The 141,987-nt window shown below is 37.4% G+C and overlaps 15 protein-coding genes across 17 annotated transcripts; 7 read left to right on the forward strand and 8 right to left on the reverse strand.

The window, feature by feature from the left end:
- The first annotated feature begins 5,664 nt into the window (after positions 1-5,664).
- On the forward strand, positions 5,665-8,021 carry LOC110714482. Its single transcript, XM_021892996.1, has 2 exons — positions 5,665-7,573; positions 7,643-8,021. The coding sequence occupies exons 1-2, from the start codon at positions 6,306-6,308 to the stop codon at positions 7,761-7,763; spliced, it is 1,389 nt and encodes a 462-aa protein (XP_021748688.1). The 5' UTR covers positions 5,665-6,305; the 3' UTR covers positions 7,764-8,021.
- A 3,336-nt stretch (positions 8,022-11,357) lies between these two features.
- On the forward strand, positions 11,358-15,010 carry LOC110713958 (FT-interacting protein 1-like). Its single transcript, XM_021892409.1, has one exon. The coding sequence runs from the start codon at positions 11,701-11,703 to the stop codon at positions 14,821-14,823; it is 3,123 nt and encodes a 1,040-aa protein (XP_021748101.1). The 5' UTR covers positions 11,358-11,700; the 3' UTR covers positions 14,824-15,010.
- A 115-nt stretch (positions 15,011-15,125) lies between these two features.
- Positions 15,126-34,530, reverse strand: LOC110713959 (threonylcarbamoyladenosine tRNA methylthiotransferase-like). The gene is made up of 11 exons (XM_021892411.1): positions 34,181-34,530; positions 34,041-34,079; positions 19,407-19,498; positions 19,018-19,267; positions 18,768-18,887; positions 18,610-18,685; positions 18,258-18,466; positions 17,953-18,061; positions 17,508-17,600; positions 16,108-16,268; positions 15,126-15,812 (listed from the first exon to the last, which is right to left on the reverse strand). The coding sequence occupies exons 1-11, from the start codon at positions 34,340-34,342 to the stop codon at positions 15,270-15,272; spliced, it is 1,854 nt and encodes a 617-aa protein (XP_021748103.1). The 5' UTR covers positions 34,343-34,530; the 3' UTR covers positions 15,126-15,269.
- A 2,891-nt stretch (positions 34,531-37,421) lies between these two features.
- LOC110713901 (phosphoinositide phosphatase SAC1-like) lies at positions 37,422-48,936 on the reverse strand. Of its 2 annotated transcripts, XM_021892339.1 has the most exons (16): positions 48,459-48,936; positions 47,461-47,614; positions 47,004-47,374; positions 46,692-46,914; positions 44,782-44,858; positions 43,981-44,168; positions 43,796-43,893; positions 42,891-43,024; positions 42,660-42,794; positions 41,285-41,672; positions 41,073-41,194; positions 39,753-39,863; positions 39,324-39,542; positions 38,869-39,060; positions 38,458-38,569; positions 37,755-38,000 (listed from the first exon to the last, which is right to left on the reverse strand). In XM_021892339.1, exons 2-16 carry the CDS (start codon positions 47,602-47,604, stop codon positions 37,755-37,757), a joined length of 2,760 nt encoding a protein of 919 aa, XP_021748031.1. In that variant the 5' UTR covers positions 47,605-47,614; positions 48,459-48,936. The 2 variants fall into 2 exon arrangements, with proteins under 2 accessions (XP_021748032.1, XP_021748031.1); XM_021892340.1 differs by lacking the exon at positions 48,459-48,936 and having other exon boundaries at positions 37,422-38,000; positions 47,461-47,604.
- A 761-nt stretch (positions 48,937-49,697) lies between these two features.
- On the forward strand, positions 49,698-51,321 carry LOC110714497. Its single transcript, XM_021893027.1, has 4 exons — positions 49,698-49,942; positions 50,057-50,116; positions 50,831-50,877; positions 51,037-51,321. Exons 1-4 carry the CDS (start codon positions 49,763-49,765, stop codon positions 51,122-51,124), a joined length of 375 nt encoding a protein of 124 aa, XP_021748719.1. The 5' UTR covers positions 49,698-49,762; the 3' UTR covers positions 51,125-51,321.
- A 1,051-nt stretch (positions 51,322-52,372) lies between these two features.
- On the forward strand, positions 52,373-55,898 carry LOC110713963 (chaperone protein dnaJ 8, chloroplastic-like). The gene is made up of 3 exons (XM_021892415.1): positions 52,373-52,900; positions 53,004-53,081; positions 55,538-55,898. Exons 1-3 carry the CDS (start codon positions 52,697-52,699, stop codon positions 55,661-55,663), a joined length of 408 nt encoding a protein of 135 aa, XP_021748107.1. The 5' UTR covers positions 52,373-52,696; the 3' UTR covers positions 55,664-55,898.
- Positions 55,899-57,544: 1,646 nt separating this feature from the next.
- Positions 57,545-58,324, reverse strand: LOC110714046 (proteinase inhibitor PSI-1.2-like). Its single transcript, XM_021892507.1, has 2 exons — positions 58,199-58,324; positions 57,545-58,000 (listed from the first exon to the last, which is right to left on the reverse strand). The coding sequence occupies exons 1-2, from the start codon at positions 58,242-58,244 to the stop codon at positions 57,780-57,782; spliced, it is 267 nt and encodes an 88-aa protein (XP_021748199.1). The 5' UTR covers positions 58,245-58,324; the 3' UTR covers positions 57,545-57,779.
- Positions 58,325-68,704: 10,380 nt separating this feature from the next.
- LOC110714142 (UDP-glycosyltransferase 92A1-like) lies at positions 68,705-71,109 on the reverse strand. The gene has a single exon (XM_021892614.1). It carries the CDS (start codon positions 70,627-70,629, stop codon positions 69,154-69,156), a length of 1,476 nt encoding a protein of 491 aa, XP_021748306.1. The 5' UTR covers positions 70,630-71,109; the 3' UTR covers positions 68,705-69,153.
- Positions 71,110-75,770: 4,661 nt separating this feature from the next.
- On the forward strand, positions 75,771-83,353 carry LOC110713950 (ran-binding protein 10-like). Its single transcript, XM_021892402.1, has 10 exons — positions 75,771-76,477; positions 78,866-79,012; positions 79,222-79,308; positions 80,091-80,136; positions 80,482-80,558; positions 80,945-81,107; positions 81,551-81,619; positions 82,182-82,241; positions 82,405-82,491; positions 82,778-83,353. Exons 1-10 carry the CDS (start codon positions 76,131-76,133, stop codon positions 83,057-83,059), a joined length of 1,365 nt encoding a protein of 454 aa, XP_021748094.1. The 5' UTR covers positions 75,771-76,130; the 3' UTR covers positions 83,060-83,353.
- Positions 83,354-84,965: 1,612 nt separating this feature from the next.
- LOC110714268 (basic leucine zipper 34-like) lies at positions 84,966-86,944 on the forward strand. Its single transcript, XM_021892768.1, has 4 exons — positions 84,966-85,777; positions 85,990-86,065; positions 86,218-86,344; positions 86,462-86,944. Exons 1-4 carry the CDS (start codon positions 85,110-85,112, stop codon positions 86,674-86,676), a joined length of 1,086 nt encoding a protein of 361 aa, XP_021748460.1. The 5' UTR covers positions 84,966-85,109; the 3' UTR covers positions 86,677-86,944.
- Positions 86,945-87,444: 500 nt separating this feature from the next.
- LOC110714156 (actin-related protein 7-like) lies at positions 87,445-91,954 on the reverse strand. Its single transcript, XM_021892627.1, has 7 exons — positions 91,673-91,954; positions 90,737-90,952; positions 90,137-90,278; positions 89,519-89,763; positions 88,974-89,157; positions 88,125-88,192; positions 87,445-87,990 (listed from the first exon to the last, which is right to left on the reverse strand). Exons 1-7 carry the CDS (start codon positions 91,748-91,750, stop codon positions 87,838-87,840), a joined length of 1,086 nt encoding a protein of 361 aa, XP_021748319.1. The 5' UTR covers positions 91,751-91,954; the 3' UTR covers positions 87,445-87,837.
- Positions 91,955-98,752: 6,798 nt separating this feature from the next.
- LOC110714128 (DEAD-box ATP-dependent RNA helicase FANCM-like) lies at positions 98,753-111,372 on the forward strand. 2 transcript variants are annotated; one of them, XM_021892601.1, is made up of 24 exons: positions 98,753-99,449; positions 99,532-99,856; positions 100,409-100,552; positions 100,708-100,790; positions 100,898-101,012; positions 101,585-101,676; positions 101,783-101,837; positions 101,913-102,034; positions 102,120-102,233; positions 103,156-103,349; positions 103,723-103,853; positions 104,977-105,037; positions 105,168-105,235; positions 105,989-106,038; positions 106,113-106,278; positions 106,383-106,510; positions 106,603-106,926; positions 107,028-107,091; positions 107,657-108,130; positions 108,217-108,714; positions 108,829-109,317; positions 109,501-109,549; positions 109,852-110,007; positions 110,367-111,372. In XM_021892601.1, the coding sequence occupies exons 1-24, from the start codon at positions 99,405-99,407 to the stop codon at positions 110,950-110,952; spliced, it is 4,533 nt and encodes a 1,510-aa protein (XP_021748293.1). In that variant the 5' UTR covers positions 98,753-99,404; the 3' UTR covers positions 110,953-111,372. The 2 variants fall into 2 exon arrangements, with proteins under 2 accessions (XP_021748293.1, XP_021748294.1); XM_021892602.1 differs by lacking the exons at positions 98,753-99,449; positions 99,532-99,856; positions 100,409-100,552 and having other exon boundaries at positions 100,889-101,012; positions 110,367-111,371.
- A 5,475-nt stretch (positions 111,373-116,847) lies between these two features.
- LOC110714621 lies at positions 116,848-121,517 on the reverse strand. The gene is made up of 5 exons (XM_021893171.1): positions 120,209-121,517; positions 118,619-119,080; positions 117,969-118,346; positions 117,781-117,848; positions 116,848-117,411 (listed from the first exon to the last, which is right to left on the reverse strand). Exons 1-5 carry the CDS (start codon positions 120,914-120,916, stop codon positions 117,204-117,206), a joined length of 1,824 nt encoding a protein of 607 aa, XP_021748863.1. The 5' UTR covers positions 120,917-121,517; the 3' UTR covers positions 116,848-117,203.
- Positions 121,518-122,791: 1,274 nt separating this feature from the next.
- LOC110714622 (cytochrome P450 76AD1-like) lies at positions 122,792-124,777 on the reverse strand. Its single transcript, XM_021893172.1, has 2 exons — positions 123,797-124,777; positions 122,792-123,522 (listed from the first exon to the last, which is right to left on the reverse strand). Exons 1-2 carry the CDS (start codon positions 124,688-124,690, stop codon positions 122,917-122,919), a joined length of 1,500 nt encoding a protein of 499 aa, XP_021748864.1. The 5' UTR covers positions 124,691-124,777; the 3' UTR covers positions 122,792-122,916.
- A 7,414-nt stretch (positions 124,778-132,191) lies between these two features.
- On the reverse strand, positions 132,192-133,574 carry LOC110714409. The gene is made up of 4 exons (XM_021892919.1): positions 133,533-133,574; positions 132,970-133,461; positions 132,481-132,890; positions 132,192-132,324 (listed from the first exon to the last, which is right to left on the reverse strand). Exons 2-4 carry the CDS (start codon positions 133,447-133,449, stop codon positions 132,192-132,194), a joined length of 1,023 nt encoding a protein of 340 aa, XP_021748611.1. The 5' UTR covers positions 133,450-133,461; positions 133,533-133,574.
- Between the last annotated feature and the right edge of the window lie 8,413 nt (positions 133,575-141,987).

Genomic DNA, 141,987 nt, shown 5'->3' on the forward strand with positions numbered 1-141,987 from the left:
TGGTTCCAAACGACATTATATGACCCTAAGATGTATGCCCTAGAGTCTCAACACTTTTCACCACCGGGCCCCGTAACTTCAAAAATTCCTTAAAAAGCGTGGATAATAGCCTTCAATTTTGGAATTTTTTGACCGAAAATAAAAATTGTCGAGATGTTTACCATGGTCCCTAATACCCTCCGAGAGTCCAATTAGGTGGGTGGAACCATCCAATTTGCCTTAAAACGGTCTATTTACCAATTCTCAACTTGCACCGATTTTGTGAATTCAAGCCTACCACGGACGTTTATGACATCATTTAATTGTCATATATGATTCCAAACGACATTATATGACCCTAAAAATGTATTCCATGGAGTCTCAACACTTTTCGCCACCGGTCCCCATAACCTCAAAAATTCCTCAAAAAGCGTGGATAATAATAGCCTTCAATTTTGGAATTTTTTTACTTTTTTTTTTCCGGAAATAAAAATTGTCGAGATGTTTACCATGGTCCCTAATACCCTTGGAAATCCAATTAGGTAGGTGGAACCATTTTATTTTCCTTAAAACGATCAATTTACCAATCCGCAACTTGCACTGATTTTGTGAACTCAAGCCTATCACAGACATTTATGACATCATTTAATGGTCATATATGGTTCCAAACGGCATTATAAGACCCTAAGATGTATCCCCTAGGTTCTCAACACTTTTCGCCTCCTGGCCCCGTAACCTCAAAAATTCCTCAAAAAGCGTGGATAATAGCTTTCAATTTTGGAATTTTATGATCTGTTTTCGCCCGGAAATAAAAATTGCCGAGATGTTTAGCATGGTCCTTAATACCCTCCGGGAGTCAAATTAGGTGGGTGGAACCATCCAATTTTCCTTAAAACGATCAATTTACCAATCCGCAACTTGTACCGATTTTGTGAGCTCAAGCCTACCACATAAATTTATGACATCATTTAATGTTCATATATGGTTCCAAACAACATTATATGACCCTAATATGTATTCTCTAAAAACTCAACACTTTTCGCCACCGGGCCTCGTAACCTCAAAAATTCCGCAAAAAGCATGGATAATAGCCTTCAATTTTGGATTTTTTTGACTTTTTTTCGTCCGGAAATAAAAATTGTCGAGATATTTACCATGGTCCCTAATATCCTCCGAAAGTCCAATTAGGTGGGTGGAACCATCTAATTTGCCTTAAAACAGTCAATTTACCAATCCGCAACTTGCACCGATATTGTAAACTCAAGCCTACCACGGACATTTATGACATCATTTTATGGTCATATATGGTTCCAAATGGTATTATATGACCCTAAGATGTATCCCCTAGGGTCTTAACACTTTTCGCCACCGGGCCCATTAACCTAAAAAATTCCTTAAAAACCGTTAGTCTTCAATTTTGGAATTTTTAGACTTTTTTTCGCCCGAAAATAAAAATTGCCGAGATGTTTACCATGGTCCCTTATATCGTCCGGGAGTCCAATTAGGTGGGTGGAACCATCAGATTTCCCTTAAAACGATCAATTTAACAATCCGCAACTTGCACCGATATTGGGAACTCAAGCCTACCACTGACATTTATGACACCATTTAATGGTCATATATGGTTTCAAATGGCATTATATGACCCTAAGATGTATTCCCTAGGGTATTAACACTTTTCTCCAATGGGCCCATTAACCTCAAAAATTCCTGAAAAAGCGTAGATAATAGCCTTCAGTTTTTGAATTTTTTTACTTTTTTTTGCTCGAAAATAAAATTGTCGAGATGTTTACCATGATCTCTAATACCCTCCTGGAGTCAAACTAGGTGGGTGGAACTATCCAATTTGTCTTAAAACGATCAATTTACTAATTCGCAATTTGCACCGATTTTTGAGCTCAAGCTCACCACAAGCATTGATGACATCATTTAATGGTCATATATGGTTCCAAACGACATTATATGACCCTAAGATGTATTCCATAGAGTTTCAACACTTTTCGCCACCGAGCCTCGTAAACTCAAAAATTCCTCAAAAAACGTGGATAATAGCCTTCAATTTTGAAATTTTTTGACCTTTTTTTTTCCCGTAAATAAAAATTTCTGAGATGTTTACCGTGGTCCCTAATACCCTCCGGGAGTCCAATTAGGTGGGTGGAACCATCCAATCTGACTTAAAACGGTCAATTTACCAATTCGCAACTTGCACCAATATGTGAACTCAAGCCTACCATGGACATTTGCGACATCATTTAATGGTCATATATGGTTTCAAACGAAATTAGATGACCCTAAGATATATTCCCTAGAGTTTCAACACTTTTCGCCACCGGCCCCGTAACCTCAAAAATTCCTCAAAAAGCGTGGATAATAGTCTTTAATTTTGGAATTTTTTGACTTTTTTTCGCCCGGAAATAAAAATTGCCGTGATGTTTACCATGGTCCCTAATATCCTCCAGGAGTCCAATTAGGAGGGTGGAACCATCCAATTTTCCTTAAAACGATCAATTTATCAATCCGCAACTTGCACCAATATTGTGTACTCAAGCCTACCACAGACATTTATGACATTATTTAATGATCATATATGGTTCCAAACGGCATTATATGACCTTAAGATTTATCTCCTAGGGTCTTAACACATTTCGCCACCGGGCCCTTTAACCTCAAAAATTGCTGAAAAACCGTCGATAATAGCCTTCAATTTTGGAATTTTTTAATTTTATTCGCCAGAAAATAAAAATTGTCGAGATGTTTACCATGGTCCCAAATACCCTCCGGGAGTCCAATTAGGTGGGTGGAACTATCCTATTTGCCTTAAAACGATCAATTTACCATTCTGTAACTTGCACCGATTTTGTGAGCTCAAGCTTACCACAGACATTTATGACGTCATTTAAAGGTCATATATGTTTCCAAAAGATATTATATAACCCTAAGATGTATTCCCCAGATTCTCAACACTTTTTTCCACCGGATCCCCGTAACCTCAAAAATTCCTCAAAAAACGTGGTTAATAGCCTTCAATTTTGGAATTTTTTGACCTTTTTTTGCCCGGAAATAAAAATTGTCGAGATATTTACCATGGTCCCTAATACCCTCTAGGATTCCAATTAGGTGGGTAGAACCATCCAATTTTCCTTAAAACGGTCAATTTACCAATTTGCAACTTGCACCGATTTTGTGAACTCAAGCCTACCACGGACATTACGACATCATTTAATGGTCATATATGGTTCCAAACGACATTATATGACCCTAAGATATATTCCCTAGAGCCTCAACACTTTTCGCCACCAGGCTTCGTAACCTCAAATTTTTTTTAAAAAACGTGGATAATAGTCTTCAATTTCGGAATTTTTTGACCTTTTTTTGCCCGGAAATAAAAATTGTCGAGATGTTTACCATGGTCCCTAATATCCTCCGGGAGTCCAATTAGGTGGGTTGAACCATCCAATTTGCCTTTAAACGACCAATTTACCAATTCGCAACTTGCACCGATTTTGTGAACTCAAGCCTACCACGGACATTTACGACATTATTTAATGGTCATATATGGTTCCAAACGACATTATATGACCCTAAGATGTACTCCCTAGAGTCTCAACACTTTCTCCACCGGGCCCCGTAACCTCAAAAATTCCTCAAAAAGCGTGGATAATGTTCCAAACGACATTATATGACCTCGAGATGTATTCCATAGAATTTCAAGACTTTTCGACGCCGGGCACCGAAACCTCAAAAATTTCTCAAAAAGCGTGGATATTAGCCTTCAATTATGGAATTTTTTGACTTTTTTTTCGCCCGCAAATAAAACTTGACGAAATGTTTACCATGGTCCGCAATACCCTCCGGGAGTCCAATTGGGTGTGTGGAACCATTCATTTTTCTTTTAAACAACCAATTTACCGGTTTACAACTTGCACCGATATACCGGTTTACAACGACAAATTTAATTAACTTGCACCGAACCCGACTTGAACCGAAATAGACCAAAACCCATTTTAACCTGTCAAAACCCGAATTTAACCCGAGTTGTTATGAACCTGACCTGAATTCAACCCGACCCGTCCAAAACCCGACCCGAATTTAACCCAGCCTGTTACAAACCCGACCCGAAATCAAACCGACTTGCTATTAACCTGGCCCAAATTCAACCCGACTTGTTATTGACCCGACCCAAATTTTACCATACCTATCACTTACCCAACCCAAAAATTCAACCCGATCTGTTACTAATCCGACTCGAAATTAACACGAGTTGTTATTGACCCGACCTAAATTCAACCCAAATTGTTCCCGACCCGATTTTGAATTACCATAAATGCAATTTAGACCACTTTATTATTGTTGATCAAAGCATTTTGTCTTGAGAGACCAAGTTGTCTAGGCCAGCAAAAGAAAGGATCATCATCCTCAAATTTAAAAGTTAAATATAGTATATATTTGTTGTATGGTCAAAGGAGATAACTATCTTCCTAAATTATAGACTATTGTTCCCTAGTATATTTCCATATATATTATAGTCAAAGGAAATAATTAGCTTGATAAAAATGATAAATATATATTTATAGTTATGAACCCGAATATGACATGACTTGGAAATGACCCGACCTGATTGTAACATGCAAATTATTGACTTGAAACAAACCCGACTCAAACCCGAGAATGACCCGACCTGATTCTGCATGACCCGCAAATTATTGACTTGAATCGAACCCGAGAATTACCCTAACCTGTTTTAACTCGTGAAAACCCGAATTAAACCCGACCTATTGTTCGCCCGACCCGAATGTAACCCGATCTAAACCCGACCTAAACCCGATAAGAAGTATGACCCGACTCAAGCATGACCCAACCCAAACCCGACCCGCATAGGTTATGGAATTAATCTTAATTGACTCGACCCGAGTTAACCCGACCCACTCTTACCCGACCCGTTTACCCAAATTAACAGCTTTACTATAACATTGTCTTGACGACCGTCTTTATGCAAAAACTAGCTAAACTTAAACTCACTAGGCTAGACCATGCATGAATAATTACGTTACATACACCCTCAAACAAAAAAATAAAATAAAATAAAATGGTGTTTTGATAAATTTGGCCATTATAATGCTATATAGGTTGAATTAGCATTTATTTGCATGTGAAATATATTGAGTATGATGCTCTCTAGGCTCTAGCCATTCGATAACCAATAAGACAACCAGGCAACGAAATTAACAAGGATTGCAAACACATGTGGAGTCAGTGGCACATCTTGGCCAAAAAGTTTGGGGGGCCAAGGTTTGATCCTCCAACCTTTTGTTATAAAATAACAATATTTAACCACTATGCCATAACTTTTTAATTGTAATTATTAAACATATATTACTTTTAACCAATAACTTAGAAAAATTAAGGAGGGCCGGGCCCCGACCCGCCTCAATGAAGATCCGCCCCTACATGTGGTTCTTCTCTTGACTCTTGATGAGTTGATTCTCTTACTTTCCATTTTAGTCTCCTTACTTCATCATTTCTACTTTAGACTAGCTTTACTAATCAATGGATATGGATCAATGTTTAATCCATCACTAAGCTAGAGAAGAACATCTCTAACAAGAACCTCAACACTCCCCTCCTTTCCTTTTTTTTTTTCTTCTTTTTTCTTCTTTTTTTTTTTTTTTTTTTTTTTTTTTTTTTCTTTTTTTCAATTCCAACGACTTTTTTTGGTCTCCTAATGAAAAATTTCAAACCAAAAAATCCAAAAATTAATAGGCTTTATTTCCATGCACTAATGCGTTTCACTACTTAGCGTATTTTTTATAGTCAATGAAAATCCACATGTGAATGGTCACGCTTTGGATAATATTTAGGAAATGCTTAAACTGACTTTATAAGCATAATATAGGATTGGATTTACATATATCCTTAAGAGTTAATGTCAACTAAATTTGACATCTCTCTAACCTTCGTCCCTGTCCCTATCCCTTCACCGCTTCCACCGTCCCCCTTCTTCCCAGCCTCTGCTTGCCGGCGACTGGCGCGGCTCGCCTGGCCGTCGCCGACAAGCTCAGTCCTCCCGTCTATTCCCTTTAATTTTGTTTTTTCGGGTTTGTTGGTGAAGATTACAAGGTTCCCCTCGGTGGTGGTGGCAATAAGATTGGGGTTCCTTTAGTCGCCGAAATCGCGTTTGTCTTGTATGGTTTTAATTTTGTGTAATTAAAGGAAGCCTTTGTTTAGTTTTCTGCTTTCCTTTGGTTGCGAGATTCTCGTCTGTTTAGTATGGTTTTAGTTTTGTGTTATTAAAGGAAGCCTAGTTATTTAGTTTTTTTTCAATCTTTATGGCTAGCTTTGAGGAACTTAGGGGTATGTTGTGTATTTCCCATGTTAAAGAGAAGGATGTCTCTTCTCATGAGTTAGAATTTTCAGTTGGGCAGTTGGAAAATCCTTTTGGGATTCTCAATTTTGTTAAGAAATTAAAGGACGAGGGAAACATGCTCTACAAGCAAAATCATATGAGGTCTGCTATTGCAAAATACTCTCTTGCTCTTAAATTATTGTCTTTTGCTTCAGTCTGTAATGAAGAGGATAAATTGATGTTTTCTGTCACTGTTGTGTCCCTTAATTTGAACTTGGTTGCTTGCTTCATCAAGGTCAAAGACTATGATAGAGTGGGTCAATTATGTTCAGCGGTTTTGTGTTTTGATACTACTAATGTGAAAGCTTACTATAGAAGGGCAATTGCCGCGTTAGGGCTCAATAAACCAACCTTAGCTTTCATGGAACTTGCACAAGCCCTTAAAATAGATCCCAAAAATAGTGAGTCACAGCAAAAATTTAAGGAGGTGATATCAATATTGGGTTGGTCTCCGGATTTTGTTGATGAGGCACTAGCAGTAACAAGGAAAGATGAGAAGTTTAGAGATTATGTCTGTTGTGGGAAGGAAGATAATAGTAGGAAGTTAGGGAAAAAAGGGAAAAGGAAGGAAGGAGATGGTCGTGAAGATGGTCATGTTCGTAGGTGTTCAGGTGTGAAAGACGACACCAAAATGGAAAAGGACGTTAGTGGCAATTCTTTGGATTTGGAGGATAAAGTCAACCCTACCAACCAAGATCTTAGGCCCAACGTTATTGATAACAATTGTGTTTTGAAGGGCACTTCAAAAACAAAAAACCCAAATCTGACAGGGTCAAGTTTTCGGTTCTCAAGCCGAAAGCGAAATGATTCCTATTTGCATCTCACTCTAACAATTTATGGAGTGATTTCCAAGGGGCGAACAGTACAATACTTTTGTTCTCGCCAAAAGAATTTCATTACCATCCGAGTAGCCAATCCTTTAAAAAGGATGGATAGTGGTGAAACTCAAAATGTTTCTCCACCAATGGAGTTTAGTCACCCCCCTGTGAAAGGGCACGATAGGTGTGAAACAACTCCAAATTTGATGCAAGAAGATCCATCCAAAGGTATGGCAAGTCACGAGTCATCGTGTGAAGCTGGGTCGATACTCCTACCAGTTTCACCTGTTTCTTCCCCTCTGCAGACTCTCGTTCACCCAAGCTCTTCCTCCTCTGAAATATTGTTGGGTTTTGTCTCGTCTTCCCGTCCCAGGTTTAGAAGGAAATATGCCTCTTTGCAAAATAGGTCTCCAACATGTTTTACTAACTCTTTGTTTTGCAGGTTAAGCGGCTCTAAACGAATAGCATCATGTCCCACCGAGTATACTTGGTTTCCTAAACGTAAGAAGTCATTTGGTCCAACCCCCAATGTTCTATCGTGTAATTCTGCTTTCTTTACTTAGTTTAGGTTGTAATCATGCTTTTCATTAATAGTACTCTTTGTCAAAAAAAAAAAAAAAAAAAAAAAAAAAAAACCTAAATTTGACATCGAACGTCATTTGTTATTAACGGGTGTATCTATCTCAAACCCATATAATCCCATCCACTTTTTAGAGTAATTGTTTCTTAAAGTGTCTCAAAACTATTATTCCATATTACGAATAGTAAGAAAACAAAGCTATACTTGATAAATTTGTTTTGTTATACTCCAAACCAAACTATATATTCGTGCATCATCATCATATTTCATATTCTGCAAGTCCCTAGATAATAAGGTTCAATATAATTCTATATTCCAGCTTCTTGCATATAAACCAGTTCCATTTGACAATTTCTTGCATGCTTTTGTCTCTTTTGTTATTGGAGACAACATTTTAGATTTAATTATACAACTTAAATTGTTTGCATGATAAATGCTACTCCAAAGTCCAAATCAAACTATATATTTGTTTTGTTTTGCATGATCATGTGTATTCCAAATTACAGCGCTTAAACAACTTCACAAACGTCTTTGAACATTTGTTTTTGGGTGAATTAAAACTTTAGTTGAACTAATCCTAATGTGCCAAAACCTACAAATGTGAACCTTTTCTTTTTTAATTATTTGCTTTTTGAATATATAAGAAAGGAAGAAATACAATCAATTTTTCGTTTTAACCATACATTTAATTAAGCTTTTTTTAAAAAAATATTATTTTAATTTGTTTGAGTGAAGTATGTACTTGTATGTTTATAAGCTAGTTGCGAGTTTAGACAATACTTTGTTGTCAGAAACAGACCAAACCATTTCCCCTGGTCTCTTAGCCAGCCTATGTTACCACTTGTTTGCTACCTCGTCATCTTTTTTAATCAACTTCTCATTATTGCACATTTGCATTGGCGTGTTGCGGCATTGCAATATGCTACTAGTACTGAAAATAATTGATTTCCTTCAACAATATCTTACATTACATTTTCAATACATAGTAATATAGTATTCCGTATCAATTAAAATCACGTAACTATAACTTTTATTGTTACCTTTTATAACTTGTTCCTCTGCCCTAAGGGCATTCCCAACGCATTAGGAACTTTCGATTTTAAGATCCATTACATGTGTTTTTCACAAGGCCTTATATCTGAGCAATTCTGCAATTATATTCAGAAATAATAAATTTAACGTAAACAAAAATACGAACTTGTTATGTTTAGCTTAATTTCAATTCTATTCAGTTTAGTAAATCAGAATAGGCCCTATTCCTTCAATACGTAATATATTAAAATTTCCAACACGAATCGTTTAGCAAAACGGTTACAAGCAAATATATTTATTCGAATCAAGATCGAAATTGGTATTCTAGATTAAAAGGGTCTTGTGATATGGACGTAACTTGGACAACCACATGCATATCCTAGAAGATTTCTAGGACCACCCTCTTTATATTAATATTATTATTGGGTGAAAAATTAAACTCCTCTTTGTCTTTTAGCATATTCCTTATCTGCTTGCTTTGCGTTGCCCTTGATTCTTGTGGATATCCATATTCTTTGCCCGTTTACACAATTTTGACCCGGAATGAAAGGGTTTTATAAGTGGATATATACAGTACACTTGGAACTAGTTGGAAGCTTTAGTTAAACCGACAAGATGCCTAACACTTTAGTTATTGAAATCTTATTAAGTTAAAGCAAGATACACGTAAAATAATCATAGTCAACAATCAATAGGAGAATGGTCCAACAGGAAGGTAAAAAGCATAGAATTAATTAAGGAGCAAGTAAAAATTCAAAGTCTATAAATTTTAATGACATGTAAAACTTAAAAACATTTTAGAATAATACTATACGCAATCCTTAAGACTCATATAAGCATATAATATGTGTAGTACGAGTTTTTTTTTTTAATATCCTCGTAGGTCAGGTCACTATTAAATACATTTAACGTATTCATTTATAAAACCCTTGTAATTAAGAGGAGCCTAACTCATTTGACGTAAGACATTGGAAATCCATCTGAAACAGATATTAATAAACAATACTAATGATAGATTTGGATGAGAGCACAAATGTCAATTTATGAGACTGCGTTATCATGGGATTACTCGAGAATTGCTGATGATGTGCGTATTAGCTTAGATTTTGGTCCAAACGGTCATCAAATTAAATAATATTTATAATATTATTATGATTCATACGAGTGAATGCTAATGCTTGACACATCAGCACTTTAGGAGTGATAATATTCATACTGTAGATATTCTTGTTGTACTCCGCATTATTTAAACAGGAAAAAGATAAAGATAAATGAAAAGGGTAGGAGAAGTTTCCCGGAGTTTCCTTCACCATAAGCAACCAAAGTATAAGAAACATTGATGTTATGCACAGAAAGTGGCTTATTAATAGAAACATACTTGCAGAGTAATTACTTAGCAACTACGTCTCTATTATTTTATGTCCTATAAGAATGTGCGTTCTCGTCATAGGGTCTGTTTTCATACGTTTATTTTCAGTTCAGTTCAATTCAGCTCAGTTCAGTTCAGCTCCTAATTTTCTTATTTCATAAAATATTCAGTTCAATTCAGTTGAGTTCAGTCAATAAAAACAGACCTTTAGATAAGGATTTGTTATGTTCATCTTATTTTTACTTCATATTTTAGGTTTAATAAATTCAAATAAGTTAAAGATAAATTCATATAAAAAAATATCTTAAATTGAACGTGTACGTCTGTTTTACATTCAATTTTTAATCTCTTCACTTTTTTCTTAGAAGATTCAATTTAATGCTACCATAGAATTATACTATCAGTTTCTACTTTCCATTTGAAGCCACAGTGAAACACAAAATAAATGCATATTAAAATTATAAAAAAAGCAAAAAGGTTGTTGGAAAAAAAGTAAGAAGGGGAGCCTTCATCCAACCTGTTTTGATAAAGCAAAATTAAAGTTTGGTTCATTTATTTAATTTTAAAAATTTATACCCTTTACATATCCTTTTTTGTCAATAAAATTAAGCTAATTGAAATCAAACAATCAAAATGTTGAACTTTTTGGCTAAAAGTCTTGACAAATCTACACCCATAGCATATGCATTTAGTGAATCTTCCTTCAACCAACTTTGGCCCTTTGGAAAGTAACTTAACTATGTCTCTTTCGATCCTCATGCTAGACCTCGGATTTGTATATTCGAACCAGCATCTTACTATTTGAATCATTCAAACTAGCATACTTCACAGTTACTAAGATCTTTGACGAAAATGATAAGACCGAAGTTCAAACTCATTCATTTAAGACTTGTGAAATTACTTGTTATAAAAAAGAATGAAATATTCCTTGCTTTATTATACACTACGGAGTATATAACATAAAACTATATACTCCGTACAACGCTTTGGGTGATATTTAATCTAACCAAATACATGAATAACTAGTGGGTCGAATTGAATATTTTAAATCAGATTTTTAATCCAAAAACAAGGGAAAGAATGTGTTATTTTCCTCGAGTACTCGGTAGTCACTACAATATTGACTAGTGAGTAAAAGAGAAAATATTTTTACTCTGTACTTGTACTAAAGAACAATTGAAGTTAACAGTGTGCAACTTCTTTCCTGATTGATGAACAAGAACAAGTAATTGTGACACACAAAAAATTCCAGCAAAGTTAAAAGCTCTCTTCTAATTTTGCTCCACCAAACAATTAAAATCACAACCCACTCATTTCATAATGACAAACACCAAATTCTCTCTCTTTGTCAATCAAACACATTGATATTTTGATACACCCCCACTTTCACCAAACGACACCTTAACCTCTTCTTTCTCTCTCCTCTGCTTCTACTCTCATGTGTTCATGTTCCTTACTTTCAACTTTCTCTCTCCTCTGTTTCTTTCACTAAAACATTCATCTCATTTACCTTTAAAATATGGCTAGGCTAGTGGTGGAGGTTCTAGATGCATCCGACCTCATGCCGAAAGACGGCCAAGGCTCCGCAAGTCCGTATGTAGAAGTTGAGTTTGAAGAGCAAAGACAAAAGACGCAAACCAAGTACAAAGACTTGAACCCTGTGTGGAACGAGAAGCTCGTTTTCGAGGTTTCCGACCCACAAAACCTCGCCGACAGAACCATTGAGGTTACTGTCTATAACGATAAGAAATCCGGACACGGCCATCATAAGAACTTCTTAGGCCGTGTCCGGATTTCTGGGGTTTCCGTTGCGACAACGGAAATCCAAGCCTCTGTTCAGAGGTATCCCCTTGATAAGAGAGGGATGTTCTCTCATATCAAAGGGGATATTGCTTTGAAGATGTTTTTGGTGAATGCCAGTGACCCATCTTTTCAATTTTTTCCACTTCCTAACAAGGAAGATAGGAGAGAGAATGAAGGTGAAGTTCCGCCATTGGAAGAAATCAATCCAAATAATGTTACCTCTAATTTTGGAATTAATTATGAACAAGTGGGGGAGAGAGATTTCGGACATGAAAACCACCACCATCATAATCATCATGATCACCATTATCAAAAGCAGACTAAAAAGCAAGAAAAAGAGAAACCTGAAGTTAGAACTTTTTACTCAGTTCCAGCTAAATCTCACAACAACTCTTCACAACAACAACAACAAGGCCCGCCCCCTCAGTCTAACCACCAACCTCAGCAATCGTATCCGAAGACGGAAGTTCGGGCGGATTTCATGAAAGCCGCCCCACAGCCTGCTATGATGATGCAGGTTCCGGGAAAGAAACCGGACTATGAGCTGGTGGAGACTCGGCCGCCCGTAGCGGCGCATATGGGATACAGAAAAGGGGATAATATCGGTAGCACCTACGATCTGGTTGAGCAAATGCATTACTTGTATGCAAGTGTTGTTAAGGCGAGAGATCTTCCTGTGATGGACATTACAGGGAGTTTAGACCCTTTTGTTGAAGTCAAGCTTGGAAACTATAAAGGGGTTACTAAGCATCTTGAAAAGAATCAAAATCCTGTTTGGAATCAGATTTTTGCCTTTTCTAAGGAGAGATTGCAGTCCAATCTGCTGGAAGTTATTGTTAAGGATAAGGATTTTGGGAAGGATGATTTTGTAGGGAGGGTTATGTTTGATCTGACTGAAGTTCCTCTTCGAGTCCCGCCTGATTCGCCGTTGGCTCCGCAGTGGTATAAGCTGGAGGATAAGAAGGGTCAGAGAGGGCACAAAGGAGAGATTATGCTTGCAGTGTGGATGGGAACGCAGGCTGATGAGGCGTTCCCTGAAGCATGGCATTCTGATGCACATTCTATCAGTCATCATAATCTTGCACACACTAGATCAAAGGTGTACTTTTCGCCGAAATTGTACTACTTGCGCGTGCTTGTGATTGAAGCTCAGGATTTGGTGCCATCAGACAGGGGTCGTGCGCCTGTGACTCAGGTGAGAGTCCAGCTTGGGAACCAGATGAGGGCAACAAGGCCTTCGCCGATGCAGACATTGAATCCGATTTGGAATGATGAGCTGATGTTTGTGGCTTCAGAGCCATTTGACGAATTTATGATATTGACAGTGGAGGATAAAGTTGGGCCAGGAAGGGACGAGATCCTAGGGAAGATGATCATCCCGGTTAGGGAGCTTCCGCATAGGTTGGAAACAGCTAAGCCTCCTGATCCGCGGTGGTTCAACCTCATGAGGCATTCACACGGCGATGAGGATGGGGAGAAGAAGGAGAAGATGAAGTTTGCTAGCAAAATTCACCTGCGGCTCTGCTTGGAGGCAGGGTACCATGTGTTGGATGAGTCCACCCACTTTAGCAGTGATCTCCAGCCCTCGTCCAAGCATCTGAGGAAGTCTCCTATTGGAATTTTAGAGCTTGGGATACTGAGTGCTAAGAATCTCTTACCCATGAAAGGGAAAGAGGGGAGGCTTACTGATCCTTACTGTGTTGCCAAGTATGGTAACAAATGGATTCGAACACGAACCCTTCTTGATACTCTTGCTCCTAAGTGGAACGAGCAGTACACATGGGAGGTCTTTGATCCCTGCACTGTGATCACTGTCGGAGTATTTGACAATAATCATGTCAGTGGGAATGATGCAAAGGAGCAGAGGATAGGAAAGGTTAGAATCAGGCTATCAACACTAGAAACTGATCGGATATACTCACATTTTTACCCTTTACTAGTGCTTACTCCTGGAGGATTGAAGAAGCATGGTGAGCTTCAGTTAGCAGTCAGATTTACCTGCACAGCTTGGGTGAACATGGTTGCACAATATGGAAGACCACTTCTGCCCAAAATGCATTATGCACAGCCGATTCCTGTCAAACACATAGATTGGCTGAGGCACCAAGCTATGCAAATGGTGGCTGCCCGGTTAGCTCGAGCAGAACCACCCCTACGGCGAGAGGTTGTAGAATACATGCTTGATGTGGACATCCATATGTTCAGCCTGAGAAGAAGCAAGGCAAATTTCTTCAGAATCATGTCAGTATTATCAGGAATATCAGCTGTTTGCAGATGGTTTAACGACGTTTGCACTTGGAGAAACCCTATTACAACATGTCTTGTTCACATCCTGTTCTTGATATTGGTCTGTTACCCGGAACTCATACTGCCCACAATCTTCCTTTACCTGTTTGTGATAGGAGTATGGAACTACCGCTTTAGGCCCAGGACTCCACCCCATATGGATGCTCGAATTTCACATGCAGAGCATGTCCACCCTGATGAGCTTGATGAGGAGTTTGATACATTCCCAACATCCCGACCCAACGAAGTAGTCAGGATGCGGTATGACCGTCTTCGGAGTGTGGCCGGTCGCGTTCAGGCTGTGGTTGGTGATCTAGCAACCCAAGGAGAGAGAGCTCAAGCATTGCTGAGCTGGAGGGATCCAAGGGCGACTGCAATATTCATCTTCTTGTCTCTGGTATGGGCAGTTTTTCTGTATGTGACTCCCTTCCAGGTGATTGCAGTGCTGGTGGGGCTATTCATGTTACGGCATCCGCGGTTCAGGTCCAAGATGCCTTCAGTGCCAGTCAACTTCTTCAAGAGATTACCTGCAAAATCTGACATGCTTCTATAACACAGCTCAGATTGGGTCAATAAGTTTTCCAAGGTTCAGTTTTTTTTTTTTTTGGTCAAAACCAAGGTTCAGTTCATGGAGAAAGAACTCACTTCTCCAAGAATCGCTTTGCTTATTTCCTTTTATATTCTTGTAATGTAAAGAACCTAGCGATTCTTTTCTTTCTGTTATTATTCTATATTTTGTACAATTTTAGTCATAAATTGATGAATAACGTCAAATTTTGGCAATCAATGAGTAAATTTGGCAAGATAATCTAAATGCAACTGGATATGTTAATAAGTAGTCAAGCAAGCCAAAAATGCCAATATCCAATCTGAGTGTGGTAAATTTTATAACATCAAATGCCAGAAAAATGATTAAATGAGTTCCCAATACAATGTAGCAAAATTCGGGTCACTATGTCCTGTGACAGCCACTTTAGTTCGCAAAATAAATAAAATGTGTTAACTAGACATCACCTTTCTTAACCAAAGTTGAGAAAGACAAGCTACAGCGATTAAAAAACATAGAAAAATACCGGCAACAAGAGATTTATCAACAATATTCCACTGCACCGTGCTCGCTCTTGCCTTGCTAGACTCTTCCTTTAGAGTAGGTTCCTGAAAAACTGTATTCTTGGAGCTCTCAAGTATAACGCTGTTTCGCTTCCTCAGTCCGTCAAAATTTTGATCACCTGATCCCTGCTTGCCATTGACGGGAACAGCAGCCGCTTCTGAAGTATCAACACACTGCACTGCACTACAGCATGAACCTGGATCTTTAGAGCACGCACAAGGTTCACCACCAACATCACATGAAGAAACTCTACTACAGCTCAATTCATCCTTATTTAAAGTTCTGTCTTGAGCATTGTAACTGAGAACCTCGATCACTTCACCGAAAACTGACCATCTTCCGACAGAAGTGATCCTTACGGTAGCTGAAGCACCCAGAAGGCTTTCTGGAGCATTGACCAATACTTGTATGTATCCTTTGGTGTGTCCCACCTAATAAAGGCAAGTCCCAAATCATGAAATGAAGCAACTATATGATCACCATGGTGAACATTAAGCAATTGCCAGATATAAAAGGGAAAATAAGCTAAATGCCTGATTTTCCTAGTGAGAAAGATACATGAATAAAGCTCTATATCAACAAAACCCAAACCTAATTTGGTAAAAAAATTTAAAAAAAAAAAAAAAATGGACAACTAGCAGCTATGACAGGTATCCCAGACTCCCTGTCAGCAAAGCAATGGAGGTATAGAACAAAAGAAAAGCAACAATCTTGTTGCTATATTACCAAGTGAGTTCCATCCGCAGCTACATCAGTTATCCATATTCTCTCAATCAGCCCTTCCATTCCGTTATATGGAGTGAAAGATTCAAATACAGCAGTTAATTCACGACTCCGCTTCTTTACTATAGCACTTGGAACTTTCTTCATCCTCGCAGCAGGAGTACCTAAATTAAGAATAATACATCAAAACCCCAAAATTTATGTGATATGAGTCCAGAACTTTGTTCAAATTTCACATAATAAGGAGAATCCTGAGTTAAAGGTTCCACAATTTCACATTATCACATATCTCAATTAAATTCTTAAAATAAATAATATGACTCTCCATATGATATTTTCTTTATTATTATGAATAAAATGAAATGATTTATGTCTACAAAAAACCCTACTCACTAGTCTCAGAACTGTTAACTACAAGGTATGTCCTATATGCATTGAGATGACAGCTTATGATCATTTGGAGACATGAAGTGGGAGAAATAAGTTGTGATCCAAATTCTTTGAAAACTTGATTAAGTGGATCCATAATGGTCTTGGTCAACACCACCACTCTCAATCTACTTAGAAAGAGATTATTTAGGACTTACCCACACGTAACCTTAAAAATATAGCTTTTGATTTTTAAGTTCTGAGATCCCAACTCCCATCATCTGCAAACTTAGTATTGACCATTTTCAAGCCTGTATATTAGATTAGGAGTCTTATTTTTTTTGGCTTTTATATTAGCTTTTGATTTCGGTGTTCTGAGATCCCATCTACAATCTTAACCTTCTAAGGTTCATTGTTAAGTCAAGTGAAATATAACTAATTAATCTAAATCCCAGCTTAAATTTCCATGTGGATGAAGCTTATTTATTGCTGTGTTAGTGTGTAACTTTGATTACCACAACATTTTTTCAAAGAATCCAAAAGAATTGTGAGACTTGAACACCTACCCAGCATTAGATGCAATCTCTCATTTTGAGGTTGTAAGTGCATTCAAGCAGTTCCCTACCTACACCCCAAAACACAAGTTCAAAGTATTCTCAGCATCATCCACCACTAATTCACCCAGATTAGACCCAAGTGTGCATCAAAGTAATTTTCAGCGTTGCTAATCCAAACTGCCCCCAAAGTATCCAGATTTGTATGGCCAGCCTTCTTTTAACCTCAGAGTTGATGAATTAGGACAACCTACCATACAGCATTAGCTTTACCCTAAGATTTTGAACATTTATGGACTAAGCCCTACTTTCTCATACTTAGCCAAATCATTACAATTCATGTATGAAGAGGCTTGAGTCTCATGGAAAACTCACATGCTTTAGTGGTCTTATTTAACACATGCACAATAGCACACTATATATTGACGGCAAGTTCTAAGACTTTAAGCTATAACTACACAGCAATAAAGATCAGCATACCAGGTCGAGGGTAGAATTGTGAAATATGAACTTGAGCAAGCTTATAGTCCTTGATAAGCTGAACAGTCTGAGCAAAGTCATCATCAGTTTCACCTGTAGAAAAAAAAGGACCGATTTTTAAGTAAAGAAAGTACCAATTGGTTAAAATGGCAATTAGCAAAAAAGACTCGTCCAAATTATAATCAAGAATTTCATCACACCAAGCTGTGAAATGGATGTATGCCAAAGTTCCAGATATACTGCATGCCATGAAAGCCTGAGATACCAAACGCTGTACTTCGTAATACACACGAGTATCACAAATAGTGTAGACTTTTCCTTCCCCTGACCTCCACCCCAAATGAAGTAAAAATGATTCATCTTCAGTCCCCATTACCACCACCACCCCCCCCCCCCCATAATAAGGTTAAAAAAAAGATTAGCTTAGAAAAAATCCAATTGTTACCAGGAAAACCACATATAATATCAGTTGCAATCTGCATCCCAGGGACCAGTTTGGTCAATGTATCCACCACAGTTCTGAACTCTTCTACAGTGTATTCTCGATTCATAGCCTGAAACGATATCATGACGACATTTTAAACAAAAAAAAAAAAAAAAAAATTCCAGCATCAGCATAATAGAGCACACTAAACTCAAAGCATAAGACCTTTGCTATTGTATTCTGTTATAGATAAATTTCCAAGAATAAAAAGGAAAATTTGACACAACTTAGAGAATAATAACCTAACAAGAAATACGTTCACATACAGTTAAGACCGCATTGCTCCCAGATTGAACAGGAACGTGAAGAAAGGAGTACACAGAAGGATGACACAGTACTTCAGCTATTTCTTTCAGGTGTTCAAGAATATAAGGTGGATTAGTCATCCCAACACGAAGCATTGTACTTCCAGTGGAGGGGAGCTCCACAATCATCGCATTCAAAAGAATAGGAAGATTAACTCCAATGTCACGGCCTGAAAAGTTCCAATGTTATAATTTTAGCACAAATTCAAGTTGTAGAACCTTAGAGGCTTAGGAATTGAAAGCTGCACAGATACTTGAGCAATCTATTTCAAGACTTATGAGAGTAATTCAAGAAAAAGATATCAATATGTACCATATGCTCCAGTATCTTCACTGCTTAACCATATCTCCCTAACTCCCTCAGCTATGACAGTTTTTACACGCTGAACCTGAAGCATTGCAGAATGTTAGACCTCAGGACATTACCAACGTCAAACCAAGAAGCTATTACAAAAAGTCCAAGGTGCTTACAAGGCTGTCCACCGTATAGCTTCCTAAATGACCACGTGCATGCTTTGTCTTGCAATAAGTACAAGCACCTAAACAGCCAACATTAATAGGAAGAATCTCAACAAATTTGTTCTTCCTCACCTGTATAAAGCATTGTAGCAAACCATCTTCAGTTGTTAAAAGGGTAGTATTTCTCATCAACTTAACTTATGTTGGTTGGTATAAGCAATGACACAACTGTGAGAGCTGCAGAAAGCAATGACAAAATTACCTTTGGGAGATCAAGCGCAGGCAATGTTTTCCTATTTAAAAGCCGCACCTCATGGCCTTTCAAGGTCTCTTCAACAACTTCCACAACACGATCAATTTGTTGCACACCAACTATACTAACTCCTTCAAGCTCCTTTATGTTCCGGCTTCCTTGTGGCACACACCCTGCCACAACCAAAGGTTTTTTCGCACCCTTACCTTTTGAAATTATAGTATCCATGGCAGATTGACTAGGTGATTTAACAGTGCACCTGAAATTAATCCAAAATCACAATATGTAATCTGAATGATAAGTATAAACCATCAATATTCAAGTATCTCTGTTTTTTTAATCAACAAAAGGAGTCTGTAGTGATCCAAACTATATAAAAAAGAGTAAGGTATCCTCACGTATTAATCAGCCACAAGTCAGCTTCCTCAGGATTGTCGGTTAAGGTATACCCATAGGCTGACAGCTGACCCGCCATGTACTCACTGTCACTCTGATAAATCAAGATATGTCCATAAGCAATTGTAAGTTGTAGAAACTACATTAGCAAGTTCCAGTAGCTCAAGGTTATCAGTCTTTAAGCATGATGAAACCTGTACCCTGTTAAAAGTAAAAACAGTAACTCCATACTAAGAACACATACTCCTACTCATTCGATCAGGCGCAAAATTTCAAGTGCAAGACATCCTCACACATGAAGAAAAAATGAAGGGGAGTTGTGAAAAATAAAAAATGTTCAGCTCTCCCTATACACCACTTTGTCATCTTTAACTGCAAAAAGGATGGCAGTTCATGTTGTCTAAAGATATGTCTGTCATACATCCACTTTCACTAAAAATATTATAAGCAAAAGGTTCCCTTTCTTCTTGATAGAAGTTCTTTCCTAAAGTCATGAATGGCTACTCCAAAGTCCAAATAGTAACTTAAGCTGGAGAATGGCTGGAGTGTAGCGCAGATCTAAGATGGGAGACAGTTTAGGCAATGGACTTGTAGTCACCTGAATGTAATTTAATAAAGAATGACTGATACTTTCCATCATCACTCGTCGGATTAAGGCCTTAAACTTATAGCCAGGATGCCTTGGAGGCTACTAACTTACTATTCACAATAGTCCCAAAACATCCAATGTTGAGTATTGGCCCTTTTTTTAACTCAGTAGGATGCGTTAATTTCATTCTGGAAGGACTATAAGAAAATGAGGGATCTCTTGGATTAAAGGGCACCCTATGGGTCAGAACTTCAATTACAGAAATCCTTGTGACAAGGAAGTAGAAGGATTTACCTAGAGATAATTCAGATACTCCTCCATTGTTAATGAGAGGATTGAGGGAGTATCTCTTATTTTATTTTTTTTACCTTAAAAATCTTTAATCTGAACTTGCCCAAAACTTACTTTGATTCTATAATGAATTTGGTTATCTTTGTTTGAAATAAATTTTCACAATACTTGTTTTGGGTAAGGAGAAATGAACAAACCTGCAGACATAAACACCACCAAATCATAAACCCTTAACTATTCAGAATTCTCCTACATTTACCTCAAGGTTAAAGCCCTTACCTAGATTAAGGATTATAATAGATAATGATAGTTTCCATTTTAGGTAAGAAGGCATTATAAATTTCATATTCCCATAGCAAGGGCAAGTCCATACGTGTTTCACTCCAAAACAATTGTTTGATATAGATAAAGAATTTTGGTTCACCTAGACACTATTAAGAACAAACAGTCAGGATTTGGTTTTGAGATATACATGAAGATGTTGCCTAGAGCTATCAAAAGTAGACCCGACCCGAAATACCGACTCAAACCCGATTATTAACCGACCCATCTGAACCCGAAAAAATGGTGACCCAAACTCGACCTGAAACCAACCCTAGACTCGAACCCAAACATGACTGACCTGGAGATGACCCGACCCGAATGTAACCCATAAACTATTGACCTGAACCGAACCAGACTTGAACCGAAATTGACCCAAACCCGTTTTAACCCGTCAAAACCCGAATTTAATCCGACTTGTTACTAACCTGACATGAATTCAACCTGACCCATTCCTATCCCAACCCAAATTTAACCTAACCTGTTACAAACCCGACCCGAAATCAACCCGACTTGTTATTGACCTGATCCAAACTCAACCCGACCCGACCCGACCCAAATTTCACCAAACCTATTACTAACCCGACTAGAAAATCCAACCCGATCTGTTACTAACCCGACTCGAAATCAACACGACTTGGAACTGACGTGACCTAAATTCAACCCAAATTGTTCCTCACCCGATTTCAAATCACCTTAAATGCAATTTAGACAACCATATTATTGTTGATAAAAACATTTTGTCTAGGGAGACCAAGTCGGTCCACGCCAGCAAAAGAAAGAAGCATCATCCTCAAATTTAAGAGTTAAATATAGTATGTATTTGTTGTATGGTCAAAGAAGATAATTATCTTCCTAAATTATAAACTATAGTTCCCTAATATATTTCCATATACATTATAGTCAAAGGAAATAATTAGATTAATAAAAATGATAATTACCTATTTATAGTTAGTTGAACCCGAATATGACGTGACTTGGAAATGACCCGAACTGATTGTAACCTGCAAATTATTGACTTGAACATAACCCGACTTAACACCGAGAATGACCCGACTTGGAAATGATCCAACCTGATTATAACCCGCAACTTAATGACTTGAACCTAACCCGACCTGAACTCGAGAATGACCCGACCTGATTATAACCCGCAAATTATTGACCTGAACCGAACCCGACTACAACCCGAGAATGACCCGACTTGATTCTAACCAAAAAATTATTGACTTGAACCGAACCCGACTCCAACTCGCGAATTACCCTAACCCGTTTAACTCGTGAAAAACCCGAATTGAACCCAACCTATTGTTCACCCGACCTAAACCCGATAAAAAGTATGACACAATGTGACCCGACTCAAGCATGACCCAACCCAAACCCGACCCGCATAGGTCATGCAGTTAATCCGAATTGACCCGACCCATTCTCACCGACCCAAACCCGACACGTCTACTCGAATTGACAGCTCTACCCGAAACCTTCAAAATTTCTCAAAAAGCGTGGATAATTAGCCTTCAATTTTGGAATTTTTTTTGACTTTTTTCACCCAAAAACAAAAATTGCCGAAATGTGTACCATGGTCCCCAATACCCTCCGGGAGTCCAATTGGATAGGTGGAACCATCTAAATTGCTTTTAAACGACAAAATTACCAGTTTACAACTTGCACCGATTTCATTAACTCAAGCTTACCACGAACATTTATAACAACATATAATGATCATATATGGATCCAAACGACATTATATCACCCCGATATATATCCATTAAAATCTCAATGCTTTTCGACACCGGACCCTGAAACGCTCGAAATTTCTCAAAAAACATGGATATTAGCATTCAATTTTAGAATTTTTTTACTTTTATTCTCCTGAAATAAAAATTGCCGAAATGTTTATCATGGTCCCTAATACAAACTGGGAGACCAATTGGGTAGTTGGAACCATCCTATTTGCCTTTAAACGACCAATTTACCGGTTTACAACTTGTACCGATTTAATTAACTCAAGCCTAGTACAAACATTTATGACAACATATAATGATCATATATGGTTCTAAACAACAATACATGACTTCCAATTGGTAAACATTTCGGAAATTTGCCTTAACACGGTAAATTGCCTTAAAACGGTAAACAAATTTGCCTTAAAACGGCCAATTTACGGTTCCAAACGGCATTATAAGACACCGAGATGTGTCCCCTAATATTTCATTTCTTTTCGACACCGGGCTCAAAACCTTAAAAATTTCTAAAAAAAACATAGATATTAGCCTTCAATTTTATAATATTTTGACTTTTATTTCACACGGAAATTAAAATTGCCGAAATGTTTATTTTGGTCCCTAATACCCCGCGGGAGTCCAATTGGGTGAGTAGAACCATCCAATTTGCCTTTAAACGATCAATTTACCGGTTTACAACTTGTACCGATTTCATTGACTCAAGCCTACCAAGAACATTTATGACAACAAATATTGATCATATATGGTTCCAAACGGCATTATATGACCCCGAGATGTATCCCTAAAAATTTCAAGACTTTTAGACACCGGGCCCCAAAAACCTTAAAAATTTCTCAAAAAGCGTAGATATTAGCCTTCAATTTCAGAAATTTTTTACTTATTTTCGCACGGAAATAAAAATTGACGAAATATTTACCATGGTCCTTAATACCCTTTGGGAGTCTCGTTGGTTGGGAGGCACCATTTAATTTGCCTCTCAACGGCCAATTTACCAGTTTAAAACTTGCACCGATTTCATTAACTCAAGCCTACCACGAACAATTATGACAACAAATAATGATCATAAATGGTTCCAAACGACATTATACGACCTCGAGATATATCCTCTAAAATCTCAATACTTTTAGACACCGGCCAGAAGACTCAAAATTTCTCAAAAAATGTTATATTAGCCTTCAATATTTGAATTTTTTGACTTTTTTTGCCCTAAGTAAAAATTGTGTTCACCATGGTCCATAATACCCTCCTGGAGTCCAATTGGATAGGTGCAACCATCTAATTTGCCATTAAACGACCAATTTACCGATTTATAACTTGCACCAATTTCATTAATCCAAGCTTACCACGAACATTTATGACAACATATAATGATCATATATGGTTCCAAACGGCATTATATGATCCCGAGATGTATCCCCTAAAATCTTAAGGCTTTTCGACAACGGGCCCGAAACCTCCAAAATTTCTCAAAAAGCGTAGATGACGACCATGGTCCCAAAATTTCTCAACGGGCCTTCAATTTTTGGAATTTTTTACTTTTTTTTGCTTAGAAATAAAAATTGACGACCATGGTCCCAAATAACCTCCAGGAGTCCAATTAGGTGGGTGGAACCATCCAATTTTCATTTAAACGACCAGTTTACCGGTTTACAACTTGCCCTTATTTCATTAACTCAAGCCTACCACGAACATTTATGACAATAAATAATGATCATATATGGTTCCAAACGACATTAGATGACCCCGAGATATAACCTATAAAATCTCTCTTTCTTTTTTTTTCCGACGCCTAGCCCCGAAACTTTCGAAATTTCTCAAAAAGCGTGGATATTAGCTCTCAAAATTAGGAACATTTTGACTTCTTTGCCCAAAAATAAAAGTTGCCGAAATGTTTACCATAGTCCCTAATATCCTAAGGGAGTTCAATTATATGGGTAGAACTATCCAATTTTCCTTTAAACGACCTATTTACCGGTTTACAAATTGCACCGATTTAATTAACTTAAGATTACCACGAACATTTATGACAAAATATCATGATCATATATATGGTTCCAAACGGCATTATATGACCCCGAGATGTAATCCTAAAATTTCAAGTTTTTTCGACACCATACCCAACCTCAAATTTTTCTCAAAAAACGTGGATATAAGCCTAAATTTGGAATTTTTTGACTTTTTTTCGCCCGAAAATAAAAATTGCCAAAATATTTACCATGGTCCCTAATATCCTCTGGGAGTCCAATTGGGGGAGTGTATCCATCCAATTTGCCTTTAAACGGCCAATTTACCGGTTTACAACTTGCACCGATTTCATTAAATTAAGCCTACCACGAACATTTATGATAACATATAATGATCATAAATGGTTCCAAACAGCATTATATGACTCCGGGATATATCCCCTAAAATTTCAAGGCTTTTCAACACTTGAAACCTTCAAAATTTCTCAAAAAACATGGATCTTAGACTTCAATTTGGGAGTTTTTTTTGACTTTTTTTCGCTCGAAAATAACAATTACCGAAATATTTACTAAGGTCCCTAATACCGTCCGAGAGTCAAATGGGTGGGTGGAACCATCTAATTTGTCCTTAAACGGCCAATTTACCGGTTTACAATTTTCACCAATTTCATTAACACAATCATTCCACTAACATCTATGACAACATATAATGATCATATATGGTTCCAAACGGTATTATATGACACCCCAGATATATTCCCTAAATTCTCAAGAATTTGCGACATCATGCCCCTAAACTTCCAAAATTTCTCAAAAAGCGTGGACAATCATGCCTACAATTTTGGATATTTTAGACTTTTTTTCGCCATAAAATAAAAATTGTCGAAATGTTTACCATAGTCCCTAATACCCTTCGGAAGTCCAATTGGTTTGGTGGAATCATCCAATTTGCCTTTAAACGGCCTATTTATCGGTTTATAACTTGCAGCGATTTCATTAATTCAAGCCTACCACGAACATTTATGACAACAAAAAATAATGATCATATATGATTTCAAACGACATTAAATGACTCCCACATGTATCCCCCAGAATTTCAAGACTTTTCGACACCAATCCCCGAATCATCTAAAATTTCTAAAAAAGCATGGATATACGGCTTCAATTTTGAATTTTTTTTTTTTTCGCCCGAAAATAAAAATTGCCAAAATGTTTACCATGGTCTCTAATTCCCTCCGGTAATCTAATTTGGTGGGGAGAACCATCCAATTTGCCTTCAAACTACCAATTTATCGGTTTATAACTTACACTGATTTCATTATTTCAAGCCTAACACGAACATTTATGACAACAAATAATGGTCAAATATGGTTCCAAACGGCATTATATTACCCCGAGATGTATCCCATAAAATTTCAATACTTTTCGACACCGGGCCCCGAAACCTCCTAAATTTTATCAAAAAGCGTGGATATAATCCTTCAATTTTGGAATATTTTTACTTTTTTCCGCCTGAAATTAAAAAAATGACGAAATGTTTACCATGGTCCCTAATACCCTGTGAGAGTCCAATTAGGTGTGTGGAACCATTCAATTTGCTTTTAAACAGCCAATTTAACGGTTTACAACTTGTACCGATTTAGAGCGGCTATTTTAATTAACTTGCACCGAACCCGACTTGAACCGAAATTGACCCAAACCTGTTTTAACCCGAATTTAACCCGACTTGTTACTAACTTGACTTGAATTCAACCCGACCCATTCCTAACCCGACTCGATTTTAACCCAACATGTTACAAGCTCGACCCGAAATCAACCTGACTTGTTATTGACTTGACCCAAATTCAACCCGATTTGTTATTGACCCGACCCGAATTTTACCATACTTATTACTAACCCGACCAGAAAATTCAACCCGATCTGTTACTAACCCGACTTGAAATCAAAACGCCTTTGTTATTGACCTGACCTAAATTTAACCCAAATTGTTCCTGACCCGATTTCAAATCACCTTAAATGCAATTTAGATCACCTTATTATTGTTGATCAAAGCATTTTGTCTAGGGAAACCAAGTCGGTCCACGCCAGCAAAAGAAAGAAGCATCATCCTCAAATTTAAGAGTTAAAAATATAATATGTATTTGTTATATGGTCAAAGGAGATAAATATCTTCCTAAATTATAAACTATAGTGTCCTAGTATAATTCCATATATATTATACTCAAAGGAAATAATTACTCCCTCCGTCCCCGAAAGAACGACCCACCCATTTGGGTTGATTACACGGGTATTAAGAAAGTTAAATAAAAAAAAAGTAAAAGTATATTGAAAATATAAATTTACATAGGGTTTGCAAAAAAATAGAGGGAGAAAGTAATAAAATTACATGGAAAATAAAATTTTATATGGGGGAAGCTAATTTTGCACAAATATTGTTGCAAATTGGCGGGTGTTTTAATGCAAATGGGTCATTCTTTTTGGGACTAAAATTAGGCCAAATGGGTCGTTCTTTCAGGGACGGAGGTAGTAGCTTGATAAAAATAATAATTACCAATTTATAGTTAGTTGAACCCGAATATCACCTGACTTGGAAATGACCCGACCTGATTGTAGCCTGCAAATTATTGACTTGAACATAACCCGACTTGATTCTGTGAATGACTCGACTTGAAAATGACCCAACCTGATTATAACCCGCAACTTAATGACTTGAACCAAACCCAATTTGAACCCGAGAATGACCCGACTTGAATATGACCCGACCTGATTATAACCCGCAAATTATTGACTTGAACAAAACTCGACTCAAACCCGAGAATGACCCGACCTGAATCTAACCCACAAATTATTGACTTGAACCGAACCCGAAACTGCGAATTGTCCTAAACCGTTTTAACCCGTGAAAATCCGAATTAAACCCGACCTATTGTTCACCCAACCTGAATGTAATCCGACCTGTTATAAACCTGTCACAAACCTGATAAAAAATATGATACGACGTGACACGACTCAAGCATGACTCGACCCGCATAGGTTATACAATTAATGTGAATTGACCTGACCCGAGTTGACGCGACCCACTCTTACCGACCCAAACCCGACCCGTCTACTCGAATTAATAGCTCTACCCGAAACCTCCAAAATTTCTCAAAAAGCGTGGATATTAGTCTTTAATTTTGGAATTTTTTGACTTTTTTTCACCCAAAAATAAAAATTGTCGAAATGTTTACCATGTTCCCTAACATCCTTCAGGAGTCCAATTGGCTAGGAAGAACCATCCAATTTGCCTTTAACGACCAAATTACCGGTTTACAACTTGCACTAATTTCATTAACTCAAGCTTACAACGAACATTATAACAACATATAATGATCATATATGGATCTTAAATACATTACAGGACCCCGAAATGTATCCATTAAAATCTCAATGCTTTTCGACACCTGAAATATTCGAAATTTCCCAAAAAGCATGGATATTAGCCTTCAATTTTGGAATTTTTTGACTTTTTTCGCATAGAAATAAAAATTGCCGAAATATTTACCATGGTCCCTAATACCCACAGGAGACCAATTCGGTGGGTGGAACCATCCAATTTGCCTTTAAACGACCAATTTACCGGTTTTCAACTTGCACCAATTTAATTAACTCAAGCCTACTACAATCATTTATGACAACATATAATGATCATATATGGTTCCAAACGGCACTATATGACCCGAGATGTATCCCATGAAATCTAAACACTTTTCGACAACGGGCCTCGAAACATTCCAAATTTTATAATAAGCGTGAATATCAATTTTGGAATTTTTTACTTTTTTCGCCCGGAAATAAAAATGCTGAAATGTTTACCATGGTCCCTAATAGCCGCCGGGAGTCCAATTGGGTGGGTGAAAACATCCAATTTGCTTTTAAACGACCATTTTACCGGTTTATAACTTGCACAATTAACTCAAGCCTACCACGAACATTTATAACAACAAATAATGATCATATATGGTTCCAAAAGGCATTATATGACCCTAAGATGTATCCCCTAGGGTCTTAACACCTTTCGCCACCGGGCCCCTTAACCCCAAAAATTCCTCAAAAACTGCGGATAATAGCCTTCAATTTTGGAATTTTTTGACTTTTTTTCGCCCGGAAATTAAAATTATCGAGATGTTTAACATGGTCCCTAATACCCTCTGGGAGTCCTATTGGTTGGATGGAACCATTCTATTTGCCTTTAAACGGCCAATTTACTGATTTACAACTTGCACCGATTTCATTAATTCAAGCCTACTACGAACAATTATAACAGCATATAATGAACATATATGGTTCCAAACAACATTATATAACCCCGAGATGTATCTCCTAAAATCTCAACTCTCATGCGTTTTCGACACTTGGCCTGAAACCTCAAAAATTTCTTAAAAAATGTGGATATTAGCCTTCAATTTTAGAATTTTATTGACCTTTTTCGCCCGAAAATAAAAATTGTCGAAATGTTTACCACAATCTTTAATACCCTGCGATAGTCCAATGGGGTGGGTGGAACCATCCAATTAACCTTTAAACGGCCAATTTACCGGTTTACAATTTGCACTGATTTCATTAACTCAAGCCTAACACGAACATGTATGACAACATATAATGATCATTTATGGTTCCAAACAGCATTATATGACCACGAGATGTATTCCCTAAAATTTCAAGACTTTAAAACACCGGCCGACTAAAAATTTCCCAAAAAGCATGGATTTTCGCCTTCAATATTTGAATATTTTGACTTTTTTTTCGCCCGAAAATTAAAATTGCCGAAATGTTTACCATGGTCCGTAATACCCTCCTGGGGTCCAATTGGGTAGGTGGAACCATCCAATTTGCATTTAAACGACCAATTTACCGGTTTACAACTTGTAATTATTTAATTAACTCAAGCCTACCACGAACATTTATGACAGCATATAATGGTCATTTATGGTTTCAAACGTCATTATATGACCTTGAGATGTATCTAAAAAAATTTCATTTCTTTTCGGCGCCTAGCTCTAAAACCTTCGAAATTTCTTAAAAAACGTGTATATAATGCCTTCAATTTAGAAATTTTTGGACTTTTTTTAACAAAAAAAAAAAGTTGACGAACTGTTTACCAAGGTCCCTAATACTCTCCGGGGGTCCATTTATGTGGGTGGAACCTTCCAACTAGCCTTTAAAACGCCTATTTACAGGTTTACAACTTGCACCAATAAAATTAACTCAAGGTTACCACGAACATTTTTGACAACATATCATGATCATATATGGTTCCAAATGGGCATTATATGACCCTAAGATGTAATCCTAAAATTTCAAGGCTTTTCGATACCGTGCATCAAAATCTCCAAAATTTCTCAACAAGCATGGATCTTAGACTGTAATTTTGGAATTTCTTTACTTCTTTTTCGCCCGGAAATAAAAATTGGCGAAATGTTTACCATGGCCACTAATACGCTCCGGGAGTCCAATTGGGTTGGTGGAACCATCTAATTTGCCTTTAAACAGCCAATTTACCTATTTACAACTTGCACCGATTTCATTAACTCAATCTTATCACGAACATTTAACACGACATATAATGATCATATAAGGTTCCAAACGGCATTATATGACCCCAAGATGTATTCCTTAAAATCTCAAGGATTTTCGACACCGTACCCAACCTCGAAAATTTTTCAAAAAAACGTGGATATAAGCCATCAATTTTGGAATTTTTCGATATTTTTCCTCGCCCGAAAATATAAATTGTCGAAATATTTACTATGGTCCCTAATACCCTCCAAGAGTCCTATTGGGGGAGTGTATCCATCAAATTTGCCTTTAAATGCCCAATTTACCGGTTTACAACTTGCACCGATTTCATTAAATCAAGCCTACCACAAACATTTATAACAACATATAATGATCATAAATGGTTCCAAACGACATTATATGACCCCGGAATGTATCCCCTAAAATTTCAAGGCTTTTCGACACCGGGCCTCGAAACCTCTAAAATTTCTCAAAAGGCGTGGATATAAAAATTTACTTTTTTCTCCCAGAAATAAAAATTCACGAAATATTTACCATGGTCCCTAATACCCTCCGGGAGTCCAATTGGGTGGGTGGAACTATCGAATTCGTCTTTACACGGTCAATTTACCGGTTTACAACTTGCAACGATTTCATTAACTCAAGCCAACCACTAATATCTATGACAACATATATTGATCATATATGATTCCAAACAATATTATATGACCCCGAGATGTATTCCCCAAATTCTCAAGACTTTGCGATATAAGGCCCCGAAACTTCCAAAATTTCTAAAAAAGCATGAACATTAGCCTACAATTTTGGAAATTTTCGACTTTTTTTTGCAAGAAAATAAAAATTGTCGAAATGTTTACCATGGTCCCTAATACTCTTCGAGAGTCCAATTAGGTGGGTGGAACCGTCCAATTTGCCTTTAAACGACCTATTTACCGGTTTATAACTGCGCCAATTTCATTAACTCAAGCCTACCACGAACATTTATGACAACAAATAATGATCATATATGGTTTCAAATGGCATTAAATGACCCCGAGATGTATCCCCAAGAATTTTAAGACTTTTCGACACCGGGCCTCAAATCCTCCAAAATTTCTTAAAAAAGTGGATATTAAGCCTTCAATTTTGAAATTTTTGACATTTTTTTTCTCCCGAAAAAAAATTGCCGAAATATTTATCATGGTCCGTAATAATGTCCGGGAGTCCCATTGGGTGGGTGGAACCATCCAATTTGCCTTTAAACGACTAATTTACCGGTTTAGAACTTGCACCGATTTCATTAATTCAAGTCTACCACGAACATTTATGAAAACAAATAATGATCATATATGGTTCCAAACAGCATTATATGACCATGAAATATATCCCCTAAAATTTCAAGATTTTTCGACGCCAGGTACCAAAACCTCTAAAATTTCTCAAAAAGCGTGGATATTAGTCTTCAATTTTGGAATTTTTTGACTTATTTTTGCCCGAATATAAAAATTGCCGAAATATTTACTATGGTCCCTAATACCCTCCGGGAGTCCCATTGGGTTGGTGGAACAATCCTATTTGCCTATAAACGGCCAATTTAGTTACCGGATTACAACTTGCACGGATTTCATTAACTCAAGCCTACTACGAACATTTATAATAACATATAATGATCATATATGGTTCCAAACGGCATTATATGACCCCGAGATGTATCCCTTAAAATATTAATAATTTTCTATGCCGGGTCCCGAAACCTCTAAAATTTCTCAAAAAGCATGATTATTACTTTTTAGCCTTCAATTTTGAAATTTTTTTATTTTTTCGCCTGGAAATAAAATTGCCGAAATGTTTACCATGGTCCCTAATACCCTCCGGAAGTCCAATTGGGTGGGTGGAACCATCTAATTTTCCTTTAAACGACCAAATTACCGGTTTACAACTTGCACTTATTTCATTAATTCAAGCCTACCACGAACATTTATGACAACAAATAATGATCATATATGGTTCCAAGCGGCATATTACCCCAAGATGTATCCCCTAAAATTTCAATACTTTTCGACACCGTGCTCCGAAATTTATAAATTTCTCAAAAAGTGGATATTAGTTCAATTTTGGAATATTTTGACTTTTTTTTTTGCCTGGAATTGAAAAATGTCGAAATGTTTGCCATGGTCCCTAATACCCCGTGGGTGTCCAATTGAGCGTGTGGAACCATTCAATTTGCTTTTAAACGGCCAATTTACCGGTTTACAAATTATACCGATTTACCGGTTTACAACGACCAATTTAATTAACTTGCACCGAACCCGACTTGAACCGAAATTGACCCAAACCCGTTTTAACCCGTCAAAACCCGAATTTAACCCGACTTGTTACTAACCTGACCTGAAATCAACCTGACTTATTATTGACCTGGCCCAAATTCAACCTGACTTGTTATTGACCCGACCCGAATTTTACCATACCTATGACCTACTCAACCCAAAAATTCAACCCGATCTGTTACTAACTCGACTCGAAATTAAAACGATTGGTCATTGAGCTGACCTAAAATTCAACCCAAATTGTTCCTGTCTCGATTTCAAATTACCTTAAATGCAATTTAGACTACCTTATTATTATTGATCAAATCATTTTGTCTTGGGATACCAAGTCGGTCCAGGCAACAAAAGAAAGAAGCATCATCCTCAAATTTAAGAGTTAAATATAGTATATATTTGTTGTATGGTTAAAGAAGATAATTATCTTCCTAAATTATAAACTATAGTTCCCTAGTATATTGCCATACATATTATAGTCGAACAAAATAATTAGCTTGATATAAAAATGATAATTATCTATTTATAGTTAGTTGAACCCGAATATGACCTGACTTGCAAATGACCCGACCTAATTGTAACCTGCAAATTATAAACTGGAACATAACCCGACTTGAATCCGAGAATGACCCGACTTGGAAATGACCCAACCTAATTTTAACCCGCAAATTATTGACTTGAACCGAACTCGACTTGAACCCGTGACCCGACTTGATTATAATTCGCAAATTATTGACTTGAACCGAACCCAACTTGAACCCGTGACCCGACCTGATTATAATTCGCAAATTATTGACTTAAACCGAACCCGACTCAAAACTGAGAATGACCCAACCTGATTCTAACCCCTAAATTATTGGCTTGAACCGAACCCGACTCGAACCCGAGAATTACACTAACCCGTGAAAACCCCAATTAAACCCGACCTATTGTTCACCCGACCTGTTATTAACCCGACCTAAACTCAACCCAAACCTGATAAAAAGTATGACCCGACTTAAGCATGACCTAACCCAAACCTGACCCACATAGGTTATGGAATTAATTTGAATTAACCCAACCCGAGTTGACGCGACCCACTCTTACCCGATCCGTTTACCCGAATTGTCAGCTCTAATGTTGCCCCTATGCTGTTATAACAAAAAAAATTTTGTCATTTATTGTGAAATATGTGTCTATACATGTATATTTCTAAGCATGCATAAAAAGGGCTTTTGGGAGAATTTGATAACTCCTACATACAGATATATCATATATGGTCATTTTATTACATCCATAATCATAAATCACTGTACTAGTTTAATTCTTCTCTTATATGAAAAACCACTATGGAAACCTGAAAGCACTGAAAACTTATGAGAAAGAAATTTCTCTTATTAATATCTCAATCTCCTGCATATCCAATTAGAAACACTTCCACATTCCCACAAGCATAGGACTTCAACTCACAAACAAATCAACTAAACCATATATGCCACAAGTCCGTCCCCCCCCCCCCCCGGAACAAAGATAAGGACTAATCAAACTATGCAACACTTCCTAGTAATGGCCACCCCCAAATCCAAAGACATGAAAGGTTATATTCAAGAAAGTTGATTACAACCCATTCATCTAAACCCTCAACATTATCGAAACAAAGCAGATTGAACACACATACGAGCTCTGGAAGTAATACACACATACTCTAAGCACCTATATACAGCATAAACAAGGTTCAATAACAACAAAGCTGAAATTAAGAGCAGACTAAACCATACTAGCAAGCAACAATACTTTCAACAGCTACAGGTTTCTAATAATCAAAGAAACAATAAAATCACCATGACAAAGAAACAAAGCAGAAATTGAGAATTTCAATATTATTACTTACCTGATTATGAGAACACCCAAAAGTTTTGATGTAAATTATCTGCAAAAAAGACATGGAATTTACATTAATGAATGTAAACAAAAACAAAGATAATGATAGAAATTACAACAAAAAAACAAAGTGGGAGTGAAAAAGAAGACCTGGGTTCCAGGAATTTTAATGGATTGAAGAGGGTCTTGAAGAAAAGATGATTTAGATTTGATGGGTTTTTTCTTAGGGTTTAACCCAACTGAAGAAAGGGGCAATCGAAACCCAGGAGCAACGCCTCCATCTCCGACCAATAAATCTTCGATGTCTTCCATTATTCAATGCAATGGAGGCAAGTCGAGAAGAGAGAAAGAGAGCAGAGGTTTTGATGCTTCAATGGAGGTTTTGTTGTTGAGCTCTGTTTGGTTTTACTGGACCAAACTTAACTAATTGCAGGATTCCACTTCCACTTTTGCTTATTCTTTCACCATTATTTTTTTTTTTCAAAAAATAACTTTTTAATATAACTCCATCCTTTTTTTTTTTTTTTTTTTTTTTTTTGAGGAACCATCCATTTTTATTTAAGTGCTCTATTTTGATTTTTAACAATACAAGTATTAAGGTTCCGTTCTCTTCACCTTAAAAAAAATAATATTAAGTAAAAATAATTTCAGTTCAGTAAAATTCAGTTTTCTTAAAGAAGAATTATAATAGAAAATCAGTAAAAATAATTTCAGTTCAGTAAAAATAATTTAAGCTCAGTAAAATTAAGTTCAGTTCAGTAAAAATAAGTTCAGTTCAGTAAAAATAATTTCAGTTCAGCAAAATTAAGGCGAATCAAACAGGGCCTAACTATTGTTTCCGTATTTTAAGTTGACACGTTTTAATTTTAAATAAAATATTAATTTTTTGTAATTTTTTTATTAACGTGACTAAAGAAACAAAGGAATTGTAATCCTTCAAAAAAAAACAAAGGAATTGTAAGACAAATCAGCTCTAACTACTTGAGTTATCCCTCGCTCCCTTTTCTCTAGATTATCAACATGGAATGTCATATTCTTATTGGTGTGACGGTGTACATTGAGAAAATGTAAAAATAGACCGTATTTGTGAAATTGGAACATATTCTAGCAGTATTGAGGGAAAAGTGCTCTCAATTATACAATGTATACTATTAGCATTTGGGCCATTTTCATATTGTATTGATTAATGAGTACCAAGTCGGTCCATTATTAATATTGCTCGATGAAAGATTTCGTGGACCAGCAAAACCGTAAGCTAATACAACTCTAGTCTTCTCATTTGTTGATAGCTCTTACTCGATGGCTCGATGCAACTTCATTTGTGTTGGACAAATATTGAATAATTTGATGATCACTAACTTTTTTATGATAGAATTCATTCAAACAAAATTTGCAATGAAACATTAGATATATATTATTCAAGTACTCCGTTTTACCGAAATTTCATACTATGCTTTAAATAAGAAAGTTGAAATAAATGACAACCCTCGTTCAAACACTACCAACTTAATAGCTACTTCAGGGTAGAGGGAATGTTACGATGTTACATATATAGTGTGCCATATATTATGAGGCAAGGAGAATGGATGATGACATTATTTCATTCATCATACACCATATATTCATATGCATTGAAATACTCCATATATATAGTACTAGTTATATGCCATTAGTTGAGTTTTGTCTCTAGATGGTCAGATATGCTCAAGGAGTAGTAATACCTGCAATAAATATAAGAGCAACTTTGTTAAATTAATTGATATTGACATTATCTAATTCACTCATTCAAACAAAGATAGTTTAACGAATTAAGAAAAATGAAAAGAGAGGAGAGATTTGTCAAAAAAAAAAAAAAAAAAAAAAAAAAAAAAAAGAGAGGAGAGAAAAAAATTTACTTCCACATTTGAAATGACGAGGGACGGGACGACCACACCTTTGTACAACCCTAATAGCATAATTGACATCAATAAGAGGTGCAATTTTGGGAGTAATCTCTCTACACACACACTCAACATGAGTAACCCTTAACCTTTGGCAACAAAAAGCACTTGGTGGAACCCTAAACACCACTGGCTTACATGCCTTTATCAAAATATTCTTTTCTAGAGAGCATTGTGCAGGGGTTACGGCCCCTACTTGCTTAACACTATAATCACTAGTTAACACAACTACTAATCCTATTATTAACAAAATTAAGTTTCTTTTTGTGGAATCTTTTCTCTTTATCATCACCATCTTACAAGAAATTATATATATGGTTTTTCTTTTTGGTTTGATATAATGAAAGAAACTCTTGTTGATCTTGTTTGTGCTTTGAGGATGTATTATTTATAGAATTATAGAGCTTGCCTTCAAAAAAAAAAAGTTTATATAGAGGTTGATGAAATAGTTTCTTGGTACGGTCATGTCATTTTCAATTTGAAATTTAATTGAGCATAATTGTAGTGCGTTTTGGATTGCAATCAACTACGGGGTGTACTGCTTTTATCCCTTAAATTTTTCCCTTTTTTTAAATCGTCGCTAAAAAATTGTGCTATACTTGTCCACCATCAGTAGCACTCTGATAAAACGTTAATTGTAAAACATAAGATAATGTAAAAAAATACCCGTAGTTTGGTTGTAAGTTACCAACCAATTGAGAGCGGAGGGAGTACTTTCTTTGTCAACAAACTATGCACGATTGCACGCCTTGTTTATGAATGTACATTTTAGCTAGTTTGAGAGCTCGTAATAAAATAAACATACTATGTAGAGGCTTGGATAATATTGTGTAGATAGATTAGAACAGATGTGCAATTGTGGAAATAGAAAGAGAAAAAACAATAATAAAAGAGGTATGAGGCAAACTCAAAAAAGGTTAAATGGGACAAGGCCATACCATTCACGAGAAGATAGTCCATTTTATAAGTTCAAGTAGGTTTCATCTTAAAACCATATATTAATAAGGGAAGTAACACAATTAGCCTTTTAAATACACAACTTTCCATTGTCTTTAATGTATGATACACGTCTCCATATTCTCCTTTACTATTAAATTTGTGGAATAACATTTTCCATTCATATGGGACCGAGTTGATACGACTGGTACCCAATAGTCCATGCCTAATACAATAATACTCTAAAGTCTAAAGTAATACAGTACTAGATTACTAGTAATGCTAAGGCTTGATTTCCAACTTTGACCACATGCACCCCTTGTGACACAGGGGCCGATTTTATCATAATGATCCAAGTTCGTCGTCCAAAATCATCATGCTATGCATGTATGTAACCCTTTTATATGTTCACATTGGCACTCGAACAAATTTGTATTGGGTTTTCAGTCAACCAAGTAAACGATTACTTTATTCCACCAAAAATTTAAAGATACTAATCAAAATTGTAAAAATTCTACAGAAATGAAATTGATGAAGGTTTGTATACAAGTGGTGTATGTTGAAGGATAAAGTGAGGTAAAAAAAAATAGAGATCAAAATATGCCTTTTGATTACAATTACAAATTATTAACTCAGTAACTACAATGACAGAACTATACAGCATAATTACTTCCCAAAAAAAACAAAATTAATTACCTACACTTTCCAATTTTCCTTCAGTGACTGAATGAAGTCACTAAAGATCATTGAGATGCAAAAAATAAAATACAATATTGGTATTTACAAGGAGAAGAAAAATGGAACAAAATCCCGTCATCTTCAAAAAATAACTGACGCCTCTTCAATCTTCAGATTCTGTACAATTTTTTTTCTCCAATTATCCATCTTGTTAATTGGCTAGGGTCTCCAGCTAGAGATCTACACATAGCGGAAATGCCAAGATCAGCAGCAACTTGGTCATACTCCCTTAAGGCTGCCTCCATTTCAGCTTCGATCGCAGCAACATCAACATTCTCAATCATGCTTCCATGTAAGACATCAGCATAATGCTGCTCCATCTCCAGATCATTTTCAAAGGGTTCCATGCCAGGACCCTGCAGACACCAGAGAGTTGTCATTGACAGACGTCCAAATAATTTGAACTCTAGTAAGGAACATTTCACTATTTAACCAGATAGGTAAATAAAAATCATTGGGCATACACTCCCCCCACATGCGAAGTTATAGTGCTCTAAATTTAAAGACTTGTAATTTAACCTCCTGTATGAAACATTTGGCTAGAAGTAACTAGCTTTATGTTTTAAAGTATGTCCAGATTAATAAATCAGCTAATGCTAAGCTGCAAGAAAAGGAAGCCGAAGTCATTCTTATACATCCTTGTACTATCATGCAATCTTGTCAAACATAATTACTTTGTAAGGAAATAATATTTTCTGATGAAAATTTAATAACAGCTTATCCAGATAGATATTACTAAGTCAACAAAGGAGAAGTTAAAGACTGATGGTGTTTCAGCATGAGAAAAATCTGTAAATCATAGTTATATGGTACCTCACAGAGTTGGGCATAGTGCTTGTATATATCGCTGTTTTCATCAAGATCACCAAGCAAAGTACCACCATACCAGCCATTGTTTTCATCCATAGATGACATCGCAAGATACCTAAGCCAAGAGAAAGGTAAAAAGTCTTGTTAGCAAGACTGCAAGATATTAACAATCAGCTGCAAAGGCCATACTTTTTTCAACTGTAACAAAGTACTACTTGCTTTCATCTAAGGCCATATTATGTTATCCAGATCAACAAGTGTCTATAGCCAATGATGCTCATAGTTCATGAATAAAAAATCCAGCATGTGCATGTCAAATGTCAAAAATATGACATATTTTTGACAGTCAATTAAAAATACCTATTTGTCAATCCTATTTCAAAATTTAAATCAGCACACAAAAACATTACAAACCTTTGGAAGATACTCTCTTCATTGCAATCATCAACTTGAGAAAGCATATTGAGATCACAGATACCATTAGACATGCTATCATTTTCTGAGACACCATTTGTGTTTGTGCTTGAGGCCACCTTTGGAGTAGAACCATTTTGTTCGTCTTTCCTTAAGCCAAATATCCAGTTTGGGCTCTTGAGTTGTATCTCTCTGCACAAAAGGTATAAATTCAATTCGGGAATCAGACATGCATTGGGTCAACGAAGCAGCTTGTGCATTAATTGCATAAGATCAACTTTTGTTCTCCAAAAAAGAGTAATTCACAAATTAAACATGCACCATCATCTAGGGACACAGAATGAGTGGGGAAGTTTGAAATTAAGAAGATTTATCTTTTCAACCAGAAGGCAAAGCATAACAACTTCAGCAAATTGCTTTCTCACAATAAAGAACAAAAAATGTAGAAAGCTTACATTGCATCAGGTGCCACTCCAGAAGTTCCTGCAATGCCAGCAGGCTTTTGACCTGGTTCACAGCAGATCCTCACATCTTTTATCAAACTGCATGTCCTCTCAATGAGCTTATCAAAAGAGGTCAGTTTGATCCTTGAGAAGTCTTCTCTACAAGCAGGCACAGGTTCCAAAGAAGCATTTTGTCCTAAGGGAATGGCATCAGTTGAAGGACTGCTGAAGCTGCAAAAAGCACATCAAGATCATACTGGATAAAGGCATTTCTCAATCAGAGAAATACAATACAGCAGGTAATCCAAGTATAATAAAAAATATTTATAGCCGAAAGCAAGCATACACAAGTTAATAAGCATAACTACTTCAATATTCTGCAGCCGATTCAATAGATTAATTTCAGGGAAAGGAGGAATGGATGAAAAGGTGACATGTTACCGCTTGTCTGAGATGATATCATCTCCAACACCTACAACATGAAGATAATAATCAGAATCCAGCTCCCAAAGAGCAGGCTTTCCTTCTTTTGGTCTGAAGTAACCCAAGAACCTGATGGTCAAAATGTAAAAGAAATAACAAGTTAGAATTTAACTATTTAGCTAACTGTCTTGGAAAGGCAGAGTGATATAATTTAGCTATTAACACTCCCGCATACAAAGAAATAGAAAAGGAAAAAAAAAGAATAAAGAGCTATCAATTCCTCAACCAACTAAAAATCATAAGCAGATAATTTAGTGTACCAAAAACCAAGGCCTTGTTCTTATTAACTTATGAAAATATGTTTCAAGCCTTATAAGGAAGGATTGGGCTAAGTTCTAATAAGAGCTAGTAAACTCAATTCGCAGCTAAAGATAACTTCAAATAAAATCAAATTTGTTGTAGATGATAAAGTCCGGTTATTCAGGTGAAATTTACAGGCCCTAAGGCATTTCCAGACTGCAACAGAGGATAATGAGGGGGAAAGAGAAATAGAGTACAGATATACCAACAAAATCAAGGCAATTCATGATTTTTTCTTTCTGCCAGTCATGTTCATCCTCTTCCTCGCACATTGAAGTTCATGACAGTGTTTCAAAATGCGTGCCTACGCGCAAAGCGTAAGGGGTCATGCACTTTTTGTGGTCTAGGTGAGGAAATTTGATGAGGCACACCAAGGTGCAGCTTAAGGTGCATTGAGGCACACAACAGTGTTTTCAAAAAATTTATAATTATATAAGCCTCATTGAGGCACGTCTAAGGCACAGGGAACTCTGAAACGCCTCGGTGTACCTTGAGCCTTTTATACATTGGTTCATAACAAGAATGTGATGAAAATATAGAGAGGATATGAATCGAAAAACAGAAAAGTTATGAACTCTCAATCTATCAGGGTGAGCGGCTTAGGACTAGCCAAAGGAAGTATCGAAACAATTCATGTAGCAATCAAGGGTAATGTTACTCGAATCTTCAGTTCACCTCAAGTACCCAAAATTACGTACACTTTGATACACAACAGTCCAACATGAGTTTGAACATGATGCCACTTTCATATTGGACTAAATTATGCAAAATTTTCACAAAATAGCTAAGTCAGACACTTGGACACATACCGGTGCCCAACACGAGTACCCGACTTATACAAAGGATGAAATCAGCAAACCTTCAGCAACCAGTCCCAAATCCCAAGCCACCAACTCTGATAGACTATCACACATGGCAGTAAAAGTATCCCCACGATTGTTTAAATAAAAAAAAAAATGAAGAGTCAAGAGAGTTTACAGATTTATTGCATCCTGCTTTTCTCCATCCGTATAAGCATTGCTGTAATATCTCTTGATAGACTTCAGAAACTCCCGCGATTGAGTTGTAGCTTTCCATTTCCCCTGCTTATCTGGAAACACCTAACATCATAGAATTTCGTATTAACCATGAGAGGGAAAAAATTCTATGATTATAAGAAGACCAATGAACAAAGTTCAAAGGATGCATACTGTATTGTGAGCTGCAGAACCACCATATTGCTGTGCAAGAGCATCACCCATACTCCAGTACATGTCCATGAGCGCTGTAGCAATGCTACTATCTGGATCCACTTTTGACTCAACTGACATTTGCATCGCCTGGAGCTGACGACCCAATGCTTCTAAACCATAAGCATATTGGGCTACATTTGTGCGGTCTAAACAATCAATGCAGTTAGTCCGAAGGACTCCACTCTGATAACGTGGTTCAATGCCATTATAATAATCTTTCTTGACAGGCTTGCCAGCATCAGAATCTCGCTCTCTATTTGAAGAAGTAATCAATTCATTGGTGCTTGCAGTCCTTGCAAGGGATCCTGAATTGGCTCTAAGATCATTTAAAGAAGCATCCCTAGAGCTGATAACAAATGATGCCACATGAGGACAATTCCAAATTACTAGACAGGATGTGCGAGGATTTTATAACAGAGGCTTAGTGATATTAGTAACTGTATGTTGTGTTAGAAAAATAAACTGCATTCCAACGACATCATTTTGTTTTCCGGGGAGAAGAGGGGGAGGGGATACAGTCCCTCTTCTCAAAACAAAGACAAGAAGATACATTTAACAAGAATCCTGAACAGGAAACATAAATCCAAACATCAGGTTCATTTACACTCAAAAGCTTTAAAAATTAAAACAATTATCCACATTTTATAACATGGAAACCTGTCTGACCTATCAACCTACCATGGATCTTGATTCACCACTCAATAACCTTTAAACTTGATGCTCCGTATTTAATTGGCAGTTTGGCACAAATCATTACAGCCCCCAATTTCTAATTATGCGAAAGAATTAATTTAAAACCAAAATCCTGTCTTAGAATATGATCAGTTCAATTACTTTAAGTAAATATTTGCTTATGTCATAATTGATCAGATGAGACCATACCAAATCAGACCATATCTCTTTGTTTGCATGCACTTGTCACTAGATATCTTTAATTCCATGATCAAAGAAAAAAATATGAAAAGCATGCTGTGAAAGCAGACATTAATACAAATCTAATGACATCTCAATAGAAAATATAATTTGTTTATTAATGATCAATGTAGAGAAAAGGTTAATGTTTAGTCAAATCGGAAAATTAGGATCACATCATAGCCTAAATACAACACTAAAGACTTTTATAACCAAACCCTTTAACTAACTAGTAAGTGTTTGTAATTAAATAATACTGAATCCATGCTACACAATCATTAACGTATTTTCGTAGATATAGTTAAGACCACATTCTACATAAGCAACAATAAACGGTAGTTGCACAAAGGTAATAGCAAAACAATCAAATCCTCACACCCACAGAATGCATTCATAGATGCCGAACAGATACAGTATGTACCTGAGAGTACCAGTTCTGCTTAATGGAGTAGCTCTTTTTTTCACAACAGGTGCTTTTCCACTGAAGTAAAATCCAGTCCTATCAAGTGTTTGACTAGCTACACTAGCTAAAACTCCCAAAACATTAGCAGTCTTCCTGTTTGGCACCATAAAAAAGATAGAACAGTGAGCCATCAGCAGGACTGATTTTCTTTAACTTTTCTTTCTTTTTACACAAACATGTCATTCTTACGTCTTTGCAAATTTATGGAAGTCCCAGTGAATAAAAGTAAGATACTTTTCTTCAGAAAATATCTCATTTAGATATGTAACTGCATTTGCAAACTCACGTCGAAGCATCATTTCTCTAGGTCTTTTCTCAACAGTCTGCAACGAAAACTTATGTGAGCTTCAAGAAAGAAAAAAATTCTCAGTTGAGCAGCAATATGGCAAAACCTACAGGAAAGGCAGGAGGGAAAATTCTAGAGGATGGAAGAGTTGTTTGTCATAAATATACAAGCAGGAAAAATGAAAATTTAGAATGCGAACCAGCTAACTGTAAGCCCTAAAATACAGTACACATCACAAAAGGATGTGCTCTATAAAATCATCAAAAAAGCAATTTAAGGACAAGGGGAGGGAAATTAGTGTGAGATGAGGAACTGCGGAAGGTGTAGCATAGTGGTGAGGTAATAAAAGAATGACTCAAGGGTAAATGCCACTGTTAAGATCGGGAACTTTATGCTTTTCCAAGCACACCCTATTTGCTCTGGCTAGTTACCCAAGTTGGTTTTTACTCCTAAATTTAACTATTCAGAGCTGGCATCTGTGAGGTACATAGCTGAAAACATGACAGTTCCCCCCTTAGCACTTGCCTATGAAAAAATTAATAATCTTGTTGTTTGAAATGCTCTAGAAAGGACGGGAAGGGAAGATTACAAGAAGGATGGGAAACTACATTAAACAGTAATTCTTTAGTGATTACCGTAAATCGTCTGCAGCTTGTGCAGCCACTACACCCTTACAACCTCACTCTAACTTTTTCTTAACCCTCAAATAATTGCATAGAGGTCCAAAAAGAAAAAGTCCATCAGACAATCACTAAGGATACTTGTTGAAGAATGAAGAGAAGAAATTTATATTGAAACTATAAGAAACCTTAATTAGGTTAAGCACGATTATAGGATTTCCATATCTCTCAACAAGGTCTTCAAAATGCAATCTGGTCGCCTCATAAGTAGGATCATATCTCTGCACTGAGATCAAAGAGAGATGAGCTAGGCATTGTTATGCAAACAAAAAAAAACCAATAAATTATATAACAAGCACGACAAAGGCTTTACAAATTATATCTGGCTTTGGACTGAATCTTGAAGCCTCTTGAGACCAGAAAAGAGGAATAGAACCCCGCATCTGCACAACAGAACTCATTTTCCCCTTACATGAACCAGCATCTTCATCAAGCACAATTTGTTCTGTTTCAACATCATTTGCTACCCTTCCCCTATCATTTACTCCCCTTTTTAAGTACCTAAAAAATATATATATATATGTATCAGGATAGCTCACATAAATCTCATAATTCTCTAGATCTTAATGAGAAACAGAATTTCAGATAAAAGTGGAAACACTTAGGTAGTTAAGAACTCCCACATAGATACACGTATAAAAAGTTCTTTTGTTTTCTTCCATAATATCTTTCTATTATACTGAAGGAGAAAATGCAATAGATAATCACAAATGCATGAGACCTGTGACTAAGTAGCAGCAACTTGTAATAGACATGCTCACATTTGCACATTCATTACCCTCCCCACGCAGCCCTGCCCAAGCAAAAACACATGCAAGCAAACACTGTCTCAGCCACCTTCTTGCACACAATTCCCACAGGAAAAACAAAGCATAAAGCTTATGCAGATCAAATTTCAGCTTTCACTGAAACAGGACAAAGTTCACATGGATGTACACACAGCAGCAAATGCAAACAAAAAAAAATGGAACCAGACAGCATAACACTACCGAAAAGATGGATTTTTGGTTTATCTCAATAAAAAGATCAATTCAAACTGATTATAATTGGAGAAAGAAAAGAATCAGGTAGTGTATAACATCATAAAGTTAAGCAAAATGCAATTAAAGTATACCTAGTCCCTGCAAAATGACGAGACCGTCTAGACACCAAAGCAATACTGAAATCACGTCCAAAAATTGACAGCCTCATCTGCCAAGAAAGTTTTTTATAAAGATCAGGTGTATATAACATGACGAGATGTTATCTTGCAGGTAGGCAATAGAGATGATAACTAAACTATCAGAAATCCAACAACCACTCAACTAAATTACCACATTCAACAAATGACTACTATAAATATAGTTCTGCAAGATAGAGCATATTCATAACAGCATTTACACTAAAGAGGGAGAAAAATAGAAGCAACCAAAACCAATTTCCTTATTCAAATGAAAACCACTACTTTAAATACGCAATAGATCTTAAGCCTCTTTGTTAATAATAAGTCTCTTTGCCAAAAAATAAATTGACATGAAGCCAAACCTTGCATAAGAACAAAATATACCATAATTCCCTCACCAGTAATAATGTCATTTCCTAGACTACTGAATAACTAAGGGCACGTTTAGTATGACTGTATGAGCTTTTGAAGGGCGGTAATTGGATTCAATAAAGCAATCCCACCATATATCGTTTGGTTTATGGGATGAAGTAACAGTTAACGTTCCTTGGGAGTAACCTTTTGTACGATTGTACCCATACTAAACCCATTCCAACCCTTTTGTAAGCCATTAATACATGGTTACCCTCCTCCATTCTTTATTCCAAGTATCATGGCTCTTCAATTGCAATCTCCCTCTTCCTTCCCCTTTCCTTTCCTCTTCAATCTCTCACTCAAATAAATCAATAAAGTCAATCAATTTGTACCTTGATCTCAGATGTAAAAAACTCTTCAAACGAATGGAAAATTTCCGGGTTCACTTTTAACAAGCTCCCATGAGAGATAATAAAAATGAAAAAAGTTCTATATGAAGCACAACCTCAATTGTAAAAAACTAATTTGTATTAAAGATTTATTGTTCTTTAATTTGAAGTTTGACCCCAAAAACTGCACGTACTAGAACAATATTTCCAATATGAAGCTTTGTTGATCCCTCTGACCTTACATTCACACTTTTGGGATTGAATTTCAATTTTCTTCTCATTCAATAATTTTTTCTGGTTATACAGATGTTTGCTGTGCTCTCAAGATTGGTGACTTTTGGGTAAAATTTTGTATTGATAAAGTTTCAGCACATTTTGGAGTTAATTTAGATAATCCATCAAATTTGTAAAGAAAATTACAGTCACAGTATTTGATTTATTTACAGATTAATGATAGTTTCCAGATCTTCCTATAAACACAACAACATGTGATTTCAATCCAAATATATTTGAAAAAAATGAGACAATATATCTTGCATAATAATCATCTCAAAGTAGAAATTGCTTATGGAAAAGAAAACAATTAAAACCAAATATAAATAAATAACAGAGTAAATAAAATTAAAACAAGTACTTCGTACTCCATAAGTAATTCTACCCCATTAGCAGAACCAAACGTCCATAGAAGCAATAGTTATTGACAGCTTTTCCCCTCATATCTAATTCAATTTCAGTCTATTTCTATATTATTGAACCAACACAGCCTAACTGCTAGTGCTTGAGATATTCCAAGGTGTTTGCTACTATATCAGGCACACATCCTATAATACTGTAGTACATGTAAATTATTTCCAAAAAGCCCTTATGAAAGAATTAATGGTCTAAGACCATTCCTAAGAGTATATTCCATGCTATAATCGCAATTACTAATGTCAACAAGTCGTATATACCGAGAAGCAATTTCATTGAGGACACATTAAGAGAGACCCTTTTAGCTTGAAAATTTAATCACGACTCATCACTAGCCTTGGTGTATTATAAGATACCAACATCCAATGACACACAAATGACTTTTTCTAAAATAATGTAGAGACCCATAAGAAAGTAAGAGTTACATACTTGCTTAAAGTGCCCATGAACCAATGCAACAGTCCAAATATTATTTTTGCATCTTGTACGAACAGCTTCAGTCAAGTATGAATTCCACACAAATCTGCTGTCATAATGAATTCCAACCGAATCCTTGAACTGCACATTTCTTTGCAAGCTTTGCATAATTGGGTATGTATAGCTGTAAAAGAAATCCTTTGTCAAGTCAACACTTGACAGAAGCTTCTTGTACCTGCAATCAAACAGTCACAGAATTGTAAACCCAACAAAATTTCAAAGATGTAGCATGAGAATTCTAACTCTCTAAGGCATTGAATTTACCTCAACTCTGTCTTAGAATATGCAACATCAGTCTGAACAGACGCATGAGGAATTGTAATCATCTGACTTTCATCAATAGCATAAACAGCATGCCCACATATACATCCAATTTGCCGGCGCTTGGTGACCAAAATCAAATAATAAGACTCCATAAATTTTATACAACCAGCAACACCATAGACCTTTGCAACAAAAGTCAAGCCTCCAGTAGCCCGATTACCCTCTGCAATCCTCTGCAACAAGTTCTTCACCTCCTGTGGTGAATAAACAACTGGATCTTCACTGATGTTCAATTCTGATGGCTCGCAACGATCAATCTTCAATACTCGGAAGAATCTCTTGTTACGATCACTCCCAATAAGATAAAACCTCTGCACGAAACAAATTCAAAAACCTGAATTAGCTAAAGATCAGGGCTTAAGTGAATTAAAATAATCAGATGTGACAATTTCAGTACCGCTCGAGTTTCATAAAGTTTGAATTTCTCAAGCAAGTAAGAGTTTGGATCAACTTCAGAGTCAACAGATGCATGAACTTGACCCGAAGATTGAGAGGAAAGTGTAGGATTGGGAATCAAATTGTTTTCCGGCTTAGTAGCCATTTGTGAAGCCCTGAAATAGAATCCAAAATCAGCCAAACAGAAAAGGAGAGCATAAAAGTAATGTTTGAATTCATCAAAAATAAGGGTATGTTCTTGAATTCATACTGTTACTATACATCAAAAATAATACTGTAGTAATAGATAAATTCTTCTATCTATACATGATAATGTTCGTAAGGAAACAAATTCTCTAGATAACTAACAATTACAAAAATAAAGTGCATGATAATCTCCCCTCCCTTCTAACTCTCATCATTGTTATAGTGACATTAGGAGTGTAACCTCAAACCAGGCTCGATATCAAGCTCCGCTCCACCGATATCAAAATCTCAAAATATTGTGAAATCTCTAAGCTTAAGCTAGCCCCAATAGCCACAGTGCCACACCAATAATTGACTTACGAATTGAGATAAAACAGAAGCAATCCCACAAAAAATAAAATTCACATTCCAAAACAATCTTCGAACCTAGTAGAATAAAAGTAGCATGTGCATTAACATAACAAAAACCAGAATAACAACGTTTATCTATGTTTTCTTCAAATTGCTGACAAATCTATAGCAAAGAGCTGAATTTTAATCCCCAAATTGTATAATTGTCATGTCGAGGAAAACCTAATTTTCGAATTACTCCATAAACAATGCAACATTAAAACCCTAATCCTACAAAAGTCACTCATCTTAGCCCAAATTGACCAACAATTCTCATCTATTAACCCAATAATTCCCAGAAATCAACAACAACTGAATTATAAAATTAAAGTAACAGGCAAATTAAACAAAATGATCAACAATTAAAACATAAAATTGCGATTGCACCACCAATTTTGATTTCAGAATTACAAACAAACTGACCCTGTACAATGACGGAGAGATCGTCTGGCGGAAGAGAAATTCGATGATCAAATCAGAAACAACAAATTGAAGCAAATGAAGAGAGAGAAAATCAGCAATCAAATCAAATTGAGCAATGATGAATTAGTAGGAACTGGGTTCACTATTGTTGGTAGAATCATCAAGCTTGCCATTAATCAACCAGGATTTCATTTCATTTCATTTTTCTTTAAAGTTTTATTTGTTTTTCAAAACGGTAAGTTCTTTACTTTTTTTTTGTGTTTGTTGTAAATTTGTAATGGTAGGTTTTTTTAGGTGGGTGTAAAAGGGGAAATAAATAACCCAATTCATTCTCCATCCAAAATTAAAGTTGTATATCCATCAATCCAAAATTATGGATAGTCGAATTGATTGAATATGCAAACGATACACTAGTAAATAAATCTTTCGTATATTGAAAAAATAAATACTACCTCCGTTATATATTATTTGCAACGGTTAGACATTTTTCTTCTATACTTTATGTCAAATCGTTGCAAATAACATGTAATAGAGGTAGTAGATCAGTTTTTACTATGTATGATAGTACATAGTTGAGTTATATCATTGCACATTATATATAATCTTGATGTATTTTGCAGGTTAATCTCATACATTTTAGATCAAATTATACATTTCTAGTAGAAATTGTGTCATTGACATGTCTTCGAGCGTGACAAAGAAAGGAAAAAAATTAACTCAGAGTGAGCAAGTGAGTCATTATTGTACTAAATTTAGTTATAATACAACATAGACTTAACCCATATATTTCATATTCTGTAATGATATGCATATTTGTCCAATAAATGAAATTACAAGGTAATGTGATTGATGGATGATATGAACTGCAGTAATTTGTAAGATCGAATAGTCAATAATAGTCTTAATGACATTGACACGACAAATTAAATAAGTGTAAACTGTAAACTATTCTCCTATGTATAATTTAGAGCTCCATATTGAACAAGTACATGCCATATTGAACAAATACATGAAATATATTTTGTATGAATTTTATGACATCCAATGCTCCTAGTCACCAACATTCAAAGTTACAACATAAATTGATCAAAGCTACAATCAACTTAAATATGCATGAGAAAAAAAAATCAATTAATCAACAATTTCATCATTAATCTTATTTGATTAACAATTTTATAATTTTATTTACAAAGGTCTATCATCCTTTTTTTTTCTCTTAAATAATTTGGGTCCACGTGTAGTGATACCAAGATTTGGATATCCATTTAACTAGTGGTGGTGGTAGTGCACAAGAAACATATGAGATGATAATGTTGTTGCCACACTTTTCTTGCTCTCTCACAAGCTTGCCTTCTCAACACAATCATCATAATGAACTATTCCATCATATCAAACCAGTCTTCAAAGAATCATATGTAGTTGGTCCGATTATACAACATAGCAGATTCACACCTTGTGCTGCTAAATCCGGTGCTTTCTCTTCGGTAAGTATTTACATACTATATTACTATACTCATTCCGAGAAACATCATTTAGAGACGGAGGGAATACTATTATATATGATAAGGGATGATTATTGATCGATTAGCTATATGCATATATTTAAGAAGTGTGAGGCATGTCGAGGCCAAGGTGCCATAGAGTGTCCTGGATGCAAGGTATACTTATCTATTAAACTTTATAAAACACCGTAACTATTATTCTTTATTAGTTGTATTTGTACAATCAATACCTTTATTTTGCTAGTGAGTAAGTCCTTAATAAGGTAAAATCACTTCACTCTATTTCAATATGTATGATATTTCACCACAAATTATTATCGGACATTAAAAATTAACTTCTCAATTTGAGATATAATTAACAAATTCATTTTGAGATGACTTTTTTTATACTTGTTAAGCATGTACATAATTATACCTAAATATACCAAAATTAAACTTTTTAATTAATACAATTACACTCTATGTACGTATCACCTCCTAACTCCAAGTATGCCAAATAATCAATCATGATGAAGTGAATTTGAACATATAAAGTACATAAGGCAATCACATATGAAGTACAGACGAGTATATTTTTGTGGCATTGGCAAAATATAGAGTTTTACATAGTACAATAATCAAACAAATTAAGAACTAATTACTTAATAATATGGGGATTAGAATCCCTTACACGTACAACCACTTCGTCTAGGGGCATTGGAAGCCTTCACACTTAAGCTATTACAATTTACAAGTGAGAACATAATAATTCAAAATAGTAGGAATTTGGAAGACATTAGTTTAGTACGTAGTTATTTTATAATATAAAGATTCCTCTTGTTATAATTAATTAGTTATAATTATTATATGTTGATCTTGTTTATTACTCAGGGGACCGGAAGGAACAAAAAGAACGGTAACATTTTTGAGCGATGGAAGTGAGTTAATCATTAATCTCATTTTTAAATTTTAATTAATGTCGGTGATTATATTACTAGTATTACTGTGGGCGGATCACTCCCACTAATTAGTAATTACTATTAGTTGGAGTGTATTAATTAATTAATTAATAGTTTTTTTGTTTTTGCATTTTGTAGGTGTTTTGAATGTCAGGGATTTGGATTAAAGAGCTGCCCTCAATGTGGTAAAGGAGGTCTTACGCCGGAACAAAGAGGGGAGAGATAGCTTATTCCATCTATATAACCTTTATCTTGCTTCTAAGCATGTACATAAGCTCGAGTGAACACACAAGCACACATGTACTAAACTAAATGCTCAAATGATCATATTATATCATTTTCTTTCATGTTATCTAATTACTTGACCAACTTCTCTGTATTCATATTAGAAAAGTGGCTATATATAATACGAAGTAATATAAATACTGATTCGCTTGATCTTACTTATATCATCATAAACTGATTCAATGTAATCTAAAATTAAGTTTTGAATACCTATGCTACAATTAATTAACAACTCATTAGAATGGTCTTATGATTGGTTTAGGGTCTGTCCTCTTCAAAATATTTTTAGTTCAGTTCAGCTCTAATAAGTTCAGTTCAGTTTAGTCTAGTTCTTAATTTCCCTCTTTCATAAAATATCCAGTTCAATTCAATTTAGTTCAGCTCCAATAAGTTTAGTTCAGTTCTTAATTTCTTTCTCCCAGTTCAGTTCAGTTCAGCTCCAATAAGTTCTATTCAATTCAATTTAGCTCAGCTCAGTTCAGTTCGGTCAATCAGAATAGACCCTTAGTAAGTATCTATTTACTAATATTTTGAGAAAGAGAAACACAAGAATAAAAAATGATTGAAAAATAAGGTGAACAAATATTTAAGTAAGGCTAAAAGTGATAATACACTAATTTCTTATCCATAAATCAGTGCAAATAATATCTTGCATAAAATGATTCAAGAATCCTTAATAAATTCACATAATTGAAGCTTTGAAGGTTAGTAGTTTGCAAGGCAATTCACCTAAACATTATTATTTTGAATGATTTAGTCAATTTTCTAATATTAGATTCCTTAAAGTCGTGTATTTGATTAGTTATAGTGTCTCTTTCATATTGTCCCCTTCTTGACCTTCAATCAAAATGGCCTATTCAAAGAATTGAACCTATCCTCTTCCCCACCAACTAGCAGCTTATAATCACATATAAATATCAACTTTAAATATCCTACTCGAATTAATCCTATTTTTATTAACTAAAATAATTGGAATACAATGTTTATGTTTTGGTTTTGGACAATCTAAAACAAATGATGAAGACGAAATTCGATATCAGATTTTAAATAACACCCTCAATACTAGTAAATTGTAATTAAACTGTACATAAAATATCCAAACGAGTAGACCTTATATACTCCGTAATTCCGTATGGCTGTATATCTTACATTGATTGATGGGAAATTTTTGTAGTTTGTACAAAAGGATTCTTTTTCTTTTGTCAAATTGTAAAAGAAGGGATATTAATCATACATTCTTTGGGGGCATCTCATATATCTACCCTTTTTGAATGCAAAAATAAAAACAAGAGGTCTTTCTTTTGCCAAGAAGAAGCGGCCCACTTTGAAATTCTTATCCTCTACCCACTAAATTACAATAAGATAGCCCATTCTATTTATCCAATTCACCCATTTTCGGAAAGCATATTATAAATAATCTACACTTTCCAAATCACAACCAAGACATAACACACAAAAAAAATACAACACCAACAAAAAAAACACAAAAACTATAGTTTCCTAGACCTTAAGGATGATGAGACATGGTAATGGAGGATTGAAGGGAATACAAAGAGTAGGCTTCTTGTCGTCGTCGTCGTCGCCACCATCTTCTCGTCGTATGATTAATTTTCCGGTGAAGTGTTTATCGGACTTTAATGATTATGCTGTTTTGGGTTTATCTCCTTTTGCTTCCAAGACTGATGTTAAGTTTGCTTACAAAAGATTGGCTTTAAAGGTTTGATTTTTAAGAATCCCCTGTTTTTCCTCTGTTTTTTAATGTTTCATTTTGTTGGTTCTTTCTTTGAAAATGGTGGTGATTATTGTTGTTGTTTTTGCAGTATCATCCAGATGTAGTCAAAGGAGATCATATTGCTGAAAAGAATAAAATGTTTCGAGACATTAAATCTGCATATGAGGTATTAGTTTATTAATATTATTACGATTTATACATCTTCTGTTTTTTTTTTTCCTCAATAATTTTCTTAGTTGATTTATTATATTTGTAATTATTCATTTGGGTAAACTTGAATGAATATGATTGTGGATAATAAGATTGTGTTTGCTAAAAAAATGATAAATTGAATGGTGTTGTGTTTGTATATCAATTAATTTGTTTTAGGTACAAATTTATTATAGCCATTAATTAATAAATAAATAAAATAAAAAAGCAAAGGTTACCATTGCTTTTGATGGAAAAAGGTCCATTATAATTTATTACAAGAAGGTCACCTTTAATTTCAGAATGGCCAATCAATCAATCATTGTTTAGTACACGGTAACGTATAGTGGACTTTTTTTTTTTTTTTTGAGTGTAGGGTACCAATTTAGTTTGTTTGCTCTGGTTAAAAAAATTAATAATAAAAATTTATAAAAAAAAAGTTTGTTGCACATTTGACTATTTGTATTTTTGGGTGGGTTTCAACATAGCAAAGTGAATTAATATGTTAAATGTACATTTCCTCAAAAAAAAATATAAATAAATAAAGTTAAATGTACACATGGTGCAACGTTACATTGAACACCACGAGATCCACGATGCATAGAAATACATTATAAAATCTGTAATTGTTTTATTGTAATATTTTGATAGAGATTGGATAGAAAATATTACGTAGTAAATTGAAATTTTAACCAATATTGCAAAATTGGAGTATGGGAAATATGTTGATGAGATATTTATTAAATTGAGAATACTCAGAGTAGGTTGATATTGAAGTACACCTAACACCGTTTCTCTTTAATCAATTACTTCATTTCTAATATGGTAAATAATCAATGAAACTAATTTATAGCATGTTCAAAGCATATTCTATATCATAGATTCATAACATTCATAAGGTAAGTGAATAAGTGATAATATTTCTAAGGGGAAAAAAAAAAAGAAGCACTTGTATTGAAGAATAAAGTGGCTATTTAAAAATAAAAAAAATAAAAAAAAAATTAAAAATTGAAATAGGAGGGGTGATTTCATTAAATAATAATAGTCATTTGGGTAAAAGAAAGGGTCTAGATGTGGGGGTCAAGTGTGTGGTTTTAACATTGACGTATATTTATAGATACCTAAAAGGCTAAAAAGAACAATTAAGTGTCCCACTTCTTTCTATTCAGGTAATATATGCTTATTAGTTATCACATTTGTGTGGATGCCATTTTTGAGAGTAGTAATGACTTTCGTATACTTATTTGATTATTTCTCTTCCATTTATATTAGAGAAGCAACAATAATGTCGTACTCACATTAATTTTTATGCTCCCTCCAGAAATCAAAATAAAACTAAACTATTTTGACAAGTATTGTTGTTTCGTTGCTTGCATTTTAACTTATTTTGTTACAATTAGGCCTTTTATATTAATTGAAAATTCCAAACTGTATTAATGAGATGTTTGATCAAATTAAGTGAAACAAGTCAATTAATCCGACGAAATATTTGTTTTAAAAAAAAAAAAAAAATCCGACGAAACATTAATGCATTTCATGAATATACTGGAATAAAATTTAATTATACACATGTCATCTTATCCATAACCACTTATCACATTGAATTATCTATTGATAATTTAAACTATACTACGTATTAATTTGTATAAATTATAAAGTATTTTGTATAATAACATAATCATTTTTATTATATCTCTCTATTACTTTGTTGTTTTAAGTATAAAACACCAGAGAATGTATTATATATTTAATTTGAATTGTGATATATTGAATAATTTAATTAATGAAAACCATACATGATTTATGATCATAAAGATAATAAATTTATGCAAAAAACTGTGCTATTTGTATACGAAAAGTGACATCTAAAAGACTAAACTATCACATAAAAAAAAGGTAGTATGAGGTATGACCTTATCTTATGAGATTTTGATAAGTAAACGCCAACTTGAATGATTATACCTTCTACATCTCTATCAACTTTAATGGGCCCCATTTTTGGCCCCATTCATCTTCTGATTAAACTTTTATTGGTCCAAAACCCGAATTGTATTGTGATTTCTTCTTTTGTTGCTTTGTATTTTTGGGCTGTCTATTTAATATTTATAGAGTGAATATATATAGAACTTATCTCTTGATTTTATATACCTCCGTTTATATTACGTGCAACAAAAGAATAATTTATATTTTAAAAAATAATAAAAAAACCCTTTTATTGCACTTAATTTTTTTCCATATAATTTTATTATGGTCATTCTAACGAGTGTCTACAAACACTTGTATGTTAATCTTCGAACTCAATCTATTTGAATGTAGCGCTAATGTCTTAATTAGTTAGCTAGCTTAATTACACTAAATATAATTGTCGAATGAGATAAGCATTTAATTTAAATAAAGCCATTTTCGCTTATAAATCTTTTCTTAATTATACAGACATTGATGAGAAAGTTTGAAGAGGAAGAACAGATGCAGACAATGCAAGACTGTGGTGATTATGATGAATGGGATGAGTGGATGGGATTCGAAGGAGGGATGCCTGCTACTTATCATTCTTGCTAATTAAATGTTTTGCATAATGCTAAATATTTCTCTTTGTTTCAATTGCTACTACTAATTACTGTATCAATGTATATAGTTGTACATTACTTTCATTTCCTAATCAATAACAAACAATAAAGCTCAAAACATGAGAAGAAAAAAAAAAAAAGGCATGATAAAAGTTGTATGGATTGTTTATTTGATGTCGCTTCTTGTGAATGGTAAACTATTGAAATATGATAAACATACATAATCATATGATTTTGTTTAATTCATCTCAATAACGACTTTAAAAGTATTAAAATGTTAAATTTTTTTAGATAGTGCGACTAATTGAAGTAATACATAGGAGGCTTAACCCACGTAAACGGTGTGAACTTCCCAAAATTGGTTAAAAACCCACTGTGAAAATCAGTCTCAAACACCCTCTTTGTTAAATTATAAACACAATGATCTATGCCATGAGGTCCAACTCCCCTGCTCTCAATTCCTCCCCAATTATTGATATAGTATATGCAATTAGGCTTAAATCCATATTGAATCCCCTGACATATAACCAACAATTGGCCAAGTGATTCTGCCAAGTAATAATAATACTTGCCCCCTTTGCCGCATGATAAAATAAGTGATAAAGTAACTTATGCGTCACTTGAAAAGAGAATTATTACCTAGTAAAAATCAATATCTATTAATAAAAATTGGTACGACTTCTACAAAAGATATTCAAATTTAAAAATGAGAATTTCATAAATACATAACTTTATAATATGTTACATTAATAGCCGGAACACGATGTTTAGACACAAGCTCGGAAGTTAGTTTTTATGAAATATCATTACACAATCAAGAAAAACTAAAAAAAATTAAAAGCAACATAATATAATGTTCCCGTCACTTAATTCCACGTATCTTATTTGAGTTATTAGCCTTGAACACATAGTATACAATTTTCTTTGTTCATTTAAGTATGTTCTAAACTTCTACTCCATTCTTTTTGAAATATGTTTGATAAAGGTAAAAACTGGAGTAGTGGTAGCAAGGAAGTTCAATCGAGTTGTACCAAACATGAATTACTATTGAGTCTTAGTTTGAGGAATTTCAGAGTTTGCTAAATGTTACTATGTTACAACATGCATGACTTCGATTATGCTTTATTATGCTGTAAAAGATGACATTCAATTCCGAATTCATTGTTGTTTGGAAATTATGATATTTCAATTTATGTACTCTGTTCCCAAAATCTCGACCCTTATGGATAATAATCTGCAAGGGGTATTAAGAGAATTAAATAAGTGCTAGTAGTAAAATTATATTGAAAAGGTAATGCCAAAATTTTGCAACACATACCAACCAGATTTTGACTCAATAAAAAAAATCGCTCTAAATTCTTCACGGCTTATATTTGTGTCAAATTCAAGCAACGAAATTCCTCGTTATAATCTTTATTTGTTGAGTAATTATACTCAATAGTTCAATTATTCACATTGGGGAACCCTATATTGACTATACTGATTACTGAAAATTAAAATTGAAAAATAGTACTCCACTCCGTACAAGATTATGATTTTGATATTCGACGATTTATTATAAAAATAAAAAAATTACCTGGGAAAGTGGTTCAATGGAGGAGAAAAAGCTCAGAAGCCACTTTAATGGAAAACTCGGAGTACGATTCATGGAATAGAATAAAACGGACTCGTTATAAGATATTAGTCATATTACTGTTCCCAAATATTTTATTAAGGGTACTTTTGAGATATACGAAGTATTAGTAATTAGTTATCAATTTATCATTGCTTAACATGCCTAAACTATACTCCATACTCGTATTATTTAAAGGCTAGTCTCCTACTTGTTCTTCTTAGGATTCAAAATCTAGAATAGTTAAAATTATACTAGTAGTATTTTTCAAATAATTACTTATTCATTAATGGTACAAGCCGTACAACAATACGGTTAGCATACAAGCATTACGATGTAATAAGGAAACAAGTACAATGCATGAACGAACGTACATAACTTCGATCATTTTAGCTATGATCATTATTATAATTATAATTATTACAAAATAATAAAAGCAATTAAGACTTGATAATCCATATGATTATTTCATTATTCAAGGCCAAGCTGAGCTTAGTTAGCAAACAATGGGTGCATCTCCATTGTTAAAGTAAAGGACGCAACCATCAGTTGGTGCCAAGCAACAATTACAAGAAGGAGTAAGCTTTTGATCTCCTGTTGAAGGGCAAGTCATATAATCCAAATTATCATAGCAAAACTGAGGACATATTTTCTCATCATCATCACTTTGAGCATCCACCTTTTTCATGTTTCCGACTCCTAGCATCAATATTAGCCCTGCAAATAAGAAAACGATAAAACATTAGGAGACCCTAATCACGAGTCATGAGAAATACTCCTAGCTATCAAAATTACATACGTCGTACATACTATACTAGCTAGATACCAGAAATATTAAGGAACACGTACCACATGGTATGAGGTGGGCGTAGTTAATTATGTTAATATTAAGCAAGAATATAACAATGAACTTACCAAAAACCAATAGAAGAGCAGAAACTTTAGTATTCTTAGTCTCCATTGTTGTATTTCTCGATAATATAGTGTATAAATAATTTAAATGTTTATATATGTTGTGATGTAAAAGGAGAGGGATGGTTGTATGTATTTATAGGTAGCAATTTCGTAATTTTAATAGGTAGCAATTACGTGCAAGTTCTAATATTATTACGTAGCAATATGCGCAAGTCATGGCGGCCATTCTAGGCTTTGCCAATTTTCAACGATTGAATTTTGACACTTCATACGAGTATTATAGAAATAAAATAATACATGTTTTGGGTGAAAACAATGGGACCTTGTCGAAGGTCCGATGAAGTAGAGAAGACTGGATTCGGTCCAATTGATGTTGGGCCGAAGGTTTCCTGCACAGTAAACACACGTAAACTAGCCTCGGGGGTGTTGCCGAGGAAGGCCCCTCCGATGCTAAACTCATTACAGTGTGTAGAAAGAGAACACTATGCAAGAGAATTAATTGCTTGAGGCTTTTCTTGAATGAATGTACAAATGTAATATTGATGGCTTTTATACCTTTGCATATATGGAGAAGTTGGGCCTTAGCCCAATTGGCTTGCATTGAGGACTGATCTTTGACTTTAGCACAATTGGAGAGATGAACCTTGACCTTGGGCTTTTAATTGGATCATTTAATGCCTAGGTCCAATTGGACTAAATTGGACCCAAACAACTTGCCCCCCAGACCCGATTTGGAAGGATGACGGGTCGGGTTTGATTTAATCAGAAAAGGAGGGAAGTGAATGATTTAATTAATCCAAAAATTTGAATTTAAACCGTAATTAAACCGTAATTAATGAGATAACAACAGTTAAGGCGGATAATTGTGGAAGTTGGACGGATAATGGGCAGTTTAATCGCAAAGTCGTGTGTTTAACGGTTACTTAGTGGGGTATTTAAGAGAAATTGAAACGCGGACTCCTCGTATTCCCATTTCTGGAGATATAATTAGAGGCGCGTCATCTCTCCTCACTTATTCACCAACACAAACCCAGAATTCTCGAGAGAACCCAAGAACCCGCATCAAAACTTCGCAAATTCCCCGAGCATTAAGCTTAGAAACTGAGACTCGCCACTACCAATTCGTAAATCGGCAACTTTCGCTTCAGATTAAGGTAAATTCCTTTGATTTTAGTTTATTTTTCTTCGAATTTGAACTCCTTCCCCTTTTTCGACTTTTTTCTTCGAAATTATCAATGGCGAGAGGAGTTAGGGGTAGAGCCCGTGCTCCAAGAAGAGCAAGGCCAATTCCCGATCCCAGGAACAGGATTGGAACCTGGAATGGACAAAGAGCAGAGTCTGACCCTGCTGAAGGGATTAGGGCGACTCCAATTTCCTCGGCTCCTCCTCAGAGAACGGAGGGGCCGAGCGCTTCTGGGCGGGACGATGAAGTTCCCGCTGTCCTTTGGGATATCCTTCCCGGGTTTTCAGAGTGGGAGGATGCCGAAGTAGCTTCGACCATGATAAAGAACCGCCCCTACTCATGGTGGGTGGAGAATGCCGAACAGTATCGGTTTGTCGAACAAATTGAGTTGCATTACGGCATCCTTGAAGCTGATGGGTATTGGTGCCGAATGCCCGTGGCATCCGATAGAATCCATCGTCCACCCCCGGGGTATGTGGGGGTGTACACAAGACAACTTCAGTATGGGCTGAGGTTCCCTTTGGACGTATTCGTCCGATACTTGCTGATCCATTACAATATTTCCCTATGTCAGCTAACTCCTATTAGCATCCGAAGGGTGATGACATACTTATGGGTCTGCAAGTTCTTCAGGTATGTGTCGAACCTGCACTGCTTCAAAAAGCTTCATCGGCTAGTGCCAAATATTCAAAGTGGGCTCGGAAGTCATGGTTCTGGGTGGTACCGGATTGAGTCTCGGCCCCAGTACCTAACCATGTGGCTGAACGACTCTTCAGACAAGGACTGGAGAGGTCAATGGATTTGGGTTAGGGCACCCACGGACCCGGGCCACCCTTGCGTCTTCAGCGCTCCCGGGTACCTTGCTGAGCCTGATCCCGACATGGGAAGTTTAGGTCCCCCCGCAGATAACGGCCCAGATCCGAACCTTAATCAACAGAATATCTTCGACAAGCTGCCGAACCGGGGGGGCAGCGGCCGAATGCAGCATATCCCGGAGACTTGGCTCCCCGATACGCATTATGTTTTCCAAGAGAACATGCTAGCAGCTGTCGGCCTCAGCCGAAAGTTTAAGGATGGTAAGCTTCTTCGGCTGGGGCCGAGGCCTTTTAATTATCTATTTTTCTCCTCTTTCACTTCGCTTTTTTATGTTGTGCCAACCTAACTGAACTGACCTTTACCCTTTTCTTTTTCAGAGCGGGACGAGACCAACGTCGGCATTAACTACGCTCGTCTTGGCGTCAACCGAGAACGAGTTGTAACTGATCGGGCCCCCTCTATCACTGAACCGAGGCATAGAGAAGTTCATCTAGACTCTTCCACTTCCAAATTCAGGTTGTTGCTCTGTATCAGAGGCGGAAGCCTTGGTGGAAGAAGAGAGATCCCTGGTTTCAGCTGCTGGACGAAGAAGCTGAAGCTGCTCGTACGGCCGAAGAGGTTGCACGGGTTATTGAAGCTTGTGAAGGAAGAGAAGGGTCCTCCAGGGCTGCTGAAGAAGAAGCTGCAGCTAGGGCAGCTGAAGAAGACGAGGCTTTGCTGAAGACCTCGGTGAGCTTTCAGACTTAATTTTGTCTGTTTCTGTTTGTTGTTTTGTTGTTTTTTTTTTTTTTTTTTTTTTTTTTTTTTTTACTCACATTCTTCCTCCCCCCCCTGTCTTTTACAGTCTGAAGAGAGTAATAGACACAGAGAAGGGAAAACCCCTGTTCGTCCCGAAGACCAGATACAAGAAGAGTCCTCAGACTCAGACATGGACGAGCAGCCGCTTCAGAAAAGGCGCTGAAGAATGGCCATCATCGGCCCCCATGACTTTCAGCGGAGGCCGATGACCATCGGCGTCGAAATAAGGGAACCCGAGGAAGGCAATGGATCGCCGAGGGTTCCCCGGCCACCACCTCAATCACCTCCAAAGACCCCTCCGCCACCTCCCGAGATGGAGGTGGATCAGAAAACTCCCGAACCTAAGGGAGGGGTCCAAGAAGAAGTTCAAGAGAGTGCTGCTGAGCACAAGAATGAGGATGCCGTGATGCCCAGTGCTGAGGGTTTCACGGCAGACATTGCAAGAGAGGTTGAGGCCTTCGTCCTCACCCCTGAAGAAGAAGAAGTCATAATAATTGACTCTTCTGAGAAGGAGGATGCTGAGCCATCCAAAGTTAAAGAAGTTCCATCGTCATCCTTTCCTTCCTTCCAAACTCTGCAATCTGGAGAGATGGGTTTCTCGGCCCCCCGAATTCCAATCCCAGATCACATCTGGGACCTCATATGGGGTCAGAACCGAGAAGGTGTTGCAGCCTACTTCGGCGATTTTGTTGGCATGTCCGAAGTAGATAGGGCAAGAATCTGGTCGCTGAAGGCCACTGCTGGGATGTGCGAATCCAGCAGATCAGTTCCTGACCCAGCCAGGTCTAACCAACTGCTGATGATGCAGGTGATTTTCCTTGCCTTTATCTCCTTTAAAATTCTGCTCTTTAATTATCATTATTACTATTATTTTTTATTTTAACTTGTGCTCCTGTTTTCAGTTCGTGCACAATCAGACTCTCACTGTAGAGCTGATAGATACCCTACAAGATAGGGTAGACGCTGCCGAGCACGACAAAAAGGTAGCCGAAGAGGAGTTAAAGCTTGCTAAGATGAAGCAAGCAGCAGCTGAAGAGAAGCAGCAGAAGGGTGAAGAATATGAGAAAAAAGCTGCTGAAGCCCTCAAAACCTTCTGCGATGCTATGGAGAAGGAAGTTTTTCCCCCACTGATGGAAGGGGAAAAATTCCTCCAAGAGCACATGGGAGTGGACATCTCCAAATTCAAGGCTACCATTGAGAGCCGAATCCAGGAAGGAGCTTCTGCACAAGCTGAAGTGCAGCAACAGCTAGAAGCTCTTGAAGCCAGCAGAATGGCTGCTGAAGTGATGCTCCAAGCCAGGGATGTCCAACTCTCAGAGGATGCTGCTGCTGCTGAAGCTCAGAGAGTTAAGCTCCAAGAAGCTGAGGATCAGTTGATGCCCGAAAAGGAAGAAGTGGCCCAGGCTCAGACAGAGGCTTCCCAAGTTCAACAGGAGCTAAATGAGCTGAAAGGTTCCTCCTCCAAGCTCGCCGATGAGCTGAAGAAATCCAAGGAAGACTTGGAGGAGACAAAGAAGAAGTTGGCTGATGCTGAGGCTCTACTCAAAGTCCGTGTCTATACCCAGGAAGAATATGAAATGGGTTTCAGAAACGGGTTCAGAGTGTGCCGAAGAGTCTGCCTTCATGCTGAGCCGAAGTTGGACTGGTCCAAATGTGCTGAATGGGTCCAGGATCCCGAAGACCCTCATATGAAGTATGCAACTCCAGTCGAAGCTGAAATCCTTAAGGCTGAGGAAGCCGAAGAAGAAGCTGAGAGAATGGAGTTGGAGGCTGAACAGAGGGAAAGGGAGGCTCGGCAGAGTGCAAAGCTTGCTTCTTCTGCTGCTGGGGTTGAGACCACCATGGGGCCCAACAATGCTGACCAGTCTGATCCTCGGGCTGAAGCATAGGAACTCGGGCAGTCGTCTTCAGAATCTTGCGGTTCATCATGCGCTCAACTTTAGACTTGCCGCTTTCTGAATTTTTGCCTTGTTTGTTTTTTGCTTCAGCTTGCCTTGTCGTACAAAACAGTTTATTTTTTTGCTTCTGTACGTATTTCGGCAACTGTTATTTTCCGCTTGTGGGCGGCTGCCGATATAGTTTTTTAACTTATTTGAACTTGTAGCTCAATTTCTGAGCATGAATTATTAATTTGATGTTCTTTTCTTCAGTTGCTTTGTTTTTGAATGCTTTACTGTTTCTTCAATTCTGCTGAACATAAACTTGCACTGGTAGTGCTTCTTGCCCCCCCCCCCCCAGAAATTGAAGTATGGCTTCAGCTGAATAAACAATTTCTTTATTTCTTAAAAATGGGTATTCGAAACACAGGGCCAACTGAAGGCAATGCTTCGGATAATGGCTTTCTGGGTTACAAGGCTCAGTTAAGGCAATATCCCAGAATTGTCCATGGACTCATGCCTTTGGAGAACAAATCTTACTGAAGCGTGACTTCAGCTGAAAGACTAGAGTTCTTTAAAAAGACGAGTTTGTCAGCAATCTGAAACCCAGTTACCCGAAGGCGAAGGTTTCAGACGAGGCTGAATAAACAATTTCCAACAGTTGCTGTTATCCTTGATTTTCTGTCTATCATTGAAAAATGGATATCCGAAACACAGGGCCAACTGAAGGCAATGTTTCGGATAATGGCTTTCTGGGATACAAGGCTCAGTTAAGGCAATATCCCTGAATTGTCCATGGACTCATGTCTTTGGAGAACAAGTCTTACTAAAGTTTAACTTCAGCTGAAAGACCAGTGTTCTTTAAAAAGACGAGTTTTGTCAGCAATCTGAAACCCAGTTACCCGAAGGCGAAGGTTTCAGACGAGGCTGAATAAAAAACCCTTAAAGAGTAGATAGAACCAAGAAAACTTTGAAAGGATAAAAAGTTACAAATATTTATATAAATGGCGGCTCCAAGGCCTTTCATTAGTTCAAAATGTACTTACAAAGATTGTTCTGCCCCGAAGGGTTTACACATGATATTTTTTCAGTACATCAGCGTTCCAGTGATTTTTCAACTCAGTTCCATCCAACTGCCGAAGTCGGTATGTCCCTGGCTGAAGCTCATCACAGATTTCATAAGGCCCTTCCCATGCAGCTGAGAGTTTCCCATGGATTCGGCCTTTCTGAACTGCAGCAGCATTCCGAAGGACAAGGTCTCCAATTTTAAGAGGCCTTGCATGGACCCTTCGGTTATAAAATTTGTTGATTCTCTGCTTATAAGCAGCCATTCTGGATATTGGCAAGGCTCGATGAAGCCTGCCTCTAGCAATTTTTTGACCTCGGCTGCGATGTCTCGGTTCTTATTAGCGGAGTAATTCCGCTTCTTTTGCTTAATTGGTCGACACGTTGGGTCAACATTAAGCTTATGGGAGATGAGGTCTGGACTTATCCCGGGCATATCAGCTGCCGAGAAAGCAAACACATCTCTGTTGTCCCGAAGGAGCTGAATAAGTTCACAACGGGTGTTCGGATCAAGGTCCATCCCGATTGTTACACATTTCTCAACGTCTCCTTCGGCCAACTCAACTGTTTCAGTCTGTTGGTCCATGTCCATTGCTGATGGACTGGACTCTTCAGAATCTGGCCTGCTGCCTATGTCAGCAGGTGTCCCAGTATTTTTGTTCTTCGGCTGGCTCTCTGAGTCTTGCTGTTCAACTGAAGAGCTAGCCTTTTCCCTTTCGGGCCCTTTACCTCTGGGTACAGATCCTTGGGCCGAAGCACTTAGGCCTTTCGGCTTTTTTGTGCTTGGCTCTCTTTCTTTTTCTTTCTCCTCATCCTTGTCGTCATCTGGGCGACTACTGGATGGCTTGAGGTAGTTGCACCTTCGGGCGTCCTTTTGGTTGCCCTGTATCCTTTCGGGGAAGCCAGCGTCTGAGACGTAAATCATCAGCTGATGATAAGTTGAGACGACCCCTTGGATCTCATGAATTATGGGTCTCCCCAAAATCACGTTGTACACTGAAGGAGCGTCAATGACCAAAAATTCAATCATGACGTTCCTGGCTGCCTCATCGCAGCCGATGGTGATAGGAAGTGTCACCTTCCCATCTGGATAAGTTGAAGCCGCGTTGAACCCGGATACCGGGTAGGGTACCGGCGTAAGGTGCTTGGGCTTCAGCTTGATTTGATTGTAGGCCTTTCGGAACAGAATGTTTGCTCTGCTGCCACCGTCAACAAGGACCTTACTGACATCGTGGTTGGCCACCGTAGCGATGATCACCAACGGATCCTCGTGAGGGAACGTTACCCCCCGGCAGTCGGCGGCTGTGAACGTCATGTTCGGCACCGGCGATTGGGGAGACTGAATGTCAGCGTTGTTCACCTGGTGAGTCAAAGCCCTAAGGTGTCTCTTGTGCTTCCTCCGAGAGCATATTCCTCCCGAGATAACATTGATCGGAGAGAATTTCCCCTCTGGCTTTTTACTGTTCTTCCGGGGGAAGTCGAGGTCTTGCCGAGAGTCCTTTGCTGACTTCTCGGACTCTTTTTTCTCGCGGTGATCCGCGATGTATTTTTTCAAGTATCCCTTCCGGACCATGTCCTTTATCTGGTCCTTCAGTTGGATACACTCCTCAGTGTTGTGTCCCGGAGATTCGTGGAACTCGCACCACTGATTTTTATTTTTTCGCTGATACCACTCTGGGAGTGGTCTCGGCTTTCGGTAACTCTGCTCCTCCTTCGTCACGCTGTAAATTTTGGCGCGTGGAAGAGAGAGCGGAGTGTAGGACTCGTATCTGCCTGTGTATGAGGCAAATTTTTCCTTCTTTAGGTCGTTGGCCGAAGATTGCTCCGAGGCCTTTGACTTTCCCTTTGCCTTATGGCCTTGGCCTTCAGACAAGGGTATTTGTCTTTGTTTCCCTCCCCCGAATTGAGGTTGGGTTTTCGCTTTGTTCCATTCTTCGGCTCGGATGAACTTATCCGAGGCATTCAGAGCTTCCTCCAAGGTCTGCGGGGTATGCATGACCATGAAGTCTAGGAACTTCCCGGGCTGAAGGCCATTCTGCATTGCAAAAACGGCTAGCCCCTGGTCCAGCTGAGAGACGCTGGATGACTCGTTACTGAAGCGGGTCAGATAGTCTCGGAGGCTTTCGGTTTCCCCCTGTTGCAGACTCATGAGTTCTGCAGTAGTCTTCTCTCGGCGGTTTGCCGTGGAAAACTTGCTCCTAAATTTGGAGGACAGATCATCCCACCCTGTTATGGAGCCTTGCTTACTCCCTTGGAGATCCACGCTTGCGCGACCCCCTTGAGAGTGGTTGGGAAATATTTACACCAAGTCGCTTCGGATCTAGGGCAAAGATGCATATGAGTCTCATACGAGGCCACGTGGTCCTTCGGATCCGAGGTCCCGTCATATGTGATGTGCGGCGGTATTTTAACCGTGGGCACGTGCTCTTCCAGTATCCATTGCTCGAATGGCGAACTGGCGGGTAGCATAACGGCCTTGCCCTTGTTCCTGGCCGAAGGGACCGCGCTCCGCCCTCTTAGAGAGGTAGGAGTGGTTTTCGTCCCTGGCTGGGAAGTCTGGGACTCGGTCGCAGGGAACGAGAGGCGACTGTGCACGCTCGGTTCCTTGCCGCCGAGTCGATCGAGGACGCTTCGGCGAACAGTCTCAGGTTGTTCTCGGTGAGTAGATTCTGGCCGAGAAGCTGAGCTGCTGCTCTTATGCGTTTCTGGTCGGGAGGATGAGGATCCTTTGAAAAATTGAGGGTTCTTTTTCCTCTCTTTTTCAGTTTTCCAGGTATCCTCTTCCCACTCTCCCAGTTCCCGGGAGGAAGGAAGCTTCCCACCATCATGGTCTAGCTTCCTCCGTTGATGCCAGGTATGCGGAGGAGTTCGATCACGAGGTGGTGGCATATTTTGTGCCCTCATTGCCTCCATGAGCACTGCCAGCGCTCTTGCCACCTCCTCCGAGCTGGGCCCCGTCAAAGGGGTCCTCGGCCGAGTATGGGAATGAGAGCGCACAGTCGATGGTTGGCTTTGGGGCACTGAATGTGTCCTATGATCGGACTCACCCCTGCTAGACCGAGAGTGACTCGGCCTATGATGAGAGTTATGAATTACGGGAGAAAGGGAATCCTCCCTGTATGATCCTCCCCCCGAGCTGGCACCCTTGGGAGAGTTCCGGTCCGGCGAGGGTGATGGTGTAGGGGTTTTAGGCTTTTCGCCTGCTCCTTGACGGAGGCCTTTGCCCTTGCGGTTCTTATCCATTGCTACTAAGATAATTGCAAGATGATCTTGGTTAGAAATTTGGCTTAAAGATTTTTGAAAGTCTTCCCCACATACGGCGCCAAATTATTTCGGATGAAAACAATGGGACCTTGTCGAAGGTCCGATGAAGTGGAGAAGACTGGATTCGGTCCAATTGATGTTGGGCCGAAGGTTTCCTGCACAGTAAACACACGTAAACTAGCCTCGGGGGTGTTGCCGAGGAAGGCCCCTCCGATGCTAAAGTCAGTACAGTGTGTAGAAAGAGAACACTATGCAAGAGAATTAATTGCTTGAGGCTTTTCTTGAATGAATGTACAAATGTAATATTGATGGCTTTTATACCTTTGCATATATGGAGAAGTTGGGCCTTAGCCCAATTGGCTTGCCTTGAGGACTGATCTTTGAATTTAGCACAATTGGAGAGATGAACCTTGACCTTGGGCTTTTAATTGGATCATTTAATGCCTAGGCCCAATTGGACTAAATTGGACCCAATCTATACATAAACTTCTTAAACTTCAAATTACACAACAATAATTTGTAAGAATATGATGAAATATCAAAACATAAGCAAAGTGAACTTATGATAATTTAACACATAATTTACACCAAAGAGTTAATATTAATCATCAATATATAAGTCTCCAATTAATTTGGTAGAATTCCTTCTTGTTATTTGTAGGACATATAGACATTTTTATCATTAGACCAAATCTTGCTTGATATTTTTATTATGTTATTTATTGATTGTATACGTAGTTCTTGTATTATATTAGTATGATGATAAAAACTTTCTAATACGTGGAATTATATATTAACCACTACTTTGACATTTGAGTCATTATTTCTCATTTTCTTATATCAAGGCCGTTTTAATTATGCAATCAGGTCACCTAATGACAGTATAATAAAGTATATATAATACGAGTACACAAAATGTAAGTAGTGTGAAAATGTCTATGTGTATTTTTGAAGTCAATGATGGTAATCTTCTTCATATGGTGGCTTTGACTTTAAAGAAGATAACGTTTTAACGTGGATAATTGGATATTATCCTATTTTAAAGAGAAGATGATTAGGATCTTACAATGCCTAAAATGAGATGGTCTAATTTCAACATTTATTTTATTTTTATTATTTTTTTTCCCAAAGTGAAGAGGCCTAGCACTTAATTAAGTAGACATGTGTGTTTGGGTGGCCAAAGGGTATCTTACTTTGGGCCCAACTGAAAAAGGCTAAATGGAGACCCAATAAACTACTTCTATTAGTCTATTAGCACAATTTATCAAAAGGAAATTAACCCATATTGCCCAATAGTGAGTTTGTGACAATGTTTCTATTTGTGTATAGCGTGTGCACAACACATGACTCGGTTGTAATGTGGGCATAAAGTCGGGAGAGGCATTGCTAAATGGATACTTTTGTCATTAACCACCTTTCCAAACATAAGATTCATATTTGACTACAGACAAATAGATAAGTGAAGAAGACTGATGTAAAATACAGCATGCAGCATGCTCTACATGAACTACAAATCTGTCCCTGCCTTATTTAGGTAATAAGAATGTTTAATTATACCAAGCATATGATAATCAAAAGAAGATAAAACACACAAATTCAAACCATCTTTTTAAGATCCCTCATTCAACTCAGTGAAGCTACGATGTCAATGCTAAAAGGGGAAAACATTGAATCATGATTGAGAATTTGAGATAATTTCAATCATCTAACATTACATATAATCTCCGCAAAACAGAAATCTTTTTTTTTTTTAAAATACTGCCTTTTGCTCCTACTTTATAGTTTAATGGAGTACTACTTTAATATCTAATCCATAATTATTCTTCCACTAAAAAATCATACTCCGCACTAGATAAAACCGTGTTTGCATTACAATATCAATGCATGCACCATACTCGTCGGTAAGTATACGATGTCCATGTATCGATCTCACAAACCCGGGGTACACCAGTTCAAGCATCTTCTTTAGATTTCTTTCCCCTACAAGAAACTATAAACTCTACAAAATTATCCATTGCCTTAACAGAAGATCCTTTGTAATCTCCCTCAATTTTCCAAGCATCCTTCAATTTCTCCCCAATCTCAACAGCTTTCTTCTTCATTTCCCACCCACAACTCCCCTCCTTTCTATCCAACACCATTTCCACCACACTCTTCACCCACTCTTTCTTCACCTCCCCTTCCAACCCCCTCGTCAACTCGACCGCCACCCCCATTTCCTCCACCATCATCTTTGAATTATACGCTTGCTCGGCCGCCAACGGCCACCCGAGTATTGGCACTCCTTCTCTTAAACCTTCCAATACCGAATTCCAACCACAATGACTCAAAAATCCACCAGTAGCCTCATGCCTCAAAATATCCAACTGAGGCACCCAATCTCTCACCAACATCCCCTGTTTTTTCTCCATCATTCTTTCCTCAAACTTCTCAGGCAGCCATTCGGGTTTAAACTCCCCATTGAAATCGAACCCGAATGGCGGCCGAATCACCCACAAGAACGGGATCTTACTCTCCTCCAAACCTTTCGCTAACTCCATCATCTGAATCGGAGTCACTGTATTCTGTGACCCGAAACAAATGTACAAAACTGAGTCATTTTCAAATTGATTCAACCACCTCAAACAAGCCTCTTCCTTCTCATCATCATCTTTTTTCGAAGATGTCATAATCAAAGGACCAATTCCCCAAATAGGAGATTTCGTGAAATTCCTAAAAACTTGAAACCCTAACGGTTCAATCTCCTCGATGGAATTACACAACCACCCAGAACAATTCAAGGATGATTTAATCTGAGGTTGGAAAAACCTCGACCATTCATCGGACCCATCAGCAAACCTTAAAAACCGATGAAGCTGATTACGTCGGAGTTTCCGATCTTCCGGGAAACCAGCCAATGAAAACTCCTCATCATCGCCGACATTCCGGTGAGGTAGATTGCTCCAGATTGAAACATACGCACCGACACCGTAGGCCCCACCAGTGTTGAAGCAGATTCCGGTGGACCCAACTGATCGGGCCACGTTATCGGCCCAGCCCAAGAACACGTCGAAGATTATGCACACGGGTGGGTCGTGCAGGTGGTGGCGCGTGAGGTAGTCACGTACATGAGGTTCGAGTGAAGTGGATGCATGGAAGAGTTTGATGATGGAGGTTAATGAGAGTTTATCGGTATTTTCGGTGTTGGGTGGGAGACCGTGGTCGGTGCTAGTGAAGGGGAGTTCGATGATGTTAAGGTTGATGTTGAAGTTGTCGGATTGACGGCGGAGATTAGCGGCGTTTAAAGGGGTAGTGAGGAGAGAGAGATTGAAGGGTGTTAGAGAGAGAAGGCGGTGAGCGAGGTGGAGGAATGGTCGGAGATGGCCTTGTGCTAAAAATGGGAGGAGGATTATGTGTTGTTGTTCTTGTTCTTTTGTTGATGACTCCATTTTTGGGTTGATTATTTTTGTAATTTTAATGAATGAATGATTTGGTAAAGAATTTTGGTGTTTTGGAGTTTAATTTGTTGTGGGGATGGTTCGATACATAAGGGGAGTGATGAGTGGTTGAGAGATAATTTATCAAAGTGATGAATTAAGAACGTGCATTTTGTTACTTACCCATTACATATTATTTGTAACGATTTGATATAAAGTAGATAGGAAAAATGTCTAATCGTTGTAAATAATGTAATATTAGTTTAAAATTTTTAATAAATTAAGCTAATTGGATCGCGAGTATTTACAATTAAATGTAGAGGATGCGAAAGTAAATAAAACGACATAAGTGGTCCTTTGGATCAATTTTGAAATCTTCAATAATTTGTTGGGAGTATAGTAGGGGAGTGAATGAGTGAGTGATCACTCTGGACAGTAGTGGATGTATGGATGTGAATTTGTAGAATTTATTAATGGGTCAATGGAATGGTTGTTCTTTTGCTAACCACTACTTTCTTAAGCGTTTTGATTTTTAATTTCTAAGGAAAGTTTTTTAATAAAAAATTTGTAATGAAATTGATTAATTTATATTTTTATGAGACTTTGTTATTAATACTCGTAGTCTCTTCATTAATCAATTTCATTACTGATGCTCAAAAATTGATTAATGTATGCACTAAATATATGTAACAAACTGACTGAGAATGATAGAGGTCATGTACCTAACAAAATAACAGTACCTAATTAAGCTCAAATGACAGAGAATGAGATAAATCATGTACTCGTAATGTGCATATTTTGATGTTGTTTGCTTCATGGGGTGCAATGTATGACCTTAAAACTCTGGTTGGCCAGACATGCAGCCTGCACCTATCGGATGCATTCACGGTATAAAGGATAAAGATTATTATATCATCATTATCATTATTAGTTATTGTTTAGAATATGTAAATCCCTTCTTCAAAAAAAAAAAAAAAGAATATGTAAATCCCTTGATTTACTCTTTAATTTTGATAGTCAAAGTATATCCCTAATAATTAGCTAACGTACCTAGTCACATATTGTATCTAGTGATAGTTTGGTCAGTTCAATGTTCTAATCTTGTACTATATATACTCGTGCAGTGTGTGGTTCCTATAAGCGTAGGTACCTTGCATGGTACAGACGTTTCGCAGAAAGAACATAATATATACTTCCTCCGTTTTCTTTTAGATGCAACACACTCTTTAGCGCGGTAATTAAGAAAGGTGGGGTTTACATGATATTATAAACTTTAAAATAGGATGAATGGTTGTTAGAAGTGTAATTTAGCGGGTCATGTGCTTTAAATAAGGGATATAGTATAGTTTTTCCTTAAAGTAACTTTCCTTTTATAGTGTGTTGCAAATATTGTGACATTTCCTTTTTAGGGTAGTGTTGCAAGTAAAAGAAAACGGAGGAAGTACATGTTAAGAACATACAATTATGGTGAAAAGAACATACTTTTAAAATATAATGAAAATATACCTAAATTAAAAAGAACATATTTGTACCATAAAAGAGTGAAAAGAACATGCGTCTATGTTCTTTGTAATGTATTTTTATTTGTGATATAATGTTCATTGCATATTGTAAAATGTTCTTTGAATTTTGTGATGGGTATATATAAGTAATGTTCATTACATAGTATATTTTATCATTTTTTTATTAATGTTATAGATGTTAATAACTAACTAATAATGGTAATGATGATATAATCATCTTTATCCTTTATACACGGGCTCTCAAGGGTTCATGATGCGTAGAATGCCCCCAATGTTTCCACCCCTCAAAGGTATATTTTAATATTTTGATGTTGACATAGATTAAAGTTATAATTGATATAAATAAATTGCAACATGTGTTATCAAACTGTTTTGCCTTCCTAGCTAGAACCCTTTCAGCACTTCCATTGGAAGCGTTTTTTTTTTTTTTTTTTTTTTTAATATATATATAAATAATACATTGAATGTATATGAATCACAAAAGTACACCAAAGATAATTAGAAGAAAGATAAAGGCAAGATAAGTAGTAGAGAATTGGACACACAATAAAGTGGGAAAATTTATATAATAATAAAAAAAAAAACCACGAATGACGAGAAAGGGTGAGTATTACAAGAAAATTCTCACTATAAGAACTCACAGAAGAGTATTACAAAGTAGGAATAGTGGATTAGGGAGATTGTGTATATGTAAAAACTCCGATCATAATAGATATCTTAGAGAGCTGTATTTATAGGTAAATTCTCTGTAAGAATGGAGGGAACGAAATTCATAGAGTGTATGAGGGTATCGGAGTATTGGAGGATGATGTAGGTGGATACATACTCCAAATGATGCCCAACACCTTATATTTATAGGTGATGTATGGGGGTGGAGGAAGTGTGTGACATTTTCTACACACAAGCTCTTCAAATTGTCCACATAAATGTAGAACCTTCACGAGCATTCACTAATTCTAGATTCTTCCACCATTTTGACATATAATGAGTTGGGCTTTGGAATTTGGACCACACTGACCCAACATAACATATTTGTAAATCTTGAAGCACCGGGTATGTTTGATTTTAGGTTTTCATTCTTCTCAATTCTCTATAGTTGCTGCTTTGTTATTATTGTATCACCTGATAAATAGGACCCTTTTGATTTCCCAAGTCGGGTATTTCTTATGAGCTGGTTCCAGCAAGTTCTTTGGGTATCATTAGCCATAACCTTCAACGCATGCATTATATGTCACGTTCTCTAATTGAGGTCATAGAAGGTAATGGGAACGAGATAACCAAGTTTGTTAGGCTCATAGGAATGGAAAATGAGAGAACGGTTGCTGAGAAAATCATATTCGAATTTGTCAATGGTGCAAGGAAAACTAACAGCAACGAATATCATCCAGAGGCTTAATCAGGAAAGGTGTAGAAGATTGATAAAAAGCATTGAAGTTGTTTAGCTGCTGAAAGGGGATAAATGAGTGAATGTTAGAATCATTGCCAAACGGTGTAGGGTACAGATTGCATATTTGATGGGTAGAATACTTGGAGCTTCAGAATGAGTCCGGAGTTCGGCTATTTAAATTAATTAATAGACAAAAGATCCCACTTAACTTTAAGGTGCCGTGACAACAATATCATAGTAGTAAAGGGTTTCTAACTTTGGTGCGCGGAGCAAAGAACAGTCTTGAATACAAGAAATACTTTGCATTTCCCTTGTAATAATAAACTCAATACTCCATATCAACTTTCAAGTCAAGCAATAACTTTCCTTCCAAATCATGATACTTTTATTAATTAATTGCATAAGATGCACGCCTATATAATTAGCTCATTACTATTAATATCTTTAATTTGATTTTGGACTCGTTCCCACGAATTATGAATAATTACTTATGCTAAAAACATTTAAATTACTTAAATAACTTTCAATTTTTTGTCATCTTGTTATATTATATAATTTTGTTGAGTTATCATGTTATTTGTAATTAAAACTTTGTCTAACTTAGATTTTTTTTATTTTTTTTTTTAAGAATATTTGATACAAAACATTATATTGTCTAAGTTTGAACTACAAAAGTACTCAATGGATCGTATAAATTATAGTGATTTGGATTGAAGAAAAAAAATGTTAAAAAAATCATTATAACTTGTGCGTGCATTTGTTGTATATGTATTGGTGATCTCTTGTTATTGTTATATTTTTGCATAATGTCTTAAAAATAATTAGCAAAGTACCAATTGTCAAAATTAAATTCTATAATTGCATAATAATTAAAGAATACTCCGTATCAAATAATTGCATTTGTTGTATATGTATTGGTGATCTGTATCAAATAATTGCATTTGTTATATATGTATTGGTGATTTCTTGTTATTAAATAATTGAAAACCAAACCATTATTATAGGGCTTGTTTGACATCGTTTTTTGTTTTCAGTTTTTAGTTTTTTTGAAACCTAAAAACCAAAAACAAGAAACAAGAAAAGGTGTTTCCACTTTTTTGTTGCCAGTTTTCAAAATTATCATGATTTTAATAAGTTTAAATAAATTTTGACTCGTTATGTGACATATTTTATATGGTTTTAAAAAAATTAAAAACCAAAAAACAGAAAACCGATGCCAAACGAACCCATAGTTTTACAAACTATAGTTTTACAAACGCACATCGATGTATGAAGTGAAAGGAATTGTAACGAAATTTAAAAAGAGAAGAGCATGTGGTGGATTGATTTGTATTTTTATAAACATAGATAGAATATATATTTGAAAAGCTATCTAATGGTGTTTTAATTTGTTTTTTTAGGTCGAAACTATATAATTCCCGAGCCATGCTCGTTTTAAAATTAATGGTAATAGAGATTCTATTATAGGCATTAAGAGATTAGAAAAAATTATACCACATATTATGTAAAAAACTGTGTGTTCTTTTTCGATGAGATTTATAGAGTATGAGTATGAGTTGAGTTTATTATTGGTAGAGTATCATAATTTTGGTTAGTTGTTGAAAAATCATGGTGTCACAAAAGGTTTCAGTTCTTCGAATGCAAGCAAATTAAGTAGATGGAAATTATCCTCTTATCTACTCCGTACAATGACAGATTGAAAGTTACAATGAATCGCAAATTCTATGCTACTCCTGAAGTACCGTGTGCATAGTATTCAAAATTTACAAAGTTTTTTATTATTTTAATATGAACTTCTTGTTATTTCAATATATATATATATATATGTTATTTTTAAATAAGTATATGTTACTTTATATTTGCATGTTTTTTTTTTCAACATTGATCATCATTTCGCTGTACTCGAGGTTTATAAAATTTATGTTATTTTGATGTTAATCTCTTATTATTTCAATTTTTATATATGTTAGTTTTTATATAAGTATATGTTTTTGATAAATGTATTTTTTTTACGCATGATGTTGAAGTAAATAAATGAATAACATATTATTTTAGCAAAATAACACAAGATTTTAAGCAAAATAACATAAGACATAAAATAATTCAAGTACATTGAGTATGGAGTACCTATATACATACTAAGGGCCTGTTCTCATTTGACTGAACTCAACTGAACTGAACTGAAACGAAATGAATATTTTATAAGAGAAGGAAATTAGAAGCTGAACTGAATTGATCTGAACTGAACTAAATTTCAACATATGAGAACAGGCCCTAACTCGTGAGTGTGTGACGATTTGTTAATGAATTTATTTTTACTTTCGTAAAATAAATCTTTTTTTTTTTTGAAAGAAGGAAAAAAAAAGAAAAAAAAAACTTTTAATTCGCTTAAAAAAATCAAGTGAAAAGTCTAAATTGTCCCCAAATGTTAAAAAAAAAATCAGCGAACCCACCGGCCACCTCTTCTCTTTCTCCCTTCTCAACTTCCACACCATTCCCAACTTCTCGATCGATCAACCTAGGGTTTTTTTCTTTGATCAATTCCCAATTTCCAGCTTCAAATTCCAATCAAATGAACTAGGGTTTCTAGAATTGACACAAAAATGGTGGCAAATCAGCAAGAACAAATCAGCAATTACTTCCTCGAGCAAGCGAAACTGAGCGCATCTTCAAGCGAAGAACTCGACAATGAAAACGAAGCAATTCCGACGGAATTGAACACCATTAACAGCTCCGGCGGATTCTTGGTGGTTTCGACTGATAAACTGTCGGTTGAATATACAGGTGTTAATTTGCACGGCCACGATGTCGGTGTTATTCAAGCGAATCACCCTGCTCCGGTGAAACGACTCATGTATTACTTCGAAATGAAGGTGATTAACGCTGGTGCTAAAGGTCAGATTGCTATTGGTTTCACTACTGATAGCTTCAAGATGCGCCGACAACCTGGGTTTGTTTTTTGGATTCTTTTCTTTAATTTTCAATTGCGGTGGTGTTTTTATGAATTAGTATTTGGTAATTGATTGAGATTCAAGATCATTGTTGATATTTGATAATTGTATAATTAGTCGGAAATGTTGTCGAAAATGATAATTGCATTGGAGTTTTTAAGAATTGATATTTGTTCATTGTTGTTTATTGTTTGTTGTTATATTAGCGGTATACATAGAGGATATGTTCAGTTGCATTGGGACTCAGAATGTGCACTTTTTTGTGTATGATGTATTGTCTCTTGATATGTGATATGGGTGGTGGTAAACTGGTAATTATTGTATGATTTGGGGTAGTATCGTAAGTAATTGTTGTGTTTGAAGTGTACAAAGTTTAGAGGAATCCATCATGTTCATTCTTTGCTCGTTAGGATTCTATTGTTGATTGTGGTAGACAAGTTTTTGATACAATAATGGAACTAATTTTAGGATTGGGAACTGAAATTGATTTGCATATGTATCAGTGACGAGCAGCTGTGTTAAGCGTGATAGGCTATGGACTCAATGGTCCATTTATCGTGTATGATGTATCACACCTTGATATGTGAGATGATCATGGTTGTATTCTGGATTAGTGTGGTGTTTGTAATGTGCAAAGTTTGGGAGGAACATATCATGATATATGAAGTTTTGCTTGTTTGCTGGGAATCTATTGTAGCCTTTGTAGGGGTGTGGAAGATTGGTTCTTGGTACATTTGGGAAGCTATTTGTAGGGTTGGGAAGTGATATTGATTAGCCTATGTTTTATTGTGCTGTGCAATTTATTACTATAAAGTAGAATTTGTTTGCTATACGTGATGGAGACGAGCCAGTGGTACTGTATTAGGATCTTTTCAACTTGTTAGTGGTACTGTAATTTGTAATGGACTGCTAGCAGCAACCCAAAAGAGACTAATAAGACTAGAAAACAGAACAAAATAAAGAGAAAGGTTGAAGCTTTTGATGACTGTCCAAGAATTTATACAGTAGCAATGGAGGGACATTATAGAACTATGAGATAGATAAGAAAGATTGATGCTATAATTAACAGAACACGAATTACACAAAAGATAGGTTTAGCTTATTGAGCTCCAATTGTGTTTAGCTCACAACTCCCTATCAATGGCTTTAGGTCACAACTCTCTCATGGGTTCACCAAAATTCTGCCTACCTTTTTCTTCCCCCCCCCCCCTCTCTCTCTTTATATATACCAAGGACTATTAACCTAGTAAACTAATATTACTAGAATTCCCATACTACCCCTCCTTAGTTAGTCTATTACATGTAATTAGGATCTCCTTACCTGTTAGTGCTACTGTTACAGGATCTTTGTAACTTGTTTTGTTTTTTGTGGGAAACTGTCAATAATTAACATTGTGTTTGGATAAAAAGGTTTGGAGAGAAGGGAACGGAAGGGAAGGGAATGTGATGGATACATTTCCCCTTTTTTCGATAGGACTTATAGGAGAGATTTGGAAGAAAAGTGGAAGGTCACTTTTTCCCTCCCCTCCCTCACTTTTCCCTCTTTTTTCCTTCCTTTCCCTTCTTTTCAATGTTGCTATCCAAACTCAGCGCTAGAGACTTCAACAACTTCAACAAGCTTTCATTGTTTCTTTTCTAAAGAGAAACTTGTGTAACGTGTGAATTTCTTTTTTGATCTTCTGATGTTTTTATAGTATTTCCTGAATTTTAAAATTTTATTTTAATCATACACTAATCAGATTAGTATGATTAGAAGATAATTTTTTTTGTCCTGCTATTCCATCAAATCATCAATATCTCAAAATGAAGAATTTCGTATTCTTTTACCAAAAAATTCTTCATTGTGTATGAAAGTGATCAAATTTGTTTTTGCTGATAAGGATTCTTAGAATATACAAACTATAAGTTCTACATACTTTGAAATATTTTAGATCTGATAATTGGTGAAAATTAAGGATTTACATGCTTCTAGCTAGTAGCATTTTGTAGTTCAACTTTTTTTTTGAAGTCACATGTGTAGCTGAACCTATATCTAAACTAAATGAAAACATTGTGAGCTTCCTAAGTGCTCACTTGCACATCTATGTATGCTCATTACCTTTTGAAACATACCTTTACAACACCACTTCACTTCAAAACCTCACTGATTGAACATGATGTTTGCTTGATGTTTTTTTTTTTTTTTTGTGAAAGAGATAGTGGAATAATGGTAAATGTGAAGTCACTTGCATTTGGATTTTGTTTTTGTTTTTGCTTATTGAGTTTGTCTGCAAGGCTTTACTTTGTACCCCCCCCCCCCCTCTCTCTCTCCCTTATCCCCTACTTGGTCATTAAAGAGTTGGTTTAAGCAGTATCTTATTTATTGTTTTCCTTACTTGTATTGACAGGTGGGAAGCAAACAGTTATGGTTATCATGGAGATGATGGATTGCTGTATCGTGGTCATGGAAAAGGAGAGACGTTTGGCCCTAGCTTCACTACTGGTGATACAGTTGGTGGAGGAATCAATTATGCTTCTCAAGAAGTCTTTTTTACGTAAGACAGCTACTACTTTGTACAGCATTAGAATGAAAGTAGAAGTTCCATCTCAATGAAGTTTGCAAGTAGTTTTATTAATTGGAGTTGTAAGCAATTGTTTTCTGCCTGTTTGTAAATGTGTTTTTGGTTTTAGTTCCTTACTTGCCATTGGTTTCAGCTTTTTAAGTACCTGGTGCTAACGGATATTTACTATGTTGAATTTCCAGCAAAAATGGGATTGTTGTGGGAACGGTGTACAAAGATGTGAAGAGTCAACTGTTTCCTACGGTAGCTGTTCACAGCCAGCGTGAAGAGTATGTTTGCATTTCAACCATTCACCTTCATTTATGAGCTTGGTATTAAATGATATAAGAATAGTTATAATTCGATTTTGTCTTTACTTTATTTTAATATTTGTTTTTATGTTTGGAGGGGGGGGGGGGAGTGGGTGGGTGGGAAATGGGGCTTGGGACCTGTACCCTGGTGATTTAAAATTTGCTCCTCAATACATAAACACAAAAATTGTTACTTTAAGTCCACAATTGGCCATTGACTTCAGTGCCTGCTGACCTGAAATTTTGCTCTACCATAATATGTTGAAGTTGTAGTTTTGTTTGTCTGTTGTGACTGATCATATGCTGATATAGTGACAGTGAGCTATAGCTCTCTTCTATCATCACTTTTGTGCTATTACAAAGCAGATATTCAATGCCTGACCTCTGTTGCCAAAGCATAGATATTCAATGCCTGACCTCTGTTGTCAAAGCATAGATATTCAATTCATGTGACCTCTGTCGTTTTCTATTCCTTTTGTCCTATCCTGCCTTTCTATTTTTAATATTTTTTTAAAAAAAATTTCATGCAACCATGCCTGTTTTCTTAGGACTATCAAGTTAGTAGTTCATGCAAATTCTAAACTAGTGTATGACTGTATATATATGGATATTAAGTTACTTCTATATATTATGATATAACTTTTTTTTTTTGTGTGGGGGTGAGTTAGGACGGAGTTAGAAAACTTAACTGTGGAATTTCTCAAGTTCTGTGTTCTGATAATGGAGTGGCATGACAATATTATTTTTTTCAAACTGTGCAGGGTTATTGTGAACTTTGGGAAAGAACCTTTTCTCTTTGATATCAAGGCAAGTCTTTTCTGATGTGTTTATAAACTGGATTCAGTTATGGTGCACATGCTTATTAGTTTCCCTATAAATTTTTAATGTAAAGAATGTCTAGAATGTGCCAGAGATGGTTACTCAGTAATTAACCTTCTCACTTAACCTTTTCTAAAACCTTTATTTTGTTAGTTAAAATAATTGATTACTATTTTTATCCTTATTTTTATTATATAATTGATTACTATTTTTGTAATATAATAATATAAAATAGATTGATGCTTAGGACTTCTTGTTAGTTTCTGTATGTCTGTTCTTTGTAGTCTTTCTGTACATTATAATTTTTTCACTCATTTGTATTCCATTCATTAGGCTTATGAAGCGCAGGAAAGGTTGAAGCAGCAAAGCATGATCGAAAAGATATCTCTGCCGCAGAATGTTAGTTATGGGTAATGACTTTATTCAAGGAACTGTCATGAACAGAATCTTTGTTAAGCATGTTGTGTTTGGCTTTGACTAGCTATAGCCTTTTTAAAATAGAAAATACATAGTAAGTGCTTGTATGGTGTGTGGCTTACTGCTTATATATGGTGACTGTCTTTTGTGTCATATTGTATGGCTTCTGCGAAGCTTTAGTGAGATAGATCATTCCTGCCTTCAGACCTGTCTTGTAGTCTTGTAGATGGTCTTGTTATAGATTTGACAGTTATCAACTTAAATCTTCTGCTTCTCTCATTATGTTTACCATGGCATTATAAGAATATTATGTCTTGTGTATCATGATATATGTGTTCAATGTTAGATCTTTGTCTAATGCGTGGTTATGGAATACCAGAATTGTCCGCTCATACTTGCTACACTATGGCTATGAAGACACACTTAACGTGTTTGACATGGCCACTAGTACTTCAATTCCACCCATCAGTTTATCTCAACAAAATGGATTTATTGAGCAAGACGACATGTATGCACTCAACCAGAGGAAGACTCTTCGCCAGGTATTATTTCAACAAATCTGTCTATTTTGATTACCAATTCTGAGCACATTCTAATTTATTTGCTCAGTTCAACCTTTTGTATATCTAGACAAAATGCCTTTGTAGAGTTTGCATCCATTAATTCCTTATACTATTAGTAATAATGCGACTCCTGGTTTTACTGTGCTCTATACTTGATTAGATAGTATACTTGCTATACCTCGAATCTAGAATGCTTTAGCTTTGACAGAATCCACATTTATACAACTATATTACGGAGTACTATATTCAAAAACAAAAATGCTTTCATCTTTTCTTGCTTAATCTGTTTAAAAGTGGGATTTCTTTACTAGAAGAATTACCTTGTTTGGTTGTTTTATAATTTGTCATTCTTTCTTAGCGTCCAATTTGTTGCCAGAAGCTCTTTGAGTCTTGGTATTGACATGTTCATCTTGGTTATGAAGTTGATCAGAACAGGGAAGATTGATGCTGCATTTGATAAACTTCGTGACTGGTATCCTCAGACTATCCTGGTGAGTTGTTTGAGCTTCATAGTTTAGCATTAAAATCCTGCTGTGGTTTTATTCCTTATTGTAGTCTTGTAAGTTTTCTCTTCTCTACTCCCCTCCTTCCAGAATATAATATACCCATTATGCATCTTTTTGTTTTTTCCTGCTCTTCAATATCCTTAAGAGGAAAGACGTGTATCTTCCTCCCTCAGTTTTAAATTAACGGTTGTACTTCACTTTTCGTTATAACCAAGGAATTGTAAAGTAAGAGTGAAATGGATTAAGTTGAATCATGAAGGAAAACAATAACGGAAAAAAATAATTCGTGGACCCAAAAGTGTAATGATATGTATAATTAGGGTCAGGAAATGAATAAAATATGTGGGTCACATCAACGTCATAAATTGGACAAAGGCAATGTTTAACCATTATTTTGAAACAGCCAAATTAGGAAAGTGTAACCATGATTTCGAAACAGTAGTACTTGGTTGTTTGCAAATCCTTTGCATGTACAGAACTTCCTGTTGCTCTGTTTGAATACATATCAGATTCTAATTGGTTTCTGGTCAATATTTTCCTATTGCAGGATGACAACTCTCCCATTTGTTTTCTGCTTCATTCTCAAAAGTTCATAGAATTGGTTCGGGTATGTCTTTTTTTCTGTTTATGTATCATTACGCTAGTAGCTGTTTGCATGAAATCATCTTGCATTATTAACCCCAACCCCCCCCCCCTACTGGTCTGTCCTGAATAGTTAAAAATACTTTCTTTTGATGCATTCTTATGTGATGTCCAACTTTGCAATGTAGGTTGGGAAGCTGGAAGATGCTGTCAAATACGGAAGGGTAGAGCTGGCCAAATTTTTTGGTCAAGAAGAATATAAGGAACTTGTTCGGGTAACTCTGTTTTGAAATTTGATACTTATTTTATCCCTGTGGAATTAATCTTTGTTATGTCTAGCCTTTTGGAATACGGAATGTAATGGAGTCATGTAGTAATTGCATGCTTATTACTTTCCTGCACTATTAAATTTTCACTTACCTACATCATGAGAGGCTGAGAATCCATTGGTCATTTTGGACAAATCTGTTGTATAAGATTCAGAAGAGTCTTTCTTCAGCTATAATACTTCTGTTTTGATTTCTGAATTTCTGAGATTCTTAGATCTTCAATTTTTTGTAGGAATGTGTTGCCTTGTTGGCCTACGAAGAACCCTTGAATTCTCCAGTTGGACATCTTCTCAAAGAATCACAACGAGAAGTTGTTGCTGACGCAGTGAATGCCATGATCTTGTCAACTAATCCTGGCCTGAAAGATTCATTGAGTTGCTTGCATTCACAGCTTGAAAAGTTGCTAAGGCAGCTATCTGCTTGCTGCTTGGAAAGACGATCTTTAAACGGAGATCAAGGTGAAGCTTTCCATCTGCATCGGGTGTTAACCAGCAGTAAAATGGAGAAGCATTAGATTTAAGAATAAAGATCTTGTTTATAGTCTCAAAATCCTGATGCTGATTTACTGATGGGTGCTACGAGTGGGAATTTGAAATTGGCATTAGGGATAGCAGTGGACTTGTGATAGAGTCTTAGCCTTGGGCTAGGGAAACAATCCTACACTTGTTCCACTTCGCTGCTACTTTGTAAAGTTGTTACCATAATATTGATCTAATTTTTTTCATTGGTTATCAATATACATCTTGTTGAATTTCACAATCAAATGTAGAAGGCAAATGTGCAATGAATGAATATTTTCTTTTGATCATACGACTCGTTGGAATTTTTATGTTATCATTCGATTTCTGTAAATTATCCAAATTTCATCTCCAGAATTATTTCATAGTGATTTCTGTAAACCATCCAAATTTCATCTTTAAGTACAAAATTAAAACAAAAAGTATGATATAAGAATATTAATCAAATCATTAACGTGTATGGTGTATCATTACTCCCCCGTTGTATCTATATATTAATGACATTAATGTGAATAAGATTTAAACCATTTATGCTAATAGACATCCACTTTTTCCATAAGATTGTTAAACCAAATTGCATTTTAAGATTCATTTATGTATTTTTGCTCATAGAGAGTTACACGGAGCAATGTTGTAAACAACGTTTGATTTTCACAACCTTGATATTATCCTCCCATTTTTACGGTTTTACCAATTAAGTTAGTTAACAACCGTAATTGAAGATAAAGACAATAGGCAATGGCTATTGTGTAGCTTAATTATACACCTCAAATCTATCTAAACCTTAGAATGCACTCAACAAAATATGAGGGAAATCTATAAAACGAAAATGGTGGATCACATTAACAGCTTTTAGCTTTCATTGCGGGAAAAGCGCCTCTTTCTTGCTTTCTCATTAACCAAAATTCTTCAGCTTTTCATTTTCTTATAATTTTGCTTATGGCAATATAGGGAAGTCACGGCGACGTGCAAGAAGAGATCATCTGCTGCCCGAACCACCGTGACATCCCACCTTTCTGCTTTCTGGTACACCTCTTTGTTAAACAATGTGGTTTCCTGTCCTTAAAGTTCTTCTCATTTACAATTTACGCGGTCTTTAATCATGTTTTATTTTTTAGACGTGTACTTGTATTATTTAAGTGTTGGATTTCAATATCTCAAGCTTAACTACAAAGAGACCTCTTCCTCTTTTGTAATATAATGACATCTTGTATGATCTCGAATTTCTTTCAAATACATTAATAGATTAAACATGCATGAATAATGTAATAAGCAATGTAAAATTATTACAATATAAGTTGATGCAACAGATGAACAGAAGATGATGCCTAAAGGCCAAGAATGTACGCTAACCCAATACAAGGGGAAAATTTTCATTTAGAAAGTCATCAGAATTTTGGAAATTATTAGCTAAGATAGAAGTATTAGATTTGCTGCAGATTTCTGAATATGGAAAAATTTCCATATAATTAGGACTTTAGTTTGCAACAGCCAACAGGCATTCCGGGTAGTTTTCCTTTTAATAAAATGCCGTATTTGGTTGTGTACTGATTTTTGTGTTCATGACATCACCATTTTAGATATATTCTGTTGTAGTGATAAAACAATACTCTTTGAATTGTCTAAATGCGCGTTGCATGTTATGGACTTGACTTATGAAACAGATTCAACGCTATGTTTGAGTGACAAAGTACTGAAAGGAAAAGGAGCTTTCATCTGTTAAAACTTTTTGTTTTGATGAAATATTTGCTTCATTTATTGCAGTTACTAGCCAAGACATGACTATAGTGAAGATAGATATGTAGGGTGCTCTCGAGGTAGGCAAGCATCCATAGTTGATACTTGATAGTTCCTTACACCTATATCAGTCTTTTAAGATTCTTCAGAATTCAGATTCCTCTGAGAACCTGTAAAAGGTAATATCATTATTCAAAATTTCATTTTAGATTAATATGTTTGAATGTGCATATTAAATTTAGTGAAGTTTGGATTTGCTTGTTTGGATTTATCATTTATAAGTTACATGATCCCTTCTCAGGAGAAAAAATGCTTGCTGAATGTATGGCAAACACCCCAGAAGGGTTCTCAGACATCCAAAGCGGCCCGTGCAGGGGTCCAATGTCTCTTCCTCCGAAAGGCCCTTCTCAAGCTCAATACTGTGGTCTAATTCCTACTGACAAACAGGTCAATGTGCCAAACTCTTGTCCCACAGATGTTTTATCTGAGGAACCACCACCTTGGCTTGAGGATCTCCTAAATGAGCCAGAGAGTCCGATTAATAGAACACATCGACGTTCTGCAAGTGACTCTTCTGCATACTTTGCTGTAGATACTAGTGCGGATGAGTTGTGGTTGAGGAACGTTATTGGGGCACTTTCTTATAGTAACCAAATGCCCCACAATTTCAATAGGATCCCTCAAGTTTCATTTAACACCGAGAAGTCAAATGCTGTGACTGCAAGTAATAAGCAACAGCAAGATAAGTTGGGGAAATCACCCTCAACTTCTACTCATCCATCATTATTACCAAATGGCCTCATAAATGCCAAGGAAGATGCTGATTGTCAGGCCTTAGGTATGTCTTGTTCACCAGAACCAGATGTAATAAAATCTGTAGGGAATAAACCTGAAACGGAAAATTCTTCTGGTGGAGGAGGCGACTGCTCTCACTTGAAACCACCTGCTGCATTGAATTCTGATGCAAAACGTAAACAGTAAGAATTAGTTCCTTCATCATATCAGTAGTAATGATTTCTCTACTGAAGGATTGCCTAAGTATAAACATGCACACTTCAATAAAACACTTTAATAAGATGAAATAAAATAAACAATTGAGTGCCTAAATTCACGCTATACTTTCAAAAGATGTGTATGAGTTGCTTGGAAAACATTCGATCAAGTTCTCAGATTTGCAAAAATGATGTAGGCATAATGCTCGAAGGTCACGTGTCAGGAAGCTTCAATATATTGCAGAGCTGGAGAGAAATGCCCAAGTTTTGCAGGTAATCTTTTCTTTTCCCTGCACATTTCCCCTGTCTGACAACTAATTAAGTACAGTAATGAGTACCAAAGTCTTGAGTAACATAGTATTACAATAAAGCATTGTGTAAGATTTCATAATCTCCTCATACATAGTATACATCTACTAATGCAGGCAGCAGGAGCTGAAGTATCAGCACAGCTAGAATTCCTCGACCAGCAAAATCTTATACTTGGTATGGAGAATAGAGCATTAAAACAACGGTTAGAGAGTTTATCGCAGGAGCATTACATAAAATCAAGTGAGTAATATGTCAATAATTTATATAACCAGATCAATTTCATCTGCTTGGTTCTATTTTCTGCATCAATGGTCAATGGAATAACAATATGCCTAAACATACAAAATCATGTTTCAGTGGAACAGGAAATCTTAGATAAAGAACTTGCTAGGCTTCAGTACCTGTACCAGCTCCAACGAAATTTGAGCCATAATCAGCCACGGCCACGACAGAAGCAGAATCCTGCAGTTCATCGTCGTGGCAAGAGTTATAATGACGTTGATTCTCAGCTTTCCAAGCTCAGTTTACACCCTCCAAAACCTATTGCTCCCAGCAACGCGGCCCTTGAGTAAATGCTCTAGACCCTGATCTTTTTCAATATGTATAGCTCTTGTGGTTCTACAAACTTAAGTTAATTAGTTTTAGGTGTATAGCCCGTGATCATTTGCCGGTATAAATCATTGAAGATCTCCTACAGAACTAATTTACAGTAATTCGGATTCTAAGGGAAGGAGATCATATTCGAGTTAAGTGTTAATATATATTTACTTGTGTAATTATTCTCCTAGTACATTGTATTATTTGAAGGGATGATTTATTATGTAACTACTGTATAAAGTACGTTTGTTGTGTGCTTGGCTTCATTAAGCTGAGAATAATTGTCTAGACACAATAAATTTCATTTCAACAGCTTGCAGCGAAAACTTGCATTCAAATGTGCTATAAGCTGAAGGGACGATTTACTATGTAACTTGCATTCAAACGTGCTAATGTACCTAAAATTCCTCATATGAACCCCCATCCACAAACTTCTCTCTAATCTCATTAATCAGACAAGGAAATTGATCTCTTGGACATAAATTTTTGGCACCAAATGAGATGTTGCATCCTATAGCCCTAACTCAGCAAATTAATTTTTACATATTTGACCTAATTATAGTAATTAGTAACACCACAAAATTTTACTTCGTAATAAACAATTTGATTTAAGAGAGTCTAGAATGACTTTGACATACAACGCCTGTAAATTTAGTGGTATAAGCAAGCAGTCCTCCACATCTTCTAGATTCCATTTCACTAGAATGCTAATGGAATTTTGGCCTTCAAATCGAAAGCCAATGTATGAGAAGAAAAATATGTTCATCACCATACATATCAAGGTAAGATTAATCATAGGACATTAAACAATCTACATAGCCAACATAGGTCACAGAACTTCCAAATGCCGAAAATAAGAGTAGTTAATAAGGTATAATTAAAGTTCTAAATTTCTAATAACACTATCTTTCAGTCCTTACCAATCATCTTCCTACTTGCAGCAAAGTTCAGCAGTTACGTTAAACCCATAACAGTGAGTTGATTCAAGAGTTCACTCGCATGGTTTTCCTCTTACAGTAGTTCCCCTAATTATCTAGAGAGTCCAGAGATATCCCATTGTGAGTCCAATATCCAATCACTTTGAGTCTCTATTGCCCTTGTTAGTGTTAGTAAACTGAAGCAAGAGCAGGCATCTATCAGAAACACTTTCTGTGAACAACAGCAGGTCCATGTTCATCGTAGTCTGCCTTGGTTACATGTTGATTCTGAGGGAAGACAACTTTGGCAAGTATTGCGCCGCCTACCCATGCTGAGTACTGGGCCAAATTCTCTGGCATGTATTCTGGAGGCTGTATTTGGATGAAGAATTCAAAACAATAAGCAACGTTAAATGAAGGTCCCCAATGGAGAAATATTGTCGATAATACAAGACATACGATATATGTCAAGTACACAGATTCAAAATGAAAAAGGAATGGATTACCTTCACCACCGAAGGATGAATAGCTGATGTGCTCATATTAGCTTCTTTCTGGAACCTACTCTCAAAACCTGCAGTAACAGGGAAGGTAAACCAGATTAGCAGAAGCAATAACAAACCCTGGACATTTCTATTAGCTTTTGTAGGACATCTAAAGCCCATTATAAGGGCCACCAGATAGAATTTTATAAGACGTGAAATACCAAGTGCCTAGTTCTAGCAGTATATGCAGATCCATTTTTTGGAAGGAATTTTAACACTAACATGATACAGTTCTCAATAATCACAACAACAGACAATATTTTGTACTAGTGGGTTTATAAAAGACCTACTTCCTGTGTCCCAAAATTGTTACTATAGATAAATTTCTTGGGCATCCCAAATTTTAATAGACAGGAAAACAGAAATATAGAATTAAGGAAGAAGAAGAGAATTTTTTTTTTTTTTTTTTTTGGGGGGGGGGGGGGTATTATCAAAGTAATAAATCACCACTGAATAGAATTACAACACCAGATCTTCCCACCTTTACGCAAAGGACAAGATAGAACAAAGGCAAAATAAAGTTCTCAGTTCACTGGTTATCTATTCTATCCTTATGCTCCTTTATTAATAGTTGCTACATGCGTTCTTTGGCAAGATTTTGTACTTTTAATTGAAGGTGCACAAATCTACAGACATACTCAAATTTAAATCATACACAACAACAAATACTAAATTTCTTAACTAAAACACAACAATGAGGCCTTGCAACATTTTTTGATAAGAAATGGCAAAAGTTGCTGCATCAGCTTGCTTTAGGCTTTAGCAAAGCAAAAGTATATATATGAAGATCTAAGGCAAGTGGTAATTTACCGGTCATAGAGGATGCGGCACCACATAGTACAGTGCTCTCCAGCAACTGCCGATGATTCTCTGATGATACAGTAGATATACAACGAACAAGTTGCTCAACGATGCCATGTGCCTCTAAACCCAATATAGAAGGCTGGAAGAGAGCTTCACCCACAGCATATCTTTCTTTTCCAATTTTGATTACCTATAACATATTCAATCGATTTACACAATCAATCCCAGAGCAGAAGTATTTCAAATGCAAGTTGAAATTCATTCCGGCCATATTCTAGGATACCTAAATATCAAGTCATATCATCATAACTTCAGAAAGGGACACCACAGTTTTAAAAAAGTTGTCCAACAAATTGAAATGTGAAATTTGAAGAAATAGTATTAAATAATCCATTGGAAATGAGCTTACTCCCTGTGAAAAACCAATGTAAATCTAAACCAAGTAAAGCATAGCAGGGTACACTGAACAGCACTTTTTAAAATGTAGCATCAAGCATTAAGAAGAATCTAGCAGTCCAAAAGGATCACACACAAAACGAACAGATACAAACCTGACCATCAGGCAGAATATGCTGTTCATTGGGGCATGATTGCTGGATTTTTTCATAGGCAAGTTCATCTTCAGCACAGCTTGCATATTGCTCTTTAAGTTTCTCCACATCTTGAATCTGGAGATTCACCAGTGGATTAGACTTCCCAAGTTCCTCGGCAAGTAGCTTGGTTAAATCAGCACCCCCAATTTCAAATCTTCTTGAGGCAATATGATGGACCGCTCCTTCAATAACAGGAGCAATATCTGCCAATCATGCAGAACCAAAGCTTCTATCAGCTAAGTCTAGTTCTTTATGAATCTGGAATCATCCAATGCACCAGGCTACTGTATACAACGATATTTTACCCATGCTTAAAGCCATGTATGCATGTACATGTACACACACCCGCGAACATATATAGATGCAAACACGAGCCCATACATCCATATCAGGAAATTGTAAACATAAAGACACACGTACATGCACAATATTGTCAGTGTGAATCAGCAAAGAGCCTACAGTCTAATTATTTATGAGCAGCATATTAAAGTACCCCACAACTAAAGATCGATGAATGGAATTAAGAGTTAAAAGTAAAGAGCTTTGCTACTATTAAAAAGGCGCACTTGAGCACACCTATCTTGCCATGACCAATATCAACAGTGCAACCAGAAATACGCCCAGCTGCATAGAGTGACAATACAGCTTGCTCAGTAACATAAAATCCTGACACGTTGAATTTTTCAAACATCAGTTGAACCAATCGTTCTCTTACAGCCTGTAATCAACAAACATTAGCTGTGGGAAGTAAGAATATATAAAAACACAGGCAATAGTAATATTGAATGAACACTTTTTGAGTTAGGCTACAAAAATAAGCAAAAAATTGGTTAGAAAGGTTAAGACAAGGGGTTTATCTATCAATTAGCCATGCACACAAAGGGAACTCACTGACTGAATACCATCCCAATTAGCCATGAACACAAAGCAAAAAAAATCACCTTCTCTTCCAGCAAGTTCAGAGAATTAACATATGGGAAATAACAGCTTAGTCAAAGAATTATATGCAGTAGCAGATACATAGGCTAGTACAGTTTGGTCTCGCTCTTTCAAACAGTTTGAAACGAGTGAGATTTCATAAATTTCGAAAATGACACGTGGTAAGGAGGAAGAGAGTTCGAATTCCACCTATAAGAAATGTTAGACATAATATTGTACAAACAGATTTGCAATAACCTTGGGAGTTAACAGCGGGTCAGCAAATAAAATATGGCCTTCATTGCCAATTTCCCATCCAAGGCTTGAATATACAAGATGGTGCAATAAATCTTCCATGGCATCCCAATCACTCACAAAACCACGAACAATAGGATCAACAGTGATGTCCTCAGCCACAGCCAAACCATTTAATGATTCCTCTTCTGGCACACACTTCATTTGTGTAGGAATGATCTGAATCACAATACAGAAATTAGAATGAATCTCACCGAGATACACAAAGGTGAAACATTAATGGCAACGATGTTTAGATGAATTGAGATTACATACTCCAGATTTTCAGAAACATGTAGTTTGCTTCTTATTCACTTACTATAATTCTCATAATGTGAATGCCGACTAGTTTAATTGATTAAAGTCGTGGTACTTTCGAGTTACAAAGACCAAACAATGTCTACATCAATGTCATTAGTGACACCCTAATACCATATAATTCCATTAAACTTCTCAATCCGATAATTCAAAGAAGCACCCAAATTTAAAAGAAAAAGGTACGATTTTTTACACATTCCAAAACCCTTCTTCAGAACCCAGATGGAAAAGCTTCTTCTTCACAAATACTATAATACCCAGCTCGAATTAACAATTAATGAGGTAATTTCAAAAGCTAAACTGGGATTTTGGTCCTTCAAATTAAATAAAGAACACAAATTTCAATTCAATCCCAAATCTTGAATAAAAAAAAGTGGGCCTCTCCCAAAAAATGACATGAATTTAAGCCAATGTAAAAGAGAATTGTGATGGCCCACAGTGATTAATCAGAAATATGTCAGTATCCCATAAAAATAGCTTAAATTTGTGTAACTAAGGTTCAACTCCATAAAAATAGTTTAAATTTGTGTAATTTAGAAAATGGAGAGTGAAAAGAAAAGGGGGGAAAGATGAAAAACATACGACAGGAGGAGGTTGATCGGGAATGGCGAAGCCAGCTTTGAGGAGCTTGGATCCAGCGTCAACCACCACTGCTTCCATTCTTTCTCACTCACTTTCCGCTTCTCTCTCCGGCAGCCCTCTGAATCGTATCACCCAATTATATTATACTTACGAAGTATTTACTCAACCTCTAATGACCCGTGTGATGCATTGTTTTAGTTTTAGAACGATTTCCTTATAAATGGTTGAATTGTAAATTAATTTTTCTATTTGCGTCTGTTAAAAAACTTATTCCTAAACTATAGTTCACTTACAATTGGTAAAAGTTGTGTGTGTGTGTGGGGTTTTTATTTTTTTATTTTTTAAATAAATTTAGGTTTAGTACAACCGTTAAAGTACATTCATAAAGGTCGGTAGATATGTTATTCCTGACCCAACCCGACCCAAATAAGGTAGTACATTGGCATTTGGCATATGCGCCAAACAAAGTGATGCAGATAAAATAGAGGAAGTGAAAACTATGGGAATTGGTGAATAGTTGGTTGGATGACAAAATGAAGGGAGTTGGAATTTACAAACATACTCTGAGGTGAAATTATCGCTGTAATACATGAAATTGAAGCAATTTTAGAGGTTTTGGGATCCGGTGTCAAAAAATCTTAAGATACTAGGTGATACATCCTATAATCATATAATGACATTTGAACCATATATGATCATTATATGTTGGCAAAAATGTTTGTGGTTGCCTTGAGTTAAGAAATTGACGAAAGTCGTAAATGGGTAAATTGACAGTTTAAAGGTAAAGTGGATAGTTCCACACTTCCACCCACCTAAATGGTCTCCTGGGGTGTGTTTGGATCTATGGGAAGTGTCTCGTCATTATTTTTTTCCCGAGTTCAAAAAAGTCAAAATTGTTAAAAATTGAAGACTATAATCCACAATTTTTTGGCCAATTTCAAAAAAAAATTCAAAATAAACTAAATGCATGGGGTGATCCCCGGGGTCATATAAGTTGGTTTGGAATCATAACAAACCTATAAAGATGTCTACAAAATTCTTAATAACCATGGGATCTTATAGGTGTATAAAACCAAAATGTTTATCACAAGATTTGAACTCAAAACCAATAACAAATGTAGTAATGTTCTTACCACCTTTTCTATCTTTTAATTATGTTTCATACTCAATTAAAATACACTAAATACTTTAATTTGTACGAAATATCAATTTGAGAGCGTTTATTCAGTTTTATTAGTTTTATTGTCCACTTATTTTTTGGTAGTTATATATATTATGATTTTTTAGCTTAAATAACATGTATTGATATTCAAAGAAAAACTCGGTGCATCGTCCGGGGCCACACACTATAAACTCGAGGCTACCACAGACATTTATGCCTTCAATCTGTCAATTTACCCGTTTACAACTTACATTGATTTTATACACTCGAGACTACCACGGACATTTATGGCAACATATAATGATCATATGTGGTTTCAAATGACATTATATGACCCTGAGATGTGTCTCCTGGTATCTCGAAACTTTCCGACACCAGGTCTCGAAACCTCCGAAATTGGCCAAAAAAGCGTGTATTATAGCCTTCAATTCTGCCAACTTTTGACTTTTTTTGACCCGAAAACAAAAATTGTCGAGAAGCTACCTATATAACCTAATACCCTCCTAGAGTCCAATTGGGTAGGTGGAACCATCCAATTTGCCTTTAAGCATCTAATTTACCAGTTTCCATACACACTTTTTGTATTGGCTATAAGCTTCGACGGGGCCATTATGTAGCCGACTTATGGCCGTATATGGGTCCAAACAACATCATATGACCTCGAGATGCATCCCATACAATTCCGTGAATTTCCGTACAATTGCTCGATTTCGTGTATTATAGCCTTCAAATTGGGGGATGTTAAATACCGCCATCCAAAATAATCAAAACTGCCAACATTTAGTGTTTATGGATAACCATGCCCTTAGTACTTCACCACTATCTTCCCTCTTGCCACCAATCACTAACACCTCGACACCACCACCACACTGTGGTACCTGGGTTTTAGTGGACAGGAATTAGTCTATAAAAGGTTCCACTTAGGTGTCTAATAAGACTTATAAACAAAACTTAGAGTCGCCACCTTATTTTTATCCGAATAAGGACGAATTTTAAAACAGTCAATTTTAAGAAATTAAAACTTAATAAAAATCAACTGCTAACTCCATAATAGGAAATAAGGCACAGGGTTTGGGGTTTAGGTTAAGAATCGAACGTCTAGAACTCGTCTTCTCTTCCGTTCTATGGAACGGGCTCTTACTATTGCGTTGTCAAAAATCAAGTTTTAAGACATATTAACCACATAAAAAAAATAATTAATACAAGGTAGGTTTGAACACCAAAGTTGCACTACGTACCGATCATAGTGAGATTTTGAATTCACTCACGGATCAAAACCTTCGTAGTTCGGACAGATGCCATGTTTTAAATAACCAATTCCATTGGGTTTTTAATTTGGGTTGTTGACATAAATGTCATTTTCGTAAGTGGGATTTTAGTGATCTTTGACGGATTCACTCATAAAAGTAAAATGAACCACCTTGGTTGAGGAAAATCACCCTGATTAGTGATTACCAAAAATGTCTTTTGAATAAGACAATTCAACAAATGCGTCCCAATTGACGACTTTTTAGTGGGTCAAGGTATTTTTTGGAGCAAAACTGTAAGGGTTCACTATATAATCTCACTTTGGGTTTAAATTCACTCAAAGATAATTTTTGTAAAGTTTTAAGGGTTATGTGTTTAGGCTTAATGGCATTGGCCAAGTAAAACACGACACCTGTCAAGGCCTTACTTCCAAATAAAAGGGAACAATAAACTATTTAATCATATCTGATTGTCAATTAATTCATCAAGTAATTATGATGGGATATAAGTTTATTTTCATGGAGATGGATAATTGTTACAACCTTATATGACTAAATAATTAATCTTAACCTCATGTTTGGAAATGAGGCCATAACCTCATATTAACTATCATTACCTAAAAAACAAACAATCAAAGTTAGAAGGTTCACAAAATTATAAAAGAAAATAATGCTTGTTAAAACTTTTATTTCTAAAGTCTTAAAAGAAAATTAAAGTCCTTAAGACATCATTTATTTCAAAAGGTATCTTAAAAACTAAGATTAAAGATTTTAAAAACAACAACATTTAGAATTAAAGACTCTTATTTCTGAAGTCATCTTTAAAATAAGATTAAAGTTTCTTAAAATAACACTTAGAATTAAGGCTTGTTAAAACTCTTATTTCTAAAATCATTTTTAAAATAAGATTAAAAATATTTTCATTAAAACTTCATAAGTTAAGAAGTATATATATATATATATAATATAGTGTAATATAGGTTTCATACCATCATTAGGTTCTTAAAAAAAATAATAAAATTTTTAAAAAAAGCAATTAAGAGAAAAACGTGCATATTTCATCTTTTTGATAGCTTGAACTAAAAAAATCATTAAAAATCATAGAAAAATCGAAAAAATTATTGTGAGATATGGTTGGAAAGCTCTTGAAAATTTCTATCACTTGAGATAAAGAACTGGAACTTATTTGGGTCGTAAAGGTTCTTTAATAGGCCAACTTTGGGACGTGGTAAGTAATTCCTTACTCTTGAACATCCTCTACATAAACTCTTAATTCACTAGGTCTTTAAGCTCACTTTAAGAAATAAGTCATTCTAAAAAATATGCTTTAGGCAGACACATGAATGTATTTACCTTTCATATTTAAAATGCATTAGAAAGAGATGCAATGCAAAATGCAATTACCCCCCTCTTTTGTAACCTATCACCTCACCAATAGGCTCGGCTTTCTAATGTGGAGTAATGAAAGATTTATGGCTAATTTAGCACCTAATATCTTCATTAGCCCTTGAACTATATGTAGCAATTTTTTGGATAACCCTTCTTACTTATCAAGAATGAAAAGATGATTACTCCTTAGTTAAAGTGTAATAAAGAGATTAAGTGATTTTTTTTTTTGGAATTTTGAGATATTAAAAGAAATTAATGCAAAATAAAGCTAAAGAACTTTTTGTTTTTATTTTTTAATTATAGAAAATAATCTTGAAAAATAAAACTAAAATTAAGAAAGAATTTTTTTTTTTTAGTTTTTTTAATATAGACTAGGATACTTGAGCAATTAAACTAATATTTTTAACAAAGATAATAATAACAACAATACTTAAACTTATAAAAATAAAAATAACAACTTAATTATAAGATGTTTTTTTAATAAGCTAATAACTTTAAAAATAAAGCTAAATTAGAGAGATTTTAACTAAAACAAAGATTAGAGGAGAATTTTTTAGAGAGAATTTTTAGAGAGAGAAGTTGTAAGAATTTTTTGATGTCCAAAACTTGAGAATTAAGGGGGTATTTAGAGGAAAATAAAGGGGTTAATTTGTAAATAAAAGAAAGTAAATAAATTAAAATTCAAGGATTATTTTGGTAAATATCAAGATTTTGGTAATAATGAGAATCTTGATATTAAATTATCTTGTTTTACATGTAACAAACTTGCTAATCTGTTTTGCAACGCTTAAACTGATAAAATAAAGAAAATCGTAATAAAATCAACTCTAATATTCACATAATAAAAAAAAAGGTTCTAAAATGCCATGGTATATATATATATACGACCAAGTCGTGTCATTACTCAAAAAAAAAAAATAAAAATAAAATAAAAAATAAAAAAAATACTCACATGGTATACAATAAAAGAGTGCCTAAATTTAATTAGTCACTATTATACTCACCAAGGTGTTAAAAAAAACACTTATAATAAAAAGTCAGCTCTAAAAGATACACAAATACATTAGGTTACAATACTAATAGGGTTGGACAAAATATCTCAGAGTTAAAAAAAAAAGTAAAAAGAAAAATAACCCCTGCCCTTATTAGATAGTACATATAAATTTACCCCAGAACTTCTGGACATACGACAAAACCTTATACATACGAGCATTTCAAATAATAACTCTTACTAAGAAAAAGTAGATCATATAAAATCATAAGATTGACATGGTCAACGTGAAAATACATCATACAATATTAAGCCATACAACATAAATTTAAGGTGGTCAAGAGTAAAATATATTCCCTTGACCGGATGACCTTAAAAAAAAAAAGGTGAACTCTTATCTTACTTTACTCTACTAAAACACAAATTTATATTTATCATAGTCGTAAAAAAAAAAAAGACAAAAGATACAAAACTAGATCAAAACAACAGAAAAACAAATAAAAACGGAAGCCATACTCACGTCGGCAAAGTAAATTATCATAACAGAAATTACTATTTGGAATAGTGTCAAATAGTGTTTCGAATAGTAAAATACAATACATGACGCGTATGAAATCCTGCTGTCCCAATTAGCGTCGGATAAATATTGATACAATTGATCCAAATTGAAATTCATTGGATACCACATTAACCGCGGGGGATAAAAAAAAAGGTAACGTTAATTTACTATTGACAATTGCTTATCAAAACTGAAGAAGGAATACACAAACTAGATCAGAAAAGGAAAAAGAAAAAGAAAAAAAAAACAAAATAAAGAACAAAACAAAAAGAAAAAAACAAAAGGAAAAAAAAAAACGGAAAGCATCTACATGAATGTCAGATTGTGGATGAAATCTCATAAAGGCAAAAACTAAAAAACACGATACTATTTTATCGCTGAAAAAACTATTCATCTAAAGCTCAACGTAACAAACATACACAATTATACATACGTATCCCTCGTTTACTCTCATCCATACAACACCTAGATAAATATGAACAGGTTAGGTCCGAACTTGTATTTATCGGATCAAGTATTAACTGCGGAACAAAAAGATAAAAAAAACAAAGATATTAGAACAAACGTACATAAAAGGAGGTCCCTTTAGCACTACAACATATAGTACCCATTTAGGTGTGGGAATGTTTGTCATTTCCCTATATTGGTTGGACATGAGTCTTTAGAGTAATGGACTTTATAGCTTAGGTAAATTGGTCATATAATAGGGTAATACACAAATCACAAAAAAAAATCACTAGATAAAATGAAAAAACACTCCAACAGTCTAAGTGAACAAATTAATATACTTACTATACTCTAAAGGGTTAAACAATACTTGTTTATAAGGAAAATGACATATTCCCCTGGCGAGACAAAAAATATTGTACTTTATACTATACGATTATTATACATATACGTATAAAAATACGGTCTAAAATACTTACTTTTACTATAAAAAGAAATTACCCTTATCCAAAATCTCCACTCACCACTTAATTCTTATCTTCTTCCATCTTCCTCCTTACCCGAAAAAAATCAAACAAAAACCATCATGTTTCAAGAAAACCAGGAAGATCAGCCTGTCTTCACCTTTGAGGAAGACATGAGGATGATAAGGGTGTATTTCATGTACATTGTGGGGCTAGTGGTCCTCCTAATGGCTGTATTAATTTACTTGTTAATCCATAAGTAAAAACCCGAAAATTACTTCGGTGGAGCAGGGTAGAAATGTATGTAGTGTCAGTTGTACTTCAATATTTTGTAATTTAGTAATTTAGAAGTACAAATTGTAACATGTATTTTGGAAATTATGAATAAAAATCATTATTATTACTCGTTTCCTTCGTTTTATGTAATAAAACAAACGTTATTAAGTTTATTAAAATAATTAGCAAAATAATAATTATTATTTGCAAAAAAATAATAATTATAGTAATAAAAAATAATTAATAGTGATGATTAAAAAGGTAGGATTAAAATTTGGTGTCTATACACGCCGATTGGCAATGTAATCGAAGCTTAAGACCGGTGAAAATCGGAGCTGAAAATCGGTTAAGGTGTATGGTAATCGGAGCTGAAAATCGGTTAAGGTGTATGGTAATCGGAGCTGAAAATCGGTTACCATACACGGTAATCGAAGCTTAAAACCGGTTACCATGCGTGGTAATCGGTTTTGGGCTCCGATTACCTCGCATGGTAACCGGTTTTGGACTTCAGTTATTGCAGTTGCCAAAAAAAACCACCATCATCTCGACGACATGGGAAGGTGGTGGGTCGTCATAGAGGGAGGGTGGTGGGTCACCTATCAGGGTGGTGATGGTCATTGCTGGTCAAAAGGGGTTGTGGGTCGTCGGGAGGATAAAGGGGTGGTGAATTAGTAAGGGTACGATTGTCCAATCACACCAAGTCACCAATGTTGGCGGTGGTGTTCATTTTTGTTGGCGATGTTTACCAATCCACTTTAATTTCCGTACATCATTTTTTCTTCTGACAAGTTTATGCATCCAAGTATTGGGTTCCCTGAGCAAGAAGCCTATAGCTCAGTGGAGCTAAGCTTCATTCCTGTGGTAGTGACCCGGGTTCGAGGCTCATATCCCCCCTCCCCTGTGGGTAATACCCCCTTGATATTCCTGTGATAGGAAATTAAGGTGGGGCCCACCCCTTACCCCTAAAAAAAAAAAAAAAAAAAAAAAGTATTGGGTTCCCTTAGTACGATAATCAAATCATCAAACACGCTAATAATTTACTTTTGAAATTCCAAAGATATTTGCCCGCCATTTTATTCATTTCCTCTCACTCATACTCACTCAAACACCTCTCCAAAATTATTCAGCAAGATTTTTCGTTTTCCACCCCTTAATTTCTTCCTCCGATTCAATTTTTCCGATCTTCTGCAAACAACAATGGCTTCTTCTTCTGTTCAATTAATCATCGACGACGATGAAGAGGTACTTTCTCTATCTTCCTTCCCCATTTTTCAATTTCATTCAATTTATCCCCAAATCAATTTTTTTTCCAACAATTTTGCAGGATTTCGATTGGGAAGCAGCAGTTCGAGAAATCGATGTTGCATGTCAGAGCACCGCCGCTAAAACCCTAGAAACGCCGCCACCTCAACCTCAACCTTCCAATGTTACTTTTGGCGGCAATAATTTCTGGAAGAATCATCAATTAAACAAAGTTCCGAATAATTCCCGTCAATTAACGCTTGATAGATTTATTAGTAATGGGTCTTCGAAAATGGGTGTCGAGAATGAAATTGAATGTCGAGGTGATGATGAGCAAATTAGGGTTCATGAAAGGGCGTGTTATGTAGATATTGATCTTGAGGCTGCTAAAACTTGGATTTATCCAGGTAGGTTTTCGAAAAATCTTGATTGTTGAAATGTTAGGGTTAGAAAATTGGGGCAAAAATTACAATTGGATAATCTGGCTAGCACATTATTTTGTATATTTTGAATTCACTTTTCAATTGTGTGATTTGACTACTGTAAAATGGAGAATGCCATAACTCCACTGTAGCTTTATTATACATCTATCTACTATAAGAGTGTAAGTCTATAAATACCCATGTATTATGATTCAGCTATGGAACTTGGATTTTTGAAATATTTATATAAGCCATTCTTCTTTTAATTATGAATGTTTTGGTTGAAATTGAAGTATTTAAGTGTTTATCTCTATGCCCGGTTGTTGATTTTTTTGACCCTGTGGTACATGTACAATCGTAGCGTGTGTGTACTTGGCGAATGGTTCCTCTGATTATTCTTACTTCGGGACAGGGAAAGTTCCTGTTTGTGTTATCTTAATGTGTAGTGATTTAGTTACTACGTAATATTTGTGATATGAGACCATCAAGTTGTAGATAGCTTGGCTCATGGAATCCCATCTCCTATCTGTTTTACAGATAATGTTCCTCGTCGTGAGTATCAACTTGAAATAGCCAGGACAGCTTTATTTTCGAACACATTAGTGGCACTACCTACAGGCCTGGGAAAAACTCTCATTGCTGCTGTTGTTATGCATAACTACTTTAGATGGTTCCCTGAAGGTAATGCTCATTGGGTTCAGCACTTTCGCCGCGTGGACTTATTGAGAGAATGAAATCATGAACCTTTTGGAAGTTATATACCCTTTTTTTTTTCTTTCTAAAATCATGATGTGCTTTTTATGACATTGATACCTTGACTCCCTCTTCAATCGCAGGTAAGATAGTTTTTGCTGCTCCTTCGAGGCCCTTGGTTATGCAACAAATAGAAGCCTGCCATAATATTGTCGGTATACCACAAGTAAGTTGGTGGCTTTCTTTTGCACTTATACCGAGAATTTTGCTGAAAGTTCACATTGCTTCATATATAGACATGTTTTGAGAAGAATTAAATATAAGTGATTGCAGGAATGGACAATTGATATGACAGGTCTTATAAGTCCCCCCAAAAGAGTATCCTTGTGGAAAGCTAAACGTGTATTCTTTGTCACACCCCAAGTGCTTGAAAAAGATATTCAGTCAGGTGATGTACCTCCGGTGTATTGCTTGTGAAAATGTGATCTAAAATTTATGGTAACAATTGGTTTAAGATTGTGTGCTTTTTTCCCATCCTTGTTTTTAGGTGGTGCTGGGGGTGGGATTGGGTGTGTGTTACAAAAACATCTTTTTTTTTTTTTTGTTTGCAAGCTCTAGTTTGTGTGCTCTAGGAACAGGTGCTGTCTTTTCGAGTATTTCATGAGATTTATTTTCCATTTGCATTCTTTTGCAATCCATACTTGTCTAGAAAGTGATGCTAAAGCTAGACAGTTGTTAATTGGGGATTTTTATTTCAGTCTTGTTGCTTTCCGATTCAATCTCTCTCTCTCTTTTTTTTTTTTTTTTTTTTTTTTTTTTTTTTTTTTTCTGTTTTCACAAAATCCTTTCCTCAATGTGCTATTGTTTTAGACAATTTTGTCAAAATGCAGTTTCATCGTATAATTTTGTGCCAACTCTTGCTCCTTTTTTTTTAATTTTTTTTTTAATAGTGTGCTGTATGCTTGTTTATCTTTCTCAAGGTCATTATTGTTAGTTACAATATTTTGTTATAAATATCAGGGGCTTGTCTTGTGAAGTCGCTGGTGTGCCTAGTGATTGACGAGGCTCATCGTGCAATGGGGAACTACTCTTACTGCGTGTCTGTTCGTGAGGTTGCTTAAAGTTTCCTGTATATTTATGATTTATGTCCAGTACGTTTGCACATCAATATTAACATTGACTTGACGCTTAGGTGCAACTTCTTTGTTCTGTTCACAGCTGATGGCAGTTCCTATTGAGATAAGAATATTAGCTTTGACTGCTACCCCTGGCTGTAAGTTTGCCATCCATTTTTCTCCTATAAGTTTTGTTGGTCTTCCGTAATGTTAACATATAGATTTGGTTTCAGCAAAGAAGGAAACTATTCAGCAGGTAATTGATAACCTGCAAATATCTACGCTTGAATATCGCAATGAAAGTGATGCTGATGTATGCCCTTACGTACACAATAGGAAGCTTGAACTAATCGAGGTATGAGGAAGCACAAGGCAATACGGTATGCTACTGATTTTGTGTGGTTAAAATTCCCATTCACAGTTGGACCCTCCCTATGTAGGTTCCAATGGGGAAGGATGCTGATGAGATACATAATCTTCTCGTGGAGGTTATACGGCCACTTGCTGCCAGGCTTTGTGCAATGGGAGTGCTACCAGGCAGGGACTTCCAAACAGTATGTCCCCCCCCCCCCCCCCCCCCCCCCCCCCCCCCCCCCCCCCCCCCCCCCCCCCCCCCCCCCCCCCCCCCCCCCCCCCGCCCTCCCTCTTTCCTTACTCCATATATGTAATGAGAAAATTAAGTGAAAGTGCTGAGATGATATAGATTACCTATTGTAAGTATGAAACCCATTGGGCTATTTGAGATTTTTTTTTTTTTTTTTTTAAAATGCCTCTAATGCTAATACTTAGTGTGAAATTGATGAAATATATTATCTAGTACTCCCTCTGTTTCCAAAAGAGTATCCATTTTATGTTTTTTGAGGTGTATTTATCTGATATACCCATTTCTACATAATTCTACTCTTATACCCCCTCACCCCACAATATTTACACCTTTCCACTCTCTCTCACTTTATTCCCCCTTTTCTTATACTCACCCACCCTTTTAACCTCTCTCTCTTTCTTAAGCTACCTTTTTATTACACCCACTCAACTCAATTCTGCAAAACAAGAGTCAACAGAAAATAGATACCTCAAAAGAAAAAGGAGGGAGTATGTTTCTTTGTGCGGTAATCTCATCCAATTCAACATGATTGTTTTCCATCAAACCGAAAAACCATTCACTAGCATATCTCCGATTAACTTTGATCATTGAGCTTGGTGAGCACTAATAAGATGATTATCACCTAGACAAATTAATCCCACCAGTGCATAAATCAAGCATTTTGAAACCTTTGTGGGCTTAATATCAAATATAAGAAGAGCACTTTTTTTAAGTAGAAACACATTCAAATCCCATGGTTATGTGGTGTTTTACATTCATTATATTCGGAAATTCCTCTTTTTAGGTATTTTAATCTGTTTGATTTGACACCCTTGTTTTCTGCCTTTCTCCTTGGGCACTGAGCTACTAATTTAACATTTTACCTTCAACAGTTGAGCCCTTGCGATTTGCTGAATTCAAGGGATAAATTTCGACAAGCACCACCGCCAGAACTTCCGCAAGTGAAGTATAGTGAAGTAGAAGGTTACTTTGGTGTTCTTATTACACTCTACCACATACGCAAGCTACTCTCTAGCCATGGAATAAGACCAGCACATGAGATGCTTGAAGAAAAGCTGCGACAAGGGTATAACTCTCTTACCACCTATGATGTCCACACAGTAGATAGTTGTATGGTAGTTAATGTCTTTTTATATTGGAGATTGGACTTCATATCTGAAATTGTAGTTTTGAGAGAAACCAAGCAATGTTATATGGAAAATATAAGCCACATACTCTTATTAGGCTACAAATTTTCTTTGTCAGTTGCCATTACTGGCTTTAACTAAGCATTATTTTTATTGACACACTGGTCTAATGTACTGTTTAGTGATTTGATAAATTTTGCTCAAAATTTTAACTTAGATCAAAATTGTTACTTCTTTTTAAACACGTTTTTTTTTAATGGTGGCAGAAGCTTTGTTCTCTGAAGATGCTGTTGTTTGATTGATTTGTGGCAGGTATTTTGCAAGACTTATGAGTAGAAATGAAGCCATTCAGAGTGCAAAGATTTTAATGCAGAAGAGTCTGTCGCATGGTGCCCCCAGCCCAAAATTGTCGAAAATGATAGAAATTTTAGAAAGTCACTTCAGTATGTATCTCTGCTTTGTTTCATTATTTGATATACAATTTCTATTCTAGCATCACTATGTGTTGGCATTAGTGTGTAGAATGGACCGAGCTAACTGTAAAAATGCTTATGGATCACACCTTGTGGCATCCATCCTCTGGTAAAGTAGGGAAGCTGCGTTCTTTAAATAAAGACATGTTCTGTAAATTCTTGCAGAATAGAGATCATTAGTCAATTGATTGCATAATATAAGGTGCTTTGGTTAGCAAGAAGCACTTTCCACAATTGCTTTTACGCAGGTCTTCTCTCTGTCTGTTTAGAATATAGCTCTTTTTCTTGAGATGTTCTACAAATTTATTTGACAGCTGATTCTTCTTAGGTATAAAGCATTTAAAACACTGCTTTCAATTTTATTTGGTACCAACTGAAATCAATAGACAAACAGCGAAACTGCAAACCAGGAAGTTAGAGAGGGAATAAAATACAGCAACGATGAGTATTATATGCAAGAATGAAATGTTGAGAGAACTTTTCAAGCTCTTCATTCCAGTCTTGAACGCTTAGAAAGCAACTCCAGAGTCCAGAGAAGCTTATCTCATTCAAATTTGCCTACATGCATGTATCAAATTTCTCTGAAAAGAGAAGGTAGAGAAAAGGGTTAACAGGTTAGGTGGTAGTTCTAGGAATGAGATCCTATCCTATCAAATGTTAGATGAATCACTTTTTTTTTTTGTGTGTGTGTGTGTGTGTGTGAGTGAGTGTGTGTAGCTCTTATCTATTCATGATAATAAAATAAAGTAAGAGGCATGGGTGCTTTAAACTAAGTGCCTCATCTTTACTTATGTACAAGAACATACTGGTGCTAATGCATGGATTCAACAAATTTTGAGTATTAAAGGTTTGGAGGCTTGTGGTGTAAAGTTAGAAAATTAACTCCTGAATTATTATAGGAGATTTATTATTAATATATTTGTAACATTTTTTAGGGGAGGGTTTGGGGGAAGATTTCCATTTCGCATGAAAAGCAATATTATTGCTTAAGCACACTCCTCGACTGCTCATGATTGTTATCTTGTTTCTTTTTCAAAATTATATCAAAATATGGGGGATATGATATGAAATTTTTTGCTTTTTTTTTTTGCAGCAACAAATGATCCAGCAAAATCAAGGGTAATCATTTTTTCAAATTTTAGGGGGAGTGTCAGGTGAACAAAACTATATTTAATAAGAATTTTGAATTTTTCTTTTGATTTTGGTTGTCTACGTTTGCTTTCTCTATTGAACTTGATATCTTATAGGTAACTGACTTCTCCATTGTCACATTGATTTTAACAGGGACATATTAGATTCATTAGCCCATGTTGGTTCAGTCAAAGCAACTCAATTTATTGGTCAAAGTTCAGGTTTGTACAAATAAGTCTGGAAATTCCTTGCTTTATTTAAAGGCTGAAAGAAGTATGTTGATTAATGAAGCCTTAAAAGTGCATATGTGCCACAGTGATAGATGCTTTTTAAGTGAGTATTCTTTGGTGTGAGTAATTGTAATTGTGTTTGTAATGTCTACTAGGGAGGCCTTGGGCTTCTTTTGTACATAAGTAAGGATTTCATGACTTTGCTTCTTGACATTAATATCATTGCAATTGGTTTCAAAATTTCGAGAGTTGTTCCAGTTTGAACAATTTCACTTGAAGCTATATGTAACCATAAAGTGACTTTAATTGCTGCTTGCCTCACTCTCTCTGGAGTTGTGTGTGGTGGGAAGTTTCAGATGAGTAAAATATCAGATGGAATTGAATCTGTCAGGGTATATAAATATTCTGCATGTAGTTTTTCGAAGCACTCTAGGTGCTATGAACACCTATATGAAATTCGTTGTCTTCTATCTCTTATCCAAGTAGTATAAGGCTCTTAGCCTACCGTGCAGAAGTTGAGGTTCACTGATATTGCGTCTTTGCCATATTTTACTTCTCTGATTGAGGCTGATGAATGGTTTTATAGAGCTTTATCTCGATTTACTGGTGCAGAATTTTACAGTTTTCTAATTTCTGATAATGCCACTGGTTTTGGTTTCGTTTCTGTATGTCTTGTTTTGTTGTGAAATCAAAATTTATGATTTCTTTCCTGAAGTGGGTCTTTTATACTATGCTATTTTCCAGGAAAAACATTGAAAGGCCAGTCACAAAAGGTTCAACAGGCAGTTCTTGAGGTAACAATCAGTATGCGACATAAAATCCAGAATTTCTGCTCTCAATCTTATAATTCCTCTGCCTTTTGGGACAGAAATTCCGTTTGGGTGGATACAATGTTATTGTTGCCACATCAATTGGTGAAGAAGGGCTTGATATTATGGAAGTTGATCTTGTGATATGTTTTGATGCTAATATATCTCCTTTGAGGATGATTCAGCGGATGGGAAGAACAGGAAGAAAACATGATGGTCGAGTTGATATCCTTGACTAGATTCCCTTTCTCTCTATGGTTTCTTTTGTGCTTGTTGCCTATGAGTTTTGTTTATGCTTGTGAATGTTTGTGATCCTTGACCTGCATTACTTGTATTAGCTTGTGAGGGTACTGAGCTAAAAGGTTATAAACGGAAACTAGCAACTGGTAAGACTGTTGGGAAACACATGCGAAATGGGGGCATGAATAGTTTCACTTTTCATTGCAGCCCAAGGATGGTAAGTTTAACCACAGGCATTCCTGTAGATTACATGTTTCAGCTGTTGATCTGATGTCTGTACTTTTTTATTTTCTGCGTGATCTGCTGCAGCTTCCTCATCATCTGAAACCAGAACTGCAATTTGTAGAACTATCAATTGAAAAATTTATTCGTCCAGTGAAAAAGGTTAAAGTTGATTCCCCCCAACAACCAAAGTTCAGGGAAAGGCTCACTGAAGCTGAATCTGCGTTGTTAGAAAAATACTTTTTGTCTAATGAGGCAATAAAACCATCTCTAGTTGCCTTTCCTTTTTTCCAGACGTGTCCCTCCAGGGTGCACAGAATAATGCATTCATCTCGATCCGGATGGCTCATTGATGCAATGCAGCTTCTTCGAGGGTTGCCATCCAATACTGGCGAAAATTGTGGGCTTGATGTATGTCAACAGACTACACCTATGGTCTTTGTACAACACTTTTTAATTTATCCTTTAATCAGCCATGACCTTACACTTTAGCTTTCATTTTTATATTGCAGTTTCCGAGGAGTACTCGGTACTTGATAACTGGGAGTGTTGAAAAATATACTGAAAATGGAAGAGGTAATACACTTTTGTTAATTCATAAACATATACAGATATACTCCCTCTGTCCCTAAATATATGCCCCATTTTCCGTTTTAGCTCGTCCCATGGTGAACCATCTTGTCAATATGCTTTATGAATTTAGATCTTGGCAGAGTTAAGCATAAAGATTGTCCTCTACTTTTTTACTTCTTCCTGTCTGAATCATTTGTCATACATGGTCTACAATTGTTTATCGCCCCTGTCTGGCTGATGACTTAAACGCTGAAAATGAGATTGAGACAGTAGCATTTTTGTCAACGATGGGTGGTTGGTGGTGCTTTTTATTATGTGGTTTTATCCTTCATCCGTATGGGCTATAACACTTGACAAATACCTAATATCAGATGCATGTATTTACTTTATTACTTACTACCTCCGTTTCTAAAAGTCCTTTACACTTAATGTTTTCCTTCATTTCAGAAAGAACTTGGCTTCTAGAAATTTTGGTTTTTCATGGGACTTTACAAAGTGTAATTTTTACTGTTTAATGTATGTGCTTCAAGAAAACATTGACAATTGATGAAAACAAATTCTTGTGCAGATATACTTGATCCTTTAGATTATTCTGCTGCACCGAAAGAAAAATCCTACTCTGAGGTCTCTTCATTTGGCCCTTCAGTGGCTGAGGAGAAGCACATGCTCAATTCTCCTGATAGATTACTCGAAATTCCAGTTCCTCTTCCAGTTATTTTGCCGTCTAACAAAGTTACAATGCTGGATTCTTCCGCTCAAGATGTATGCGAAGCTCATTCAAGAGTCAGGTCTCACTTACCAGCTGGTGACAAGAATTGTGACGCAGCTGAAGTGGATTCAATAATTGTCCTTACCTCACCTGATGACCAGATTTGTGCAGATGAAAGTATTGGATGTGAGACTGCTGATGCAACAGAACCCAAATCCCCAGCTACACCAGCTGCAGAATGTGACTTAGATAACGCATACTCTGATTTCAGTCCTCGTCTAACCAGCTTTATTGAAAGTGGTGTTGTTCCAGAGTCTCCTCTGAGTGATGCTGGTAGGTGAAATGAAAAGTCAAGTTTTCATCTCTTCAGCTTATTTGAAATCATGAATTTCATGTTTTCCTCTACTCACTATCTGCAGGAGAAGGTATAATAGTATCTAAGAAAGAGGACAATGTTGTAGACTGGAACAGTGGTGAAGAGAAAGATAAAAGTCATGTCCAAGAGCCCGTATTATCTCCCAATTGTGGAACTTTGTTAACTATTGCTAGTAAAGAGATTACTGTTACCTCATCTCCTCAGACAATAGAGGTCAGACCTGGTGGAAGTGAAATGTCATTGGGACTACCTGATGGTCTCTTGAAATTGGGAGACACCTTTCAACCCCCATCTTCCCCAGAATTTCAAACTCCTTCGCGAAATAAAACAAAGAGCAGCTGTGCCGAAGATTGGTGTATGAGTTCTGGAAAACAGTCAGGATCCAATGAACGTCTTCTTAGATTAAAAAGATTGCGCAGGATTGGGGATTTTGCCAAAGAGAAACAACAAATTAGTGTAAAAGAAAAGCCAACTCACTCCTCTGTAGAAGTTTCATTTGAATTCACTGATGATCATCATAAGACTGTCAGGCATAACAAAGGTATCCTATATATTACTTTTTGTTGGCTTTACTACCCTACTTATCATGTTGTGAAATTTGAAAAAGTTTTTTTGTATCATGTACTTCATGTATACCTCTACTCTCTATCTGCAGGTGAAGGTATTGTACTATCTAAGAAAGAGGATGATGTTGTAGATTGGCACAGTAGTGAAGATAAAGATGAAAATCGTGTCCCAGAACCAGAATTATCTCCCAAAGCTTGTGGAAATTTGTCAACTATTTCTAGTAAAGAGATTATTGTTGGCTCTTCCCCTCAGACAAGAGAGGTCAGACCTCTTGAGAATGAAATGTCATTGGGACTACCTGATGGTCTCTTGAAATTGGGAGGGACCTTTCAGCCCCCATCATCCCCAGAATTTCGAAGTCCTTTGCAAAATATAACAAATAGCAGTTGTGACGAAGATTGGCATATGAGTTCTGGAAAACAGTCTGGGTCCAGTGAACGTCCTTTTAGATTGAAAAGGTTGCGCAGGATTGGGGATTTTGTCAAAGAAAAGCAACAAATTAGTGTAAAAGAAAAGTCAATTCACTCCTCTATAGAAGTTGCATTTAAAGTCACTGATAAGACCAGGCATAACAAAGGTATTTTATAAATTACTATTTGTTGGCTTTATTACCCTCATCATATTGTGAATGTGAATAGATTGTCTCAGCCTAAGTTTTTGCAGGGAAGCATCTCCTCTGATGCTTGCATAGTTGCATGTATGCATTAAATTCTCTCTGACATACTAACAAGTCCTCTTCCATTGATTACTACTGCTTCAGTGAAAAAACCATTTGAAGATGCCAGAGACTTCATTGATGAAGAAGCTGAGTAAGTGAATAGTTAAAATTTCTGTGCCACACCGCCACCCCTTTGTCCTCCCCCCCTTACATTTTATTTCTTTTTTTTTTTAATGAAAAGAGTGAATAATTCCAATTCCAACGCTTTTCTATATTCCAGTTGTCCTAAAATGCAGCTTATATTCCTTTTAAAAAAAATTTAAAAAAATTTAAGCTTTAATGGATCTGTGGACTATTACGGAGTGTAATTTATCCTGTGAGGAGATCTAAAATTTAGTAGTAATGCAAGTGTTACTGGAAACCAATTGACTTAATTTAATCGTTGATTCTCAGGGTGTCCTCGGAAGATGTGGTGCCAGATTCAGAAGATGAGGTTAATAATGAAGATAGTGATGCTTATGAAGAGAGTTTTATAGATGACCAATCTGATCCGGCAGTTGGTAGTGGTCAAACAGAAGATAGTAAAATGGATATGATGGCAATTTACAGGTTCTTCCTATAAACTTAAGACTGTCTGCACGTGTGTGTGTGTGTGTGTGTGTGTGTGTGTGTATATATATATATAGTAAAATGGATACGATGGCAGTTTACAGGTTCTTCCTATAAACTTAAGACTGTCTGCACGTGTGTGTGTGTGTGTGTGTGTGTGTGTATGTTACTTGGTAGTTCTATATCACCCATGCAATTGTTTGGTGTATTAAAACTACCATAAACCGTTCAGTGCCTTTTGCTCAATAGGTTTGTGCTTTATGCCAAAATCTGCTCAAAGTGGGACTAAATGCTCTTAATGCTAGAAATTCATAGTGTAAGTCATATCATTTAAAATTTATAATCCCCATTTGAAACAGGCGTTCCCTACTCACTCAATCACCATTTCAAGAACAGCAGAAACATTTTAGTGTAGTAACTCCAGAGTCTCTGCCTTCTGTTACCACAATGACAGAAGGTGGAGAATCCATTGGGAAGACTTGCACTCTACAAACTCCTCAAGGCTCTTTGAAATCTCGTAATATATCTACAAGGAACTCAGTAGGTTCTTGTTTGAATTCGATAGCATGTGAAGGTATAAAAAGCGGCAGTAGCAATTCTTTGGTAAATGTGGCTAATACTGAGAGTTCAAAAAGAAAAATGATTTCAAACAGAGCTTTTACTCTTCCTGCAAAGAACCTGGAGAAGGAGTTCTGCTCTGATTCAGCACTTCCAAGCAAAGAAGCACCGTTACCATATCAATGCAATGGTATTGATGCAGAATGTGCTTCTCTCTTGGATGATCAATTTTATGAAGGCCTTGATCTTGATGAATTGGAGGCCCAGGCTGCTAAACTTCTAAGTCAAAGAACAGGGTCATCTGTGCAAAGAAGAAAAATATCCGAACCCTTGCCACAGGACTCTGCTCTTGTAAATCCTCCATCATTTGATCTTGGAATCTCATGATTATATACAAAGTTCCATTGTGTTACTGGTTTGTGATTGGTTCAGTGCTGCTAGAAGCTTCCTTTCTAAACAGAGAAGTTACAGAAATAAGAAGTGTCATATTACCCTCCTAAACTCGGCTCCAACATGATGAGATTCTTTAGCTTCAACAGACCATCTTTAGTTGCTAATGGTATTACATTTGTATGATATAGCTGCATTAACATGAGTTAATGACTGCCTAGAAGCCCAATGGCCTTCTATTAAGTTATGAAAATGTAACTCTATGTTTATGTGAGAAAGTTTTGTGTATATCCTACCTGTACAGTCGGTGAAGCTAGTACTATAATTTTTTTGTACTAGTATTGAAATTTTGAGGTGTATAATTTGAAATGTGTTCTGGAATAAAATGCTTGTCTTTCTCTAAAAATATATTTGACTATTGTTGAACATCATGACGATCATTGATTAATGAATACATGATACGCCTTGTTTGTAATCATTAAAAAAACAAATTTATGGCGGAAAATATTCATTTACCTAATTTGCGCAGTTAATGCTTTTTTCTAAATTCTAATACTAGTATTATTTAGTGAAATGTGCTCTGGAGAAAAAATGTCTAAATTTTCACCTAAAATACATGATCGTCAGAAATCTTCAGAAAACTATAAATTTACGACGGAAATATACATTTACTTTTTTTTGAATAGAAATATACATTTACTTATATTTGCACAGTTTGTGCTTTTCCAATATTGCCATTTAAGCTAGAGTGGACATTCCATGATTTGAATGCCAGTGCAGAGCTATAAATAATAAACTTTTACTCCGTATTAATTTACCTCAGAAGACAAATAAAATAAAAGAAGGCAGGATTACAACTTTGACAAATATTGCATCCCATAACATACTTATAGCTTAATCTTTAGACCTGTGCAATTATTTTAATGATATCTTCTTTTTTCTCTTTGATAGTAATTGTTTAATGAATTTTAACCGAAATGTTATTATGGAGTATTATTATTTTAAATAGGATTAGGAACCATTTAAGGGGAGTAGGAGCCTAGGAGGTTGCCAAATCAGAAGTAATTATCATTAGAGCTGTCAAAAGTTGACCCGACCAGAAATACCGACTCAAACCGGATTATTAACAGACCCATCTGAACCCGAAAAAATAGTGGCCCAAATCCGACCTAACCCGACCTGAAACCAACCCTAGACCCGAGGTGACCTGAGTATGTGAGACCCGAACCCCAACATGAACAGACCTGGAGATGACCCGACCTGAATGTAACCCGTAAATTATTGACCTGAACCGAACTGGACTTGAACCAAAATTGACCCAAACCCGTTTTAACCCGTTAAAACCCGAATTTAACCCGACTTGTTACTAACCTTACATGAATTCAACCCGACCCGTCCTAACTCGACCCGAATTTAACCCAACCTGTTATAAACCCGACTCGAAATCAACCCGACTAGTTATTGACCTGACCCAAATTCAACCCGACTTGTTATTGACCCGACCCGAATTTAACCAGACCTATTACTAACCCGACAAGAAAAATCAAACCGATCTATTAATAACCCGACTCGAAATCAACACGACTTGTTATTGACCCGACCTAAATTCAACCCAAATTGTTCATGACCCGATTTCAAATCACCTTAAATGCAATTTAGACCACCTTATTATTGTTGATCAAAACATTTTGTCTAGGGAGACCAAGTCGGTTCAGGCCAGCAAAAGAAAGGAGCATCATCCTCAAATTTAAGAGTTAAATATAGTATATATTTGTTGTATGGTCAAGGAGATAATTATATTCCTAAATTATAAACTATAGTTCCCTATTATATTGCCATATATATTATAGTCAAAGGAAATAATTAGCTTGATAAAAATGATAATTATCTATTTTAGTTAGTTGAACCCGAATATGACCAGACATAATTGTAACCTGCAAATTATTGACTTGAACATAACCCGACTTGACTCCGAGAATGACCAGATTTGGAAATGAGTCAAATGACCCAACATGATTATAACCCGGAAATTACATTTAAACGACCGATTTACAAGTTTACAACTTGCACCGATTTCATTAACTCAAGCCTACCACAAACATTTATGACAACATATAATGATCATATATATGATTCCAAAATTCATTACATGACCCCTAGATATATCCTCTAAAATTTCAATGATTTTCGATATCGGGACTCGAAACCTCCAAAACTTCTTAGAAAGCGAGGATATTAGCCTTAAATTTTTGGAATTTCTCAAAACTTTTTTTCTCCTGAAAATAAAAATTACCAAATGTTTACCATGGTCCTCAATATCCTCCGGTAGTCCAATTGAGTGGGTGTAACCACCAATTTGCCTCTAAATGGCCAATTTATCGATTTACAACTTACATTGATTTCATTGACTAAAGCCTACCACGAACATTATGAAGACTTATAATGATCATAAATGTTTCCAATCTACATTAAATGACCCTAAAATGTATCCCCTAAAATCTAAAGGCTTTTCAACACAGGTCCCTGAAACCTTCAAAATTTTCCAAAAAACATGAATATTAGCCTTTAATTTTGAAATTTTTTGACTTTTTTTCGCCCGTAAATAAAAATTGCCGAAAAGTTAACCATGGTCCTTAACATCCTCCGGGAGTCCAATTGAATGGGTGGAACCATCCAATTTGCCTTTAAACGACCAATTTAACGGTTTATAACTTGCACCGATTTCGTTAACTCAAGCCAATCACGAACATTTTTTACAACATATAATGATCATATATGGTTCAAAACGGCATTATATGACCCGGAGATGTGTCCCCTAAAATTTCAAGACTTTTCGACGTCGGGCCCTGAAACCTCCAAAATTTCTCAAAAAGCGTGGATATTAGTTTTCAATTTTAGAATTTTTTGACTTTTTTTCGCCCGAAAATAAAAATTGCCGAAATGTTGAGTATGGCCCCTAATAGCCTCCGGGAGTCCAATGGGGTTGGTGGAACCATCCAATTTGCCTTTAAACGACCAATTTAATTATCGGTTTACAACTTGCACGGATTTTATTAACTCAGGCTTACTACGAACATTTATGACAACATATAATGATCATATAAGGTTTCAAACGACATTATATGACCCCGAAACGTATCCCCTAAAATATTAATACTTTTCTACACCGGTCCTCGAAACCTCCAAAATTTTTCAAAATCGTTGATATTAGTCTTAAATTTTTAAATTTTTGGATTTTTTTTCGCCTGAAAAAAAAAAATTGCCGAAATGTTTAACATAGTCCCAAATACCTTCCGGGAGTCCAATTGGGTGGGTGGAACCATCCTATTTGCCTTTAATTGACTAATTTACCGGTTTACAACTTGCACCGATTTCATTAACTCAAGGCTGCCACGAACATTAATGACAACAAATCATGATCTTATATGGTTCAAAACGGCACTAAATGACCCTAAGATGTATTTCCTAAAATTTCAAGCCTTTTCGACATCAATCCCGAAACCTCCAAAATTAATAAAAAAGCGTGGATATTGCCTTCAATTTTAAATTTTTGACTTTTTTCTGCCCGGAAATAATAATTGCCGAAATGTTTTCCATGATCCCTAATACCGACCGGGTGTCCCACTGGGTGTGTGGAACCATCCAATTTGCTTTTAAACGACCAATTTACCGGTTTACAACTTGCATAGATTTCATTAACTCAAGCTTACCACGAACATTTATGACAACAAATAATGATCATATATGGTTCCAAACAGCATTATATGTCCATGAGATGTATCCTCTAAAATTACAAGACTTTTCGACACCGGGCCGTGAAATCTCTAAAATTTATGAAAAAGCTTGGATATTAGTCTTCAATTTTTGACTTTTTTTTTTTCGCCTGGAAAAAAAAAATCGCCGAAATGTTTTTCATGGTCCCTAATACCCTCCGGGAGTCCAATTGGGTTGATGTAACCATCCAATTTGCCTTTAAATGGCTAATTTATTTACCGGTTTATAATTGCACGGATTTTATTAACTCAAGCCTACTACGAACATTTATGACAACATATAATGATTATATATGGTTCCAAACAGCATTATATGATCCCGAGATGTATCCCCTAAAATATTAATAATTTTCTATACCGGGCCCCGAAACATCTAAAATTTCTCAAAAAGTGATGATTATTAGCATTCAATTTTGAAATTTTTTGATTTATTTCGCTCGAAAATAAAAATTGCCGAAATGTTTACCCTTGTCCCTAATACCCTCCTGAAGTCCAATTGGGTGGGTGGAACCATCTAATTTTCCTTTAAACGACCAAATTACTAGTTTATAACTTGCACCGATTTCATTTATTTAAGCCTACCACGAACATTTATGATAACAAATAATGATCATATACGGTTCCAAACGACATTATATGACCCCGAGATGTATCCCATAGAATTTCAAGACTTTCGACACCGGGCCTCGAAACCTCCAAATTTTTCTCAAAAGGTGTGGATATTAGTCTTCAATTTTGGAATTTTTTGTCTTTCTTTCGCCCGGAAATAAAAATTGCCGAAATGTTTATTATGGATTCTTATACCTTCCAGAGGTCCAATTGGGTGTGTAGAACCATTCAATTTGCTTTTAAATTGCCAATTTACCGGTTTACAATTTGCACTGACTTACGGGTTTACAACTTGCACCGTATTACGGGTTTACAACTTGCATTGAACCCGATTTGAACCGAAACTGAACCAAACCCGATTTAACCTGTCAAAATCCGAAATAAACCTGACTTGTTACTAACCCTACCTTACTTCAACCCGAACCGTACCTAACCTGACCTGAATTTAACCTAACATGTTACAAACTCGGCCTGAAATCAACCCGACTTGCTATTGGCCTGACTCAAATTCAACCCGACTTGTTATTGACCTGGCCTGAATTTTACCATATACCTATTACTTACCCAACCCAATAATTCAACCCGAGTTGTTACTAACCCGAATCGAAATTAACACGACTTGTTATTGACATGATTTTAATTCAACCTAAATTGTTCTTGACCCGATTTCAAATCACCTTAAATGCAATTTAGACCACCTTATTATTGTTGATCAAATCATTTTGTCTTGAGAGACCAAGTCGGTTCAGGCCAGCAGGTAATTATAATATATATTTGTTGTATTGTCAAAGGAGATAATTATCTTCCTAAATTATAGACTATAGTTTCTAGTATATTGCCATATATATTATAGTCAAAGGAAATAATTAGTTTGATAAAAATGATAATTATCTATTTATAGTTAGTTGAAACCGAATATGACCTGACTTGGAAATGACCCAACCTGATTATAACCTGCAAATTAATAACTTAAACTTAAACTGACTTGAATTCGAGAATAACCCGACTTGGAAATGACACAACCTGATTATTACCAGCAAATTATTGAGTTAAACTGAACCCGACTTAAACTCGAGAATGACCCGACTTGAAAATGACCCGACCTGATTATAATCTGCAAATTATTAACTTGAACCAAACCCGACTCAAACCTGAGAATGACCCGACCTGATTCTAACTCGCAAATTATTGATTTGAACCAAACCCGACTCGAACCCGAGAATTACCTTAACCCATTTTAACTCGTGAAAACCCAAATTAAACCCAATCCACTGTTCACCCGGCCCGAATGTCACCCAACCTGTTATTAACCTGATCTAAATCCGACCCAAACCCGATAAGAAGCATGACCCGACTCAAGCATAACCCAACCAAAACCCAACCTGCATAGGTTATGTAATTAATCTGAATTAACCCAACCCACTCTTACCCGACCTAAACCCAACCCGTTTACCCAAGTTGACAACTCTAATTATCATCTTTAAAAAAAGGCATCAATAATGTAGGCATCTTTAGACTATACCAAATGTTATTCTACGTGCAATGAAATAGTCAACCAACAAGCTGCGATTTGGACTACCATCTGCAGAGCAGGAAAGTGCAGTTCTACAATGTACAGAACATAACATCTATTAACCAAACCATCTACTATGAACAATGCTTGAACAAAGAGGCAGATAAACATCGAACGAACATCACAGCATCCACGACCAAAACAACCCTATCTACATCTCTCCGACACAAAGGTTAAGGGTTAGAACAAATCATTTAACACGTAAAAAGCAGTGTCATCTTAAGGCTCCATACTACACAAAATTGGTGCCTCTCGACACCTCTAAAAGTTCAGCAACACTGATTGAAGAGATATTAGCCAGAGAACAGTGACATCGCCTGCCTAAAATCCAAGGATTGAAGAGCTGACTTGGGAAAATGTTTTCCTCCAGGCACCCATATATCATTATTATTGGGAAGAAGAACCTGTGGCTTGCCAGCTTCTTCACCAGCTTGGGGAAGAGGTTGAAGCTCTTTGTTTTTCTTCACAAACTCAAAAAACTCGGCAACTTGTCGTGCATAACTGCAGAAGATTATGAATTGCACATATTAGCATGTGAAAGGGAGCATTCAGTACCATAATATTATGATTTGAATGCATAAAGGTTAGTGTTATCTTTGACAGGCATAGGTACACATAAAATTTCTTAAATTGACCAGTAACAAAGATATTGTTATAAGGTGTTCCATCTAAGGTACAGTACAGGGACAACCTGCTCAGTCTACAAAACACATGAAATCACAAAAGTAAAATACTCTGCAACAGGCATATACAATCATATAAACAGATTCTTGAGAGAAAAATTAGCCAAGTACAATTATTCCATAAATCAGCTGAGAGAGCAAACTAAGAAAGGGAGTAATTAAGGATTAACAGAAGACAGAGTCTTACTCTCTCTTTGCATCAATATCTCTGTTAAAATCAATGTCATTCTCACAATCAAGAATTAAAGCAGGAACCTGCATGACAACAAACAAGGGGATTCTTTAGTTTTTATTTTGCATGTTTGTATCTTGGAATTGCAGCTTATCTTGGAAAAGGGAGGAGGGGGGGTCTGAGAGACATGTACATTATATTACCTTTTGAATGCTAGAATGCATGTGAGCACCCTCCAGGAAGCATACACGTTCATTTATAGTAGGATATGTAGTCCTATCCAATTGAAAGAAAGGCTTAGTGACCGAGACAACTCCATGATTTCCAGTTTCTAAGGGAAAAAGCCAGCTCTCATGCTTTTCATGCAGACCTCGCAGATAATCCAAGCTAACTCCACCTTCTTCTTCTCTTTTACGTAGCATCATTCTTTTATGGCAAGTGTCAGGGCTCGCTCTAAGGTAGATAAAACCATCAGGAATAAGCCCCGGCAAACACGAAACAACTGGATCAAACCAAGAGTCGTATATGCTTATCTCCATCTCATTCATCCATTTTGCTTCATGGACTGCTCGTACAAAAACCTACAGCAAGCAACAGTGAGAGTTTGTTTTATTAAGAAATAACATTTATCTAGCTGCTCCACTAAGTATTTAACACTCATACTTGATGACATAATCAATTTTAAGTTACTTAATAATTCCAACTACAATGATCAATGCCTCTCCATAATCCCATTCACCGACAGCATTATCCTAGATATTAATCAGTTGATACATTACTTCACACACATCCTAATCATGGCAATTTCATAAAGATTAATTCAAAACAGAGTGAAAATTCATGAAGTCCTTACCATCCTGTCGCTGAAGATACTTCTCTCCATCAGCCTCAAGGGCTGAATTCCAGCAGATGAATCTCTCTCTTGCATGACCCTTGTAACAAATACATAGTTCTGAAAGGTGTAGGCATACCTCTGAGGGTCAGCATAAAAGGCATCTAGAATATTAAAGTGATCAGGTCCAATATCTTGCCATTTATCAATGGGCTCAGGAACAATCTCAACAAGGTCACGTAGCTCAACTGTTTCATTAACTATTCTTTTCAGGAAGGTTGTTTTTCCAACACTGATATTCCCCTCCACACAGAGGGTGATTCTGTTTTGTGATCTAATGCCTGAATCAGATCCGTCGTCCTTTAATTCCTCATCTACACTCTTTTTGATATAGGTAGTTATACTTTCAGCATGGTTTCTGTGAATAATTCCCACTGAACTCTGGAGATATTCAACCATCGTCTGATTGGACTTGCCAAAGAACTGAAGAAATAAAACAATGATATGATTAAATAAAGGGTTGCAAAAACAAAACATTAAAAAAGTGACATATGGACGAGAAACCAAACTGGACGAGGTTCCATATAGGAAGTAAGACAAAAGGAATATCAGCAGAAGCCAACTAATAGTGACAATATTCAACAAGTACACAGATTTGAGGACCTTTTTTTGAAAACCCATTTATAATGGTAGCAAATTTAACATACTGGAAAAAGTTAACTGCATTGGCAGCAACTAATGAAGGAGAAATAAAAACATGAAACACCCCATAAATCCACCAAATTACTGGTCTCACAACATTGATCATATACAAACAACAAAATAGGAGATTTTACAGAGACAACAGACAAAAGTACACGTTTGCAGCAAAACCATTCACAAGTTCCATAATTCCCTCCATGCCAGAAATTTCATATGCAATGTTAACATTCACAAGTCAATGAACAGCAAAACCATCATCCATGCATAAACTCTACAATATACTCCTCATAGTTTCAATTCCATTGTCCAAATGAACTATATCGATACCAAACTGCCAATAATTCCATAAGCAAACCATCCACTTGGACCACTTCTTCATCTACTAGTTACTACAAGCTTCCACAGACCACAATCATATTTGCACGGACAAATAAACTTACACAAAAGCAACAACAATAGCAAGGACTAGCACAACAGCAATAAAGACTACCAGACATTAACCTCACAAGATTAAGTTGTACTCAGCCCTACCCTTTACCAATAATACACGCATCAACAAACTAGGACCTCTCCTATAAAGTATAAGTTCCAATAACTCAACCAAGTTTATCTTAGAGCTATAAGTTGAATAGCTCTAATTGAAGGCTTAGAAGTTCATAGCTCTGACATAAATTGAACACACAGTCTTACACTCAACATCAATCCATCCACATAACTAAGAACTAACACAACTAGAACCTCGAATCGATGCATACAAATTATACAATGTTAACCATATATAATGTCACATTCTCTATTAAACATTGACACAAAAAAATGTCCCGTAATTAGCAGAAATTGAACTAATCTCAAAACAAAACAGAGCCAAAAACAAATACAGAAACAAAGCTAAAAGATAAGAGCAGTAACCTTATCTCTATAAAGCTGCTTAAGATCATCAACACCACCAATACCCTTCTCAACCAGCTTCCTCAAATTCCTAGGCCCAACACCAGGTATTGTCAACAAATCAGGACTTTCCACGAGCCCGGAAACCGAGCTACTACCACCTAATCCCCTTGTTCTCCTTTGCATCTTTGCCGGCTTCTCGCCTTCCTCCGCCCTATCTTCCCTCTCCTCCACCTCGGCTTCAGCTTCAACTTCACCCGCCACCATACCCTTATCATCTCCACTCCCAGCAGCATTGTGCAACCAAGCTAAGCGAGACCCGTTTCGCATTCCCTTCAAAACAACCCATGGCCGCTGCAAGTCCCGCCCATCCTCCACCGAACACCGGCATACCCGGCAACTCCCACCTCCGCCGGAAAATCTCTGAGAAGAGAATGAAGAAGCTTTAGTGGAAAACGACGAAGTGGGGATGAAATTAATACAAGGGCGAGAGTAAAAAACGGCGGAATTTGAAACAGGCATGAATTCGGAAGCAATAACAGAGGTGGGTTTAGCGTAAAACCCTAATGGGAAATTAGAGGAGATAGTAAGGGGTTTAAAACAGGGTTTTTTGAGGGTTTTTGAAGGATAAGGAGAGAGAAAGAGGGGATTAACAGACGAAGAAGATGAAGACGAAGAACAGAGAAGGAGAGGAGAGCCAGGTGGGCTGCGACGCAGTAGCTTCTGCATTGGAAGACAAAATTAGCATTTCCTGCAACTTTTTGCAGAATTTTAATGACAACCCAACAAAATCATCAAGAAGAAGAACCCAAAAATGGCAGAAAAAAGGTCCAATTGTAAAGGGAAAGGGCGGGAAGATGAAGAAGAAAAGGGGATGAGGAGGAGAGAGAAAATATATACTAGAAGGGGTTTTACGTAACGGCGGAATTTAGGGTTTTAGGGGGAATTAAAAATTAAAGAAGATGGTCCCAGATTTTTTGCAGTAGTACAAGTTTAAATTATTAATTAAATTGGGGGTTTTTCAAATTAAAAAGCTTCCATTGATTTGCAGAATTCTGGGGAAGAATGCTGGGTTTGTAGAGGGAGAAAGAGATGGGGGGTGAAGAGAGAGAGAGTGAGGTTTTAGATGAAAGCGGTGTGGTAGAGAGTTTAGGAGACAGCATCAGGCATGGTTTATGTACTTACGGAGTATTTTTTTTATTAAAAAAAAACAAAACAAAACAAAACAAAAAAAAAAAAAACTCTCATTTAACCTATTTTTTGAATTTTTTTTTTGACGAAATCTATTCGACTTTTATACGTGATTAGCCACACCATATGACCAGTCAATCATAAGTGTAATTTCAGTCGGTGTTTCAAGGCTTGCTTCATACAGGTTACTCAATCAATGTTAAATGAGTTATTTTGTTTTGTTATAAGCACTCACATGATGTTGTTAGCTGCACACACAATGCGCTTTTTTTTAATTAAACTTGATTTTTTTTCCCCTTTTTTATCAATCAAACAAGTAGTCACATGGTGTTGTTTGCCGCATACAAAATGCACTGTTTTTTGTATTTAAACTTGATTATTCCCTTTTTATCAATTAAATTACATAAAATACCAAAGCTAAAATTGGTTTATTCAAATGGAAAACGCCTTACAACCATAAAGTTAGAGGCTCAATCCCCACTAGTGACAATTTGGGGTTGAAATTCCCTTATTTTTTCTTCCACCTTCTCAAATTGTCTAACCTGCTAATTTAAATTGAGTTAATCTATCTTTGAACAATTTCAGCCCTATAAAGCTCTTCATCTTACCTAAAAAATTATAATTTGCGAAAAAATTAACAATAATTTTACGTGGTCTAATATACTATTATGCACCTTTATCTCATGCAACAATGCCCCTAACTGGAAGAGTTATTGTCATATTTTCACAAGTTTTGAGATAATATTATGTTAAATTGTTAATTACTACTTAACCATAGACCCATAGCTTATAGTAGTTCTTTTTATGGACTTGGGTCACTAGAGTTCTTTTAGTTGTAGTGTAGACCAAAACCTAGAGTTATATACTTATATTATCTATAATTCTATCTTTAAAGTACACAAAAGACAAATCCAGCACCTTATCGACTGGTCTTTGGGCCCATTTGGAATTGATCATTTTGTCTTTCCATCATAAAATTATCAGTGGGCTGCATTATTGAATTTGGGCTGTTAATATTTAATTTGGGTTGCTTTTCGTGCTACACTCGTACAGGGTGCAGCCCACCCAAAAAAAGGAGAACATATTTTATGATTGATGAGCTGTGTTTCAGCATTTGCATGCTCAACAAAACTACAATAAAGGTGGGATGATTAGGTTTTAATTGCGACATAAATGTTAATGATAAACAAAAAAGGATATTTAGATTCTCTTAAGCATATATGAATTACAGTTGGTGTTTGTGTTATACTTTCATATTTATAAATAAGCTTTCAAAATTATTGTTTTAGGAGGCAAGCTTCGAAGTTATTATGTATTATTCAAACATGCAAAATATTAGAAATTTTTATGTGCAAATGTTTGTATTCCAATGAACCTTTGTACTTCATATATGCTTTATCTGTTTAAATTTTATTGAAAGTCATATTTGTAAATTGAAACACAAGTCCTATGATGAAATCCAGATACAATCAAGTAGAAAATAAACCAACTATCCTTGTTTAAAACAATGAACTTATTATTTAGTTACTTCACCATTATTATTTTGAGATTGGAATAACACGGAGAGGAATAGCTTTTTGTATGGTAATCCCAAACTTATCATTCATATCCAAATCTTCTGGCTTTAAACCATCTCCAATTTTCCAATCAAAACCTTGAAGTAGACTCCCCAACATAAGATTCAACATTCGAAGTGCCAATGTATCACCAGGACATGCCCTTCTTCCTGTTCCAAAAGGTATAAGTCCAAAATCTTGTCCTTTTAGATCAATTTCGCGCTCCAAAAATCTCTCCGGCAAAAACATATCTGGATTTTTCCAATGGTTGGGATCTCGTGAAATAGCCAAAAGGTTAACGAATACTTGTGCATTTTTAGGCACAATGTAACCATCTAATTCAACATCATTGCTTGCTTTACGTGGTAGCAAAAACACAGTTGGCGGATGCATCCTTAATGTCTCTTTCACTATTGCTTGTAGATAAGGAAGCTTTGAGATATCAGACTCTTCAACTACCTTATTCCCACCTAGCACTTGTTTAAGTTCATCTTGAGCCTTGGCCATTTTTCTAGGGTTGCGCAATAATTCTGTCATTGCCCACTCCAATGTGCTAGAGGTAGTATCTGTTCCTGCTGTAAAAAAATCCTGTACAATCAACATGCATAATTAGTATAGTTAACAAATTAAAAACCTAAAGTTTCACAACATGTTTTTCATATCGGTTTCTTTTCAAAGTTACAGTATGAACGAATAAATATAAACATATATATACATATATATCTTTCTTAATTATTACTCTAATTGATGAATTTAGTTTATTTTCTCTAGTAATAGAAAAAAAAAATTGTATTAGTTTCCAACTGTATATTAGACCTATCTTGTTTTTCAATTTTTAAAAAAAAGTATAAATAAAACTCACCATGAGAAGATGATTAATATCATCAAGACTTAACTCAGACTCATTCTCTTTCATTAGTCTAAGAAGGGTGTCCAATACATCACCACCACTTCCACTGACGGCAGAATTTCTCAACCGTTTTTGTATAATATCCTCAAAAAGCTTATTTAATTTATTCCCATAAACCATCAACTTATAATTCACACTAAACACACGTAAAAACCTTAATATAGGAAAACAATCTACCAAATTAGGTTTTCCAATCTCCACCATAATCCTCCAAACAAGCTCCTTAAACTCTCCGGAATCACTAGAATTATAGCTAGCCAAATCGAACGAAAAGAATGTGTTTGACAACAAATTTAACGAAGTTGTAAATGCTACTCCTCCAACATCAATTGCTTCCCCTGTCTTACTACACTCCTTTACATACTCCATAAGTTTAGACACTTTTTCTTGTCTAAGGGCTTGACTCGCGTCAAGCCTTTGACTAGAAAATAAATGAATGGCTGAGATTTTCCTTAACATTCGCCATTTTGGACACATGGGTAGCCATGCTACGGAGTATTTATCATGCCCATTTGCACGTACCGCGGCAGAAACTTGCCTATTGGAGAGTGCAAGGTCATGTTTTTGGAACATTTCTTTGGCTACTTCCGCAGAGGATACAACAATAGTTGTGATAGTTCCGAATTTAAGAGAGATTAAGGGGCCATAAGTTTTGGCTAGATTAGCCAACGTATGATGAGGTAAATCTCCAAGATGTGGCAAATTCCCTAAGATTGGTACAGGTTTAGGCCCTGGAGGAATCCTTGCATTTTTATTTGTGGTGAGAGTTGAATTGAGGTTGAAAACATACAATAAAACCCAAAGAAAAGGAAGTACAATCAACAAAATTGTGTAGTAATAATCCATTGGATTAATTATTGTTGGTATTATGGCTTAATTAGTGTGATGATCGAGATCGAATATATGTTGATGGACGGCTTTATATGGTTTGTGAGTAGCTGAGTATTACTTAGTTAAGCAATTAGCTAATCTACACAAATAACACAACTATATAGTAAAGCTCTTGGATTTGATCTTGGTTTGAAATTAAATCAAGATAGTCAACTTCTATGACTTTATTATTGAAAACGGATATATATACTCTTGTTTGGGGTAAAAATACCCTAAACACGTGGCCCAATGGCCTAGTGACACGTGGCATCCAGCCGTTGGTCAGCAGGGCTCCAATCCTCTGCTGACACGTGTCCTCTAAACCCTAAAAGGGAAACCATCCCTTCCCCACTATAAATAGTGGAAGGACCCTCATTAATGGGGGCTGAAACATTTGTAGTTCACATTGAATACTCCTCAAAAAGAAAAACACTTACCCCGAGCAATATTAATTGCAGAATTCTCCCATTACGCGAGAAGTAACTTCTACATTACGTGCATTCTACCTCCCGTATCTTTACTAACTTGATCGTCGGAGGCGGAGCTCCTACCCCCAGGAGTCTTCGTGATTTTGCAGGCACAGGCGTCGAAGGGCATTCTTGGAATTGTAACTCTCCCGCAGGACACATAAAAAAACCCCGAAACATTTGGCGCCATCTGTGGGGAGAGTACTTCTAAGATGACTTCTGATACTGCGTCACCGAATCAGGGCAAACGGCCTGTGGTCGAGCCTGAGGTCCAGACGGACCATGAAAGTGGAGACGAAATTGAAACATATGTGGCCCCGGATGGGTCTTTCAGAACGAAGCACCCTCGTGCTAAAGATAGAAGAGAACGGGAAATCAGCCAAGCTGCTCCCAGCAACCCAGCCGGGCAACCGGCTGGAATTGCCCAAACGGTGGAGGGCTCAGCCCCCGTTACAAGAAACGAACTCATGTCTTTCATGAATAGTTTCAAGGGTGAGATCAAGAGCCTCATCCGGTCAGCTACTCCAAAGAAGGGTCAGCCGGCCAAGAAGCCTTCTGGAAAGAAGGCGGTCAAAGAACGAGTTCCTACCCCTCATCCCAAGCCAAAGGAGGGGGAGGGCTTAAGGTTTGATCCAAGCAGACTCCGTTTTCCTCAAGGGGAGCTGCGAAAGGCCATCCGGCACGTACAACCGGATGGCTCCAAGAAAACATTCTCAGACGCCCGCACATTTCTCCAAGAGAAGCGAGGTCAGGCGTCTGCGTCGGCCTCAACGTCGACCTTCCCGGACAGTTTCCATGACGTCTCACACAGGCGTACATGAACGAATCTTGGGAGCCAGACGGGCGAAGCTTCTGCCCGGTCTGGACCCAAAGTGATCCAGCCTGGCCTATTCGGCACACCGAATGGGTTGGGTGGATCCCCTTTTATGTCACTGGGTCTTTTCGGTGGGCAAGCGCAGTAGCCGTTCCAACCCACGGACTGGCAGCTGCGCCTGCTAAATTTGGGGGAACAGCCAACGGCATCAAGAATGTTTTGGTGGGGGCCTATGACGGCACCACCAACCCAGAAGACCATCTAATGGCCTACTCTAACCTCATGTACCTCCAGGGGTTAGATGATGCCGTCTGGTGTCGATGCTTCCCGGCTACCCTCAAGGGCATAGCCCAGCGTTGGTTTGGTAACCTACCAGCCGGTTGCATCAACAGCTTTCGAACTTTGGCGTACTTGTTTACGTCAAATTTCTCAATGAATATTCCTGCCAAAAAGACTAGCCTCGACCTAGGGGCAATACAGCAGGGCGACCGGGAGGGCCTCCGGTCATACGTCAGACGGTTCAATCTGATGAGAATTCAGATTCCAGGACTATCAGATGAAGTGGCCTATATAGACTTCTTTCGAGGTCTGAAGGATGGGTCGACCTTTAAGTTTGACCTCGTCCGGAAGAGGGTTGCTACCCTCCAAGAGGCGTTAATTGAAGCTGAAGCCTATATACAGGCGACGGAGCTTTGTGCTGTCAAGCAGCCGTCAGATTATAAAAAGTCTGACAAAAAAGAGAGCCGGCAACAGCATCAGCCGACAAGAAAGGAAGAAAAGAGAAAAGGGGTTTGGGCAGCTGACCGATCAGGACAGCCGGCCCAGAAGATCAGGCGGAAGTCAGAACCATATGTCCCCAAATACGAGTTCACAAAAGATTGCTCCACCATCCTCATGGAAATCAAAGACCGGATGTCTCTCGACAAACCGGCTGAAATGAAAAGCCCCGTGAATAAACGGGACAAGAGCAAGTATTGCCGATACCACGAGGATGTTGGCCACGACACCAATGGCTGCTATAGCCTCAGGCGGCTATTGGACCGTCTGGCAGATGAGGGGGCCCTAAAATCCTACCTACCCAAGGCTAAGGGTAATACCCAGGCCAAGAAAGGGCAGGCGGCAAAAACCGGCCCAGTAAACTCCGAGACGGATGAAGAGACCATCTTCACCATAGCAGGCGGTTTTGCCGGAGGGGGTCCCACCATCCAGGGCACCAAAGACAACATCAGGAAGCTGGTCAACTCAGTGGATGAGGGCCAGGCGTCGAAAGACATCTTTCCTGAGGTCCTTATTTCTGAAAAGGACCGGGGCAAGGTCAGGCGGCCTCATGATGACCCCATCGTCATCGAATGCAAGGTTGCCAACCAGAAGGTTGGCCGAATCATAATAGACACCGGGAGCTCGTCTGACCTAATCAGTTATCAGTGCTTGACCAAGCTCAAGTACACATCCGGTAACATGCACCAGGCTCCTCACCCACTAGTCGGTTTTGGGGGTGGAGTAGTGCATCCGGTCGGAAGCATAGATCTTCCGATCCGGCTGGGTGAAAAGGGGCAAGGACGCCACATGATAGTCAAGTTTTTAGTTGTGGAGGAGTTATCCGCCTACAACATGATATTTGGCCATCCTACCCTCAACGCATCTAAGGCTGTCATCATCCCGTCCCTCATGTTGGTCAAATTTCAAAAGGATGATGGTACAGTCGGTGCCCTAAGCGGGGACCAGAAGACGGCAAGAGAGTGCTATCTCTCTGACGTCAAGACAACTATGGGTGCAGCCGGCCAGGGCGAGCCCATAGATATTGATAACTGCGACCCAGCAGTCCCGGCTCCAAGGGCAGCCGGTATGAAAAGAAAGGCGGACCAACTGGCACCCGTCAAAAAGGAAAAATAGCAATCACTAGCCGGGGAAAGGTCAGATGACCAACGACCTCAGCCGGCTGGTGACTGCCTTGATGTCATCCTAGATGACAGCCGTCCTGAAAGAACAGTCAAGGTCGGGACGGTAGCCTTCGAACGGTTGGGAGAAGGCTTGCTCCAGCTGCTGAAGGAATTCAAAGACATCTTTGCCTTTGAAGTGGAAGAGATGCCAGGCGTCAGCCCGGATCTTGCTGTCCACAAGCTAGCCGTAGATCCCAAAAAGCAGCCGGTTAGGCAGAAAAAGAGGGATCATGGTGGAGAAAGATCTCAAGCGGCAGCGGCTGAGGTCAAAAAGCTGTTGGATGCTGGATTCATTAGGCAATGCTACTACCCGGATTGGGTGGCAAATGTCGTTCTAGTAAAGAAGCCGAACGGTACTTGGCGGATGTGTGTGGATTACACAGATTTGAACAAAGCATGCCCAAAAGATAGCTACCCGCTTCCAAAGATTGACAGCCTAGTCGACTCAACAGCCGGCCATGCGTTAATGAGCTTTATGGATGCTTATTCCGGCTTCCATCAAATACCTCTCTGGAAGAAAGATCAGGAGAAGACGGCTTTTGTCACTGATCAGGGGTTATTCTGCTATACGGTGATGCCGTTTGGGTTGAAGAATGCACCGGCTACATTCCAGCGCATGATAAACACCGTTTTTATCAACCAGATTGGCAGGAATGTAGAGGCGTATATCGATGACATGATAGTCAAATCCAAGCTACAGACGGATCACCTAGCAGACCTGCGAGAAACCTTCACCACACTCAGGCGGCACCGGGTCATGCTTAACCCAAAGAAATGCGTATTTGGTGTTGAGTCTGGGAAGTTTCTCGGATTCTTGATTGACCAAAGAGGCATCGAAGCTAATCCAGAAAAAATACAGGCGGTAATTGACATGAAGTCTCCCCGCACTGTAAAAGAGGTCCAGAAGTTAACCGGTTGTCTGGCGGCATTAGGGAGGTTCCTCAGCCGGTCAGGTGACAAGTGCCTCTATTTCTTCCAGGCAATCAGGAAGAGGTCAAGGTTTGAATGGGGTGAAGAAGCAGAGGCGGCATTCCAGAGGCTTAAGCAGCACTTGCATTCTTTGCCAAGGCTAGTGAGCCCCCTACCCCGGGAGGTTCTGTACATGTACCTAGCCGTCTCTGATCACGCCCTTAGTGCCGTTCTCCTCGCTGAGAGAGATGGCATTCAGCTGCCGGTGTACTTCATCAGCCATGTCTTAAAAAATGCTGAGCTCCAGTACCCCATGATCGAAAAATTTGGGTTGGCCTTATTCGTAGCAGTCAAGCGGTTGAAGCCTTAATTTTTTGGCACATCCGGTTGTGGTATACACAGATCAGCCGCTCAAGCGTACGATGACTGCTATAGAGTCATCCGGTAGAATGATCAAGTGGGCTGTTGAAATACAAGGCCTTGAGATAACTTTTGAACCCAGGCGGGCAGTGAAAGGTCAGGCGTTTGCCGACTTTATTGTCAAGATGACTAGGCCGGTGCACCCGGAAAACCCTGATCAGGTCTGGAAGTTATTTGTAGACGGCAGCTCTACGGTGAACGGTTGTGGTGCAGGTGTTATCTGTCATTCCCCGGAAGGGGATAAGTTTGAATATGCACTACGATTTAAGTTCCAAGCCTCCAACAATGAGGCAGAGTATGAAGCCCTGCTAGCCGGATTGCGCATGTGTAAGGCAGCCGGTGCAAGAAAGGTCGACGCCTGCTCAGATTCACAGCTGATCGTTAGCCAATACCTTGGTGACTACGAAGCCACCCATCCGGCTATGATCAAATATTTGCAGGCGGTCAAAGAGGAGGCTGGGTCCTTCGATGAATTTCATCTGCGACAGGTGCCCCGGTCTGAAAACAATCAGGCAGATGCCCTCTCAAAGTTGGCATCATCAGCCTCCGGTGATGCTCCTAGGACGGTCTTTTGGGAAGTCATTGAAAAACGAAGTATTCAGAATGATCCCATTGGAGTCTTGGACAGAACTGCTACCTGGATGGATCCCATCCGGTCCTTTTTGACGGATGGTACCTTGCCGGATGACCCTTCAGAAGCATCAGCGCTCAAGAAGCGTGCTTCAAGTTTTGTTATGCATCAAGGGGAACTCCTCCGGAAGGAATACCTGCAGCCGTTTTTGAAATGTGTAACCCCGGATAGGGGGAGAGAAGTTTTGGAAGATCTGCACGCGGGGTTTTGTGCCTTGCATATTGGCGGCAGGTCCCTGGCCAGAAGAACCAGACGGCAAGGGTACTTCTGGCCCACTCTTGAAGCAGATGCCATGGATCTAGTAAAGAGATGCGACAAGTGCCAAAAATTCGCTAAGTTGATACATCAACCGGCAACAGAACTCACGGCAATCCATAGTCCGGTTCCGTTTGCTAAATGGGGCATGGACATTTTGGGACCTTATACGCCTGCATCAGGCGGCCGCCGCTACATTCTTGTAGCAGTAGACTACTTCACCAAATGGGTTGAGGCAGAGGCGGTAAAAGGGATTAAAACGAAAGACGTGATTTCTTTCATCTGGAGAAACGTCATCACCCGGTTCGGGGTTCCAATGTCCATGGTTTTCGACAACGGACCGTAGTTCGAAACGCCTGTCCTGAAGACCTGGTTGGGAGACCAAGGAATTTCCATTGTTTTGCATCCGTTGGCCGTCCTTAGGAAAACGGTCAAGTTGAGGCTTTTAACAAGTTGATCTCAGACGGGATAAAGAAGAAAGTAGAAAGAGCCGGTGGACTATGGGCAGAGGAATTACCTCATGTCCTTTGGGCTATCCGGACAACCGAAAAGGGGGCAACCGGTGAGACCCCATTTCTCATGACATACGGCACTGAAGCAGTTCTTCCCATTGAACATTATGAGCCTACTCTACGCATTATGTTATATGATGAGGAGGCTAACTGGGAAGCCATGCGGTTGGCATTAGACGCTCTTCCAGAGCGAAGGGGGAATGCTGCCTTGCGTCATGAGATCTACCGTCTGCGTATGACTAGAGCCTACAACAAGCGGGTTCGTAAAAGACCTTTGAAAGAAGGAGATTTTGTGCTTTCTTAAAATGGAGGCAACCGGTAGGGCCAATGAACAAGGCAAATTAACCCCAAATTGGGAGGGACCCTACCGGATCTTTGAAGAAGTACGAGACGGCACTTACCGCCTGGAAACTCCAGACGGAAGAAAGTTGCCTAGAACTTGGAATGTAGATAACCTCAAAAAATACTACTTCTAAGTATTGTACATCTTTTGAAAATTTTCAAATGATTAATGAGAATTACATTCAATTTTGTATACAGCCGCCATGTCTTGTGCCTACCACAAGCGGCACCAGTAACTAATTTTTTCATCCGGTGACACCCATACGGGTGAATTCATCGAAGAGAACATCTCCCATTTGGGTGGTAAATTGTTCTAAGCGATCACACAGGCGGACAAATCCGCCTGACGATCCTTCGCACCAAAAAAGGGCAGGCTAGCAACCCCAAACTTGCAGCCGACTCACTTTTTGGAAGGACAGCCGGTAATCAATACCGCCGCCTGACTCTCTAAGAGCAGGCCTAAAAACATTTGGTCTAGGCCATAATTCATTCAAGGGTATGCTTGCAAAAGCCCAACCGGTGAATGGACATCCTAATCTGGCGTGATTCTTTTGCAAAGTCCCGACCGGTAATTCAGTATAAACCGACTGGCTCCCGAATCTAATGCTGACACTTAGTGTATATTCGAGCTATATCATATGGATAGTCGCCTGGCTTGAAAAGACCCAGACCGCTATCCAGGGGCAATTACCCAGACGCCATCCGGTTTGGTTTTGGGTCGAAATTTCTTCGCCTAGTTTGCGAAGACCCAGACGGCAGTGTTACCGGTGGGGTCTTCTTGGCAACCCTAGTAAATTTCTTCGCCTAGTTTGCGAAGACCCAGACGGCAGTGTTACCGGTGGGGTCTGCTTGGCAACCCTTGCAAATTTCTTCGCCTAGTTTGCGAAGACCCAGACGGCAGTGTTACCGGTGGGGTCCTCTTGGCAACCTTTGCAAATTTCTTTGCTGTTTGCGAAGACCCAAGCGGTAGTGTTACCGGCGGGGTTCTTTTGGTTATCCTCGCAGAAATATGTATAAAAAAAAATAACAAGAATTCTAGTATTGAAGTGCAGAAACATAAAAAGCATTCAAAAGCCAGCTCAGCCGGTGAAAATGTTAATATTCAAAATAAAAATTATTACAGCTTAGCCCATCTCATCCGGTGCTATTACAAGATAATGCAAGGCGCGCAGGCCGGGAAGTAGTTGCTACTCCAAGCGAACAGTGAACCGGTCCTCTTCCGGTTGGTTCTGGGTTGGATCAGGGTGAGCGGCTGCGTCGGCTTCAGGAACAACTTCTTCCTCTTCAGCAGCCTCCGCCTGCCGTTGCGCAATCTCCTCCCTAACCCAAGCGTCATAGGGTCCGGGCCCCGGCTCATTCGCCTCCTCGGCCAGAATGGCAAGATTAGAATATTTGAAGGCGAGTTCCCAGACGGTGAAGTCCGCCTCCGGGTGGATGAGGGAAAACGCCCGTTGCATCCGGTTTGCACAGTCATGCTCATTCTCTTCAATGAGCCTCTCCTGCTCCGACTCCAAGGTGGCCTTGAAGTTCTCATTGGCAGCAGCCGCCTCTTTGCGCAGGCGCTCATTCTCTTTGGCAAGGCGGCCATTTTCAGTCTCCGCCTTGCTCAGCCGTTGGAGGGGCTCTTTCTGCTCCTCCAACTTTTTATTGGCATCATCCAGGGACGCCTGCAGTTGGTCAACTTGGTTTTTCAGCTGATCAATCTGCTGTTGGAGGGCCTTGGTCTTCTCCGCCTGTTCCATGCGTATAGATTTAGATTCTAAGCCATGCATGTACAAAGAGTAGTCAGCAACATTATGGGCGTCATCAACAACCCGTTTGCTTCTCCTTACCTCTTCAGACTTGCGGGTATAAGCTCGTTTGAGCCCCTCTACGCGCAGCATAGCCTGCAAAAATACAGCCGGTTAATACTGCATATTTAAAAATGCACGTCAAGAAAATTACCGCATGGTTGTTGGAGCATACGTCGGCCAGGTCGACCAGCACCCGGTCGGCATTAAAGGAGTTGATCCCAGGGATCGCCTCCTTCTCGTCCCTGGGGACGGCTTTCAGCATGGCCCGGGCATATTGTGCCCCGTCCGGCCAGCGGGGAGAATTATCTGCACCAGAAACAGACGGTGAGAAACTCGCATATGCTCTGCCTATAGATTGCCGGCTGATTGGAGAATCCCCCGGCTGCGATCGAGACTGTGAATAAGACTTGACCCCCATGGGCAGGTCAAGCAGTGTAAGGTCGAAGTTACCTTGGCGGCCCGAACGGCCTTCAGAGGGACCGGTTGCGGCCCTCAATGGGATGGCAGAAAGCACATCCGCAGATCCAGGCCCGCCTGGGACCTTTATTGATTTGCCGCCGGTAGTTTGCCGGTCGGCTGTCTTCTGCACCTTGGATGCAGACTCTTGTTGGGTCGGCGGAGGCCTGACCTGTTTTTGAAGGGACCGGGGCATCTGCTTCCCGTCCTGTAAACGAGAAAAATATAAGTTATGGGATAAAAGGATTGAAATAAACGAGAAGGATCAGACGGTTATACCTTCTTCGCCGCCTGGGCAGCAAGTTTTTTCTCGAGATTGGCTTTCCGGATGTCGGCAGCCGACCTAGCCGGTGTCTTCTCGGTGGGCAGCATTTTCTTGGCTTCTTCTGCAGAGGAAGGCACACGGTTAGAATAATAAATAAGCAAGGAAATAAAAGCATCCGGTTCGAAAGAAACCGGCTGAGTTCCGAATACATACGTTTTTTAAACATGCTGCTTAGACCACAAGCGGACAAGAAGCATTCGTCCCTAAAAAATTCATGTTTGGGCACCCAGTTTCTAGGTACCCTTACTATCTCTCCGGATGAGAGGGTGTCAGGAACTAACTCAAAAAACCCGGAGTCAAGGATGGTCTCTCTATCATCCTCCGGGACAGGGGGCAGGCAGCACTTGGTCCCCAAGAGTTCTGGTTTCCGGTTGTAGATCCGGAATTCTCTGTTCTCTGCCGTAGTTGGGGCCTTAACCAAGTTGAACCGGTGCTTCCAGTCCGACCATTTGGATGGCTTGTCCAAGGTCATAAGGTATTTGGGCTGGGTGGTCAAGGTATACCAGGCTCTCCAGCCGCCTGGGCTCCTACTCAAGTAATGCATGTGGGCAAACGCCTCCCAGCCGGGGTTGAGGCCCTACATCTCGCAGGCGGCGATATACCCTAAAATATTTACCCATGAGTTGGGGGTTAATTGCCAGAGACCTAGGCCATACCCCCTAAGTATGGCTTTTATTGTGTCGTGGAGAGGGAAGCGGACTCCGGCCACGAAGGCCGCCTCGTAGCACCCGAACCAAGCGTTCGCGTTCGGTTGTGCATCCTCCCACCATATTGTTCCCAGAGCAGCCGGGATTTTTATTGTATAGTCACCTCCCAGCGGCCGCCGTTTGATAAAATCTGGCAGCGCAGCCCGCATGAGCTCGCGGTCCTTAGAGGAGACGACAATCATGAGAGGATCGTTCCTATTATCCCAAGAAGGCCTCTCCGCCTCCTCGCTATCCTCATATTCGGTTAAGTAGCTGCTACTGCTACTTTGAACGTGATCGGCATCAGAGCCGGCTGGGGAGTTGGAGACCTCCTTATCAGAGCCTACCTGCTCTCTGGTCTCCTGGAGGGGAGCAGTCTCTTCATTTAAAATGCTATCACCCGGGGTGCTAGGAGCGCCCCCGGGTGAGCGTCTCTGCTCTACCTCTCCTTGCTCTACTTCACCGCCTGAAGCTGGGACCTCAGGCGGCTGCTCATCTGAGCTCCCACTTCTGTAGTTGGGATCTCTGGCAGTAGACCGGATTCTGGCCATTGTGTCCTGCACAGACACAAAGTCGGTCGATATGGGTGTTGAAAAAGGGTTGTCCCAAAGAACAGAGGCGGCAGACCCAGTTCTAGACTCAGCCGTACTAATAAACCGGCTGAGTTCACAGCTAGGTTCCGGGTATGGGTATAAGGGGTCCATCTACTTATGGGACCAATGAACAAAAATGCGAGTAAAAGACTCAAACGGAAATACATGAAAAAGCTAGAAAGAATAGAGACGGTACCTAGAAGAAAATCTGGAAATTCTCTGGGATGCTTGCGAAGACGCAGGCGGTTCAAAATCCGGCTGGGTTTCTCTGATTACCCTCTCGAAAACCTTTGGCTAGCTTGCAACGACCCAGACGGTATGTAGACCGGTTGCTCTCAACGAATCTCAACTCCGAATGCTCTCAACTCACAAATTGCCGGCTGCTCTCAAATTTTCAGAAATTTGGCAGTTTGTAAATGAGAGCTCGGGGGACATCTTCTCCTATTTATAGAATTTGTCCCAGAAGGTGAAAAGTCGTGACTCTTCGCCTTCTGCTTTTCCATCCTTCAAAAAGAATCTGAAGAGTTAAAAAAAAAAAAAAAAAAAAAAAAAAAAACTTTCACCGGCGCCACGTGGCACCCTGCCACGTCAGCACCATTGAGGGGCAAATGTTTGGGGTAAAAATACCCTAAACACGTGGCCCAATGGCCTAGTGACACGTGGCATCCAGCCGTTGGTCAGCAGGGCTCCAATCCTCTGCTGACACGTGTCCTCTAAACCCTAAAAGGGAAACCATCCCTTCCCCACTATAAATAGTGGAAGGACCCTCATTAATGGGGGCTGAAACATTTGTAGTTCACATTGAATACTCCTCAAAAAGAAAAACACTTACCCCGAGCAATATTAATTGCAGAATTCTCCCATTACGCGAGAAGTAACTTCTACATTACGTGCATTCTACCTCCCGTATCTTTACTAACTTGATCGTCGGAGGCGGAGCTCCTACCCCCAGGAGTCTTCGTGATTTTGCAGGCACAGGCGTCGAAGGACATTCTTGAAATTGTAACTCTCCCGCAAGACACATCAAAAAACCCCGAAACAACTCTCATTTTCTTTAATCAATTAATTATATTTACATGGATTAGGCAATTATAATAAGGCTCTTGGTTTGAAAATCAAAATGGTTAACTTAGTTGTCTTAGTCATCGGATTTCTCATCCGTGTAACTTGGTAAACCAAGAGAAAAGAATTGAGAAAAATGTTGTTGAAAAATTGTAATATATACTCTTTATAATTATTATAATTTTTTTTATTAAGATACATAAAACATCAAGGTTGTTAGAATTAGCCTAGGATCATGTGTTGGATTGTTACGGGGGTTGGGTATCATCTTATCAATAATTTTACTCATATATAATGTGGTGTTTAAAAACTCGAGCATATACCAATCATCGTTATTGATAAATTATATGCAAGATTATCAAAATTAGGATTATAACTATGATCAGCTTTAATTTTTTCTCTTATAATATGAATTTCAATTCCATATAAATATACATGTAAGATGTAGTAGACTAATTTGTCTTAAGATGTAATTACTATCAATTAATGAAAATTGCATAGTACACTAGGGTGTACCATGCTCATGGTACACCTAGTGTTAAATGATGAGTTTTTAACATTTCATTTGCAAGCTATCAGTTTGTTATTTAAAAAAAAAAATCAATCTCTTCCACAATTCATGAGATTCAACATGATATTCTCCATTTTTACATAACTTTCAAAATTAAATTTCACCAGATTTCAATTTCAAATTAAGAGAGAATAAAGTTTATAAAGAATTTTGTAAAGAGAAAAATACAGAGCAAATTATGAGAACATTGTAATCGATGGATCGGAGAAGGTAATTTGATTTTATTTGTTATGATTTTAATTTCAGGATTTTGCTTATTAGGTTGATCATATTTTGTTATTATTTTACACGATTATTGTAAAATATCAATTTTTTTTTCAATTTTGATATTTATGAATTTGAGATCCATATGACAAAGGTTGAATATGATGTTCTTTTATTTTGTCAAAGGTTGAAGATGATGTTCTTTATATTTTGTCAAATTTTGAAGATGATGTTCTTTTATAAATTGTACTTATGTTTGTTATTGTTGTGCGACAGCGGAAGCAAAGGTCGAAAACAAACAAGAAAACAATAAAGAAATTCAATGCAAACAATAAGAACAACACCAAGAATTTACGTGGTTCACTATCGATGTGATAGCTACGTCCACGGGCACCGAGATCGAATGATTTCACTATAAACTGCAAAGATTACAAAGATGATTCTTGTATTTCTCAAGAACGGCTTTCACTCTGTCTCTCTTAACCCTAATACTGATATTAGGGAGGTTTTATATTAATCCCTAATTAAAAGATACTTGGGCAAAAAGATAATAAAATAAGATAACCTAAAACCGCAAAATCCGCGTTCCGTATTTTTCCTTCTCCGCCCGGTCAGACCGGGCAAGGTCTGCCCGATCGGGCGCGAGAAGAAAACTCCATACGAATGCTTCAACGTATCCAACCCCCACCGCCCGGTCAGACCGGGCAAGGTCTGCCCGATCGGGCGAAGGCTCGCCCGGTCGGGCGAAGGCTCGCCCGGTCGGGCGCGAGAGCAGCTTCTTCAACGAATTTGCCAGGCACCTCTTCTTCTTCCGCCCGGTCAGACCGGGCAATGTCCGCCCGATCGGGCGGACAAAGCTACGAAGTACGAGTCACCTAATATACTTATCAACAATCTCCACCTTGACGAGAACTCGTAGTCAGCAAACGACCCCATCAAGACATAGTGAAAAAACATCTCAAGCCAAACCCGATGCAGGACTCATGCATAAGCCATACATCCCGATAAGTCTTCAACCAAGACCCATCACATACTCGTCTCCAAGTATAACAACTCATAATGCTCCACCTGCATCACAAGCCCCGGGCAAGCTCCACCTTAAGGCCAACACACCTACACCAGGAGCTCCCCAACTTCGCCCCTCAGGGCCTACTACATCACGTAGTAATCAATATTTAACAAGTCTAAGCAATGTTTAAACTTGCTAAACGGAACAGGCTTAGTGAAGAAATCAGTCGGGTTGTCAGCAGTCCCAATCTTCTTCACCTTAATCCTCTCGTCAGTACGTAAGAAATGATACCTGACATCAATGTGCTTCGTCCGATCATGGTGTACTTGATCTTTAGCTAAGCAAATCGCACTTAGACTATCACAATACACTGTAGCAAAATCCTGTGCAATACCCAGTTCACCTACTAGGCCTTTGAGCCAAATAGACTCCTTAGCTGCAGAAGTTAGAGCCATATACTCAGCTTCAGTAGTTGACAACGTAACTGATGACTGCAATGTAGACTTCCAACTAACCACAGAACCACCCAAAGTGAACACATAACCAGTCACAGACCTCCTGGTATCCACATCAGCTGCATAATCAGAATCACTGTACCCAGTGACCAAGCATTCCTTATCATTCCCGTACACAAGACCAATATCAGCTGTCCCTCTCAGGTAGCGAAAAATCCTTTTCACCCCTTGCCAGTGTTCCCTCCCAGGTCGAGCCATAAACCTGCTTACAACACTAACAGCATGCGCAATATCCGGCCTAGTACAGACCATAGCATACATCAAACAACCAACCGCGTTTGCATATGGAACTCTAGACATATAAGACAACTCCTCCTCTGATTGAGGTGACATAGACAAAGACAACTTACAACTAACAGTAGTTGGCGTACTTATAGGCTTCGATTTTTCCATCCCAAAACGAGACAGAATCTTTTCAATGTAGCTTTTCTGAGTCAAGAAAAGCTTACCTCTAGCCCGATCCCTGTAGATCTCCATACCCAAAATCTTCCTAGCTGCACCCAAGTCTTTCATGTCAAACTCCGAGTTAAGCATCTCCTTTAATCTAGCAATATCAGATTTATTCTTTGTGGCAACCAACATGTCATCAACATATAACAAAAGATAAATCATGGAACCATTATCCAGCTTACTATGATACACACAGCAATCATATGAATTCCTGTCAAAACCTTGTGAAACCATAAAAGAATCAAACCTTTTGTACCACTGTCGGGGGGATTGCTTAAGTCCATACAATGACTTTAGCAATCTGCAGGCATAGTGTTCCTTTCCAGGAGCTTCGAATCCTTCGGGCTGCTTCATCAGAATCTCCTCCTCCAAATCGCCATGAAGGAAGGCCGTTTTAACATCCAACTGCTCCAGCTCAAGATCAAAATGTGCTACAATTGACAATAACACACGGATAGAAGTATGTCGAACCACAGGTGAGAATATCTCAACAAAATCAACCCCTTCTACCTGACTGAACCCCTTAGCAACTAGCCTAGCCTTAAAACGTATTTGCTCAGTTTCCGACAACCCTTCTTTCTTCTTGTAAATCCATTTACAACCCACAAGCTTCCTCCCTTCCGGTACCTTTACCAGTTCCCACACTCTGTTCTTGTAAAGAGACTGCATCTCTTCACCCATTGCGGCAAGCCATTGCGCAGACTCACTACAACTAATTGCTTGTTTATATGTGGCAGGTTCAAATGACTCTACATCATCAGCTACACTCAATGCATAACCTGTCATCGCATCAACACAGCAATTTCTTCCCTCCATCTCTTCAATCAATCTAACAGGCTTCTTGATAACTCGTTTAGGCATCTCAAGAATGGTGTCAGGTTGACTAGATGACCCCTGATTAGATTGCTCCACCTCATCCCCAGAGTTAGAATGAGTAGGAGTAATCTCAGGTTCAGGAGTACCCGGCACTGGAACATCAGCATCATCATCAATATATTGTACCCGAGGTAAATCAGCAATGGTAGACTGATGTACCTCAAGTACCCCATCTGTCTGTAATAAATTGTCTCCTTCCCTTCTCAAATCTGAAATCTCTGCATTTTTAATTGAATACATGGTGTTTTCATCGAAAGTAACATCCCTACTAAGAATGACCCGACCCTCCGAAGGTGAAAAAATTCTAAACCCCTTCACACCATCCCCGTACCCAACAAAACACCCCTTCTTGGCTCGTGGATCCAGCTTACCCTCAATAACATGATAATAAGCAACACAACCAAAAATCTTCAAATTCGAAAAATTAGGCAACTTACCACTCCAGATCTCAAACGGAATCTTGGAATCAATTCCAGAATGAGGACCCCTATTAATGACATAACAAGCTGTTAACACAGCTTCACTCCAGTACCTCCTCCCAAGCCCTGCATTAGAGAGCATGCATCGAACTCTCTCTAGCAGTGTCTGATTAACCCGTTCTGCTACACCGTTCTGCTGTGGTGTCTTCCTGACAGTATGATGCCGACCTATACCCTCATCTGCACAGAACTGATTAAACTCGTCTTTGCAAAACTCTAGCCCATTGTCCGTTCGTAGCTTCTTGATCTTCCTTCCTTGTCGATTTTCCACCAAAGCTTTCCATTGCTTGAAAACTTTGAAGGCCTCATCCTTTGACTTAAGCAACCTAAGCCATGTGTATCGGGACTTGTCATCAACAAATGACACAAAATAGTGGTAACCTCCCATACCTTCAACTCTAGATGGACCCCAGCAATCTGAATGGATGTAATCGAGCACTGCATCAGTAATGTGAGCACCCTTGCTGAACTTTGACCTGTGTTTCTTACCAAACACACAATGCTCACAAAATTCAAGGTTGGCAACCTTGACCCCGGATAGAAGACCCCTCTTGGACAATAGCTGCATCCCCTTCTCCCCCATATGACCAAGCCTCATGTGCCAAATCTTAGTCATCTCCTGGTGAGATACAGATGCGCAAACCGCAGAACTAGGCAGTGTAACACCCTCAAAAACATAGAGGGTGTTCCTTTTGATACCCTTAAGTACCAACTCAGAACCTCTGAAAATACACAACTCCCCATCTGAAAACACACCATTGTACCCCAATTCATCCAGGGTACCCAATGAAATCAGATTCTTTCCTAAAGCAGGAACATGCCGTACATTAGTCAAAGTTAACCTCCGCCCATCAACAGTCCTCAACCTCATGGAACCAATACCTGTGACCTTACATGGAGCATTGTTACCGACTATAACCATACCCCCATTGCGAGGTTCATATGTATCAAACCAATCTCGACGTGGACACATATGGAACGAACACCCCGAATCTAGAACCCAGTTATCAGATAAATCATCAGACCTAGCAGAACTGACTAATGCTAAATCTTCCTCTGAATTATAGCTCTCATTCGGTTTCTCTTCAACTACAGCAGCCTGGGACTTGTTTTTCCTCACCGGACAATTATTCCTAAAGTGACCCGGTTCTTTACAGTAATAACATGTTTTAGTAGTAGTTTTACTAGATCCATCCTTGCCGTTTCCAGCACCCGACCCAGCATTGTTCCCCTTGTTAAACCCCTTATTCTTTTTAGACTTTCCGGACTTAACAAACAACCCACTACCATTATCCCCATTATCACTCGTAGCTTTCATTCTGAGTTCCCTAGTATGAAGTGCTGCCTTCACTTCTTCTAAGGTTATAGAATCCTTACCAACAACAAAAGACTCTACAAAATTCTCAAAGCTAGACGGTAGAGATACAAGTAAAATCAACGCAGCATCCTCATCATCAATTTTAACATCTAAATTACGTAAATCAAGCAAAATAGAGTTAAGTTTTTCTAGATGTTCCCGTAAGGAAGTACCTGACTGCATCCGGAGGCTAAACAACCGCTGTTTCAGTAATAATTTGTTGGTCAACGACTTAGTCATATACAATGACTCCAGCTTCAGCCACAATCCAGCCGCCGTTTCCTGATCAGCCACCTCCGTGATGATTTGATCATCAAGACTAAGTAATATGGTAGAGTGTGCCTTCTCTTCCATAACTTCTAACTGCGAGTCAGTCGGTCCGTCTCCTGACTCCGAAGTAGTACTCTTTGGAGCCAACGGACGCCATATCTGCTGTTGTTTTAACAGAGCCTTCATCTTAATTTGCCATAGCCCGAAACTATTTTTCCCGGTAAACTTCTCAATTCTTATTGTTGAATCTCCTGCCATTGTTATCTTCAAGAAACTCTCCAAGGATTGAACCTGAGCTCTTGATACCAATTGTTGTGCGACAGCGGAAGCAAAGGTC

Source organism: Chenopodium quinoa, unplaced genomic scaffold (genome assembly GCF_001683475.1).
Source record: "Chenopodium quinoa cultivar QQ74 unplaced genomic scaffold, ASM168347v1, whole genome shotgun sequence".
Classification (NCBI taxonomy): domain Eukaryota; kingdom Viridiplantae; phylum Streptophyta; class Magnoliopsida; order Caryophyllales; family Amaranthaceae; genus Chenopodium; species Chenopodium quinoa.

Coding starts and splice junctions, on each gene's coding strand:
- LOC110713963 (XM_021892415.1), top strand. CDS start 52,697: ATGATGAGACATGGTAATGGAGGATTGAAGGGAATACAAAGAGTAGGC. Junction 52,901..53,003: donor ACAAAAGATTGGCTTTAAAG/GTTTGATTTTTA, acceptor TTGTTTTTGCAG/TATCATCCAGATGTAGTCAA. Junction 53,082..55,537: donor ACATTAAATCTGCATATGAG/GTATTAGTTTAT, acceptor TTAATTATACAG/ACATTGATGAGAAAGTTTGA.
- LOC110714622 (XM_021893172.1), bottom strand. CDS start 124,690: ATGGATTATTACTACACAATTTTGTTGATTGTACTTCCTTTTCTTTGG. Junction 123,523..123,796: donor ATATTAATCATCTTCTCATG/GTGAGTTTTATT, acceptor TTGATTGTACAG/GATTTTTTTACAGCAGGAAC.
- LOC110713959 (XM_021892411.1), bottom strand. CDS start 34,342: ATGGAAGACATCGAAGATTTATTGGTCGGAGATGGAGGCGTTGCTCCT. Junction 19,499..34,040: donor TTGGGTGTTCTCATAATCAG/GTAAGTAATAAT, acceptor TTGATTTATCAG/AGTGACAGTGAGTACATGGC. Junction 17,601..17,952: donor TATTATATGTGGTTTTCCTG/GTAACAATTGGA, acceptor TTTTTTCTACAG/GTGAAACTGATGATGACTTT.
- LOC110714482 (XM_021892996.1), top strand. CDS start 6,306: ATGGCTAGCTTTGAGGAACTTAGGGGTATGTTGTGTATTTCCCATGTT. Junction 7,574..7,642: donor GTCTCGTCTTCCCGTCCCAG/GTTTAGAAGGAA, acceptor TTTGTTTTGCAG/GTTAAGCGGCTCTAAACGAA.
- LOC110714156 (XM_021892627.1), bottom strand. CDS start 91,750: ATGGAAGCAGTGGTGGTTGACGCTGGATCCAAGCTCCTCAAAGCTGGC. Junction 90,953..91,672: donor CCGATCAACCTCCTCCTGTC/GTATGTTTTTCA, acceptor ATTGTGATTCAG/ATCATTCCTACACAAATGAA. Junction 89,158..89,518: donor ATATTCTGCCTGATGGTCAG/GTTTGTATCTGT, acceptor AATATGTTATAG/GTAATCAAAATTGGAAAAGA.
- LOC110714409 (XM_021892919.1), bottom strand. CDS start 133,449: ATGCCCCGGTCCCTTCAAAAACAGGTCAGGCCTCCGCCGACCCAACAA. Junction 132,891..132,969: donor TGCTGGTCGACCTGGCCGAC/GTATGCTCCAAC, acceptor GTATTTTTGCAG/GCTATGCTGCGCGTAGAGGG. Junction 132,325..132,480: donor AGGCTCATTGAAGAGAATGA/GCATGACTGTGC, acceptor CGCTTGGGTTAG/GGAGGAGATTGCGCAACGGC.
- LOC110713901 (XM_021892340.1), bottom strand. CDS start 47,604: ATGGCTACTAAGCCGGAAAACAATTTGATTCCCAATCCTACACTTTCC. Junction 42,795..42,890: donor TTCCATAAATTTGCAAAGAC/GTAAGAATGACA, acceptor GGTGCCAAACAG/GAAGACTGCTAATGTTTTGG. Junction 39,864..41,072: donor AAGCAGGATGCAATAAATCT/GTAAACTCTCTT, acceptor TTTGACCATCAG/GTTCTTGGGTTACTTCAGAC.
- LOC110714142 (XM_021892614.1), bottom strand. CDS start 70,629: ATGGAGTCATCAACAAAAGAACAAGAACAACAACACATAATCCTCCTC.
- LOC110714497 (XM_021893027.1), top strand. CDS start 49,763: ATGATAATGTTGTTGCCACACTTTTCTTGCTCTCTCACAAGCTTGCCT. Junction 50,117..50,830: donor TAGAGTGTCCTGGATGCAAG/GTATACTTATCT, acceptor TTTATTACTCAG/GGGACCGGAAGGAACAAAAA. Junction 50,878..51,036: donor AACATTTTTGAGCGATGGAA/GTGAGTTAATCA, acceptor TGCATTTTGTAG/GTGTTTTGAATGTCAGGGAT.
- LOC110714268 (XM_021892768.1), top strand. CDS start 85,110: ATGCTTGCTGAATGTATGGCAAACACCCCAGAAGGGTTCTCAGACATC. Junction 86,066..86,217: donor GAAATGCCCAAGTTTTGCAG/GTAATCTTTTCT, acceptor CTACTAATGCAG/GCAGCAGGAGCTGAAGTATC. Junction 86,345..86,461: donor GGAGCATTACATAAAATCAA/GTGAGTAATATG, acceptor ATCATGTTTCAG/TGGAACAGGAAATCTTAGAT.
- LOC110714128 (XM_021892601.1), top strand. CDS start 99,405: ATGGCTTCTTCTTCTGTTCAATTAATCATCGACGACGATGAAGAG. Junction 106,039..106,112: donor TTCAACAGGCAGTTCTTGAG/GTAACAATCAGT, acceptor CTTTTGGGACAG/AAATTCCGTTTGGGTGGATA. Junction 110,008..110,366: donor GATATGATGGCAATTTACAG/GTTCTTCCTATA, acceptor CATTTGAAACAG/GCGTTCCCTACTCACTCAAT.
- LOC110713950 (XM_021892402.1), top strand. CDS start 76,131: ATGGTGGCAAATCAGCAAGAACAAATCAGCAATTACTTCCTCGAGCAA. Junction 76,478..78,865: donor AAGATGCGCCGACAACCTGG/GTTTGTTTTTTG, acceptor TTGTATTGACAG/GTGGGAAGCAAACAGTTATG. Junction 79,309..80,090: donor GTTCACAGCCAGCGTGAAGA/GTATGTTTGCAT, acceptor CAAACTGTGCAG/GGTTATTGTGAACTTTGGGA.
- LOC110714046 (XM_021892507.1), bottom strand. CDS start 58,244: ATGGAGACTAAGAATACTAAAGTTTCTGCTCTTCTATTGGTTTTTG. Junction 58,001..58,198: donor TGCTCTTCTATTGGTTTTTG/GTAAGTTCATTG, acceptor TCTTATTTGCAG/GGCTAATATTGATGCTAGGA.
- LOC110714621 (XM_021893171.1), bottom strand. CDS start 120,916: ATGCAGAAGCTACTGCGTCGCAGCCCACCTGGCTCTCCTCTCCTTCTC. Junction 118,347..118,618: donor GTATCTTCAGCGACAGGATG/GTAAGGACTTCA, acceptor TGCTTGCTGTAG/GTTTTTGTACGAGCAGTCCA. Junction 117,849..117,968: donor TGCATTCTAGCATTCAAAAG/GTAATATAATGT, acceptor GTTGTCATGCAG/GTTCCTGCTTTAATTCTTGA.
- LOC110713958 (XM_021892409.1), top strand. CDS start 11,701: ATGGCTAGGCTAGTGGTGGAGGTTCTAGATGCATCCGACCTCATGCCG.